The sequence below is a fragment of the Mercenaria mercenaria genome, chromosome 10, assembly GCF_021730395.1.
Source record: "Mercenaria mercenaria strain notata chromosome 10, MADL_Memer_1, whole genome shotgun sequence".
NCBI classification, from domain to species: domain Eukaryota; kingdom Metazoa; phylum Mollusca; class Bivalvia; order Venerida; family Veneridae; genus Mercenaria; species Mercenaria mercenaria.
The window spans coordinates 11,340,975-11,485,153 of record NC_069370.1 but is presented as its reverse complement, the minus strand read 5'-3'; the positions used below and the strand labels follow the sequence as shown (position 1 = coordinate 11,485,153).

At 33.5% G+C, this 144,179-nt stretch overlaps 2 protein-coding genes and 1 long non-coding RNA gene across 7 annotated transcripts; 1 reads left to right on the top strand and 2 right to left on the bottom strand.

The window, feature by feature from the left end:
- Positions 1 to 412: 412 nt before the first annotated feature.
- LOC123559818 (uncharacterized) lies at positions 413 to 11,884 on the bottom strand. 2 transcript variants are annotated; one of them, XM_045351937.2, is made up of 4 exons: positions 8,608 to 10,048; positions 7,901 to 8,038; positions 7,339 to 7,468; positions 413 to 5,864 (listed from the first exon to the last, which is right to left on the bottom strand). In XM_045351937.2, the coding sequence occupies exons 1-4, from the start codon at positions 8,620 to 8,622 to the stop codon at positions 5,380 to 5,382; spliced, it is 768 nt and encodes a 255-aa protein (XP_045207872.1). In that variant the 5' UTR covers positions 8,623 to 10,048; the 3' UTR covers positions 413 to 5,379. The 2 variants fall into 2 exon arrangements, with proteins under 2 accessions (XP_045207872.1, XP_045207871.1); XM_045351936.2 differs by lacking the exon at positions 8,608 to 10,048 and adding an exon at positions 10,170 to 11,884 and having other exon boundaries at positions 414 to 5,864.
- Positions 11,885 to 64,289: 52,405 nt separating this feature from the next.
- LOC123559816 (carbohydrate sulfotransferase 1-like) lies at positions 64,290 to 121,260 on the bottom strand. Of its 4 annotated transcripts, XR_006688019.2 has the most exons (9): positions 120,192 to 121,144; positions 110,161 to 110,280; positions 108,489 to 108,521; positions 107,414 to 107,470; positions 99,840 to 100,017; positions 93,594 to 93,650; positions 92,833 to 92,945; positions 67,423 to 68,145; positions 64,293 to 64,545 (listed from the first exon to the last, which is right to left on the bottom strand). XR_006688019.2 is itself a non-coding variant. In XM_045351934.2 (8 exons), the coding sequence occupies exons 2-8, from the start codon at positions 110,234 to 110,236 to the stop codon at positions 67,475 to 67,477; spliced, it is 1,185 nt and encodes a 394-aa protein (XP_045207869.1). In that variant the 5' UTR covers positions 110,237 to 110,280; positions 120,192 to 121,144; the 3' UTR covers positions 67,386 to 67,474. The 4 variants fall into 4 exon arrangements, 2 of the variants coding, with proteins under 2 accessions (XP_045207869.1, XP_045207870.1); XR_006688020.2 differs by lacking the exon at positions 108,489 to 108,521 and having other exon boundaries at positions 64,290 to 64,545; positions 120,192 to 121,260; XM_045351934.2 differs by lacking the exon at positions 64,293 to 64,545 and having other exon boundaries at positions 67,386 to 68,145.
- LOC128559770 (uncharacterized) lies at positions 85,178 to 89,995 on the top strand. The gene is made up of 4 exons (XR_008372619.1): positions 85,178 to 86,180; positions 86,815 to 86,894; positions 87,471 to 87,531; positions 88,031 to 89,995. It is a non-coding gene; the product is annotated as an uncharacterized LOC128559770 (long non-coding RNA).
- Positions 121,261 to 144,179: the final 22,919 nt, after the last annotated feature.

Sequence of the window (144,179 nt, the reverse complement as noted above, 5' to 3'; positions counted from 1 at the left end):
GTTGTCCTTTCCTTTTGACTAATTTGTGTTTATCTATAATTTTTCTAATTCTCTCGGCTGTTTTTAAAATCTGTAGGTTATATTTGATGACGCTAAAAATTCTGCAGTTCTTGGACTGTGTGTTGCTAAGAATGGATTTGTTGGAGTACCATCTCTTTTACTTGTCTTTAACTCATTCTGCACGCGCGACGCATTAATGCGTCAACCAATTGTTATCTGAATACCGCGTGCCGCTTCTAGGCGGTGTTGATATCTACATCTGGAAACCGCACGCCGCGTACATGCGTCTTTACAGTAATTGCTCTGAATTCCACATGACGCATTCAGTCGTCACATTTCATTGGTCTTAAATAAAATCATTTAATTCTTTCTAGTAAATAGGGCCAATCAAACGTTTTTGTTGCGTAACATTTTTAAAACATAAATAAAACCGGGTGTTGTGAAAAAATTAATGCTTTTGTGAAGAAAGCTGTAAAAGCGAGCGTCGTTCGAGTTACAACTTGTGATTTCTCGAAGCCTGGAAATTACGGATGATTCTTTATATGATCGAAACATAACGAAATAAACAAATAAATACATAGATACCAACAAATATTTATTGAGGTATGACAGTTGAAATAATGCAACACAAAAGTATATACTTTTTCGTTCTTCGCTATGGACCAAATAATGCCATCTGCGGGATCAAACAATTTTACGGCTTAATGAGTTTATTCTCATTAGTATCGTTCTTACGTTTTATTACAATAAAATTATCATTAAACATTGTGCCAGAATTTCATTTAAATATGTCAAACTTTAACAGAGATAAATATAAAAACCCAGCTATGGAGCTAGAAAAGGCGTTGAGTATATTCTTTATAAGTACGGTTCTAAACATTTGAGTGCGAAAAAAAATGAATTGTAAATGATCGTGTATTGTTATTATTTATTCTCTTGAGGAGGAATATTATAATTTGGTAAGTCACACCTGACCGAGCTATTGATATCGAAAGCTGTTGTCATTACAAGCTGGCCAGTCAAACTCCGTGACCTGAGAAATAACCTCTGACGTTAAAACTATTCTTTCCTAATTGAGGCGACTCTCTGACTGAACGCGTCCATGGATTACATATTACTAAACCCGAGGATGGTTGACTGATTCTTTTACTTCCTCCATTCTTGAAGAACATACCATATGTACAAACAGATAGACATATATCAGCACCTTTACATGTAAACAACTAAATATTATCGTTATCTTCAAATGCATGGTTAATATGTGGAAACAAACCCCATTGCGACCTTCTAATTATGTGCAATAAATTCACGCATCGAATTATAATGGATTGACCGGGTCAATGTCTTATTGCCGTATTTACTCCAATGCAAGTGGTAACAGATTTAATTTGTTGTTGGATTTAACAATTTATGTTAAATAATAACTAGCGTAAATACCTACTTGACATTTTATGGCAGTATAAAACAGACATTGCAACCAAAATTTTACAAGATGATCATTATACATTTATATAGATATGCCCTAGAAGGAACTTTTGCTATGCTTTAACTTGTAAAGAATACACTTCAGTAATTACCGCACAAAAATAACGTGTACGTATCATACCGAAATGCAAAACAAAAATTTTATAGAATTATTTTACATTTTCATATTGTGTGAACATTGTCACATCTTTACGTCGTCAAACCGCACACAACGCTGCCCGAACATGACTGGTAGAATTGTGGATTATATCATTGAAAAGAAAAGAACTAAAATATTTTCTTTTACATGTAAGATTAAACTATCTTTAACCCATGCACACCATACCTTTCATTTTTACTTATGCGATATAACAATGCTCATGCGTGTATGAAAAAGTAAACACATCTTCGTTGGTATTTGTTAATTCATTTATTTATTTATTTATTCATCTATTTATTTTGTTGTTAAACTTCGAGACTTTCTCTTGATCTATAGAATAAAGTGTAAATAATAACTCAATTATTTCGACAGCTTGTTTGTGATACTTTAGAAACTCTACAAAAGTACATGTTTTCTGAAAATTAGTCCAAAATAATCTCATTTTCAGTACAATAGTCTGTCTGAAATAGTTAAAATACTCACTTAGTTTCATTTTATTACATCTTCATACTAAACACATGCGCTATTTGTTTATGAGAAATAACTTTTGATGCATTTGGATTGCCTGGATGCGTATAAATGAATACAATCAGTGTTAGAAAATAACAATAATATGTATTTAAAAATATTTTTCAGAATTGTTCATATTTGCTGTTTAAATATGTGCAAGATAAAATTTAGCATTTTATGAATGTTGTTTAGCCAAAACAAAATCTTATGAGAGAATACTGTCATTTGTTTGGTGTCTTTAATTCAACAGTCTGTTGAAATGACTGTACTATAGAGCTGCATGAAATTCACTTTGTTGCTTAGCTACTTCATTTTTCTTACAAAGAGTGCAAATTCCATACCTTTTAGCACATACATGATGTCATGTGGCACTAATTAACAACAATATCCCAAGCAAAAAACATGAAATAGATAACATATATTGATAGTGTTTCTAGTGCTTGTTTTTACAAACATCTTAGAAGAGTAATTTGGTGTTGCCTTTCTATTTTGCAAATTCTAGATTTTCATTGAGAAAGTTTAAGTTTTTCTAGAATGATTATGTCTTCAGTAGAATGAAAATGTCATCCCAAAATTATTTCTAAAGAATTAAGATTTTTTTCTTTAAATTCCTTACCAAATTCAGAAGAGACGTCATTATATAATTTGTCTTCCAAGATAGCGAGTAAGTAGTGTAGCATAAAATGGTACCTTTTATTCTCATTTATTTGTTGAATTTGATGGACCTTTGGTACTAGTCTTTATCTCAGAATTGTAGAGCGTTGTAATTATTCGAAAATCAGTTTATTATATTTCATTCTGTCAGATTTCGAAGGTTCACTATGTTTTTTTATATAATAAGCCGGATCATCTAGTATTGTTACAACCATTCATCTATAACGTTTTTCATCTCCATTGTTATAGAGTTACCTCCTTTATCAGCCTCTTTTACTATCATGGTTTCATCATAAATTGAATTCTTAGAGAATTTCTCTCAAGTTTTGATAAATAAGATTTTGGTAATTACCCTTTTTCAGTGATGCAAGACAGACAAAATCATTGTTCAGTTTTATGACAAAATATTGAATGGATTATTTGTCGACTCCCATTTGGTTGCGATTATTGTTAAATTTGTGTGCAAACTTGCATACAATGTATGTTGTTTTTCCACCTATGTCTGGTGTCTTGTGAACTATAATTACTAATAACAGTCGCATATGTTGGTACAATGTCACATGTGCTTTTTCATCAGTCCTGGTGCTAGACTGCCCTGCTAACAGTACTGCGGTTTTCATTTAGCAGTGGCTGGTGCACTTCCTTTAATTATCGAAAGTATGAACTAGCATTTATCATATCATGTTGTTTCTGATTTAATTGATCAATTAGAAACTAATCAAATGAATCACTAAAATGAACATATGGCAGACCGTTTTAGACCATGTTTCGCAATTTCATTAATTTTTCAAATCTTCAAAGATTGATATATTTTTTTTCATAACTTGTGTATTCTTAATTGCTAAATATTTCAATAATTTCAAATAATAAACATATGGCAGTTTTTTTTCTAATCGTATGAAGCCCCGGTATTTAATTTACCTATCGGGAAATGCCAACCGAGGTTTTTGTTGGAGGAACGATACTCGATCATGCTTCTCGTTTTGGTATCATTTGATTAGATGACCACAAAAATAAACGTTATTGAAACGGTAAACAGGAAGCTTTTCAAACACTTGTCACTTCTGTTTGCAACGAGATTGCACGGGTATTTATCACAACTTTCATTGTATTTGTGCGAAAGAAGCACGTGTTTCAGCTTCTGTGCGGCAAGCATTTCGCCGTATTTAGCGGGAAAATAGATTTGCATATTTTGGGCAGGGGGCATATTGCTCTATATATTCGTTGCAAAAACATTTTCTATATATGGGCAGAAGAAGCCCTTTGCACGGTGTCTGTGTGCCCGTATTGTTGGTAAAGAATCATTTTGCAGATACGCACTTAGTCACTTTTAAAAACGACAGAAGAACTTTGCTTTGTATATGCCACAAAAGTTAAATACCCCCTATATGTGTGACAGAAACAGAAACATTAATCCTTTCGTATCAAGGCAGAATTACGTTGCACACTATATATGAGGCTATGCACATTGCATAGTACATATGTGAAAAAAGACCTTTGCCCTGAAAATGTGTGTCAAAAGCACTTTGCCTACTATATGTGTGTCAAAAGCACTTTGCCAGTTATTTGGCTGACGGAAGTACTTTGCAACGTATTTGAGTTACAGAATCTACATGCCCCATGAGATTGTGTGGCAAAAGCATTTTTCCATGTATAAGTGTGATAGAAGCTCTTAGTCACGCACAAGTCAGGCAGAAGCACTTTATAAAGTATATGTAGAGGAGCAATTTACCCCGTACCACTATTGCAGAAACATTTTACCCCATAAATGTATATCTAAAACACTTTTGCATGTATATTTATGTCAGAGCACTTTACACTGTTAATGAGTGCAGAGCCCTGTTCCATATTTGTACGACCGAAACACATCGTTGTTGATGTGAAACAAAAATTTATTTCATGTAGATGTGCATCAAATACACTATTTAGTTTTCGTTAAGTACCATCACATTGTCGATCATGTGCAGCAGAAAATTTTCCCTGCGTATCTGCTGCAGAAGCAATTTGCTGCATATGTGCTGCAAAACCTATTTGTCGAGGATTGGTCGAAAAAAAAAACAGTTTCCAATATTTGTGCAGCAATTTGCCTGTATTTGTGAGTCAAAAGAGCAAAATAGTATATGTGCGGCAGACGCATTATTTCCTGCACATGTGCTACAGCAGCACCTTGCCGGGTAAATGTGCGGCATAAACACTTCTGCACGCTTATGGAACAATTAAAGTACTTTGCCAGGTATACTTCTGTCAGAAACAGTAAAAGTATATGAGCTGCGAACGGGTAAATGTATACATATAGGAGGTATAAGCACATGTACACATAAACATATATGTATGCATAAAAACGCATTTTTATACCCGGAGATACTTTTTTGGTAAATTAAATAAATATTGATTCACAGTTTGCACGGATTCGTTCTTTATAGTACCAGAAATCCTTTATCAAGTTTTTTAAACATTTCTTTTCGTTTGAAAAATTAAAACTGACATTTTAAGACACTGATATTGATAATAAAAGTATACGTTTGTTAAAACTACTCCAAATAGACTTTAAACCTAACGGAATATATTGCCCTTTTTTCTAAACAATTGCATCAGGCATCAACTGCCAAGTTATTGACCATAGTTCGTAGAAAAACCATAATATTTCGCTTAAGATTTCTATGCTTTGCACCATATCTGATGTTTTCTGTCTCTTGTGAATCAAAGTGCAATCCTATTTTTTCCATTTCAGCAATTACATATTCTGGAGATCGATTATTGACGTGCGAATAACCTCCCTGCCCAGGTATAGCCCAACTTAAAATTACTCCTTCACGGGCATGCCGCTTGATATTATCTATCATTATAGCTTCAAATTCTTCTGGTATATGTTCAGCAACTTCGAGACACAGAATCCAGTCATAAACAGGAAGTCCATACTGTGGTATGGATAGATCAAGAAAACGAACAGAGCCATTACTTGTGTCTTCACAAAACGGTGCTCCGTCGTACGCGTCATACTCTTTTACCAATCCTGTCGTCAGTATTGCCATTTTGTATGCCCCAGGACCGTCTCCAAAACTTCCTACAGTTTTTCCTTGCGAAAAAAAGGTAAGAGAGATTACCATAGATAACTATTTTGTCTTATTTAAAGCATTTGGTGAGCAAAACATATATTTATATCATTTTGTTGCTTTAAAATCTAACGAGTATCATAAATGTACAAAGGAAGTCGTGATAAGCAGAGATAAGTATAAATTTTTCGCTATAATTATCTATATTTAAGTCATCAAATAATACCATTTATTTGTATGAGCACTATTCCTTTAAGCATTTAAAAGGCTGCGTCGATATTAAATGGTGCTGATAGATTATTACTCTTACTTAATTTAAACAACTATGCCGTTCTTGCCACAAATTTTGGAACAAATAATTCTGAAACATTTAGTGCAGTTTTTAAGTTTTTACTAAATCATGCATTAATCTTCTTTCTGGCAGAAATTTGAATGACAATGAGATAATCGGAGGCGTCAATGCCATTTGTAATATAAGGGAAAGCAGTATATAAGTACTTTTGGATTTAGGCAATGCGTCTAACAATGTTCGAATAAGACGTAACCGTTTTATTAAGTATGCTACAATGATTTTCCTTAAACATTTTATGGTTTCATGCTTTTAAAATGAACGTTTATTTATTTATTTTTTTCAAAATGTGTGTAGCTCTTAAATGCTTGTTTCAGGTCAGGTAAAGCGTTTACAACAAAACAAATACCGAAGCTAAAAGTAGTTCTTTACATACAGTTTGACTTTTATGCAGAGGCTTGATGTATATTCACAAGATTCTTCTTCAGAACCACTTTAATATCAGTAATATTCTTATCATTTAATAAAATTATTATGTCCCTGTCGAATCAAATGGAATTTTGATTTAAATGTTTAGGTCGTGTGATTCTTACCCATTGTACTTTAAATTTAAATAACGATGGCATCTTGTTGTCACATAAGACATTTACCATAAAAGATAATATGTTTTATCAAAGCAGAGACTGGGCTTTCTGATGCAATGACATGAATTGGGCAATATGCCTTTTACAACGGAAATAGAGAGGCCTGGACATTGTAAAATGCAAACCTCAATGTCGTAATAAATACTTGCACCCGTGATGGTTCAAGTAAGAAAAATGATTAAAATGGTTTCCTGACCGCGCCTTAAGATCAAATTTTGGATACATGAGTGTTGGAATGACGTTTAAAAAGGTGTTGCAAAGACCTGTTTTGCGATGTTACTATGTCTGCTCTGATTCAACTGCATGCCTTGCTTTAATCATAGAAATACTATATTTAATGATACGCAAGATATTTTTGTAAAATAAACAAACACAGCTTCAATATGATGTTCAAACAACACTCACCAAATGCATTTTAAGTGTTAAAGATTTAATGCCGAAATAAATTAATTTCGAAGGCATGAATGATAAATTTGTGCACAAGCTCAGCTCACATCTTTCATCTTATGGTAGAACATGTACATATCCGAAAGCTAGGGAAAATCACAGCATTTAAGCGCTTACCTTTAAAAAAGTGTGCCAAAGTTGTAGCAAGACTTCTATCAAATCCTAAATGTTTTGTCTTTGTGGCTATCGGGCACCAGCCCCCTTCTTCGGTTGTCTGATATGCAGATGTGTGTGTATCTTTTAAATACTTAAAATATGGGAAAATGCAATAAGTCATAAATCTTGACTATTGATTATCACATTTATTTTTAAATTCTAATCATGCTTGGTATAGAAAATGAATAATGTATCAGATGTAATATTTCTTCAAATACGCTACTTCGTTTTCTGAAAAGTCTAATTAAACTAGTGAGTACGTCAAAATTTAGACAGTTTCAGGAAAAAATTTAGTGTGGATTTTGCATTGTAAGATAAAAGTTATGTTATATGTATTCATTAGTATTATGTACTGACATTAGTGGAAAATCCGAATCATGTTCTTAAATAATGTGTAGCCTGTTCAAGAATTTTGATTGTTATTCTATTGTCATGAAATGCTTTTTTGCTTGAAAACTTATGTTCGCGAAAAACACAAAATTATATAAGTTGATACAAACTATAATTGTGTGTATCGTCTTACGTTGCATTTCATTTGGCCGTTGACTTTTTGCTTTTGATTTAACAGTTTAGAAATGCCATTTCGCTGTTGAACTAGAATATCTCTCTCAGTAGTAAAGCAGCTGTGTAAGCATTGCTGAGAGGAAGTACCTTTCGGGTTCTGCGGCAAAAGAAACCAAATGTTTTACATGGTACAAATATTATGTAAAGAGCCAAAACAAAATATATATTTATAAAATCTACCTTTGCTATCGTAAGAGGTTTATTTCGGTAATATTAACACTCAAGTCAACAATGTTCAACTATCAAAATATTTGTTATCACTAAACGAGTCATCTAGTATTAACTTTGTTTCGATACAGAAATGTAATATGTGTTCGGGAATATGACTTGCTTAAAGTCTAAATTAATTTGATAGCTCCTCATCTGGTACTCAGTATGGATTAAATAATCTAACAAAATTTAGCAATCGCAAAGATATGTCCTGCGTTTCAATCAATCCTATTTTTCACTGAACTCATATTGTTGCATTTATTTCCTGCATGTTGCTGAGCCGACATTGTGTCTCTCAATATTTCGTATCTAACTTTCTAATGGCTGTATATTTTTAGAACAGAGAAGTATTCTTTGAAACTACTTTTACGTGTTGGAAAAATTAAACAGGTTCTTATTAAAACGCCTTCATATCTTTTTAAATCTAATATTAATTATATAGAGAGATGTACAAACCTCAAAATAATTCATTGCAAAATTTCATTATTAATTACTGACATTGTTCGGGTACTGTAAAGATACTAAATATTTTATTTTATTTGACTCCACTCTTTGATTATTGTTCAAGTTATTCTTTTCAGCGTTCACAAATGCATTGTAGACAAAATATACCGGTAATTGTCTCAACATTTCTGTAGCTAAGTATCCATGATTATTCCTTTAAGGAATGTAAAAAACTGAACATGGCGTCCATTGTTCAAAACTGCTCACTACTGTTTGTTGCTTCTAACGTGCTGCTCACTGACTATTATTATTTCACTCCGTAGGTCATTCCATTGATAGAATATGCGACGTAACAATTTGAATCCAAGCTTAATCATTTAGTTTGAAATAGCATATATTATTTTGAATTTAAATCATTTGCTACTTTAATTAATTTGTATAGTTGTATGTTTATTCAATTTAAGAAGTTTATACATTTGCTTGTTATCGAAGTACCACGTACCAACACCTTTTACAAGGCATACATTGCTATTTTCTCTCAAATTTTGCATAGGCAGAACTCAATAATCGATTATAGTTACGGTCTCTTTATTCCAAACTGACAAAATTTTGCGATAAATCAAAATCCAATGTTTAAAATTGCAGTTTTATGTTTTCATTCATCTCAATTTCAGGGAAAACTTTTCAAAAATATCAACAGCTTTAAAGGAACGACATGTTCCTTTCGAGAGGACTGCATTCAGATATTTGGAAACTGCTAGACTTATAATTGCAGACCAAATAAATGCTAATGTAACGAGTGTGAATTTTTACGTACACACACTTAAGAATGTTAAATGCAGTGTAGGGAAATAAGAAATGATCAGACTACAAAATAACATTTAAGTGCCGTGTGGCGGTTGTAAAATGTCTCCTCGTAATGGCATTCAGTGTTGTTGTATTTTCTAGTCCTTTTGGATCATGGAGTCTATTCAATATATGTATAATGGAATTCTGCTTACGCCAGTGCTAGGGGGCGTAAAGGTGTTGCACATTTCATGAACAGATTCATCAAACACAGACCATTATTCTGTCTGCTTGCTTTCTATTCTTCTAAAGGATCTTTCTGCAGACTTAGTTATCACAGCAGCAATCCTTAAGCGTCATGTGGTGGCTTTAAACTGGTCTCCCTGTACTTGGTTTCAGTGTTGTTATATTATCTGGTCCTTTGGAATCGTGGAGTTCATTCAACAGATGTGCTATAGGGTTCCGATTCAGCCGGAGCTAGACAAGTTTGTATGTCTAAGATTCTTCAGTCTCGTTCTTCAATCTAATTTCAGTTTATTGGTAGAATTTAGATTCAATCAGTTAGTTTATAAATGTACGAAAAATTAAAACAAAGAACGTTTTGTATCTGTATCTATATGCACATTCAAATGCCTTTGAATTTCTTTTAAACAACACAAAATATACATATATTACAAGTCATTATAAAGAAAATAATGTCATCTTTTTATAATAATAAAACATCTACCTCTTTCATTATTCATAAAGGCTGACTTACGAATTTTGACGTGCCTGAATATAGGAATTACCTTGTACAACAATGAACAATAAGAGTTGTCATATAATCCAAATGCCTTTATGAACATAACGAAACAAATTAAAACACAAACTGTTTTTAACATGGCTGCTTTCATATCAATTATACTATCCGTATAAAGGCAATTGTAAAAGAATGTTCCGTTTTTAAGTTCTGAAAACCAATTTGCCTAAATAGTAAGCTTTCAATATGTCAACCTCGTTAGAAATCATTTACAGTTTGCTAACATAATGATATCGGCTTTCAGGTGTTCATTTACTGGCGTTTTAAATGTGAAAACACACTTTATTTCACTCAGTTAAGCTCAACAGTGTACTGTCTTACACAGCATATTCGATACATGTATATCAAACACTTGAATTTTTTGTTGTTAAGTATTTTGGTAGTGTATAGCCTGTATCACCCAGAAACCACCACTATACCAACAGATAAAAACAAAAATCATCTGACAAAAATACATTTCCGGGTAAAAATCAGTTGTCACGCTTATAAAGAAGCTTTTGATTGGTTGCAAATGTGCAGAGAAACTTTAACCTTCGATGAGATATAAGGTGATTGGATAAGATAATAATGAATACAAACATAAGATTGTATGTTCTAACTTTCCATACCTCTCTTTACGTTGGATATCTAAAGTAAGTTGCTGTGTTGGTGAATGTATCATAAAGATATAACAATAGATGTACGTGGTGAAAATAGCTACACCGTTAGGAAAACATGCTCACACCGGACAACAGCCGAAAAGCCCTTTTCAACGGTACCATGCGCGGCTTCCTGGCCTCTATAGAGCTGTCCGAGTGCGAGCCAAGTCGCGAAAACAGTTGAAATATCTTGGGCGTTTCTGCGACCGTCCCAGCCTAGCCCAGAGCGTTGCAATGGCGGTACCGTCGGAGGGGTCATGTCCGACCCTGTGCATTGGCTCCCAGCACGGCGGGCTTGGTCGTCGAACGGCCCCTCCCAGACAGAAAGAATGAGAGCAGGATGACTAAATGGGTGGCCGCTGCCGCGCAGCTGAAATGTGCGAAAGCCAATTTTATTGGAGATATTTATCAGGCGCCGCGGACGATCGCCACACGATTTACGATCGCTGGGCACCGCCCTAACAGTTTTGTCGAGCGCTTTTCAACGGTACAGGATACAGTAGGCTCGGCATACAGACATTCGCTGCATAACTGTTTCCCCGCGTGCAGCGTTGCGAAAACAGGTGACATTATGGAAAGGTGACTGCCCTGGTGAATGCCGAGCTCGCATCTACGTGTTCCTGGTCACGGCAGTGTGGTTTTGGATGTGATTTTTCAGTAAGCAAATATAACCAGAGAAATCTCTCTTAAAAGATACATGACTCCGACTTTTCTCTTCATTTTATATCAGTTTTATAATAACACTTTAAAACAAGGTAGGTTTTGTTCTCTGCAATGGGTATATCTATGTTTTGTAGCTCTTTAAAAAATGAGTTTTATATGGAATATATAGGGAAAACTATTTACCTGTTTGTGACCATTAGGCATTCACCTATAATCAAAATAAGCATGTATAATCTTTCAACCGCAGCGAATCTTTCTGTTGAAATGCTTGAAACCCGGAAGAGCCTTGCAGTCTCCCCGTGGATTGCCTCAGGGAGGGTGTTTTCACGAGCTCCATCTACCTTCTGGATCAGACAAAGTGTACAATCTGTTGCCATTGCCCCCATCCCTGAAACTGAATAAATTGATAATTTAAAAACGCCTAATAATATACTATGATAATATTTATTGGCGTTGTCAATAATAATGATAATTATTATTATAATAATATAAATAATAACAATAATATTTATATCAGCCTTTTTTGTAACAAATAGTCATGACCGCATCCCTCCCCTTGAGGTCCTTTTACCCCTATTGCGAATATCAGTGCTGAAAGCATCACATGGTACGCCCACATGAGCTGCATATAGAGGTTCAAAGATCCTGGCAATTGGTGCCATTATATACTATTTAAGAAAGGAAAATTACACACTACCTAACCAATAGAGCCTTACCAAGAAGTGCGTTTAATTAAACAAACCTTGGAAAAATATATTTTGAAATGTAAAACCTTTTACAAAAATTTAGGAACTTTCACCTGCTGTTTTCGCATGATGAATAGTTATCAAAGAATTTAAGAAAAAACAAATGCCATGCAATCTCTGAAATCCTGTGTCTTAAGATTTTTTTAATGTGTCAAGTGATTTACTTTTACGTAGTTCTAACGGCAAAGTTTGGATCAACAGTACAGAAACTTCTATCATTGAATGCTTTGCACTTGTTTTGGAATAACATAACGGCATCTAGATTTTTCAAAGCTTGTCTGTTAGGAATATACTCTGTAAGCAATTCTGTAAAATACAGAGGTGCTCTGCCAATGTGACAGTTATACATGAAAGAAAGTATCTTGAACTCGATTCTTGCTTTCACCGGCAACCAATGTAAATGGTACGATGCATGTTTAGAACTGTCAATTTCCTCCTAATAAGGACAAGTTTTGCGCACATGTTTTGAATACGTTTCCTTTTTACGCAATAAACAGTTAGCTACACTATACAGTATGGCATTGCAATAATCATGATGTGAAATAACTTGAGACAAAACTAAAACTTCAGTGGCTGCTTTTGTTAAGTATTTTGGGATGTTCTTAATTCGTAGGTTATTCAACATGGCAGTACGACATTTGCGATTTACATGATATTAAATATTCAAGGTTTAGTCAAGAAATGCACTGAAATATCTAATTGTGCTTTCACGTTTGACATCTTCACCAGTAATGTTAATGGAATTTACAAAACATTTGTTCATATGAGGTCTGCTACTAAACATAATAAATTTTGTTTTAGAAGTTTTCATTTTCAGTTTGTTTCTATTCATCCAGTCATTGATTACAACTGTGCACCTTTCAAGGTCTCCAATAGCTTGTAATTCTACGTAAACTGTTGCAGGACAAAAGCTTTTATTTGCTATCTGATCATCAGCAAAACAGAAAACCGATATGGATTTTGGAATGACATCAAAAAGAATTCCAGCACAGTTGAGATACAGCCAAGGACCAAGGCAACTGCCTTGGGGCACACTGTATTCAAGATGAATATACATTGTTAATATTAATCTTACAAGTACGATGCCTTAAAAAGGAGTCTACCCATTGAAGAGCTGTATCACAGATGCCATTTTGTGTTTTAAGGACATCAAGAAGAATGTCGTGGTCGACAGTGTCAAATGCCGCACTTAAGTCAATCGCAATAAGGGTCGTGACTTCCTTTTTCTCCATACCACTTAGAGGATCATTGACTAACCGAGGTAGCGCAGATTCACAGGAATGGTATTTCCTGTATGCAAACTGGTTCTTGGGCAAAAAACTGTTTTAATTTACATGTTTGTTTAATCTGTATTGATCATCTTTCTCTTTAAAAAAAAAGAGATAAATTACTCACAATACGGTAATTGAAAAGCTCTAGTTCACAACCGGCTTGTTTTAGCAAAGGTCTAATAATTGTAATGAGAGATCCACCAATTTAGTGATACTAGATAGAAGTTCATCTACATTTCATTTCAGAATACGTGTTGGCAAAATATCTAACTCTGAATACGTAGCATTCAATTCATTGATGAGATTTTCACTTCATCTTGAGTGAATTTAGTAAATTTATTTAAATTGTGCATATCCTTTACTTGAGATTCAAAGTTTTGGTATTTACTTAGGGATTGACGTACTTCTGAGATTTTTGCCATTAAAAAATCAACACATTTTTTTTGGCCAGTAAATTATTAGACTCTCCTTGAGGCAGTGTGTTTTCATATGTGGTGCCAGTTAGCTCAGATACCAATCCATAGAGAGTCTTGGAATCAATTTTAGTGTTCTCTATCTTTTCACTGAGTGTGTTTCTCTTTTGACGTTTCATTTTAAAATTGTATTCATTTCTTACTTGTTTAATCGTAACCATAACCATACCATAACGCCTCCATATACGCTCGATTTTTCTAACTTGTTGTTTCATATATTGCATTTTTTTATTGAACCACGGTTATGGTGCTCTTTGAAACATAGGTTTTTCTTTTAGGGGAGCGTGCTTATTCCGATTCAAACCCTTTCATAAATTTGTCTATATTCTGCGAATCAACATTTATTGTACTTAGGTCGCTTAAAATTCATATTCTTTCATTTTTTAAGGTTCTAAATGACACGCTTGTACTTGTAATAGTTTCTTTTGACATCTAAGAGAACCTTAACAATATGGACAGTTTCATTTCATTAGATCATTTGAGATTTGAAAACAACAGCAGTTTAAATAACAACACCCACACTTTCCATAGTCACAATAACATTCACACTTTCAGTTTATATCACTTATGTCCGCTGTTCGCATTAATATTTATGTTGCTGTTGTTACCAAATTTTCATATGACATTGTACTAATGAAATGAAACTGTTCATATTGTATTGAATGAATTGATTGTATACTTAATTGTGTTTTTATTTCAGCGTAATCTTAAAATAAGTACGAAAACCATAAGTGACCGATTATAAATGTCTATGAGTGTATATATATATATATATATATATATATATATATATATATAATACATCTCAAGAATACCCTGTGTATATACACAAAACTAAGCAGAATGAAATGGTACAGTATCTGTTTCAGCTAAGTTTTGTGCATGTACACACATATATATATATAGTCGAGAGAATTTATACAAACTAAATCACCTCCGCAATATACCAGACTAATTACGGCGAAGAACCTAGCAGTACAAACGAACACGCACAACAACTTCACTAACGCAATAAGATTAGTTTTGATGTTGTTTTATATACGAGCCCGAATTGTACTACACATTCGTACTGGTTCAACATTTTGCATATTTATACTCAAATCTCTGTTTTCATGTCTCACAAATCAGTAGTGACATTTTACTATTTTTAACTGATTGGGTCCAGATCAGCTATATTTTTTGTTTTTAATTTGATCTCGAGGATACTTTGAATATATGAAGATAGGTTGCATTAAGGGATATAATTATATTCAGAACAGTTGACTTTACCATACGTGAGATCCGCTAGGATACTAGTTCTTATTATAAATTATTATGTAGTAATGATATTTTATACGAACTAAATCACCACCAGAATATACCAGACTAATTAAGGCAAAGCGCCTAGCAGTACAAACGAACACGCACATCCACAGCAAGTCCACTAACACAATAAGATTAGTTTCGATGCTGCTTTATATACGAGCCCGAATTGTACTACTGGTTCAGCATTTGCATATATACACTCAAATCTCTGTCTCAGATAAGCTATATTTTCTGTCTCTGAAAGTTAAATGGATTTCGAGGATACATAGAATATATAGAAATATGAGAAAACCAACATAGTACTTTTGCGACCAGCATGAATCCAAAACAGTCTGGTCAGGAACAGATCAGAACAGAACAGAACATAATTTAATCGCTATGATTTGAACATACAAGTTCCTCATCCGTCACATGTATGAAAAAGAGTAAATCAATGTCTACATACATACATATACAGACATACAGACATATAAGAGTACTTTATATACATATTTAAACAATGCTTGTTTATCAATGAATCTGTTTCATTTCTTTTTTATTTTGCTATTTATATGGAAGCATGTACTTTTAAGCCTACGACTTACTCTTGATCTGAAGGTGGCTAATTTAGACTTCTTTAAAAAAGAAACCGGACCGCGAACCAATTTTCTCTATTTACTACTACTATTATTATCATTATTATTATTATCATTATTATACCAGAATTATATATGACATAAATAACTGGTATGAAGTCCAGAAGCAGTTACTGAGCTTTTTTAATTTTTAGTTATTTATAACTACTGATTTCAATTATCAAAAGTCCCTGATCTATCATTTTATCAAAACAGGCCCATGAACAGATTTAAAACATATAAGTACACTGTTCAAATCATTCATGAATATTTTACGGAAATACGAGCTTAAACATTTCCGTAAAATGCTTTATCTTTCTCTTAAAACTGCAAGTCAGGTTTCTAACCAAAAGTTCTGTTTTTTTTTTTTTTTGTTTCTGTTCATTAAAATCTTTTTATATCGTACATTTCTGTTGACTTTGCAGTTCGGAGTATGCTTTTAAAGTTCTTTTAAAGTGTGTGCGTAATAGCAGCTAGTGTTACGTGACTTCTCTTTTCTTCCGAATTAAACGAGTGTATCTGACAAATAATCTTATTGATAAGTCAACAGAGACAGATTGATACATCTTTTTCCGCATAGTGCTCATACGTGTATCAATTTTTGCACGTGACTTATGTTAACTATCTCTACTTCAGTGTAATGCAACACCTTTTGAATGATTTAATATCGTATTTATTAAAGTAGCCTTGTCCGGTGTTTAAAACATATTTGTTGTGATAGGCTCCAATAAATTATGATAGACCTGGATTAACCGAGGCGCGCGAAGGCGTAGTACTAGCAGAGGGACCTGAAGGACTTCCTCTCCCACTCCATCTTTAAGAGTTGGGATACAGTATGTGATTTGCCCCTCCCCGTCCACCAAACCTCGCCCCCGCACTTTTACTTGAAAAAGATTTGTTTCTTAGAAATAATAATCCAAAGTATATAGAAACGTAGAAAGAGTATATTATTCTGTGAATATATGTATATATTTAGCGTAATATTCTGTCCGTTTCTTATGTTTGCGGGAAAACTGCACGTGTCTTCTTTTGTGATCCATCGATTCATTAACATAAAATTACATGTTGCCGTCATGGTTTCATGTCAACAGGAACGCTTCTGCTTTTATCATAGAAGGTAATGTGGAATTATTCTGAAAGCAAACCGAATGAAAATGCACGATACTGAGTGGGAATGAATTTCGTTTCTATATGATGGTGACTAGCTCTTTATGTACGCTTTCTTTTGAAATATCAAGATATTTTGATTTATATGTTAACTTCAAAAAGGACGTTGAGTTAATCACTCAAAGATTGTTATGGACGATCCTTTCAGTTATTCTGGCGGACCAAAAAATGCTCTTACAAGCACATTTCATTTCTAGTTGCAGATCGAACCGGATACGAATAACCGATGTTGCTATTGAATGTTATTTTAATAATAAAATCAAACGTTAAATTGTCAATGATATCTTTGGAAAAGAGACCATTGCCCGTTTAACTTTTTTAACCACCATGGTTACTACAGGATTTAGCATGTAGCATCTGGAGTCTTAAAGAAAACGTATTTAGGTTGTAATATTTCTGTATGTTTCCTCGAATACTCACTGGTCTAGGGCATGGAACTAAACATTGCGCGTTTCAATAGGACATTTTCTGAAACTGATACTTCTTTATTAGATCTGGATCCTAAATATAAATTAAAAATACAAAAATATTAACAAGATTATTTAGGGAAACACAATATTTCTATTTCTTGCTGATCAGCATCTGTCCGCTCAGATTAATATGACGTAACTGAAGGGAAATATCCTGACGGACTTCTAAGTTTCCATAAAAATTCTCCAGGCTGCGGCTGGGCGAGGGTTAATATTTACCTAGATTTCATCAGCTGAAGTGAAAATAGTTTTCTTAAAATGACATAAAAATAATATAAGAAAAATGCCCATGTGTTATTAAAATAACTAGAAGTTCGCACGCACATTTATTTTTGTTATTAAAAATCTCATTTACTATTATTATTTTTTATTATGAGGTGGCCTGAACAAAACTTCCTCCAATTATTGACTTGATACAATAATGTAAATTCACAAACTAATACAGTCTTGTTATAGCTCGGGCATTTTAATTTTTAGTTGACCCCTAGTTTATTGTGCTACGGGCGCCGCCATATTAGAAAGTCAAGGGTAACGTCATATTGCATTACGGTCCATGGGGAAAAAAGAAAAATGTAAAATTATTTCTTAAAGATACACTTTTTTGAAAAATAAATAAAGATTAGAGATATTGAAGTATGGTTATAAATATGGTTTAGGACGACTTTACCGACACTGTTAACTCAAGAATGAGGTAAACGTAATATGTGGAACAGACTTTTGTGTTATTTAGACAATTTGACTGAAACTTGAATTCAATGTGCAGCATTTCCATTTAATTTAATTTATTAGAAATTTAATTTAATTTAATATGTATATGAAAATTTATTTGTTTAATTTAATTATTCCGAACTATTTCCTAGATAGGGCTCTGGATTGAGGGACAGACGGAATGACGGACGGACGGATAACGCCAAAATTATATCCCTCCGCCTTCGGCGGGGATAATAACGTGCTTTTTATCATACTATCATTTCTAGTCTTAGAAGAGACATATCTATCTGTATTTGAAATAAATAACAAGTAATTTTGACCTTAGTATCTTACATATATTCATATCTTCAGATGGTTCCGACAACTAAATAATCTGAAAAACATAAAAAAATTTGGTATCAATACCGGTTTAAGGAATTTTCGTTGGGACATAAAACATTTTTTATTGTTTTTTGAGTAATCCAAGTCTGCTTTTAATAGCTACAGAATATTTGTTTTGTATTGTTCTGATCTGTGAAAGAATCAATTTGAAGCATAGAACGTAATTAAGGTATAGGGCCATGTTTCGGAGAAAAAAGTTCGAACGTCCGCAAATCCTAGAAAGAGACATTGTTTTACATGAAAATATAACAGCATATAACACATTTATATTATTGTACAAAACCATTGTCAATTTATTCATATATGCATTGAATTCCGGAAAGGGACTACATGAAGGGGCCACACTTCTGGACAGTTCAGTGCCTTTAAAAACTCACCATTTTTAAAAAGCTGTTACATGTCTTCATTTTGATGCATTTGCAACATCGTGCGAGTGTTTAAACTTTACATAACTAGGTAAAACATCGTTTTGACAATTGTTTACATTTATTTCTTTACAAATGGCATTCTTATTCAAAGGGGGACAGCTCATTTAGAATATATAAGTATCCAACTTCGTGGGACTGAACAGTAAAATATGTATTGGACAGATAAGTTATGTGTCAAGCTGCTGTTTATTCGCTAAAAATATCTGTTGTTTTGTCATATACTGCTAAATCTTAAGTAACAAAATAGCACGCTCGGTTTGACTGAGTTTGTTCACATTGATAGCGTCATGCCGGTCTAAAAATAGTAACTATGATGGCATGCCTACATAAATATGGATATTATATTGTGCGTTATATAAAATAGATTTTGATCGTCAGTATAGATCTAATGCAGGAAAATGGGGTATGTATGCCATACACATGAGTTGTTTTATTGTACGGAAAATATATTCTAAGGAGCTGTCAGTATCTTAGAGATCATAACGTTTGTTCTTTTGTGCATTTGAGTTTACATAACTGTTTCTTCATCTCTCTAGTGTAGTAAGGGACCTATTGGATATAATACACTGTTACCCGTAACTGAATATAGTGGTCTTACACCGCTGAAACGTAAACAAAACAGCAGACGAACTACAAACAAAAGTACAAATACAGGTAAACACTGCGTCTAGTTATAGCACAACCTCTATATATTTATTTCTTTTCTAAATCATGATTAATTAAATGCAGAACTCATATTCTAGACTGATTATGTAGGTAAAAAAAATAGTCTCAAATGAAGTTGGTTCGTACTCAGTCATTTCGATCCTGAGGACGAATCGTTTGGGTGCTTGATTACCGTCTGTATCGACAAACGCTTTCCCACTGGTTCCAATATAAGAACCTGTTGAGCAGCTTGCAGATCTGTCCGGCTGTCATTGTGTCCACATCGTCAGTAACTATTGTTATTCAAGTTATTAGATAGTTAACAGAACGCTTACTAGAATCGTGTCTTTTAGGCTTTATTTCTTCTGGTTTTCTGATTCTTGTACGTGGAGGGCTTACTACAAGCATTGAGGTTGCCGGGAGCTACTAATCTGCATGATAGGCTGACCTGTTCGTGGAGGGCTCGCTGCAAGCAATGCGGTTACTGGGAGCTACTAAACAACAGGGTATAACGACTCATATTCTCTTCGGTTATAAAGAAAGGATATTTCATCCTGATAAGAAATGAATAAGCTCATTTAATATTGATGGGATAAATTAGCCTATCCACTGTTCAACAGGGACATAACCTTGTCTGCGGGTACAGGATAGACATATAGGGTCTGATATAACATTTTCTTTATATCTTGATTAAGGATAGTCCATTAACTAGACTTTTAATTACTGGAATCATTTTTCTATTGTCTATAATTTTAAATAGATCAAAGTTACCAAGACAACACATGCTTTACTAGTTTTGACTTTTATGTCTTCGTCATTTAAACTGATTGCTGGTACCTTAAATCATTTAATTAATTATACTGGTAACAAATCAAACGGCTAAGAAGCCCAGAGGAAAATTACCTATCCTTGAAATGGATGTCATGTTAGGATAAGATTTTATGAAACAGCATGATATCACCATAGATTTTGTCCACAATATTATGAAGACAAATAGTTAATCTATTTTGTACAGGCATATTAGGTTGTTATCGTGCTGTTCTTTAAGAGTAGATAACTATATCAGCCGAATCAGAGATGAGAGTAAGTGGAAAAGTAACTGAATTAGGTATCAAACGCAAAGGATATAGTATAGTGCAAGAAAAATAAACAAAGCTGATATCCTACCAGACCACATGCAAGATATATATCAATGAATGAATGGAGAACTAAAGAAGTAAATTCTGAATTCGTTAAGCACATATTCGCGTATTTTTCCATGTCTAACAACGACCTAGGTAGGACAGGAATAATCAAACATCACATTCCCACAGGTTGGCCAAATGCCAAAAGATGAGGTAACACAGCCTTCTACAAATCCTTGGGCAAGTGGTAAAGTCCTAGTTAAAAAACGGATGGTACACACAGATTTTGAATAGACTATAGGTGACAGAATAAGAACACTATAAAAGATGCATATGCTCTACCAAGGACAGATGAGTGCCTAGAAATGTCAGCAAGTGATAAGCCAAAAAAAGAAACTGCATTCTTTTCACGAAGAGGTTTGTTTGAGTTCCAAAATATGTCCTTTGGTTTATGTAATGTCCCAGCCACATTTGAGCCATAATAAGTGTATGAACTGGCTGGTTTACAGTGGCAGATATGTCTTGTTTATTTTGATGATATAATTGTCATTGGAAAACAAAACCTTTGTGGAAATGATAGAAACTTTAGACAAGGTATTCAAAAGAGTTAAAGGTTCTGATTTTAAACTACAGGCACAAAAATGTCAGTTTTTTCCAAAAACCAGTAGAGATTTTAGGACATGTCATTAACGAAAATGGAGTTGGTACAGACTGAAAATTGACTGAATTACGAAATGGCCATTACCAAAGAACATAACTGAGCTACGCTCATTCTTAGGTTTATGCAGCTATTAAAGAAAATTCGTAGATGGATATTCAAACATAGCTAGGCCTCTTCACAAACTTGCAGAACAGAATTCAAGACTTAAATGGGATACAACTTATGAAGATTTAAATATACTTAAAACTATGCTAAGTACAGCTCCTGTGATATGATATGCATATTTTGTATTACGCTTTATCCTAGACACAGGTAATGATAATTTTGCAATCGGGGCTGTGTTGTCAAAGAAATTAGATAGAAAGAAAGGTTTTGAGCATTTGCAAGACGCAGACTTAGCAAAAGAGAAAGGAAGTATTGCGTCACACGAAAAGAGATGCTAGCCTTAGTAATTTGTTTAAAGTATTTCAAACATTATCTTTACAGAAGAAAGTTTACTGCTCGAACAGCTGACCATGCATCACTAAGGTTATTATTGCATTTTAAAAAACCCAGAGGGGCAGATAGCACGCTAGCTGGAAATCTTATCATCCTATCAAATTTAGATAGAACACAGACCTGGATGTTTGTGTAGGAACACAGACAGAGTTAGCAGGATACCATGTCGACAGTGTGGTTTAGATGATATCGTAAAAAGTAACACTGATGGGACAGGTTGTATTAATCTAGACCAAGTCGTTATTGTTAGTAGCATCAATGCAAGTGTTGACAAATAAAAAAGAAAGTAGGGATCTCGGTACAGTAATGAACTGGCTTCTGGCAAAGAAGAAACATAAATTTAGGGATATATGTTCTTAAAGTTACATAATAAAGTAACTGTGGAACCAATGTGAAAATCTAGAAATACAAAACAGCCTTCAATTGAGAAAGTGGGAAGATATTAACACTAAAGAAATAAAATTTCAAGCAATAGTTTCAACATCTCAAAGACAAAAAGTGTTGACATATACACATGATGTAAAGACAACTTGTCATTTAGGAATTATGTAGACACTGTCAAAGATAAGAAAACAATACAAAGTTTACAGAATGACGTACGTTTGTATATTGTAGGACAAAGAAAGCTTCTCTGCAAATCGTATAGATTGGATATTCAACGGAGAGAATCGCCATTGATATCCTTAGGCGAAGTTCACGATGAACTCTGGGGTTGAATAGAGACCGACTCTACAATCGATAACCCATTTGAACGGTATAAGTTAGTACACCACTGGTACCTTCCATGTTGGAGAGCTGAACTCCTCAAACTCCGCTACGTGGCAAGGTTGATTTTCTTCCTGGCTTATCATTACAGCGCTGAATGTGCAGGGGAAACGTTTTACATATTTCCAGCGCCAAATGACTGACTGGTCAGTTACTTTACAGGTGGGAGAAAGTTTACACAAACAGCCTACACTTCCCTCTAGCTCTGACGTGAACTTTAGCCTCGGAGAACTACTTGAGGTTACTTAAGGTAGAACAAGGAATTCACTATATTCTTGTAATAGCAGACTACTTATCAAATGGACTGAGTGTTTTCCAATGATAAATATGGAGGCATCAACAGTTGCTAGGATATTAGTAAAGAAAGTGATATCAAGATTTAGAGACAAACAAGTGTATACTCGGACCAATGTCGGCAGTTTGAGAGCAAGTTATTTCAAGAAATATGTGGGATTTTAGGTATCAATAAAACAATTACAACACCATACCCCCCCACTGTCTGATTGGATGGTTGAACGCTTTAATCGTACTCTCACATTGCTTTCGTATCTAATGGTGGCATAAATGAGTGCTGAGCATGAGACGACTGGAATGAGTCCGAGCATGTTCATGTTAGGACGTGAAGTATCTACGCCACTTTATTTAATATTTGAGATGCCAGCAAGTATTAGAGTACTTCCTGATAATGAGTGGGTTTTTGGAGTAACTCAAAAAGTTAGAAACCGCGCATAACCTGGTTGGGCAAAAAAGTGATAAAAATATTAATAGACAAAAGTTGGTAAATGATAGACGAAATTCATATGAAATTTTTGAAATAGGTGATAAAGTATAATTTTATTTTCCTGTAAAAATGGTTGGGACTTCCTCAAAGTTCACTTCATTCCGAAGAAGTCCTTGTAGTTGGGAAACATTCCGAAGTGTTGTATAAGGTCGATTGCGGACGTAATCAAGCTATCCAAGTTATTCACTGTGATAGAATTAAAAACTGTAAAAATCAAATTTTACTAGATGGAAAGACAAGTGTGTCATATGATTTCATAAGAACAACACGAAAATATAGAAACTGGTAGTATCAACGAGTTCGATACAAATGATGATATAGCTGGTATAAACTGAAGAGAAAACGTGAAAAAACAGTATGGGCTAAAGATTATGTTTTTGCAACTTTGAGGTATAAAATGCCGAAAGTCTAAATAACAGTTAGGAAAGCTATTAAACCAGGAGAAAATATAGGTGATGGGGAGATTGGGCCGTCTGTTATAAAGATCAGCTTAGACGATGATGGAGAAGTAGCCATCAAGATGTCCATGATGGAAAAATAGTTGCATTGTTGTATTAAGATATGTGTAACTTTAAGATAAGTGTAGCCGCGTACAGCTCAGATGTTACTGACGTCTTCATATAGCTATGGTTTCAGATAAAACCAAGACAAAATACACTTTAACGACAATATTTTTTATATATTTCGATTTGAAACTAACCTGTTTCAGGAATAACAATAAATTTCTCATGTCATCTTTTATCATTTATCAATGAAATATAAAGTAAATATATTCTTGCGTGACGCAAGATCTAAAAGATAGGGGTAATGTAGCAAGGGCCCTCTTGGAAATAATGTACTGTTACCCATAACTGAATAGTGACCTTACACCGCTGAAATGTAAACAAAACAGCAGAAGAACTACATGTTCAAACAACTGTATCAATACAGGTAAAAACTGAGTCTAGATATAGCATAACCACTAAATAGATATATTCCTTTTTCTTTATTTACATGCAGAGATCATATTCTAGACTAATTATATGGACTAAAGCTTAGTCTCAAAAGAAGTTGATTCGTTTGGGTGCCTGATTATCGTCGGTATCGACAAACGCTTTCGTACTGGTTTAAGTACTGGGACCCGATATCAACTACATAAGGACCTGCGGGAGCAACTTGAAGATCAGAATCTGTCCGGCTGTAGTTGTGTCCACATCATCAGTAACTATTTATATTTAAGTAATTATATATTTAATCACAGAACGTCTACTATAATCTTGTCTCTTTTAGGCTTGAGTTCTACTGGTTTTCTGATTCCTGTACGTGGAGGGCTTATTGTAAGCATTGTGGTTGCTTGGAGCTACTAAAAACACGGTATAAAAATCATATCATCTTAGGTTATAAAGAAAGGATATCTCTTCCTGTTAAGAAACAAATAAGCTTACTTAAGATTGATAGGATAAATTAGCACATCCACTGTTCAAGAGGGACATAAACTGCGGGTACAGGATAGACATACAGGATCTGACATAAGACTTTAATTATATCTTGATTTAAGATTACTGGAATCATTTGTCTTTTGTCTATAGTTTTTAACTGTTTGCTGGCACCTTAAATCATTTCATTAATCAGTAGTTACAAAGCAAACGGCTTAGAAGCCCAGAGAAAAATTATCTGTCCTTAAAACCTGAACCCAAGTAGTTACATGTTATACTAGTATTAGTGCTGTTTTGTTTGTTTTTGTGTTGGTTATGCTTTGTACCATCGATTGCTGAATTTGAATATGGTTATATGCTTATACCCGTTGTTGGTTTAGAGGTTGAATATATCTTAAATTATGGTGATGTGGTTATACTGCTGAACCTCAAACTATGTCAGGTATGCAATATAGTCGATGGGCGGAGCATTACCCGATTTATGCTTCGAATTTATCATTCCTCCACAAACAGAAAAATGGACTGACTTGAATAAATCCTATATTAAATTTAATTCAAAGTGCATTAAACTGATTAAACAAATCTGGAGGCTCGCACACCTATCCGTAAAGAGCCTACTTTGAAGATTTTATGTCGTACAACAAATAATGTAAAGACACTCAACTACGTGCTCTTGAATTCTGGGATAAAGCTACAACTACTGATATGCTGGGCAATACAGGAGGTGCAGCTAATAAAAGATATAAACGTCGGAGAGCTCGTATTGTCAAATGCCTGTGAACTCATTGAAAAATAATATCAGGATTTATTCCTGCAAGAAATACCTCCCAAATGGAAGTGAAATATGTCCTAAGTTGAACAGAGACTCCAACTACTACTGTCTCATTGGTACTGCTGATGGAAATGTTCAACAAATATTCAACAAGTGGGATTCATTCAATGTAAGAAGCGTCGAATCAGTTCTTGCGATGGCCAACGATTTGAATCAGGCCATTACTGAGCATAACATGAAGCTGCACCAAAAATAATGACAACATCGTTTCCATGAGAGTAGGCAGTAACAGAACAAGGTAGTGTCAGTTACGGGGAAACGAAATTTTGCCAGATGAAGATTTCATGCAGACGCCAGTCGATGGCTCCTTCACATGGTACACAAGAGTTAAAAACAGGTAAAAAGATCAATATTGTATCATAGGTTGGTGTTTTTTCTTAACACATTTGGTGCAGGTAATTCGTATACACAGAGTACAGGGTGCGGTAACTAAAAGTGTGCAGGTATTTAATACTCGCACGCTAGTTACCGCACTGTTGGATAGGAAAGTATGCCAGCATGTCTGGAACAGTAGACAGCGAAGTGTATTTATTGATTTTCTGCTATAGCATTGGTTTATTTTACCTGGGCTTTACACATTTGTAAAGCAAGGATTTTAAGTACTCACTGAACTGCTGTATATGGCAATGTGGTACGCCTACAACTACCATATATAGATGGCTATGATACAAAACAGAAAGAACATTAAAACTCTCGAGTAAACGATTTATACTTGGGGGCTACGCCCCCTCGTACAAATCGTTTACCCTCGAGTTTCAGTGCTCTTTCTATTACTTAACACAAAAGCATGAAATGCCCCCTTGATGCAATCAGTAATTTCACAATGAACAGAAATTATTTGGTAAATGTACAAAACTGCTATTCTGGGTCAATGTGACCTTGATCTTTAATTTACTGACCTCAAAATCAGTAGGGGTCATTTGATGGTCAAGATCGACCCCACTATCAACTTTCGTCGTCCTAGACTTAAATGTTCTTGAGTTATCATCCGAAAATCGTTTAACAGTTCCAGGTCGCTGCTACCTTGACTTTTGACCGGCTGAACTAAAACTCAGTATGTTCATCTGCTGGTCATGACCAACCTCCTTATCACGTTTAATGATCATAGGCGCAAGCGTTCTTGAGTAATCATCCGGAAACCGTTTATGTTCTGGGTCACTGTGACCTTGAACTTTGACCTACTGGCCTCAAAATTAATAAAATTTATGGCCATGACCAACCTCATTATCAATTTTCTTTACTACTTTACAATCAATATGCTGGTCATGCCTAACCTCTATTTCAAGTTTCATGATCCCAGACGCAAGAGTTCTTGAGTTATCATCCAGAAGCCGTTTAACTATTCTTGGCCACTGTGACCTCTTCTCCGCAAGTAACCGCAAACTTCCCCACGTGAAGCAGAGGTGGGGGACTAATGATTTCAGATACAATGTCGTTTATGAAATAGCCACCGTGAACATCCGCCCGAGGATCGAACTAACGATACGCGATCCATAGACCAACTCTGTACACCCTGCGCTAAACGGGTAGGCACAAACAAAAGATAATACATCAGGGTAGATTTCTCGGAAGCACAGAGCATAAAATTTAAAAAAAAGACAGCCTCAGAGCCATGCATTTGAAAAGTAGGTCCACAACGAAAAGGAGCTGTCACGGAAAAAATTACAGACGGGTTGTTTGGAAAATCTAACAAGTACATATGAATTTATGACAGATAAAGATAGATTGGGAGGAAGTGGCAAGGAGTAAAAAGGGGGTGGAATCTGAAGGGGAATGTAGAACAAGGATGAACATACATAGGGAATGCTACCTTCCTTAATTACAGGTACACTACAACGTAAACCACAAAAGCGCCGACATTCATGTACCAAAGATAAACACACAACCACACCCAACTAACTAACATAGAAAAAACAGACAAGTAAGATACAAGAACACAGTAGGGCATTGCTTTAGACTCACAAGTACACACACGAAACCGTATAAGCAGGTGAAAACAATCGTGTACCGCCTTAGGATTCCGACGGTCAAAATAAAGGGGGCACAAAAGCTAACTGCAAGTAAAGTGGGTGGGGATGAAAAAAAGAGTGCAAATGCAAGGATTAAGAAGAGGGCAATAGCGGGAGAGAGGAGGAGGAGGAAAAAACGCTTACAACAAACAGGACGACATAAGCAACAATCAATACAAGCCATACAGCCAACCGTACCCTATTTTCAATAGATTAGACAACAAAATGTAAATAAAATCCCCAATCAGAAAGGCTCTAACATTAGCGCAAAAATATCAGATTAATTAACAAAAACATGACACAAAACGAGACACTGTGCAATTTTTCGAGTATCGTCTTGAAATTTTGCATTGTGTAAAGCTGACCATATTTCGAACAAGGTGCAGTTTATTTCATACAAATAGAGCCAGTCCAAGATGACCACAAAAGCCCGTTTTCGAAAATGACGTCGCCACGTATCCTTGGCAACTGTTTCGAGTACTGCAACGGCACCAACCAACAAATTCTCTTGAATTATACACTATTTGGCGAGAATCAATTATTTCTTTTATGCTGATATAAAAATCATTGTTTTATGCCGACAAATATTTGAAAAATGGAAAGAAAATCGCCGTTCTTACTAAAACTTGACGTTCAGTTTCGCTGCATTTTGTGGCTCTAAATCAGCCTGTAAAAGTCCCTGAATTAAATTTTTGACATTTTTCTTAAATAAACGGAGTTTAAAATGTATACCGAGTTCAAATGACAAATAAACTTGGAGGATGGAGGGGTCACCGACTTAGGTATGTCGATACATGTGATTTTATTTCCCTCATCCCCATGCGTAAATTTTATACCGTAATTCGACGTCTGCAGATACGTTCGAGACATCATAATTCGGCATTTTTTTTGAAAATCGCTTTAAATATATTTTCTATTTACTAATGTTTTTTTTTTTTTCATCTTTTCTTAATCAAAGTACCACTTAACAAGTTTTCCGTTGTAATGCACTGCTAAAATGAAGAATCCATACATTATGTATTTGGTTTGTTTGGAGATTTCGCATTTGAAACAAAAAATAAAGCATCATTATTGTAAAAATCATAGATCATATATTGGTATTATACAACAATTTCATATATTTTCGCCCGGCTTATAAACCCTAAAATATGGCCGAACCTTGCACATTTTAGTAGAAATTTAAGCTAATACATTTCTTATAGAACAATATCAGAAGATAAATTCTGGATATGGAACACTCGAATCAGTCAACCATGAAAGCCTGGGCAAACCGTTTTATGACGTCGTCATTAGGACTATTGAATTCGTAAAAATATTTTGATCATGTTCTGCAACGTATAAAATTTTATCGCCCTTTTCGAAATTTCTAATAATCTGGTGACAAAACAATTCGGCCATGTAGAGCTTCTCAAAGTTACATTATTTTAAGAAATATCAAAGAAAGGTTACTTTTGGAATAATTTGTATGAACATGGATAAATTATCTAAAACGACGTATCACATTTCGTAAACTTTACATCCTGTTTTCAAACAAAGACAAAATTTTTATAAAATAGTGTTATAAAAAAGAGGAAGCATGTGATCATAATAAGATTATATCGCTTTAGAATTCTTCCGACTATAAATGCCTTTTCGGGTCATTTTAAACTTGTCCACACATACGGGAGAGATGCCTCATATTTTGCTCATTCTTAATGTTGTATATTTCTTTCTTGTGGATAGGTACTAAACCTCGTATTAATGTAATAATCAACTCATACGTAGATCTTAATTGGAATTAAATACTTTTCTATACTTTTGCAGCGATATATTACTTGATATAACTTGAAGAACAATGTAGAGTGATTAATTTCATGACTATTTCGCAACAGCTAGGCTAAGAGATGGCATATAAAATACTAAGAAAAGCAGACCCTTTCTAACTGTTAAAAAGCAAGGAACGTATATAAAACTGAAAGAAGAAATATTCCCTTTAAGCATATTTGCAAGCATATGTCAGAGAGATTGTATTTGTACGACGATGTTACAAACAGCTGTAAACTGTATGACAACATGCACTTACCAAATCTTCTAGCGTAATACTAAGACTTTTTCAAACCCATTTCAAATTACTACACGCACATATTTTTTACTCATTTACAAAAATATACTGTTAGTAAAATGTCAAAATTACAGCTGATTGAAAAATGCAATATCAAATACTTTTATTCACATCAATGCCTCAACCCATTTAGAAGCGGCTCAATAGAAAAAGAAGCGGCTCAATAAAAAACTTAATATATTTAAGTATCTAGCTCATATTTTACTGTTTATTCTAGTCATTTAAAACATTTGTTTAGAACATTTTTAAAAGTGGCATGTGAGATAATGTTTTGACACGAACTAATGCAAGTTGATCCCGATAAGGTTAAATATGCACTGGACATAAGTCATAAGACACTTTCATGATGAGGCATGCTAGTAAAAATATATGCCGTAAGTTGAAAAACAGTTAAAGTAATTCAAAACTTATTCAGTGTAAACAATGTTAAAGAAAGACAAAATGTACTTATATGATATAAATAGCAAATTAGCAGTTCCCATTTTGGTATGACTTTTTTACTTCATTGATGCGTTCGAAATACACACCCCTTAACATTTAAAACACGATTATATTTAGCTGATTTTTAATACCCCGCCGAGGCGGAGGGATTATAGGAATGGTCTGCGTCCGTCCGTCCGTCCGTCCGTGCCCGCGAAATGATGGTTAAGTGACTGCATAACGGTACTTTCTCTTTGATGTCATTCATTCCGTTCTGTTTATGTGACTATTTTTCTTTTTATGTGACTGTTAGAACAATAGAGAGAACAATGGGGGAGTCACATAAAGACCGTTTCGTTAGAACTTCCGTCCTTCCGTCCGTAACAAAATCGTGTCCGGTCCATATCTCGTAAACCCCTTGAAGGATTTTCATGAAACTTGGGTCAAATGATCACCTTATCAAGACGATGTGCAGAACCCATGAGTCAGCCTTGTCGGTTCAAGGTCAAGGTCACAACTCAAGGTCAAAGGTTTGAGCCTGCCATTTTGTGTCCGCTCTATATCTCCTAAACCCCTTGAAGGAATTTTATAAAACTTGGGTCAAATTATCACCTCGTCAAGACGACGTGCAGAACCCATGAGTCAGCCATGCTGGCTCAAGGTCAAGGTCACAACTTAAGGTCAAAGGTTTGAACCTTCCATTTTGTGTCCGCTTTATATCTCTTAAACCCCTTGAAGGAATTTTATAAAACTTGGGTCAAACGATCACCTCATCAAGGCGATGTGCAGAACGTATGAGTCAGCCATGTCGGCTCAAGGTCAAGGTCACAACTGAAGGTCAAAGGTTTGAGCCTTCCATTTTGTGTCCGCTCTATATCTACTAAACCCCTTGAAGGAATTTTATAAAACTTGGGTCAAATGATAACCTCATCAGCACGATGTGCAGAAATTATGAGTCAACCATACCAGCTCAAGGTCAAGGTCACAACTAAGGGTTGAATGTTTGAGCCTTCCATTTGGTGTCCACTGTGTAGATCTCCTAAACCCCTTTGAAGGATTTTCATCAAACTTGGGTCAACTGATCACCTCTTCAAGAACTCATGAGTCAGCCATGTCAACTCAAGGTCAAGGTCACAACTGAAGGTCAAAGGTTTCAGCTCTGTATCTCCTAAACCCCTTGAAGGATTTTCATGAAACTTGGGTCAAATGATCACCTCATCAAGACGTTGTGCAGAATTCATGAGTCAGCCATGTCAGTTTAAGGTCAAGGTCACAGCTAAAATCAAAGGTTTACGCTTTCAATATCCATAGCAGTGGCGGGGGATTTAGCTGTCTTTCAGACTGCCTTGTTATTTTATACTATGGCCCCAGACCTTTAGGATAATAGGTCAATAATTACTCTGTAAGACGTTTTCATGCTTTGTGTGGTTAAATTATGTTCTGGTGTAAATTTTCTTTCAATCTAAAAATATTCATATGCCAGATAAAAATACAGTTTAATTAATGTAACCAATAAATCGCGGCTTAGTACTATTCATTTGAGTATAACTTTTATTACGTTAATTTGCAAATATATACAGAATGATACACACATCATGCCGTTACAAAGAGTAAAACAACTTTGTTAGATTTATAGAATCATTTCACCTTAAAATATCACTCCCATGCCTTTATATAAATCACGTTGTTAAAAATATCGCATTTTAATTAGATATATTAAAACATTTTGATTCACTTCCTGCTTAATTAACCGTTGCTTATCGCAGATTATAGCACAACCGAATTCATTTTCCTAGCTGAATATTGTGTATTTTATATATCAATATATTTTCCTGACGTCACAATTATTACGCCAGTCGCACACGAAAAGAAATCAACACAAAATAGAAAATAGGCAAATACAAGCATTTGATGGATGTCGTCAAGAATGTACTTTAAAGGCCTTCGTAACGTCTTAGAATCGAAATAATATATCTAATTTAGTAATTTGTTCTTCATTGTTTGTCGCTCTGATGCGTATTATTATATCACTCGAGCTACGCGCCGGTGATAGTAATCCTTTTTTCTTTAAATATATAGAGATTGACTACTCTCTTCTTTGTTTAACTTGTACATTTGTAACCAAATCCAGCTATGTCAGAATGTACAATTTATTTAATGGTAAATCGCCATGAATGATTCCACTTAATTAGTCTTTTTGAGACCACAAACCATTTAATCTAAATACATAAGTGCCTGGATACTTGTAACTAACCAATAGTATAACACATTAATCACGCGACAAATACGCACACTATATTTACCGATTACCTCCCTTTTAATGGCGTTATTTGATTTTTTTTCAGGAAAATGATATATTCGATCGCAGATTATGTCACAAAAGTGTAATAAGTGTTGTTTTAAGGGTTTTATATTGAAAAATGAATATTATATTACAAACATTTTACGGTAATTTTGATAGAAAAGAAGGACCGATAGCTGTTTCTAAACCACAATGAATATTTTTGTCTTTTTTCTGAAATATATTTTTTATTTACATTATTTCAATCTTGCCTTCCTATAAAGATTAATCATATAACACATTTATCATGATTCATTTAAAAATATAACTACTAAGAGCATTTTTATTAAAATAACGGAAGTCGTTGCGCATGAATAAACTTGAGAGTAAACCTGCTTTTAACACTATAAATAGAAAGATACAAACACAAAACACTTAAATCCCAAAAATCTTAAAGTTTTATTAAAAACTGAGCGAAAATTTGCTGAAAATATCCTTTCTATGAGTTGTCTGCCCCTGACAAAAGAAGGTGCGAAAAGTCAGTGTTCCATATCCAGATTTCTATTTGACATAACCTTTAATCATTTTATGTTCATGGCTTGTCTCTACTAAAAAGTGCAAGATCGAATGACTTATAAGACGGGCTAGAGAACAGGGCTTGGTTGTTTCATGTTTTTCTTGCTATTATCCCTAATCCTGCATAAGCACGCACGCATTAACATCCATCCCAAGGTTATACACTTTTACTCTTTCGTTTCTTACTTCTCCAGCCTAGATACATATGACAATAAGAGTAGTTCCCATGGGTTTGTCCGGTTAATTATCCGCTCCATGCAAATGTTTACATATCTTGACGGTGGAAATTAGTTTTACTAGTCAGAGTTATATTTTCATTAGTTTGAAATTTTATAGCAATGGGCAGTATTTGACATATGAAGTCCATGACAGTCATGATATAAAAGGTTTCGCTTTGAATACTATCAAAAAGTTATATAAACGCGTATGAATATCTTTATAGAATTCCGATGAGAAAACTGCAACATTGTTTTAAAATTATTACATTCTGAATGTTGACCACTAAGACGCTTATTTAAAAAAGAAATCTTACATATATACATGTATTCGTACAAATTCTAGTATCTCGTAAACACGAAACCATGACTAGCAAGTTATGATTCTTTAGTTGCTCATATGGGTAATTGCAACATAGTATTATACATGTTTAACCGCATTCAACCACTGTTGAGTTACAGTGAGTTTCAATCACAGCCACTGATTTCTTTATTTCTTTCTTTTAACCCATCCGCTTAGCTCAGTTCTACGAATTATTTGTTCGATCCCTGGGTTTAGCGTGACAATGTGGTAGAAAGTATCTGTCGGAAATCCTTTGTCCCCCATCTTCGATTTTATGTGGTGAAGTTGGAAGTTATATGTTGAGAATCCAGAAAATCTGGTTAGGTTAACCGCATATCGTAACAGAAAACAGCGCTAAACCAAAACAAACAAAAAAGTTGTTTTCTTTTAATTATATGGAATATTTAACATTTTAGCAGAGGTATTTACTCCTATGTGTTATCTTTTATAGGTTTCTAATGTTAGGGAAAATATTAAACATGGAATATGTTTCTATTATATATCTATGAATACAATGATAACTGTTCTCAAAACACATCTCTGGAGAGCTTAAACCTCTTTGTAAAGGATGGTGTATCTATCTAGCGTTGTTGAATTAATTAACCTTTTCAGAGCAACAGCCTTCGTACAACAAATATATTCTGTTTCTTCTTGGTTGCACTTTATTTTGAATCGGGATGTGTGAGTACTCTCCGAACAATCAAAATATTTCCAAAACTTAAAATGCATAAAAAGTTTAATACATGTATGATGTTTATTCCAACATAACGATATAACGACATTTTTTTTTTTTTTTTTTTTTTTTTTTTTTTTTTTTTTTTTTTTTTTGTTTCTACAGTTGTACTAACTTCAGCAATTAGCATTTTTTTCAAGTTAAATGTTATGCTAAAATGAAGATTTTTTCTCATATTCACATACGATTTACTTTTTTTGCTCTATGCCGAGGTTCAATTCAATTCATTTTGGCATACATGTAAGATCATAAAACATTTTGTAAAACATATGCAATAAAAATGCATTGTTCGATAGCTAATATAGACTAAAATGTTTTGATTAGAATATATTAAACATCTTAAAATAAATTTGATAATTAATACGTGAAAGATTACGTCAAGTATACTTGATGATTAATTAAATAGAATAAAGATATGATCGTCATACCTGGAATGACCCATCACAGTAAAATTAATCACTTATTTCCAATAGGGTCCGATTAGGTAGATATAATTTTCAATCATTATCTTCACAATTAAAATGTGTGATTAGTACAATTTAATAGGTAAAAATAATCTCGTGTATACGTAAAACACATAACGTTATCTAAAACACTTATGACCTGAGTATATTCACAGTAATGGTTTCAATATTTAAAATTAAAACAGAAGAAAATACAGATAACTATTTTCAGAAATGTATGTACAAAATAGTATCGGAGGTTCCTCTTACACCTGCACACTTGAATAAATGTTTCTTCACTTCCTGTTTAAAGCTTTGTTTATTTGTTTTCGACTTTATAAACTTGTGAAGATTATTTCAATCTTGAATTGCGTTGAAATAAAAGTATCAGCACCAAAACTTTTGACTTTAAATTTACTAAAGCTGGTGCGATTCTGAATTGATGAAATTTTGCAAACATTTTGATTAAGATATTGTGGTGCAATGCCGTGAAAAATATTATATACATGATTCAGTTGTAATTGTTAAGTCCTATATTCGATCCTTAAGAGATTGACTTCTATATGACAGGTTATACTGGTCCTGGATAGTATATTAAGGATGAACCAGATAACTTTGTTCTCGGCTAAATGTAAACGGCTTTTTAGAGATTTAGTGAGACCAGCATACCACGCCGAACAAGAGTAGTCATAGTGACATTGCATTAATGCGATTGCCAACGTTTTCTTTGTTTGAATACTGAAATTACTACAGTTTCTGTATGAAACATTTAACCCTTGCATTGACCTTACTAACTAAAGAGCCTAATATCTGCTCACCATTTAAAAACTTGTCGATACGTAGACCAAGATATTTGACATTAATTTGAGAAGGTATTACATGACCGTTACAGAAAACTTTAAAGGAAAACATTTTTGAACTTCCTAACAGAACCAAACAGCATACACTCCGTTGAACCAAGATGTAGGGACAATTTATTTTCAATTAACCACGTTGAACAATTTTCCATAACTCTGCTTAATTGTTCTGAAATAATATGGGGATCATAATGGGCAAACAATTTTGTTTGAATACTGAAATTACTACAGTTTCTGTGTAAATATTTACCTGTGCGTTGACTTTACTCAGTATAAAGTCTACTATCGGCTCACCATTTAAAAACTTGCCGATACGTAGACCAAGATATTTGACATTACTGTCATCGGCATATAATATAAGCCTGCAGTCAGAATCTATACACGCTGGCATGTCATTTACGAAGACAAAGAAGAGTAAGGCCCCAGAATACTTCATTGGGGACTCCAAATGTGACCTCGGCAGATTCGGATGAAACTTTTTTAATATTGACTATCTGAGTTCAGTCAGTAAGATAAGATTTAAACCAATTTATTGACTGAACTCGATTGCTGTAAGCTTCTTACAAAGGATAGTATGATTGACGGTGTCGAACGTCTTTTGAAGATCAAGTAAAATCATGCCAGTGTATAAAGCGTCAGAGTTATTATGTTTAATGCAATCTAACAGATGTATAAAGCAGGTATTGGTAAAGTATTTGGATCTGAAAACCTGACTGAAACTGGTGTTATAGGGAATTCTTATGTAAGTATTCAGAAAACTGATTATATACAGAACGCTCCTGAATTTTAGAAACAACACTGAGAATGCTTACAGGTCTATAGTTACCTTCTTCAAGTGGGGAAGACTTTAATATATATAGGACAAACCCTAGCTGTTTTCATGCCGTAAGGAACAATTCCGGAATCAATAGACATATCTATTATGAGTGTATACCCCAGTGTTATTTTTTTGACTCTGCTTCCTGGTTCTTGTATGCAAGGTATGTGGCCTATGGTTTGCGTATTGGCGCTAAGAGCCAATAAACAAGACTGGACAATTGATAGACTTGCTTCTGTTTATCATATTAAGCTACTGTATAGCTACTGTGCAGTTTATAGATTGCATGTGATTTTTTTCACCATTATAGCAAATTAGTTCTCACTTTTATAACGAGTTTAGAAAGCCTGATTATATTGGGACTAAACAAACAAAGTGATAAAATACTGGTTTTATTATAAAGTTCCATATTTTGTTTTCCATTTATTTAAAATGCAATTGAGCGCTTCTTTAATTTCAAAAAAAAAGAAAGAAATCCAGCAATATTTTATGTTTCTGTTTTTATTTTGTTACTTAGATAAAAAGATCATAATTAATAAATAATAAAAAAATGCTTGTCGTTTTTGTTAATAAGTTTTATTTAATTATTTCATTTTTCATTAAAAAAATGGTGAGAGTTTTCTAAAATGATGAGAATTGTCTTGATGTAAGAATTATAACTTAATTGGCCACGACATTACTCAACAAGAATGAGCAATTACAATTAGTAAATTATCAGTTAAAATAATTTCGTGTATAATTTGAAAAAAAGCTGCATTTCAATCAGTGAAGTGTACAACACTGGAAATAACCAATTATCTGTACATGTCAACAAATTTATGATCCTCTGACATGGACTACATGTCAACTTTACAGGGGTTTTATTGACCCTTATTATCAGACTGGACCAGACAGGATCCTGTTTATTGGGGATTAAAATGTCTGACTTTTAGGGGGCTGGGGGTTGGGGTGGGGAGGGGGATAACTTATATAGGAGATTTTCTTTGCCTTTAAGAAGACACATATATTAGCTGATATAATAGAAATAGGTCGAGAACTGATCACAAAACATACGAGAACCCGTTAAATTACGTATTTTTATATCTTGGGTAGGAGTAGAGTAATCTAACTCAGCGTAATAATTTCGCTCACGGTAACAGAGTTTTAAAGGCTTAAAGGCTATTTTGATCTAAATATACTTAGAAAAATGAAAAGGTTAATCTTAAGGTATTAGGCCCATAATAGAGTACCTCCTTTTTGGAAAGTATTCAATTTCTACCATAAACCTAAAAGTGTATTTATCTCTGAAACAGAAGGGGTAGAGTTAGACATCTTTGAAAATACTGAGTTACATGCAGTAAAAGTTCTTTTTTTCCCTTCATTCTTTAGACTACATATTGTGGAAGAAATGTAGTAGGTTTTACTTCTGCCCCAAGGCTTTATTATTAATAAAGTTAGCAAAATTCAAAACACATCCACCGGATTCGACCTTAATTTTTCAATGTTGGAGTTAGAATTCTGTCTGATTAAATCCGTTTACTTGAAGCATCCTGGAAAAATGATATTGACAGTTTTATTTTAAGTTTTATAATTGCTTACCAATAGTTTGATGATTCTTTCATAAAAAATAATTGTATAATGAATTCTCTGCAAATGTTTCGGATAAAGACCTGCACTTTGAAAGTCGGCTCTACTTGAGCTTGAGGAAATATCATAAATTACACAAAATTTATAAAAAAACGGCACGATAAAAGTTTTTAAAAATTTGCAACAAAGTGAGAAGCACGGTCAACTGTAAGAATATACCAAGCAAATGCCATTTCTTCAACATTACTATTAGGGGCCTAATACTTTAAAAGGAAGATTTACAGGATAGAATGATAATGTTTTCATCATCATATTAGCTTTTAGTCAAATTATATTGTTTGGGTTTTACTTTAGACAAGATAAAAGCATTTTTTAATTCAAAACCCAGCGTCAACTGTAAAGTAAATATCGACTTTAAGGTTAAATTATCACAACAAATTATATACCATTTAAAATGCATTTTAAATGAAAACATCATGAGTAGTAAGCAAACAGGTACTTGTTGTCTGAACAGTACGATTTGCAAAACAGTCCGACGGACGTGAAATCACGGTTCATCAAAAATGGATGTCTAAGGTTTGCGGAGAAAAAGTTACACAAATATCAAAAGAAAGATACACGTTATATGAGGAATCTGCCAGATTTTATATTAAACAAAATGTCGAAACGGAACCCAGTAACTTCGACTTAGGCGTATTCCACCTTAATTATAGCAAATTTTGTCAACTTGACGCAAAAAAGATACCGAACGCCTCGGAATTTTTGCGCCAGTGGCACGTTATATATTATATTGAAATGTACTTTGATTTAACTTATTTATATGCCTTTCATTATTGTTTTATATATAATCGTCTTGCCATGGAATGTTTGTTCCTGTTTTGTATAAAAGTCTTTGAGGACCAGTAAAACACTAAATGATGCAGCTGATAAGCTAAACACAATGGCCGACTTATGTTGAGCGACCTGTGGAGTTTCCACTTTTTCTATTTATTATCACAGCAGCGTTGTTTGTGCCGTGTGGCGGCCGTAAAAAGTCTCCCCGTACATTAAATCAGGGCTGTTATATTTCGATCTTCTCAGATCGTTCAGCACGACTTTTGTGTCGTGTTATTGGTACTGTTTAGTTTCAGAACATGAGCATTTCGGCCTCGGTGGTTCCAATACTCCCGCTTTTATAGCTTTGGGTATTGTATAATCACCCCTTGGATATGGCGCCTGCTTTATAATTTTGTCTTTTGGCAGTTCCTGTGATATGCAGGCTCCATAACCTCAGATCCCCTTTCTAAATTCCAGTTTGTTTAGTTCTGCTCATTGTTTTATCCTTTAGGGCAAACCCATTATTTTAACTGGGGACCATACGCCGCTTTTCATGGAATTACACACTAGTCTAGCATTGAAGGTTCCATGTGCACCGCCGTATGAACACATCTGCGGATGTCTCTAAATTGTTTTTTGTACTTTTAACATGTGTAAATGTTGAGTTCTGCTCAACCCGGGGCTAGAGGGCGTGGACGGTAGCATGCGTTTCCACTACCGTCCATGAACAGGCTCAATCAAACCGAGCCTGCAACATTTTCGTTTTTGTTGTGTTGAGCGACCTGTGGAGTTTCCACTTTTTCTATTTTGATGTCTCAAACTTATCTGCAGACGTCGTATTACGGTACAAAACGCATGGGCATTGGGGAAATAAAATCACATGTACCGAAACACATGAGTCGATGACCACCCCCCCCCCCCAACCTAAAAAATGTTTGTCATTTTAAACACCGTGAAAAAAAAAATCAAAAAAAATAATTCTGGGATTTTAAATATGCCACTTTAAAGCCACAAAATACAGCGAAACTGAACTTCAAGTTTTAGTAAAAAAAGACGATTTTCTCTCCATTTGTCAAATATTTGCAGGCGTAAAACAGTGACTTTTATATCAGAGTCAAAACAAAATTCTTGTCGAATAATGTATAATTTAAGAAAATTTGTTAGCCCGTGCCGTTGCAGTACCCGTAAGAATTGCCAATGATACGCGGTGACGTCAGTTTTAAAAAACGGGATTTGGTGGTCAACTTTGACGTCTTGTGTACAAAAGCTGGTTAGCTCCATTAGTATAAAATTAACTGCACCTTGTTTTAAATATGAAAATTTTAAGACGCTACTCGAAAGTTTGCAAAATGTCGCGTTCTACCTTAAGGTAAATCTAAGGTACAATTAAACCAATGTACTCAACAACTTGTTTGAAGTCTAAGAACCAAGAGTCTGACTTTTAAGGGCACGACTAAGAAACTGCAAGACAAAATTCAACTCCCTCCGTCCGTTGTATGTAGGATTTATGAGAAAAAACATCATGTAGTCATAAACTGTATTAGTCATCGCACCATCAATTAGGAACAAATAGATAAATCTATAATTCTTATATGATAAAGAATCTTTCGTTACAGTTATGTGTTTACTTTTTAAAAGAATGATAAAATGTTTGTTTCACATGAGTCATCTAGAAGTCTATATTTTTTTTACATACATCACATTATATAATACAAATTATTCAGATTATCTTTTTTTCAATATATTTTTCAGTTTATCCCAGCTCTTAACAAAATGATAATGATGATCAAAGCCAAGGCTGTTCGTCTGCGAATGTTAATCTGAGAGTAAACAAATTGCTAGGGAATTATGTGAACTCGGAATATGCTTTTTTAAATAAGAAAACAAACGTTTTAATTTTCTGTTATTTTTTCAAACGTTATGACTTAATTTTCTGGTTTAATATTTCATTAAATAATAAAAATAAATTAATATTAATAAAGGGAATATTAGCCACCGTTGCGTTTTATATTTCATACTTACCTGAAAGGAATGACTATTGAGCAGTGCTTTCCTGATTCACATTTTAACATCTGAGCCATGCGTGCATGACCCATTTTTTAGCATCAGCAACTGTGCTTGACACGGCTATGGACGACTCACCTCTTAGCTAGGGAGACATGCCAGCATGACTCACTATTTAGCAAATGAGTGATGGCTCACTCAACTGCGGTAGATATGCATGACTCACTTTTGATTTAAAAGTTTTTACTAGGATGCGACAGTTATAGCAAGGTGAAGACAACTGATGTAGTCTGATACAGGTTAGATGTCTTTAATATGAATCCTCTCCCTACACGTTATTCCATTTAAAAACGAATATCTACATTTATATTTTCAGTATCAACGGAGTTTTCTTCAGATGAAGTAGATCTACTCATATTCATAACCTAATGATAATTTAATTGCGTAAGATAATATTATCTTTTTAACTTCTTTTGAAATATGCAAAGTTCCCTTAAGTATCCTATGGCAACCAGTTATTTCCGCTGACGTCATAGTGTTTCAACGTGCAAGCCTCCCGCAAACTTCTCTAAGGACATGATGACAAACTCCCTTATCAAAACTGCATCATATCGGTGAGTATGTCTGTCCACGATATTTTTACAGTATTTTTTGTTTGTCTGACGGCCCTTAACTATTTTGTCTTAGTCTGTTTGCTCCTTAAAATTTGCGATACCGGACAAGTCAATCAGTTTCAATTAAGGCATCGCCACGTGGCGGCTATTTTACCTGCAAATTTCAATTAAATTAAAGGGATGACTAAGTGGTAACAATAAAGTCAATAATTTTGTCATAATTATGTTCTAAATTTCTATATGAACATATACAAGTGAAATTATGTGCATTTCCCAAGTTTTCAGAAATGTTACAAATTAGCTATATATAGCTAGAAATAGCTAAACAAAGGACCAGAACAATAACAATATGTCAATATCAAAATATAGAACGGTTATTATTTCATCCAAATGGACTTTGAGACAAAAGACAATCACAAATAACATATATCTTTGCAGTTTCAGTTTTAATACATGATGCGAATTTCTGCGACAAGTCATTAAAAAACTTGTCTTATGCAATGACGATTCTCACATGTGAAACATATTTCAGTGATTTATCGCAAAAGTACTGTTGCATTTATTGACAATTTAACTGCAAAGATCTAGGATTTGTAATATTACTTTCATCTTACAAACCATTGGCGGGGGTGCGATTATTACCATTTTGCATTTGATTTTCATATATTTTTCATTATTGTTATTCTGTATAACTATTTAGAGAATCTAGCTAGTTTTTGAATTTTCTGGGACCTGTCCACTACCTGTTTTATGCTTGTTTTTGATATTTGTTTTCTCTGACCAAAATGACAAAAGTTTGCAATTTTACTGCAGGCAACCTCAGTATAAATTCAAATGATGTAAAAATAATAATTACATCCGGTTGTTAAACAGACCGTGAAGGACGACGTTTTAGGAAATTATTTTGAATTTTTATCCTGTTTCCTATGAATTATACACAAAAATCCAAACACCTTCAATTTATAAAATTTGTTTTATCTGTTATTACATAATTCAAGGGTAAAGCGTTTGAAACTCCTCCATGTGACAGACCAGTGTTTGTTCAGAGGTAGAAATCAGTTTCTGTACAGCTGTAAAAAGTCATTTCGTCCTACAGCCCACACTGTCTACCTCTACTGTACACGTTATATTTTGTACAAAACTATCATTTCTTTATACGGATAAATTCATTAATTAAGACAATTTGACTGCTGTGTTCCTAGTTTGTCTATCGTTGATCTTTAGAAAATGAAAAGTGATTGAATTAGATATCTTTTCTAACATTTCTTTTATTAAAGTATTATACACGGATTGTCTACTGTATTGTATTGTATCGAATCGAATCGTATCGCATCGTATCGTATCGTATTGTATTGTAATGGGATCTACTCTTCAGTTAATATTTACTTCACAGCAGCGGGTGTTTAGTGATGTGTGGCATCCGCAAAAAGTCGACCCGACTTCATCTCAGTCTGGTATTTCCTGGTCCTTCGGGAACATTGATTTTAACTCATTTTGATTTCAAGATTGAATACTGCTTAAGCCGGTGCTAGGAGGCGTGGGCAGTGTTGCATTTTCAATTACTGCTCATGAACAGACTCAATCAAACCTAGTCTGCAATTTTCATTGTTTGCCTTGCTGTCGAAGACTGAACTCGCTACTCCGCAATCCGTAGACAAACGCTCTCCATACTGAGCGAATCGGGATTTTGCGCGTTATATGACCTTTGACAAATAGCAAAAACAATTTGCAAAAAGTGATGCCATTGTCCTTAAGAATATGGCACATGATTGCTATTTTGACATAATTAATAGTGCATAACAGCTGCACAAGTTTTTAATTTGAAGTAACTCCGATTGAAAAATGGTCAAACACAACTCTCACTTTCATATAATTATTCACTACACATTTTATAAACACATTTGCTGTAAATTTTAACAAGAAAATACGACCTTATTTATGGGTAAAAATAACAATTTTTGTGGAAAATAAGGCAATATTCTGTTAGGGGAAACAGGCTGTAGTCTGCTGTAAAAAGTATTAAAGTCCGTTTTGCATTTCATGATTTATCGATATTTTCGTATAACTGAATGAGACAACTGTGGAAATAGCCCAAGAATAAAAAGGAAACCACTGTCAAAATAAAACCAGTTACATTTTTTGATAGGAAAGAAATGGTGGCCCTAGTTAAACATTTGAAAGTGGATAAAATGGTGGCCTATTTTAAATCTTTTGATAGAAATGCAATGGTTGCCTCAGTTGCATCTTTTGATAGAAATGAAATGGAGGCCTCAGTTGCATCAATCTTTTGATAGAAATGAAATGGTGGCAGCAGTTGCATCTTTTGATAGAAATAAAACGGTGGTCCCAGTTGCATCTTTTGGTAGAAATGCAATGGTTGCCTCAGTTGCATCTTTTGATAGGAATGAAATATAGGCCTGTCTAATTTGCGTCTTTTAATAGGAATGAAATGGTGGCCTCAGTTGCATCTTTTGATAGAAATGAAATGGTGGACTCAGTTTAATCTTTTGATAGAAATGAAATGTAGGCCTGTCTCGTTTGCATCTTTTAATAGGAATGCAATGGTGGCCTCAGTTACATCTTTTGATAGAAATGAAATGGTGGCCTCAGTTTAATCTTTTGAAAGAAATGAAATGGTGGCCTCAGTTTCATCTTTTGATAGAAATGAAACATAGGCCTTTCTCATTTGCATCTTTCCATAGAAATGCAATGGTGGCCTCAGTTACATCTTTTGATAGAAATGAAATAGTGGCCTCAGTTTCATCTTTTGATAGAAATGAAATATAGGCCTGTCTCATTTGCGTCTTTTAATAGGAATGAAATTGTGGTCTCAGTTGCATCTTTTGATAGAAATGAAATGGTGGACTGAGTTTAATCTTTTGATAGAAATGAAATGTAGGCCTGTCCCGTTTGCATCTTTTAATAGGAATGAAATGATGGCCTCAGTTGCATCTTTTGATAGAAATGAAATGGTGGCCTCATTTGCATCTTTTGATAGGAATGAAATGTAGGCCTTCTCATTGAAATGGTGTTCTCATTTGCATCTTTTGATAGGAATGAAATGGTGGCCTCAGTTGTATCTCTTGATAGAAATGAAATGTAGGCCTGTCTCATGAAATGGTGGCCTCATTTGCATCTTTTGATAGGAATGAAATGTAGGCCTTCTCATTGAAATTGTGTTCTCATTTGCATCTTTTGATAGGAATGAAATGGTGGCCTCAGTTGTATCTCTTGATAGAAATAAAATGTAGGCCTGTCTCATTTGCATCTTTTAATAGGAATGAAATGGTGTCCTCAGTTGCATCTTTTGATAGTCTAAGAAATGAAATGTAGGCCTGTCTCATTTGCTTCTTTTAATAGGAATGAAATGGTTGCCTCAGTTGCATCTTTTGAAAAGAATGAAATAGTGGCCTCTGTTATACCCTTTGACAGAAATGAAGTGCTGCAGAATCTTTCTATTGTTCTCTGTGCATGGAAAATTTGAAGGATTCTCATTTGAACACAAGTTAAAGTTTGTATATGTAAGTCAAATTGTGCTTTAATCATTACGTTTTGCCGGCAGTCAAGTGTATTTTTTCATTCCGTTATTTCGCGGACAAGCATATATTTTCAGGTATAACTTGAGCAAAAAGCAAGAATAATTTAGTAACGCTGTTGCTAGTTAATGGAGGTGATAAAATCATTTTATCTAACAAACTCATGTTTTACCCAATTAGGGCCTCTCGATAGCTGCAGTTTTGGAAAAACCGTACCCTTGCGTCTAAATGTATCATCTTTTTACGCGTTCTGATTAGCTCTTGTCCTCGGTCTCGCGTGATTTTGCACACAGTAATTCTACAATTAGAAACCGCAAACGTCAACAATTCTCACAAACTTTTGAACAAATTTGTTAATAGAGCGATGGTCGCTGATAGTAAGGTAATAACAAAAATCAAAAGCACGGAGAGACTGCGAGTACGCTTCAAATCAAATCAGATAATTTCAAAAGTTTCAGCTCGCTTCGCAAAGATATGTTTCGGCATTGCATTTCAGTTTACTGTATCTGTTGAAGGTTTCCCAGCCTTGTGGATGCGATTTCAGCCATTTATACAGGCAAAAGTTTTGTCACAGTTGCAGTAATACACTCCCTGTAGATCATAAAAACAGTTGCCTGAAATAGTGAATTATTTGCAGTTTAGTGCAGGTTTAAATGTTGAAAATCTGGACGAGTAAATTTGAATTTTGACTGCAAGCAAGTTGATTTTTATGTTAATATTGGGATTTTCACACCCCTGGATATATATAGAATTTCACCACGGACGATATTTCACCCAAGTCAAGAAAGTTTTTCTGTCCTAAACTATTAAACAAGCAAATGAAGAAAGTCTACGAATCACATTAAAACAACCGATCTTTTCATATTAAATTTAACTATTTTGTTGGGTAAAGGTCTCAATTAAAAACTATCATTTTCATTTTTAAAGTGGCTAACCCACACATTGATAATTATTTGCCATTATTGAAATAAATTTTACCGAATGGCAAAATGCTGTCACTGGGTCAAATATTTACCGGTTCATGAAACTTAATTGTTGATCAGATTCTACTTTTCAGAATTACATTTGAGTTTCGCAGGTTTTCTAACGCACTTTTTTAAACTGTTGCAATGTAAATAAATGTTGAACGAGAAGCTCATTACATGGGCAGCAAACCACAACTGCGCATGCGCGTTTATTACATACTCATTTGTAATCGTCAAAATATTTTTCCAAATTGACGTCAAATTCCATATCGGGTGCACGACGTTATTATCATGCGTGTCATTGCATTTGAAAGTTCTTTGATGGCAGTAGTCACAATTTTACTTAAGCATAAGAACAAATTACTATAAGTTATGAAATAATTATGTCTCCCACCGCACAGTGGTGTGGAAGATATATTGATTTACTACTCTGCGTGCGAGCGTGCGTGCGTGCTTGCGTGCGTGCGTGTGTGCGTGCGTGCGTGTTTGTCTGTCGTCACATATAGTGTCCGCACTCTAAGCCCAACGTTGCTCATCTAATCTTCACCAAACTTGAACAAAATAGGTTTGACCGTAAGTCCTTGGCCAAGTTCGATAACTAGCCAAATCGGCCCAGGAATTTCGGAATTATGAACCTTGAATTACCGAAAATCGGCCTTTTTACTATAGTCCACGTTCTAAGTAGAACAGTTCTCATTCAATCTTCACCAAACTTGAATATAATGTGTTTGATCATAAGACTTTGGCCAAGTTAAATTTTTCGTGAGTAAACAGTATATAAAGACTGACTTACTTTTTAGATGATCAGGCAGTTGTTGTGTATTTCTTAAAAGTATCTCTAGTTATATGCGTAGTACGTGTATGTAATAAAAATATTATTAAATTTGCATCGAAAAATATGCCCTCAATCCGCAATATTTCCGCTGCAGAACTCGTGCATTTCTTGATACAAATCTTATAACCTATGAATATTACTTCTGTCAATGGCAATGACTGTTTGGGATTTATAATTTTTTTATCAAAATATTAAATAAAGCTACATAAAAGTGAATATAGGAAATGTTTGATTTTTTTTAAATCTCACACCCTGATGTGTGGGTTAATCTTTTGTAATTAACTTGTCAGAAGGAATGGTTCACGTCTATTCCTCTCCCCTGTTACTTTCCTGGTGGCTGGGATCCATTTTGATGATTTGCTGACCCAGAACCACTAAACAGTGACCTCCTCCTCCTCAAAATGAACCACCACTGTTCCTACTTGAGGCTACTGATCTGTGAATATGAGGCTGTCTATCAGGACCATGCTTCCTTCCTGTAACGGGTTTATAGTCAACCTCGATGTCTTCTTGTCAATGATAACCTGTAATTATTAGAATAAGATGTATAATTAGAAGAAGATCATACAAAGGCAAACTGAAAATGTCTTAATGCAGTAAATTCAATTATGAAGAAGTATTCTTTTATCAAACTGGATGCAGTATTTCAAAGTATTGTTCATTAAGAAGATATATATGAAATAAATAAAAATACTTTTAACAATATGGGTATTGGACACCTTAAGTGTCTCTCTAATCTGGAATATTCAGTAGGAGCACAGCGTTCGATCACCACCAAAAAAGATCATAAGTTCTTTGAAAGAGGCTGAACCTATGGCTAAAATATACTCAAACGCAAAAGAAAATGTGCACTCAGGTTTTCGTCAACTAAAGTAAATTATGTTGTCCGAAGTAGATTATTTTGTCTAAACGTATGTCATGTTTGGTACCAAAATTTAGTGCAGTTTATTGCCAGTTTGATGTGTTTCGATTATTTTCAAAATTTTGACATTTATGGGGATTCTTGGATACTCAAAGCCAGCAGCTGTAAATCTCTTTCTTGTCAGATGATAAAAAAGCTGCCTATTCCTCAAACATTATTTTGCTTAAATATCGTGTGTGACCCGTCTACTTTTGATTCAAGCATTGATACAACAACGCTTAGGCCTAACGTAACACTAGATTGACGTCACGGGGGATTTGATTCCATTCTTGAGTAGCGGTCGTCATCCGAGGTCTGCTGGATCTATGGCGTACAGCAACTCGACCAGTTTGCTGAAATTGCTGGTGCAAAAGAATTATGACATAACTTTGGCAAACAAACGTTCTGCTGACGTAAATAACGTTGTCGTCCCGTTGAAGCATTGTTAATACTTCAATTCGCTGAGGTTCACTAAGTCGTGGCATTTTATTACAGCACAGATTTAAAATTTAACATGTTTTTCCTTTCACCAAAGGTATAAGAAAACTGACAAATTACGTTTTTCTAGACTTGTACATTTCCTATGGGCAGCACGTGCAAATTGTGCAAAAGTGAATTATCGCTAGTTTTCTTGACTCCACCTAGTTTTTATCTGAAGACTGAAGGAAAATCAATAGCACATGATGCGAGCAAAGTATGTTACAAACGGATACCTCTTTTAGAACTAAGAACATTCAAATTTAAAAAGTGCACACTTTCTTCTACGTTTGAGTATATTTATGTGATTCTTGACTTTTCGCAAATGAAAAAAAAACACCTACTTGACTAAAAAACCTTTGGTTTCATAATATTTATTGTCATGTTTTGAGCAAAATATTTCTTCAGTTTCAAAACGCTACGTTCACAGTAGAAGATGCACAATTTGGTATAATGTACAGTGGAACTTCCGAAAACCGGACCTTCTGAAAAACCGGAAACCTTTGAAAACCGCACGAAACTCAAGGTCCCGTTTTTTCTGTTCTTATTTCTATATACTTTTAACTTCTGAAAACCAGAACTTCCGAATTCTGAAAACCGGACTATCTTTAAGGACCGTTTATATTTTAACACTAAAATCGACTTCCGAAAACCGAACAGCAAAATATTTGCCGGATTAGAAGTGTCACCTGTTAATCCGAAAACGCTAGTAGCATGTTTTCAACATATTCTTTTGTCTATCTATTAGCGGCGCGTATTTATTTTGACACACTTTATAATCACAATGAACATTTGATGCAAAAGTAAGGAAGTAATCGGCAATTACTTTAATTTGTATTGAATTTATGAAAACGTGATGAATTAAATATCTTGGCGTTTTAACTGATTTAGTTACATCGATTAACCTATGCATTATCAACATTTATTAAATAATTGACGAACTCTGGACTGCAAAGATGGTAAAATGTAATTGGAAAATGTTTGCATAAATGCTAATATTAAAGATATGTTTTTTTTTTTATATTTGTTATTTATGTATTTATTATCCTTAATGTAATTACTTTATACAAACTTGAAAAATTATAATAGATAATAATCGCCTTCATCATACGTGTAAGAAAACATAACTATTGTGTACCACTAAATATACTAAATATTGCCTACAAACGTTCAAACTTCTGAATTCCGGAAACTTCCAAATACCGAACTTTCAGGCTGGTCCGGAGCTCGTTCGGTTTTCGGAAGTATATACTTTATTTCCAGTTCGCATCAACTTGGACAATAGTGTAGGCCATATAACACGTGAGTAAGTTCAGCAAGTATGATCAAATTTTCATGCGCCTCGAGAAGAATTGCTGACGATGTTCGGTCAGTCTGTTTTTCCGTAAGCCAACCAGTTTCTGGTTTATAGTTCAAGAATCATTCTGTCTAGGGTATTAAAAGTTGATACGGAGATTGGTCACAAACAAAAGACTCCTAGCCATTTTGAGATCAGTAGGTCAAATGTCAACGTCACATTTATCCTGAACAGTAGAATTTAATTTGTCAAATAATTGGAGAATGCTTTGGTCTAAATCACATTTGATATGGATGTCACTTCTGGTCACATTTGTAACTAAACATATAGTGTATATTATTGTGTAATTAAGGAACACATGTAATAAGTTACCAAGCGTGTTTTTTTTTTTTTTTTTTTCGTAGAATACTGTGATATCATTAATATTCATAGGGGCTAATTTGCGTGGATTTTATTGTTGAGGCAATGCACGAAATATAATCCAGACGAAAAAGTAAAATTCCCATTAATTTTATGTTCAAAAGTTGAATTCCACAAATTCATATCCCCATAAAATCGCCGTTTTGACCAAAACCACGAAATTTGATTCCGCGATATTAAATGATTTTACAGTAATCTGTGTTCTGAGTTTTTATGCGTAAGAATATATCACATCTAGGGACATTGATTTATTTGCAGACAGAGACAGAGAATCTGTGTAAAGATGACCAGGCTTTCTAAGAGGGACCTGTACACACGCTGAAAACTTTCTCACAAAGGAAACATTAAAAGGTCCTCAAAGTACAGGAGTGTTTAAAGGTAAATTTTATGCTTCTAGTTGTTATACCATTGATATTGCATAAAGTATATATATAGAAACATGTGGGCACATCACAAATGTGATGCGAGTGTGAAAAAGTTTTGCCGAATTTTAGAGAAATCTTGTTAGCAGCGGTAAAAGCCTGGTTTTAGCCAAACTGCTCTAAAAATACATTGACATACAGGGCAATATTAATTCCAGGATTTTTAAATGGGATCAAAGGACCCCATTGAGTCAATAACTTGGGGACATTTGATATAAGAAATGGGCTCACGAAAAAAGAACTGTTTTATCCATAATTTTTGTTACGTGTAGCTCTATTACTTTTGCTGTTCTTTAAACGTTTATTGTAAATACAAGTTATAATATTCTTTTCGTTATCGAAACGTTACCATGGAAAGTCTGACAACCATTTACAACAGAGTGAATGTTTGTCACCAGATTTTGACGTTTTGGTTAGTAATATACCATTGGGTGATTTAGTGTTCTCGGAAAAGTCATCTTCCTTTGGTCTTTGTTCTCCCCCGTCTGCTGTTTTCGGACGTTTTGAGGAAAACGTAAACGTAAAATTGGACTTCTTTTTTTCCAAGTTGCGATTGTGTTAGGGTTATTTTTTGTCCTCCATAGCATAGCAAAATTGAAAGCTGTATGTTGTTTTGCGACCGGAGATCGGCTACTGTTTTTTAAATCGACCATGTTACGTCATCGGAAGTGTCGGGTAATGGTAAAAGGATTGAAGTTATGCTTTATGAAAATGTGTGCGCCCAATGGGCGCTGTATGGCTATCATGTATGCAGTCAAACGGTAAAATTAGTCATAGTTTCTATTCTGTCTAAACAGTTGATCGCATGTACTAACATGCTGCCGTTTTGACGTCAACGGCCACTCCTGTCAAAAAATGTCAATATAAGAATGAGAATTGAGAATGTAATATGCAACTCCATGCGAGGATTTCGGAAAATTTTGTATATAAATGAATAAACATAAATTGTCCTTTTTTATATTGAATATTATTTGAATCAGTGTAGACACTTCTAATTTGCAAGAGAAACGTTTTCCTCACCCCTATAATTCTGTCAGGTTTTCAAACAGCAGCCACCACTTTACGAATTTCTCCACATTATAATGACGTCATAAATATGCAAATCACTGAGGTCAAACGTTCGGTTTCCCACGGGTTTCTTTGAAATTGGGGAGGTTGGGGGGGGGGGGGGGGGAGCGGGGGGGGGGGGGTCGGAATGCCTATCTGTTGCAGAACATAAAAACTTAACTTTATTTCTAAAGATAATCAGAAAATAGTGATGAATGTTTTTAACCTGTTGTGTTACTATCTGGTTATGGCAAAGTGACTGCTCTTAATTCTTGATTGACCATGAATCAGAATTCCATAGTCATATGCACGTACAGAAAATGGGGCACTAAACGGGTTTATTGTTTAAAATCTTTTATCGTATTTATAAACAACTGAAGGAAGCATGTAATGAATTGTTTTTCATAATATTCTAAGGTGTTAGTTAAAACTAATTTATTATAGCTCGATTGTGATAAAAGCTTCAATTTTATTTGATCCTCTCTCGAGTCCGCTTCCTGAAAAAGCAAGTCTACTAGTGTCATATATGAGATGATGTGGTCGTCACCTCAAGGGGGCTTGAACCTACGCTCTCCATGTTGAGCGCCTTAACCACTAGACCAGCGCTCCCCTTTCGGATGTGTTGACATCAAATTTTTTTCCGTTATGACTTTTAGTAACATAATAAGGGCAGGAGCAAGCGCTGTGCGCTCAAACTTTCTAACCATCGACCCTTTCAGATCAATGGTTAAAATCAGAATATATTATATACCTCTATAAATTATTTACAAAGTAGATACATGTATAGACACTGACATAACTCACGCCTACCCCTGTGCGTATAGTACTTTTATATAAAAATAATATAAATTGTTTCACAATTTTTAATTAGTTGTCTTAATTTGACGGTCAGGTTCGGAATTCGGGCCCGGGTCGAGGGACTCTTGCCACCAACCCCCTCCCGCCTGTGGCTAGAAGTGACCTATACTCATCAAAGATGCTCCCTACGTTTTGGCAAAAGAATAATTTTAAGACACAGAAACGCACAAAAAGGCCAACATTTCATACCTGTATCTTCAAAATTTTCAGGGGAAGATTTCCCGGACCAAACACCCACCATCAAGAAGGCAGTAATCCCTCAAAAACCTCAAAATGCACCAGAGGCCACTATTACATGCCTGTATGTCATAAATGTCAAGGGGAAGGGTCTCTGACCCCCAAAACCTGTCTTAAGCCTCCGATCGTTAGAAATTTCACTTAAAGAATCGTGAATACTATAATGTTAATTTGCTGTTGCAAAGTGGACACGCCCTTTTTAATTCCCCGCCACAAGTGGTAGGGGGTAATAGGAATGGTCTCCATCCTTCTTTTCGTCCTGCCATCTTCCGTCTTTCCGTGAAGGATTTGAAGGAATTTTATAAAACTTGTGTCAAATGATCACTTCATCAAGACAATAAGCAGAATTGATGAGTCAGCCATGCCGGTGTAATGAAGTATTTCGACCCCCATAGAATAATGACTCCCCGGTCATTATTCTATAGAAAAAGTGACCCCCCCGGTCATAGTATTATGACCTCCAGATCATAGTACTATGACTCCCTCACGTGAAGTTAACTGAACCTCACGAAGAATATTGACTCCCATAAAAAATCGACCCCCGGTCATTTGGTCAAATTTAGTAATAACTCATGTACATTTGTATCTAAGGCCTAATTGCTGCATATTATGCCCCCACTCGGGGGAGAGGGGCATAAAATAGATAGATTTGCCCTTGTCCGTCCGTCCGTCCTTCCATTTGCCCATTAGCCCCAGATACCATCACTTGACACAGAAATCAGAGCATTCCGCAACGGGAAAAGGGATTCTATTTCTAGACGCTGTATCTTGGTGTATACATTTTTTTCAGGAAAATAGCAATTCAATATACGTTCACAAAACACACCAGTGTCAATAATCCCTGCAAACTTCGGTATGAAGTAATTCTTCAGAAGAAAACTGCACAAGAAACTGCTAGCATAGAACTAAGAATTAATAGAAGTTGCAATACTTAGCAGTGGCAGTAAAGTACGATAGCGGCAACAATAGAAAGTAGTAGTAGTAGTAGTAGTTGTAGTGGCAGTGGTAGTGGCAGTTGCAGTAGCAGCAGCAGCAGCAGCAGCAGAGGAATAAGTGACAGCAACAGCAGCAGCAGGAGAAGAAGAGGTAGATGTACAAGAAGTATCAGTGGAAGCAGCTATAGTAGTATCAGTAGTAGCAGTTGTAGTAGTAGTAGTAGAAGTAGTAGTAGTAGTAGTAGTAGTAGAAGAAGAAGTACATGTAGTAATAGCAATAGAAGTAGCGGCACCAGTAGTAGTAGTACAATCAAAATGTTAACTATTGGCAATGGAGGGTATTAGAGTTGTAGATCTAGTAAAATTGTCCGTTAGATTTGGTGGGGATCACTTTTTAATAGATATTATCGTAGGAAGTCTTTTTAGGAGCCGGTGTTTTACACAGAAAGAGTAACTTTTTCTATAGAATAATAACCGGGGTCGTTATTCTATGAGACACGAAGGGAGTCATCTTTAGGGAGTCAGTATTTTACTTGGAGGGGTCAGTTTTTCTATAGAATAATGACCGGGGGGTTGTTATTCTATAGAGTTTTCAAAAGGAGTCAGTTTTTAATAAGGGGAGTCAATATTTTACAGGAAAGGAGTCACATTTTCTATAGAATAATGACCGGTGGGTCGTTATTCTATGGGGGTCAAAATACTTCATTACACCGGCTCAAGGTCAGGTCAAAGGTTTGAGCCTTCCATTTTGTGTCCACTCTGTATCTCCTAAACCCTTGAAAGATTTACATTAAACTTGGGTAAAATGATCACCTCATCAAGAACTCATGAATCAGCTTTGTCAACTCAAGGTCAAGGTCACGACTCAAGGTCAAAGGTTTGAGATCTGTATCTCCTAAACCCCTTTTGGGATTTTCATGAAACTTGGGTCAAATGTTCACCTCATCTAGACGATTAGCAGAATTCATGGGTCAGCCATTTCAGTTCAAGATCAAGGTCACAGCTCATGGTATAAGGCTTACCCTTTCACTATGCATACCAGTGGCGGGGTATTTAGCTGTCTTTCAGACTGCCTTGTTATTATTTAAAAATAGGCTTGTTTGCCAATCCAAGGTGTGGGTCCGTACGGTGGCAAAGAGGTGACATGCGCTAAATCTACTCTTTTTTTTTAATTGCATTTCTCTTTTTTATGTCGTTCCCATGCACTACTTTTTCCTTGCAGTGTTCTTTTTTTATTACACTACTTTTTATTGTGCTACTTTTTTTCAAGTTATACATTATTTATTGCATCTTTCTTTTTTGTGTCGTTCCCACAACTTAATATCTCGTTACCACGACATTTTAAGTCGTTCCCTCTGTGCCACCTTAAGTCAGTATGTCGGCAGTGTATTTCTTTTCTCGAAGGAGTATATGAGGACATCGTCATTATCAGCCTGTTTGTGATGAAAACGTTTCAGCAGAGAGATTCTCGTTTAGCTACATTTTAGAAACATCTTATTTCTGACGTAAGTAATATGTCACAGCTTAAAATACTTACAGCAGTACCCCTTATCTGACATTGTTATGGAAATATCGCTTTGCAAGCTGTTATTATTCTCATGGATATTGTTGATATGCAAATAAAAAGCCGAAGCTTTGTTCCTTAAATAGAAATAGACTAGTGTCATTGCTTTCGAATTTGCATTTAAATATGTAGGTCACAGGCTTTGCTTCCATGGTAACATCAATTTAATACAAGAAACCACAATTTTCTACAAAACTTTGAACAATTCTAGGGCTTAGTTTTAGTACATAAGTAATAAATTATCAAAGGAAATTGAAAAAAAAGGAATTATAAATCAAACTGCCAAGTTTCTTTTTGAAAATGACCATAATAAGTAAACTTTCACCCAGCTATATTCCCACTTACATCAGTTACCATCTTCCATTTTCATTCATTCCGCGTAACATTTCAATATAACTTCATAAAAGATGGCACAATCATTGATAATTATTCTGCGGGAAAGACAAATAAATAATTCAGCAAATAATTGCTGTTTAAAAATAGTTCAAATATAGAAAATGCACAAAATTACCTACTTTTAAAATAAAAGCTTTTAATTCTGCGCGGAAGCTGACACGTACCGTCATGAGGTCCATCACGTCATTTAAATACAACAATGTTTTGAAGCGTTTCTGTGGTAATTTATTCAACATTTCTGCATTATTAAACCATTATGCGTCAGATCGGAGACAGGTTCATGATTTTGTTTCAAAAGAATGGATATACAAACACATTTAGTTTGTCGCAAACGTCGTCGTAAATCGTCACGTGACTTTCTGGCTGGACATGCGCATACAAAAATATTAAGGTTACCTGCCTCCTTAATTAAATGCACTTGCAAACGTAACACATTTAAGTCTCGTTTCCAAATCTATTAAAACAGTGTATTATTGAAGTCTGGACTTATTATTAAATCTAGACTTCAGGTGTTTTGTTCTTTTAACAGACTGTAAGTGATATGTCTTATATAATTCTTTTCATATATAGAACAGAAATGCCCCCCCCCCCCCCCCCCCCCCCCCCCCCCCCCCCTATAACCCGTAATAACTAACAATGATTCCGTGGTAAACTGCTTTCCTATTGCCTATAGTGTCGAGGGCTGACTGGAAACTTGGTGTTTACAGTTCAATTTCATGAATCAATATTGTTCTAAGGATATACCTAGTCGTCCTAAACTTAAGGCTTCTCCGCATCTGGTAATTTAGATAACTCTGGCGGTCTGAATGACTAATCCTTCTTTTTTGTTTTAAATGTTCAGGAATGACTAAGTTAGACGTTCCTGAATGACTAACCCGCCGGACCCAGATAGACGTTCTGGAATAATTAACACCTGCTTGTGTTAGACGTTCCTGAATGACTAACCCGCCGGTCCGAGATAGACGTTCTGGAATGACTAACACCTGGTTAGGTTAGACTTTCCAGAATAACTAGCACGCCTGAGGTAAACGTTCTGAAATGACCATCTGTTCGAGTTACATGTTCTGGAATGACTAAGCATTGGTTAGCTGTTCCAGAATGACTAACACGGCTGTACGAGTTTGATGCTCCACAAGGACTACCCCGTTTTTATGGCGCAATTGTACTTAACAATATTCTTCAGCAGGTATAAAATCATTTTAGAGACTGAAAGTAATAACACCAGACAACTTGTAGAGATGAAATCCACACACAAAAGAGAGTTTATTATACTTTGTTGCATTTTATTCAAAAGAAAATTAAGTTTTGTTGGGTCTTTTTTTGTTTTGTTTTTTTCAGATGACCCTTCAATTGATCCACCGAATCCCTGCAATGCCTTTCAGACTTGGTACCGAGCTGAACCTAGGTGTAGTTATTTTATGTAGCTGATATATAGATAATTATTATTCGACAGTTATAGGCTATCAAAATTACTTATACAATGTAGACACTTGTGCGATAAAACAATGAATATATATGTTTTGTTCAGGATTTTCCCTTTCACAATAGGGGCGGTTTATAGGGCCCTTATCAGCAGAAAAATTGTCTTAAATCATGCAGCTTCCAAAAAATAACATCAGAAATTTTATTCCCCTTTCCTCAAATACCGAGCTATTTTTCCCCAAATCACACATGGGCCCCTTACCCCACCTGTGAAAAAACATGTAATCTATCGTTACACTTAATACTCTGATATCCCAGCATGCAACCCTTTGGAATCTACCATGCTAGCATTATAATTGCTAGGAATAAATGATAATCGGAACATGTTCGCTGCAGGCACTTGGGCAGGGATGTGTTACCGATGAGGAGGTATTAGTTTTTGGAATTAAAAGCGCAAATTGTGGGCTCATTGAAGTAAAGAAGCACATACATGCATACAGTTTTTGCGCCGAGATGACGATTTTGTGCTTTAATAAAATTTTAATGCTGCATATATTTACCTCTTTACTCTATCATTTGGTGCTTTAAGAAATCTACTTTATGTACAGTGAAGGCATGGCAGATTTGTCAATATATACTTCACACACAATATTATTTCGTCAAATTGGAAAACCTCTCTAGTGAACATATACAACATATGTCCTCGCATAAAATGTACAAAGCAGTCTTAACATTGTATTAACTTTTAATGCATTAATTGCATTTATAATGTTAAACGATGATACATGGTTAAATATTACACTGATACTGTCATATAATTGCAGCTGCATCAGGTGTGTCTTCTTATTAACTTTTTATCCTCATTAAGTCCGCGTTCATTCACAAATAGATAAGTATCACATTCAGTTTTAACTGAGCGTAACCTGTTCCTCTGAACCACTGAAAATACTAAATGATCACAGATACTTCCATCATCAAACAACTTCTTGTTACTTTGCTTTCAGACTTCTTGCCACACCTGTATCCTGAAAAGAGGAAAATAGAATGAGTAATGTTAGTTAATCAAGCTATATCATATACCATACACCAGTAAAATCATTCTCAGATGGTGTTGAAAAACTAATGCTAGAGATGAAAACAAGGTAAAATTCATGTACATGTTACAATGTTAACTAAAATAATGTAAACCTGACAGTTACCTAAAACAAGAGGGCCAAGTTGGCACTAGGTCGCTCACCTGAGAAACACGTCATAACAGTGTAAACATGTTTGGCCTAGTGGTTTCATGGAAAGCAATATTCTGGCCAATTTTCATTAAGACACATGGTTTTGGCCAAGGTTTATCCAAACAACATGCTTATTGCGTAAACAGAATTATATTTAGATTTTTTCTATCTGTTTGCGTGGTGACCAACTTTTCTAAGCGAAATAAGTCTTTGATCTCGGCTAATTCATTCATGAATTTGACTTGAATTGCATATAAAAGTCGACTTTTCTGACAGATTCAAGAAATTTAAGTAAAAAAAGGTCTCTAGAATGTTTAAAATTCTTTTAATATTAAACACTTTCCTGCTTTAAACATGTGACCATAGAGTGTATAAAAGATGTTTTTTTGAAAATAGCAAGTCAAAGATTAACTCCGCCCCGCCAGGGCAAATAAAACGAACTCTACATGTTCTAAACGTTAAGCTGATGCTAAAATATTATAAGAGTAGGTCAAAAAGCAAGACAGTAGGTCGAGGTCACAGTAAAGTAAACTCTAATTACTTTAGGTCATCAGGTAATTATGCAGCCTAGGAAATATGATCAGATAATTTTCGAAATATTTCTCCTGTAAAACTAAATCATTTACTCCTATAAAGATTAAGTGACCACAGGACAGGGCTTAAAATGGACCCTGTGTCATGATTTGAATAATTCTAGTAAAGGACCATTAGACAATGCTGCAAGTAATCCTGACGAAAAGGTAAAATTCCCATTCATTTTATGTTCAAAAGTTGAAATCCACGAATTCATATCCCCATAAAGTTGCCGTTTTGACCAAAACCACGAAATTTGATGACCATATTATTAAATGATTTTACAGTAATCTGTGTTCTGAGTTTTTATGCGTAAGAATAGATCACATCTAGGGAAATTGATTTATTTGCAGGCAGAGACAGAGAATCTGTGTAAAGATGACCAGGCTTTCTAAGAGGGACCTGTACACACGCTGAAAACTTTCTCACAAAGGAAACATTAAAAGGTCCTCAAAGTACAGGAGTGTTTAAAGGTAAATTTTATGCTTCTAGTTGTTATACCATTGATATTACATAAAGTATAGATATAGAAACATGTGGGCACATCACAAATGTGATGCGAGTGTGAAAAAGTTTTTCCGAATATTAGAGAAATCTTGTTTGCAAGGGTAAACGCCTGGTTTTAGCTCAACTGCTCTAAAAATTCATTGACATACAGGGCAGCATTAATTCCAGGATTTTTAAATGGAGTCAATAACTTGGGGACATTTGAAAAAAAGGGCTCACGAAAAAAGAACTGTTTTATCCATACTTTTTATCCATCATTTTTGTTACGTGTAGCTCTGTTACTTTTGCTGTTCTTTAAACGTAAATTGTAATTACAAGTTGTAATATTCTTTTCGTTATCGAAACGTAACCATCGAAAGTCTGACAACCATTCACAACAGAGTGAATGTTTGTCACCTGATTTTGACGTTTTGATTAGTAATATACCATTGGGTGATTTAGCGTTCTCGGAAAAGTTATCTTCCTTTGGTCTTTGTTCTCCGTCGTCTGCTGTTTTCGGACGTTTTGAGGAAAACGTAAACGTAAAATTGGATTTATTTTTCTCCAAGTTGCGATTGTGTTAGGGTTATTTTTTGTCCTCCATAGCATAGCAAAATTGAAAGCTGTATGTTGTTTTGCGACCGGAGATCGGCTACTATATTTAAATCGACCATGTTACGTCATCGGAAGTGTCGTATTCGATTCACAACTGCTGGAAGTCGGCGCTTACGGGTAATGGTAAAAGGATTGAGGTTTATGCTATATGAAAATGTGTGCGCCCAATGGGTGCTGTATGGCTATCATGTATGCAGCCAAACGGTAAAATTAGTCATAGCTTCTATTCTGTCTAAACAGTTGATCGCATATACTGACATGCTGCCGTTGTGACGTCATAGGCCACTCCTGTCAAAAAATGTCAATATAAGAATGAGAATTGAGAATGTGCTATGCAACTCCATGCGAGGATTTCGGAAAATTTTGCATTGTCCTTTTTATATTGAATATTATTTGAATCAGTGTAGACACTTCTAATTTGCAAGAGAAACGTTTTCCTCACCCCTATAACTGTCAGGTTTTCAAACAGCAGCCACCATTCTACGAATTTCTCCACATTATAATGACGTCATAAATATGCAAATCACTGAGGTCAAACGTGCGGTTTCCCACGGGTTTCTTTGAAATTGTGGGGTAAATGCCTATCTGTTGCAGAACATAGAAACTTAACTTTATTTCTAAAGATAATCAGAAAATAGTGATGAATGTTTTTAAGCTGTTGTGTTACTCTCTGGTTATGGCAAAAGTGACTGCTCTTAATTCTTGATTGACCATGAATCAGAATTCCAAGGTCATATGCACGTACAGAAAACGGGGCACTAAACGGGTTTATTGTTTAAATTTTTTGATGACATTTATAAACAACTGAAGGAAATATGTGATGAATTGTTTTTCATTATATTCTAAGGTGTTAGTTAAAACTAATTTATTATAGCTCGATTGTGACAAAAGCTTCAATTTTTTTTGGTCCTCTCTCGAGACCGCTTCCTGAAAAAGCATGTCTACTAGTGTCATATATGAGATGATGTGGTCGTCACCTCAAGTGGGCTTGAACCTACGATCTCCATGTTGACCGCCTTAACCACTAGACCAGCGCTCCCCTTTCGGAGGTGTTGACATCGAGTTTTTTTCCATTATCATTTTTTGTAACATGATAAGGGCAGGAGCAAGCGCTGTGCGCTCAAACTTTCTAACCATCGACCCTTTCAGATCAATGGTTAAAGTCAGAATATATTATATAGCTCTATAAAATATTTACAAAGTAGAATCATGTATAGACACTGATATAACTCACGCCTACCCCTGTTCGTATAGTACTTTTATATAAAAACATATAATTTGTTTCACCATTTTTAATGACTTGTCTTGATTTGACGGTCAGATTTGGAATTCGGGCCCGGGTCGAGGGACTCTTGCCACTAACCGCCTCCCGCCTGTGGCTGAGAAGTGACCTATACTCATCAAAGATGCCCCCCTTCTTTTTCGCAAAAGAATAATTTTAAGACACAGAAACGCACAAAAAGGCCAACACTTCATACCTGTATCTTCAAAATTTTCCAGGGGAAGATTTCCCGGACGAAACCCCCACCATTAAGAAGGCAGTAATCACTCAATTACCTCAAAATGCACCAGAGGCCACTATTACATGCCTGTATGTCAAAAATGTTAAGGGGAAGGGTCCTCTGACCCCCACAAACCTGTCTTAGGCTTCCCATCGTTAGAAATTTCACTTGAAGAATCGTGAATACTATAATGTTAATTTGCTGTTGCAAAGTGGACACGCCCTTTTTAATTCCCCGCCACAAGTGGTGGGGGGTAATAGGAATGGTCTCCGTCCGTCCTTCCGTCCTTCCATTTTCCGTCTTTCCGTGAAGGAATTGAAGGAATTTTATAAAACTTGTTTCAAATGATCACTTCATCAAGACGATAAGCAGAATTGATGAGTCAGCCATGCCGGCTCAAGGTCAGGTCAAAGGTTTGAGCCTTCCATTTTGTGTCCACTCTGTATCTCCTAAAACCTTGAAGGATTTAATTAAACTTGGGTCAAATGATCACCTCATCAAGAACTCATGAGGCAGTTTTGTCAACTCAAGGTCAAGGTCACGACTCAAGGTCAAAGGTTTGAGATCTGTATCTCCTAAACCCCTTTTAGGATTTTTATGACACTTGGTTCAGATGATCACCTCATCTAGACGATTAGCAGAATTCATGGGTCTGCCATGTCAAGATCAAGGTCACAGTTCATGGTCAAATGGTTACCCTTTCACTATCCATACCAGTGGCGGGGAATTTAGCTGTCTTTCAGACTGCCTTGTTATTACTGAAATACGCTTGTTTGCCAATCCAAGGTGTGGGTCCATACGGTGGCAAAGAGGTGCCATGCGCTAAATCTACTCTTTTTTTAATTGCATTTCTCTTTTTTATGTCATTCCCATGCACTACTCTTTCTTTGCAGTTTTCTATTTTTATTACACTACTTTTTATTGTGCTACTTTTTTTTCAAGTTATACTTTATTTATTGCATCATTGCATCTTTCTTTTTTATGTCGTTCCCACAACTTAGTATCTCGTTACCACGACATACTAAGTCGTTCCCTCTGTGCCACCTTAAGTCAGTATGTCGGCAGTGTATTTCTTTTCTCTAAAGAGCCTGTTTGTGATGAAAACGTTTCAGCAGAGAGATTCTCGTTTAGCTTCATTTTAGAAACATCTTATTTCTGACGTAAGTAATATGTCACAGCTTAAATACTTACAACAGTACCCCTTGAATGTATGACATTATTATGGAAATATCGCTTTGCAAGCTGTTATTATTCTCATGGATATTGTTGAAATGCAAATAAAAAGCCGAAGCTGTGTTCCTTATATAGAAATGATTCCGTGGTAAACTGCTTTCCTATTGCCTATAGTGTCGAGGGCTGACTGGAAACTTGGTGTTTACAGTTCAATTCATGAATCGATATAGTTCTAAGGATATACCAATTCGTCCTAAACTTAAGGCTTCTCCGCATCTGGTAATTTAGATAACTCTGTCGGTCTGAATGACTAATCCTTCTTTTTTGTTTTAGACGTTCGGGAATGACTAATTTAGACGTTCCTGAATGACTAACCCGCCGGACCCAGATAGACGTTCTGGAATAACTAAACCTGGTTGTGTTAGACGTTCCTGAATGACTAACCCGCTTGTCCGAGAAAGACGTTCTGGAATGACTAACACCTGGTTAGTTTAGACTTTCAAGAATAACTAGCACGCCTGAGGAAAACGTTCTGAAATGACCATATGTTCGAGTTACATGTTCTGGAATGACTAAGCATTGGTTAGCCGTTCCAGAGTGACTAACACGACTGTACGAGTTTGATGCTCCACAAGGACTACCCCATTTTTATGGCGCAATTGTACTTAACAATATTCTTCAGCAGGTATAAAATCATTTTAGAGACTGAAAGTAATAACACCAGACAACTTGTAGAGATGAAATCCACACACAAAAGAGAGTTTATTTTACTTTGTTGCATTTTATTCAAAAGAAAATTAAGTTGTTTTTTTTTGTTTTGTTTTTTCAGATGACCCTTCAATTGATCCACGCATCTCTGCAATGCCTTTCAGACTTGGTACCGAGCCGAACCTAGGTGTAGTTATTTTATGTAGCTGATATATAGATAAATATGATTCGACAACTATAGGCTATCAAAATTACTTATACAATGTAGACACTTGTGCGATAAAACAATGAATATATATGTTTTGTTCAGGATTTTCCCTTTCACAATAGGAACCGTTTATAGGGCCCTTATCAGCAGAAAAGTTCTCTTAAATCATGCAGTTCCGCAAAAATAACATCAGAAATTTTATTCCCCTTTCCCCAAAGACCGAGCTATTTTTCCCCAAATCACACATGGGCCCTTACCCCACCTGTGAAAAAACATGATATATATCGTTACACTTAATACTCTGATATCCCAGCACGCAACCCTTTGGAATCTACCATGCTAGCATTATAATTCCTAGCAATAAATGATAATCGGAACATGTTCGCTACAGCCAATTGGGCAGGGATGTCGGAAGAAATCAATTTGCATTAAATGAATACAGTCTTCCGTTGTATGGTTTATTCAGACTCGGAAAACCTAAAAACTATAAGTTGTATCAAGATTTTTATTCAATATATTTATCATGCTTAACTGTAAGCAACGTAAAAAAGTAGTGTTACCGATGAGGAGGTATTAGGTTTTGGAATTATAAGCGCAAATTCTTGGCTCATAGAAGTAAAGAAGCACATACATGCATACAGTTTTTGCGCCGAGATGACGATTTTGTGCTTTAATAAATCTAATGCTGCATATATTTACCTCTTTACACTATCATTTGGTGCTTTAAGAAATCTACTTTATGTACAGTGAAGGTTGCACGGAACATTATGATAAACATGGCAGATTTGTCAATATATACTTCACACACAATATTATTTCGTCAAATGGGAAAACCTCTCTAGTGAACATATACAACATATGTCCTCGCATAAAAAGTACAAAGCAGTTTTTACATTGTATTAACTTTTAATGCATCAATTGCATTTATAATGTTAAACGATGATACATGGTTAAATATCACACTGATACTGTCATATAATTGCAGCTGCATCAGGTGTGTCATCTTATTAACATTTTATCCTCATTAAGTCCGCGTTCATTCACAAATAGATAAGTATCACATTCAGTTTTTACTGAGTATAATCTGTTCCTCTGAACCACTGAAAATACTAAATGATCACAGATACTTCCATCATCAAACAACTTCTTATGACTTTGCTTTCAGACTTCTTGCCACACCTGTATCATGAAAAGAGGAAAATAGAATGAGTAATATTAGTTAATCAAGCTATATCATATACCATACACCAGTAAAATCATTCTCAGATGGTGTTGAAAAACTAATGCTACAGATGAAAACAAGGTAAAATTCATGTTCATGTTACAATGTTAACTAAAAAAGATGTAAACCTGACAGTTACCTAAAACAAGAGGGCCAAGTTGGCACTAGGTCGCTCACCGGAGAAACACGTCATAACAGTGTAAACATGTTTGGCCTAGTGGAAAGAAATATTCTGGCCAATTTTCATTAAGATTGGACCAAAATGTAGTCTCTTGATTTTTAAGTATTATTTTCGATATGACCTAGTGACCTAGTTTTGGACCCAAGATAATCCGTATGAAAACTTTACCTAGATTTTATCAAGGCAATCATCCTGACCAAATTTCACGAAAATCAATTGAAAAAATATATTCTCTACCGCATACATAAGGATTTTCTTTGATTGAACAAAGTGACCTAGTTTTTATCTCAAATAACCCATATTCGACCCCGATCTAGATTTCATCAAGAAAATCATTCTGACCAAATTTCATGAAGATCAATTTCAAAAATACAGCCTCTATCGCCTTAAAACAAGGTTTTTCTTTGATTTGACCCGGTGACCTAGTTTTTAACCCCAGATGACCCACATTCAAACTTGACCTAAATTTTATCAAGGCACTCACTCTGACTAAATTTTCAGAATATCATTTAAAAAATACAGCATCTATCGCATACATATGGTTTTTCTTTGATTCGACCTAGTGACCTACTTTTCGACCCCAAATAACCAAAATTCAAATACGGCATATATTTAATCAAGGATTTACATCTCTCTATTTATGACAATATTATACATACCAAACTTTATGACAAGAGGGATGATTTTATCTTTAGTATTGCAAATTTTCCCCATTTTGATGGGGATGTACCTCAGGCTACATCTTATGGGGTATATATTTCTCAATCAATTCCGTTTGTCAGAGCGTGTACTCATGTCAAGCATTTAAATGAACATAATCTATATATTACAAGTAAACTTCTTCAGCAAGGCTACCGTTATTACAAATTGCGTAAATATTTTGCTAAATTTTACTATCGTAATTCTGATTTAGTTTTAAAATTCAATAGTAATTTGAAGACACTTCTGCGAGAAGGTATTTCTAAACCCGTTTTTTATGGGGATGTGGTTTACAGACTTCGTAAGATCTTGGGTCATGGTAATTTTCCAAATGTATTCGGTAAAATTATAAAAGGTTTTATTAAAAGAGGTTACGACCCAACTGTTTTGAGACATACCGCATGTTTAGTGTTCAGCCCGTTTACAGTTGGACACTACGCTTCCCTCTTTGATTGTGTCTGATGGAAGAGGGGGAGGACTCTATGATAAGCAGTTTTTAAATCCTACAAGGACTGAACACTTTTGATATCTGTCTTCTGGCCTGTTTCGTCGGGCCCTTAAGGGTGTTTCTCTTGTTGCTCTGTCTTCTGAAAAGGCTTTGAGTACATACGTTTTTGGTTCTAAAGGTTTGCTTTTTACATTTTTATACACGAGCATTTTTGTGTTTTACATGCCATGCCTTTTTGTTTCCTTTACGTGTGTTAGAGATTCACCTGGAGGGGATTACTTTTATTTACACTGTCCCGTATCTTTGGAACATGGTGGGGGGTAAGAGTGAAGTTGGGTAGGCACCATTAACCGGTTTAAGCTCCCCAGTGGTGTTTTTGCCACTGACCGTTCCAAGGCGGTGCCCCACTGTGTTCCTTTGTTTTGTTCGTTTTGTCCTCGTGTATTGGCTTTGTGTGTGTGCGCGTGTATGTGTGCGTGTGTTTGTGGTGTGCACGTCTGCGTGCTGTAGGTTTCGTTTTGGGGAGGCTGCGATTTTGGTACGTGGCATTCCCTGTATGATATTTGTCTTTGTTTTTTGAGCGCATCTCTACTGTCTCCGTCTCTATTATGCTATTTATGGCTGAAACAATGATACGCACTGACTTGAGACATGAATTTATTTTACGTCAACGAGTAAGCACAAACACATTTTGAGAAAAAAAGCTGAAAATCTGAAACGCAAAAAAACTGCTTAGTTTGAAGTAAAATGTTAATTCAGCACCTTCCGTACAAGTAAATCCTACAAGTTTTGGATAAAGCTTGTTTTAATTTTCCATGTATTTTATTCAACAATAAATATATCAGACGTCGCCAACTATGAGCAAACTACTTAATGATCATGCCGCCAACTTGGAATGGACGTCGTGTCATTTTAGAATACAAGTCTATGGGGAAAACACAAAATCTTCATTTTTAACTTCATTTTACATTTCTTTTTTTTTTTAAATGAAAAAGGTGCCTAAAATATTAAACTTCCGGTATTAACGTTGCCATTTTTGACAATTTTACATATAGTATAAATAAATTATCGGAGATCCAAAATTAGGTGGGACAGACTATAGTAACAGAAACCTCAGCGCTTTACAAACCTGATCACAACTCCATAGGATATATTTGTTAAATTGATTGTTGCTGAAAGATGCTCCACCTACATTACATACCAGACAATTAACTTTTTTTTCTTGGAAATGTCATACCAATTAAAGCTACCAGTTTTCTTTTATGATATTATTAGTTAAATTATTAAAAATATTAATAAAATCGCATGGTATCCGTGTAGACCAAAGCACTGTAGTAGACAAGATGATCAAATGCCTCAAATATTAGGGTTTGTTTCTTTTCTTAAGCAACTATAATAAAACAATTGTTGCCCTTCAGTCGATATGAAAATATATCTACCTCTATGCAAGGCAATATTAATAATAATGATGATGATAAAAAATAATATTTATTGTAGCAATCTTACCTTCATGGATAATGTACAAAATAATTATCACTCGGGATAAATGTCCTTAAACCTATGCAATTAAGTATTCTTTTGGTATATCAACAGTTGAAAATGAAAGATTTTGATATTCTTCTACTTTTTTCAAAAATTTATATCCAAGTTCTGTATAGACACCTTTACATACAAGATCTATTTTCTGCAGAATTTCCCACTTTAAAGATTTTCTCCACCAGAATGCTGGGTTTTTCTTACGTTCAGTTCGATTCTTCGAATCCCTAAATACAGTTAACAGCCTCGGAAACTTACGTTCATCTAAATCCATACCCAAATATTTGAATAATTCTTTCGATTTATTGAATGTATTTTTGCTTAAATCTTCATAGTAAACAACCTTAAATCTATTAGGGAAACGTTTTAGTAGCTTTTGCCCTTCTTTGAAGTCAAACAGCATTTTCTTGCACAGAGCTTTGGCGTCCTCAATAACTTGTTTTTCTGTATTTATTGGAAACCATTTCGCCTGAAATCTTGAATTGATGATTGCCCTAGGATCTCTGAACAGATGAATGACCTTCAGGTTTTCACGTTCAAGAAGTATATCTGCCAGCAGATCGGTTGACATCCTTAGTACTTTGGTTACACGGTGTGTAGCGTTCTGACAATTTCGGGGGATATACTTCTGTAGACATACTGTAGAATTCTCCTTGCTTTTTATGCAAGACCGCGCCTGACTCCAGCTGGGACCTATGTAAAAAAAAAACAACAAAAAAAAAACAGTCAGAAGTAGTACTTTAAGGCATTAAATAAATAAATATGTACATAGGCAAGGTGTAGATACAAAACTTATGTAACAGTCAAATATAGATGCAAAACGAAACGCGACTTTGGAGAGTCAGTTTAAACCAAACCCTAAGTCTTAATTCTCATCTTATTCCAAACGTACAGCAAAAAATAAAAGTGAATCGGAACAAATGTAATTAAATGCACGGTATGTAAAGTACAACAGTGCTTTTGTAAAAACAACACCTAAAAGCTATAAGCATGCATTCAGTGCCATTGCAGGATAAAAAAAAGAACAATAAGAAAAAGACCTTCTGTGCCCGGCTTTAATAATTGCTTTCCATCGATGCCTATACCTTCCTTGTCAGAAAAAACGGAACGGCCATCTGTAATGGGACTGAGCATGAAACATGGGCTTAGGAATTGTCAGTCAACTGCCTGATTTTCGTAAACCTTTTATATTTTGTCACGTATATTGAAAATTGCTGTAACTTAAAATCTTTAGACGTCCATACAAAACATCCACATAATCATTAGGTTGTAATGTTCTTCGTCGCAAAAGGGTCTTAAGATTACTATAAATGTTTTCAAACCAGACTTGAATTACGTCAATAATTTGTAGTAATAGTTATGCATTCTACAAAACGAGACCCCTATCGGAATATTTGCTGTGGTTTATACTGTATACGCTAATGGATTATCAACATGGCTAGACATTTTCGAGAATTTCACCAATTGAGAAATGTATATCCATTGAGATGTTTTTCGACGTGCATTTCCATGTACATGATAGAAAACTACAATACCAAAATTTGAATTATCCCTTTCGTCATATATATTTGCATGGCAGATATTTTGGTACATATAGACGGGTGTCAGCTCTATCACTCCCAAGTCTTTTCACTCCCAGGTCTTTTCACTCCCAAGTCTTTTCCTCCCCTGACTATTCACACCCATTTTCTTTAAAGAGGTGACTTTTCACTCCCATTTTTATTTTGTTCTCTAGAAATTATATTTTAATTATTGGGAGGTCAATAAAAATTAATGATTTTGAAATGTTTTATGTATTTCTTTTATAATGCAGATTATATATACTGAGTATTGTGAAAATTTGTAGGATTATTTTTTTCTGAGAGGGATAAAAATAATCCAAAATATACTTTGGAAATATTAATGAAGGTGTTTATATATATATATATATATATATATATATATATATATATATATATATATATATATATATATTATTGACTGTGTGATTATTAATACTTAAGTTCTGAAAATGCAAGTTTAATTATTGATATTCTGAAAATGCAAGTTTAGTTTGTTTTGAGTATTTTCAGTATAAAGAGGATATTGAAAAAGAGATAGGATAATAAGAAAATACCTATTTAATAAAACTTTACTGTGATGGCCTAAATATGTAATTTAAACTGCGGAGAACTTTTGGGTTTGCATTTATTGAAATGGACTAATAGAAACTATAAATAGAGACTAAAAATATAACTGGAAAACATTCTAAAAAAATTCATACTTCACTGTATCAAAAGAAAAAAGAAAAAAAAAGAAAACTTTTGATTTTTATGTGTATATTTTTTTAATCCTTTGGTCAAAATTTTCATAAGTCATTATAGCATTATGCATGATAAATTTTTAAATTGTAATAACATTACCTTATACCTTGTGAAATAATTTGTGAAACATCTTTGATATTCCGTACACTTAAAAGCTACCAATTATCTCATCACCATGAGATGTAACCTCCTTGATTAGTTGTATATTAACAAAGTCATCAATTATCACTTGTGTTTGTTTAACACTCCTTGATTGAAAGTTGCTACCCTAATCATCACCTTTCAGATCAATATCATATAGAAATTGCTAACTGATACTTCTCATGTTTTTAAAGTTAAAATTCATCATAAGATAACACAACATAACATAATTTATGTTAAGTTAGGTTAGGTTAATTAATTATTGCGTGTATGTTCATTGGCCGGATTATATTTAGAGACAACAAAACTGAATAATTTATTAATTTATTGACTTCTCTTTTATTTTTTAATGTAGATATGTATGATAAGATAAATAATTACCCAAGACTGTTTTTTTTAAAAATATCATTGTTAGTGCAACAAAAAAAATACAAAACATAGAGTGTAAAGAAAACAATCTTATTAAAAACAAAATTAAGGAATTTTTGAGGAAATGAGACTTAAAAAATTTCTGGCATGATAAAAGAAAGATCTTTAAGCAAAAGCAAGAAAGATTTTAAGTATTAATTAAAGAAGAGTGTGTGTGTGTTTGGGTTTAACGTCTTTTAAAGAAGAGTAATGTAAAGAAGAGTAATGTAAAGATCTGGCTGAAACATCTTTCTTTCAAATTGAAGTTTGGTCATATTATAAACATAAGAATATGAGTTTTTGTTTCTAAAATATTTTTAAAATTCCAAATCAAGAAAGAAAAAAAGATGAATGCGCCGGGAATGCTAAAGTATTAAAAACAGCAAATTCTCATGTGTTTCTGTAGTAGATTCTATAGTTTGTCAATAATTAAGTTTTAAAGTCTTCTTAAGAAATATAGCATGTTGTGAATTTGCACGCTTTAACGTAACGTAAACGTCGTCACATCCTTGCAATATTTTGTATGTAACTTCATTATTAAAAAGCTATCGAACCTGGAACAGCATCGTTATTGCTATATTCCACTAATATCTCAGATATAGAATTTATTTCCAGATATTTAAAAAAAAATGTTGTTAGCGATGGATCTGGATGCCAGTCTCCTGCAGAACAAATATACAATATTTTATGCCTCTTGCTCTACACAAATTTTTGAATAGGTAAATTTGCGATGGTCAACTGACTTCAATAAACTCAAAAGCATGTATTTTACGAATGTGTACAAAAAAGTTTAAAATTGTCAAAATTGAAATTCACTCGAAACCAATATGATTTTGATGGGCAATATGATCAACATTTTAGATTGGATAAATTTTGTGAAGTTTTGTCATTTCACAGTGAAAAAGAGTCCCTTAACAGTGAAAAAGGCCTTCTTCGATATTTTGGAAAACAGTCTGCAAAAGCAATGAGAGAACATTTTACAAAAATAAAGAAGAAAGAATGAAATAAAATTATATACATGTATAAACAAACAAAATATTCTAAGTAAAGTTAATGACATACATTAATAGTCTGCATATGTTGGAACTTTAAATAATTTGGTAGTCACTATTTTCTGATAGTAATTTTGGTTGAGAAAAGTGCCTATGAAGATAGGATTGTTTGAATTTTGCAAGAGTATCAGATGAGCATATATGATTAGGTATGTTATTCCAGATTGTGGGTCCCGAGTAGCTCAAAGATTTATGAAATAATTCTATTCTTGCTTTTGGTATCTTTAGTTCATTGTTTTGATTTGATCTAAGTTCACATCAGATATTTGGCTGTGGTTAAATTCTGAAGTAAGATAGTCCGGGGATTGCTTGGACGAATCTTCCTGTTACAGTCAATACATAAATCTAACTGTGACATACTTAACAAGTTCTTCAATGAGCGATTGATAATTATTATAACAATGCATATTTATTTATATCATATCTCTCATTAAATCATCAAAGGACATCAAAGATGCTGTAGTAACAAAACATAACTTAATTAAATTACATCTTATTCATATTTCAATAATTACTGATGATAGGCAACTGAAACTTCGGTTTCCCTTACAAAATAAATCGTTCTTTCAGAAAATGGAAAAATGTAAAAGCAATAAAAAATACCATAAGGACCCTTTTTGCTTGACAGGGCTCTATTATTATTGTCATTATTAATATTGTTATAATAATTAATATATCATTGTAATGTAAAGCATTTAATCAAATTACCCAGTTTCAGTTATATTTAGAAATATGAAATTTCAATATTATATATATCATACTTGCAATAATATTCAAATATTCTTGGAATATCTATTTAGAATTCAATTCCAACCTAAATATTAAACATTGAATAGTTTTGAATTGTCATAATAGAAAAAAATGAAATGAGAGTGAATAGTCACCCCATAAGGTGACTATTCACTCCCATTTTGGGAGTGAATAGTCAGGGAAGGAAAAGACAGGGGAGGAAAAGACTTGGGAGTGAATGGTCCGGAATTCCATATAGACATGTAAATCAATACAATTCTTAGTTTAATCTGACTAGAGGCAACAGTGATGTACATCTTAATATAAACTTAATTCCAATAGCGTAGTATCTCGGAAACGTAACCCTTTAGCATTACATGTACGGATATGTTAATAGTTCGCATCTACAAAATCAAGGCATTGAAAAAATAAAACATGTAGACAAGACGGATAATAAGTTAATTTTCATAAGTTTAATAAAACATTATTTATTAGAATTTAAAACAAATTCTCTGAAAGAACAAAAAAAATTGTAAACTCAGAGTCACAGATATCCTTAAATTCGATTTTTTATTGAAGAGGATGCAAAATTAAGAAAATCCTGTATTTAATTTTTTCAATATATGCTCCGGTTACCATGGAAACGAGGATGCAAATCCCTAACTTAACCTTAATTTAAAAAAAAAAAAAAAAAAAAATCAGGGGTTCATGCCTATTTTGTTATCTGGAAAGTACTACAAAGTGTCCTTTATTTGCGTACCTGCAAATTTGAAAGGCAAATGAAAAGGTTTTATACCAAATTAATATTTCCAAATATTTATTTGATTCTTGTATGATCTAGACTTTCATCTGCAAGGAAAAATATATTTATGGAGCAAAACATACGTTTGTTTATATTGTGCTCTACATGTTGAAAAGTACACAGGTCTCAGTAGAAAAGTAAATTTGTTTGTATAAAGGGAAGATAATATTTTAAAAAGAAACATAAATTGTAGTGGGTCATTCAGACAAATTCTTGTAGATTTGGGTCAAAGTTTATGATATGGGGCATTTTTCTTATTTTCATCACCTCCCCTTGATGTTCTACATTTAGAAAACAACAATAAGCTTAACTAAGTTTATTTCCTGGATTATGCTAAAATCAGATTTCTACCCGGATTTTGCAAATACTCAGAATGTTAATACAATGAAAGTCAGACGTTTGAAATTTGCAGAATAGCGACATGAGTCTAAACTGTAGATAACAATATGTCTGTGTATCTCTATAAGTGATGTGTGTTTCAATTGATTGAAGGATCAATACTTAAGAATAACACTACAATGAAAACAGGTGAGTCTCAGAATATTTTATGTTTTAATCTGACATGTAAAAATTTCAAGCTGTACAAGATATTTGGTCATCCCTTTCAACAGATTAAAAGACAGAGGTCATTTACAGACAGACATTTCTTATTATTTACCAAGATAACACTTTCAGGCGTTTTTTCATCATTTTGGGAATACCATGCACCAACACCAGTGGAATTGGGAAAATGCTCACAGAAATTGTTTTATGTGGAAATTTTCAAAATTACCAAAATCTATGTAAAGATACATTTTGTGTGAAATATTAATGAATTACAATTCAGTAACTTTTAACAGTATAAATGTTGTTTCAATAACCTAAATATACATATAAATTAGCAAAACCATTTTAAAACATCAAAAACACTACAAGGTAACAAGCATTTAGGAATTTCAAATTCAGAATTGGAGAAAAAAGCATACTGTTTTTAGCCATAGAAGGAGGTATATTTATAAAGGAAAACCCCTGATTCTAGTTGTAAATGACAACAAGCAGGCTTCCTTTATGTTATTTGCAAAAAAGCAGATAAAGACATATCTATATTCAAAATGTGTATATTTTTGTATTTTTTGTTTGTTTTGGTTTTCAGTTGTGAGTCGTGTCTTTTGAAAATGACTGCTTGATGATAAAGTTCAAACAGCTATGAAGTGAGTGGGTGTTCTAGAAAGGTAATCATCATTTATTCATTTGCAATAGTGTATGTGTTTGCCAAAGTGTAAGACTTACAGAAGCAAAAACTCAAATGCTGAAATATGAAAACATTTAATTGCATCAATTGTTACACATAAGTCAGCATGTTTTAATCTGTTTAACTGTTTTACAAGTACATACTGAATGTAAATGGCTTGATTGTGTCAATGTTAATACGCTATATATATAAAACGAAGGTAACATCTTATTTATAGTTTGGTTTTATATCTGATCAGGTCTGATTTCTAAAATTTATAAATGCTTGATTAAAAAATTTTATTTTTGATAGAATATTTTTGTACTTAATTTCGAATTTCATGTATCTTCAATCAAAGTGTAGCAAAGTTAAAAATATTTAATGTATTTAATACAATTGTTCCTTTTAATTTTTTTCAAGAAGGGGGAGGTCTATGTGATAAATTATTTTCCTTAAGAATATAAAGGAAAAATGTATATATTATACATTTACTTATAAAATATTTATTAAATGGTTGAAATAGTATAGGTAAATTTTATTCATTTACACGTTTGTGAGAGGAAAACCTCCAGCTGTCTTGTAGAAGATCAGTAGTTCTACCCAGTAACATAATGTCAAAACATTATAACTGGAGAGCCCACCGCCACCCAACCACTACCCATATTCAAATAAAAGACATACAGATACTATCTCACTGCTCTATTTTTCAGTGACAGCTAAATGGTAAAAGTAAATGCAGTCAGAAGACCTCTGATATCACGTAAACAGCTAGCCTCCTCAAGATTCTGTATCGAATGAAACTATCAAGGACTGCTAAAAAGGCTTTCTATAATTTGCAAAAGTGCAGTTTGTGGCTTAACAGTTCAGTGTTGACAAGATAACATTTCATCAGTTTGAAATGTAGTATGTCACGATGAAAGCAAAATATTTAAGAAAAAAGTGCTTTAGCGTTTTCAAAATAGAGAGACTGAATGTTGGGAATCATCATCAATCAGTGATTCTAAACAGTGAAGATATGTCCCTTTTTTGAATTGTCACAGACCAAAAAAATGATTGGTGTCTTTGATATAATTAGAAGTACTCACGCTGGACACTCATAAAATGGAATAATGTTCTTTTCATTAATGTTTCTTCTTCAGATTTATGGACAATATTAAGAATGCCATTTCTTAAAAATGTTGATAGTTGTTTGGCCAAAGTCCCTATAATGAAAAAATATCTTACCTCTTGACTTAGAATTAAAATTAAATAATAAAATCTGATATTGTTTGATTACTTTTGCATGTATTACATTTGTTATATTTAAATTTGATAGAATTGAATGCATTTTTAAAATAATGCACTTGAACATGGAATGGAATAGACATATGACAATCTTTGATCTTTTGTAAAAAAAAAAACATGTTTTGCAGTTCTAATTAGATTTGCTTACCAGTTTACAGCATAAATATACATAAAGGCCTATTACAAACAAACATATGCAGGTCTAATTGTATATTTTCTACCATAGATAATTTAATCTACATGGATTTTTTAAATCTTTTAAAACATGCTGAGAAAGCATAGCAAAACAAAAAGAGGTTGAGTTAGTATACTTAATTTTGTGAGACTGTTGAAATATTACAATTCCTTTTCACTCTTAAAACTGTATCATAAAATTATATTTTCTGCAATGTAGATTTTACTGAAAATGCACACAAGTATAAAGTAACCTTTATTGTGTTAGGTATTTACTTGAGCCCATATTAACTGGCCAATGATTAAAGAGAACATCTGAGTTCCTGGCTGACTTTCTGACTAATTTAAGACCTCATTCACGTAACAGCATCTATTAATCTTCTGAAATTCAGTAAAATTGTCATATGTGAAACATGTTTTATTCTTAGATATACAAGGCATATAACATCCTATATTACCAGCATGTATTTACTTTAATACATAAAGAAGATTTATACGTGTACTTTGATAACTTTTGGAAAGAATTATGAGATAGGTCTGCAACTACGGTTTGTATTTACTGAGCTTTTACTGGCACTGAAATGTGAATGATCAGGTTTTTTCTGATTAAACTTAGCCAAGTCTTAAATCTACATTATCCATAGCTAAACTTAAAAAAATCATGGTCTTGATAGTTTGAAAAAATGATATACATTCAAAGTTGTATCTAGCAAAATATTGACTAAACTGTTCTGTATATTTGATTTAATTTGTTTGTTAATGGAACAATGTGTATTTTGGTCAAGAAATATCAATTTATAAGATATTTACTAAAACGTCTGCTGGATGGAAATGGCTGGGATATTTGTATTTCTAATCCCAATAATTGAGCATTGTAAATTTGATACATGCTTAAGTTAAGGAGGTAGGACACCTTATTACCTAGATATGTGCATGTGCACATGTCCAACCGGAAGTTAACGTAACGATTTATGACGACGTATACGTATTTGTATATCCATTCTTCTGAAAAAATCATGAACCTGACTCCTATCTGATGCTTAATCGTTTAATTATGCAGATATAATTACCCAGCTGAGAAAACCATATTGGACGAGTAGCCAGGAGATTCAAATATGGTTTTCTCTGCTGGGTACGAGTCCAAATATATCTCGTAGTGTACAGTACAATGTTAAATAACCTTTTTTTCTATATCTATTTTATTTTAGTTTAAATTAAAAATAATTCACTGAATATTGTTTTTCTGCCTTTTCTGTATTTTCCCAGCTTGGTATGAGTGCAAATATATATTATGAAGAACAATGTTAGACCCTAAATAACATTTTTATTCTATACTTATTTTAATTCATTTATAGATATACGTGAGTCACAGTATTAAATAATTTATATAGTGCAACCTCCCTACAACAGCCAGCAGCCAGGTAAGACCAAAATTGCTGTTGTAAGGAGGTGACTGTTGCTCGGAGGGAGTTTTCGCGTGGGATGGATTCAACTAGGCGGGCAGACGAAAAAAAGGGTATTTTAAAACGCATAATCAAACACTGATTTCAAGACGCATACTCTGTACATAAAGCGCCTACTTCACCCGAATTACATACGGAACATTTTCTCGCGTTTTGTGCTATATAGTATGTTAAACATGAAACTGTTGAACCGTCCAAATACAGAAAAATACAGGTATTTTTTGTACGTGCGTCCAATACGGTAATATATTGTACGGTCACATGTTGCAAATAAACGTTCACGATTGGATAAATAAAGAAGAAATAGAGTAATTATCAATAGTTTGCTTCTATTATTTATACATACTGAAATGTCATGCGGAAGGTAAGAAAATTGAGGATAGTAACTGATTATATTGGGAATATAGTTGAGTGAAAGGTTACTTATTTCAAATAAAAAATCGGCAGTTTGACTTCTAATATCTATTTTCCAGTTTTCGCTGATTAATTGTTACTTATATACTAAAATTAAGCTCTAAGATTGTTCAAATTTCGGGCTCTTGTATTAGATTGATGTTATCATGGAAACGAAGCCAGTGACCTATATATCTAAATAAAAACGTCAAAAGCGTTGATACTGGTTTATTTAAGGAACACAATTTCGGCTTTTTATTTGCATTTCAACAATATAGCAGCATGCAGAAAGATTTTTCCAAATAAATGTCAGACGATGGGTACTACTGTATGTATTTTAAGCTGTAAAATTTGTTTATATAAATGCAACACCCCCCCCCCCCCCGCCCCCCCTCCCCCCCCCCCCCCCAAAAAAAAAACAAACAAAAAAAACAAAAAACACGAACATATTACTTACGTTAGAAATAAGATGTTTCAAAACTACATTTATAAGAAAGATAATTTTACTTAATATTTTATAAAAGAATTTACGATAAGAAGCAATATATAAGCTATTTTAAACATCTTTAAACTTTAAGAAAAAGGGTACCATGTAAAGTGCTTGGCATTTTGCGAAATATATTACCAAATATTTCATGTTAATCATTAATAGAATGGCACTGCAGCCGTCGAAAAACCCGTGTTCATACATAGTCGTTTAAAAATGAGAAATACGAGTCTCGTGACATATACATCTTAAGCTTTTGTTAGAAAGCTAACGCTCATTCTAGTAAAATTATCAATTATGCAGACTTCTATGGGTAACAATGAAACCAAAAGACAAAAGTGAAAAGTGTTGAATATCCGTAATTTCCTTTTTCTTTCAATATAAAATACTTTTGGAGGGTTATGTACTTGGATAAAAATTGTACTTGAAGAGACAGAGATAAAAGGAATTGAGATTGTACCAGATAAACAAGAAATTAAACAAAATACAAAAAAAAATGCTGCGGTTCAACTATCTTGAATTTACTCTAGTAACAAGGTAACCTACCTCTTTAATGTAAATTGATAACAGAAACAAACATTTTATCATTGAATGTTTTAATCTGACATGTAAAAATTTCAAGCTATGCAAGATATCTGGTCATCTCCTTCAACAGATTCCAAGACCATACAGAGATCATTTACTTAAGCATTGGCCAGACATTTCTTATTATTTTACCAAGATAACACTTTCAGGCGTTTTTTCATCATTTTGGGAATACCAACACCAGTGGAATTGGGAAAATGGTCACAGATTTTTTTTTTTTGTGGAAATTTTCAAAATAACCAAAATCTATGTAAAAATATTTTTTGTGTAAAATATAAATGAATTACAATTCAGTAATTTTAACAGTTTAACTGTTGTTTTAATAAACTAAATATACATACAAATTAGCAAAACCATTTTAAAACATCAAACACACTACAAGGTAACACACATTTGGGAATTTCAAATTCAGAATTCAGAAAACGGCATACTTTTTTGCCATAGAAGGAGGTATATTTATAAGGGAAAAAACCCTGATTTTAGTTGTAAATGACAACAAGCATGATTCCTTTATGTTATCTGTAAAAAGCAGATAAAGACATATTTGTATTACAAGAGTTTATATGTTTGTATTTTCTTTTTTTTTTTTGTTTTAGTTTTCAGCTGTAAATTGTGTCTTTTGAAAATGACTGCTTCATGATAAAGTTGCAAACAACTATGGAGTGAGTGGGTGTTCTAGAAAGGTAATCATCATTTATTCGTTTGCAATAGTGTATGTGTTTGCCAAAGTACCTGTAGAAATACAGACTTACAGAAGTAAAAACTCAAATGCTGATAAATGAAAACATTTAATTGCATCAATTGCTACACATAAGTCAGCATGTTTTAATATCTTTTAGAAAGCTTACGCGCATTCTAGTAGAATTATCAATTATGCAGACTTCTATGGGTAACAATAAAACCAAAATACAAAAGTGAAAAGTGTCAGATATCCGTATTTTCCTTTTTCATTCAATATAAAATACCTTTAAAGGGTCATGAACTTTAAACCTGGATAAAATTTGACTTGAAGAGGCAGAGATAAACGGAGATGAGATTGTACCATATAACAATAAATTAAACAAAATACGAAAATACGAAAAAAATGCTGCATTTCAATTAACTTGAATTTACCCTAGTAACAAGGTAACCTACCTCCTTAATGAAAAATTGATAACAGAAATATTTTGCAATTGAAAGTATTTTTACCTAATGACTTTCTTAGATTGATATTACATCAACCTACAAATATATAAACTGTATATTTTTAAATATAATTATGATATTTTTCTGTCTTGGATATACACTGTTGTTTGTTCATAATTTTGAATTATTTTTAAAATGTACATATTAAATCAAATGGCCAAATATAAATGATCTTGCTATTAGTACTATTTGTTTCCATGGCAACAAAGTGATTTCCAAAGTTGGAAAGACACTGTTTTTATACAAAACACATAGAATTTGTTTGTTATTTTATCCAAGGGCCAGTAACAGTTGGTTTTGAGCATTTCCAACTGCCTTTAAAGCTCAAAATTAGTTTACCCAAAAGAAAAAAAAGTGCATAAAGGCTGTTGAGAACTGACCTTGTGACAATGCTTTAAATTTCATAGATCATTATTATGGTTGTATCTTTCTTAAGGTAGTTCTACACGTTTGGGTCGAAAAATTTTCTACAATGTAGAATTTGATTAAACCCGGATATTTCAAAACTCCAGAATATACTAATGAAAAATTTGGACCTCACGAATTTTTCATAATAGGAGTTTATTGGAAAATCACAACTTTCGTTACATTAACGTGAATAGAAACTTTTCTACGAATTAGATTTTAATGAAACTTGAAACTGTGAAAATATTGAAAGACAATATGTGTTTGAAATATTTACTTCAGGTATGTATTTCAGGCAAATATGAAAATTAGTGTTCTATTTCAGAAATAGAAAGCACTATGTGAAAAGATTATTGTGACATTGTAGTAAAATTTGACTCTCAGAAATTGCCATTTTCCCACAAAATGTACAATATCCACGTTTCCACGGTAACCAGTGCCGATTCATATCTTTTCACCCTTAATTCTTCATAAATGGCTTGAATACTAAAAAGGGTGCAAATATGAAGTAACTTTGAGACTATGAGTTTTCGAGCCCTTCTTTGATATTTTGGTTCTAACAGAGAATTGTTTTTAAATTTCAATACGATCAGAACTCTACCTAGATATGATACAAATGTCATCTTTGGAACTAAAAAGTTATAGTTTACCATTCATTGTTGCTTCTTATTAAGCTTTCACGACATATTTGCGTTTAGCAGGAGAGCAGCATGTTTAATGATCGTTAGGTTTGGCAAAGTGTCAATATTCTGCATTTATCGGTTTTCCTATAAAAAGGAATGCTGCTATTTAAGGAGGCTTCGGACCATAGGCAAAAATATCAAAATATCAACACACGTCAATCTGTATAAAATCAAATTTGAAAAAAAAATGGATCTTGCAAGATATCCAAGTGTTCGTTTGAAAAAAAAAAACGCAATAGAAAAACAACAGAATTATTAAGGTTTTTTTTAAAACCGATGCAATTCAGTTGTTAAGGAAATCATATAAAGTTTTGATGTCTGATGTTCCGAGTTCAGCTGTATTCTGATCAACTTTCCCCAAGTAAATATTCATTAGCAAATGCTTTACTCTCAAAAAATAGTCTGCTCCCAGACAGAATTGTATCGTTACAAACAGCTGCATCGAAATAAGAAACATATTTTAAAAGGACAAATAGTGTAGATGTAAAAATGTTTGATGCTTGTGAAAATAAGAATTAAACAGGATGTACAGATAGGTTAGATTTGAATATGCAACTATAAACACATAATTCATTTGTAAATATTTCAACTAAGCAACACATTTAAATAGGTATCCTTTCAGTTATAGAACTTCAAAATGATTTGACGTCCTGTGCTGATTTTGAAATAGTTTCGTGTTTGGTCAGAATCCCCCAAAAGTAAACCACTAGCACAATATCTCGACCCACATACACTAGTTTTTACTTTGGAAACTGCTGCATCTAAATCGTCCTTACTGTAATTTCCTACCTAGGCATTTTATCCTGAAAGCTAAATATATGCAAGGAATAAAAATACTTTAAAGCAAGATTTAAAAGCAGATCTTAAAGTAAGCGTCTGTTTCATCTGACCTACTGGCCTCCATTGGTGTTAATGCTTTCGTCAGCTCTTACCAGAGCGAGGCTCCAGTGAGAAAAGATGTAGGAAATAACTCAGTGTCGTCAAAAGTAACAAAGAATATGCCTTGCATCCAAGAAGAACATTAATATGCCGGGTGTATGAAACCGCGTACAGTGCCAAACCAATAACACTAACGAGCCACCTCTCATTCATCTGTAAGGGGAAATAAGTTAACTTTTGATCCTCTTGCTATGATGAATAATGAAAGGCTATGAAATTCGATTAAATCAGTTTAGTTTTGGGTAACAAAACAACTAAATACCCTCTGATTAATATGTGCCTTCTGATATGCAATGTCATTTAAGACAGTTATGAATTGGTTATATTTTCATTGCGCACCTGTTCCGTGTCCCAGTAACTACACAATATAGATCAAAATCCATGTAATACAGCTACGCTGAAAAATGTTTTTTGTTATATTTATATATAATGTAATCTCGTAAAAATACACTATGTCCTGAGATCGAATCTTTTTACGATGACATTATGATATTCCGACAATCTGCTGGAAACTTGGTCTTCCTGTATAGCGTAAATATAGTATGTCTGCGGTAACACATCGTTGAATTATAATTGATTTCATGTAAACCCCTCTAAGAAAGTTATCCTCTCCCCCCCCCCCCCCCCCCCAAAAAAAAAAACAAAATAGAAAAGAAAAAAAAAACTATGAATAAAAGTAAAGGAAATGCTTATTATCGATAGTTGCAATATTTTACTATCATTTTAATGTACATATGAGTGTCCGTTCAAATACGTAGGCGTTTCAAATGGATCATTTCTATAAAGGTACTGTGTGCGAGATATTAATGTATTCAGTGGAAAGACAAATAAGTATATGACACGGAAGCGCTTTATATATTTACAAATGTCGGAAATATAAATTCGGACCATTTACATCTGGATTATAGCAGAAAATTAAACTTTTCCGTGAGAAACGCAACGACCGCTAGAGGACGTTCTTCCAAATGAAATGATGCGAAGTATGCAATACTCTCTGTATTTTCTGAAAAAGAAGGCTTTAATCTTAACTCAATTTATCTGCGTTAATATTTGGATTCATTTTCTATGGCCCAGAGCCTCCGTAAATCATATAGCTAAAGATATATTTAGTATCCAAACAAATCATAACACCACTTCAAATTTGGTTCTTACAATGTAATGCATACGAAATCAATTATAACCTCTTGCTCTTGATCAATCTTAATGAAAAAACAATTCATATAAAAGTTCACTGATGCTTTCTTTGATATTTTGTTTCCCTTACGAGTAGAATAAAAACATTATTGGTGACATTTGCCAATATGTTTATAAATGAAATGATTTAACTTCATTTTAAGCCATATTGCCACATTTCAAGTATGTGTTTCACGACCGAATCGATTTATTACTTCATCAAAGAAATAGCAACATTTTTTTTATCAAACTGATCATCAACCTAAAATAACTGATCGTCGTTGATTTGTTTTGCATGCTTATCTTGCGTTTTATATTATATCTTATATTGTTCATGTTGTTCATATATATAATTCTCTCGCTTTATGTTTTTTGAATAAAAGGAACGTCATCCATACCATTTTTGATATATATAATGTCCAAATGTCATATTTAAATTTATGAACAAATAACGCATAATGTTTATGTAGACTAAGTAATAAAAATAAACATGTGTGTGGGTATATACGGTGGTATGCTAGGCTATCATACCACATACAATATTCTTTACGTAAACAAATTATGAATATGTTATGCCACTTTTAAGCTAGACGTTTAGTTGGCACTGCTGACTATTAGAATTTTCTATATTTAAAATAATGAAAACGTTACGGATTTTGTTTGTGTTTAGGGTATTGTTCAACAATTTTTCAATCTTAATTGCAACAATTTGATTAAGTCACTTCTGTAATGCTTGGTAATTAATTGTAACTCAAATATACAACCCGTTTAAATCTGATAATATCAATCGTACATAATTGGAAGCAATACTAATTATTAAACACAAAAGCAACATATGCTAGCGGGAACATCGATGCGCAGAACTTCGAAAAAACAAAATTGTAAACTAATATAAACAATAGAATTATAATTTACAACTGGACTATTTTATGAGTATCTCTCAATTCGTGTACACTTGACTTTCTATTCAACGAAAAACTTTGGACTAAAACAGATCAGTAAGTATAGCTTATATACTTTTGCTTTCGGTTCGGCATTTGTTAGCTAGTGACATGCTTTCTTCTTTTGTTGCTACAGTTTTAACATTCATATTCCGGTATTATTGAGCCATTTGCATTCATGTGTTGCATGAATCACTGTTCCGTAAAATATAAAATTGAAACGATGTGATTTAGCATTTTGTCATAGAAACATTTTGTCCTTTGCCTGACACACATGAATAATTTGCTTCTATTATTGTATTGAAAATATCTAAATTGCTGTAAGCATGTTTTCTGTTGTTCTAGATAATATTGTTGTATACGTGTACAGATGTCACCGACATCAGATTATGTTAAGCCTTTTAAAAAATATTTCTTTTCAATTTCAGGTAGCACAAAAACATTTGCAAATAACTGTTGTTCAAAGAGGAAATTGTTCTGTGGGTGAAAAGTTACAACAGGCAAAAAGCAAAAATACGTATCATCAATATTAAAAATACGTTTAAATGCCAGAGCTTGCTTCTGCAGCTAAATACTAAGACAAAAAGTGATTCTCACCCCTAGTACAAAATTTAATACCATCAGTATCTGCTGATGCAAATGATCTTCTGAGAAGTCCATGCCTATTTCATTACACGTTTTCTACGTTGGTTAATCAACATCCTTTGGCAGAAAGCGAGAATTACTATAGGGACATGGCATGGACACTAACGTTCCCAGCTATTCACAGAATATTATGTTCTTGTATGCAACCTTACACGTACGCATACATATGCAAATCTAGTGCAATTATTAGTAGTCATAAGTCTTCTTATACCAGTAACAAGTTGCAGGTCATGTACTGGACATTACATATAAGAAGAGAAAACCTCATTTTTTTACATCGGTTATATATATTCAACTAGACTTCTATGTGATAAGAATCCAGAACCTTTGTTTAAGGTCGCCATACGTTTTTTTTTGCCGTTAAAGGCACTCGCTACAGTTTTTCCGGACGGGTCGATATTTACCCCAACACCGTGCCAATTTGGTTTCGATGTAGCTCACTGCAGTGTTGGTGCAGTCTTCTGCGCATGTCCGGAAGTGATTATCTAATGTCACGTACGGCAAAAATTCGCAAATTATTGTATGTTCGCATGCATTTAATGTACACAATGTATAATATACTGACTAAAGGTTAGGGTAAGTATCCCCATGGTTACAAAATATATACATTTAAAGTACTTTTAGTTCAAGTTGCTTCAATCCGACATATACTGGAGTCTGTTATTTATACCAACGCTCCAACTCTGCATTGAGTTACAGCTGTTTCTAATCCCGTACCGTACCTGTACCGTACATTCATAAACCATAGGTTTTGTTAAAAAAAAAATGAGGAAACTTTCATCGTTGTATGCCATCAAAATGCTTCAGAAACACCTTAAGACCAATTCTCTGTAAGAACCAAAAAAAGTTGGAAACTCATAGTCACAGATTTCCTTTAAACTGATTTTTTCTTGAAGAGGGTGCAAAATTAAGAAAATCCTGTTTTTCATTTTTTCAATATATGTCCCGGTTACCATGGAAACAAGGATGCAAATTCCCAACTTGCTGAATTTACAAAAAAGTAGGGGTGCTTGCCTATTTTGTTATCTGGAAAATACTAGAAAGTGTCCTTTATTTTCGTACTTGCAAATTTTAAAGGCAAATGAACAAGGTTTCATACCAAACTAACATTTCCAAATATTTATTTGATTCTTGTATGATCTAGACTTCTATCTGCAAGAAAAAATATATTTATGAAGCAAAAAATATGTTTATATTGTGCTCTACATCTTGAAAAGTGCACAGGTCTCAGCAGAAAAGTATATTTGTTTGTATAAAGGGAAGATGATATTTCAAAAAGAAACATAAATCGTAGTGGGTCATTCAGACACATTCTTGTAGATTTGCGCCAAAGTTTATGATTTGGGGCATTTTCCCTATTTTTATTACCTCCCCTTGATGCTCTTCATTTAGGAAATCACCAAGAGCTTATCTAAGTTTACTTCCTGGATTATGCTGAATTCAGATTTCTACTCGGATTTTGCAAATTTTTAGTATATAGATACAATGACAGTCAGAGATTTTATGCTAAATGGGCATGTGATGCTTGGATGTGTCCCTTCAAACCAAGTCCACGTTTAAAATTTGCTGAATAGCGACACTGTTTGGGAAAAATACTCTGGCAGAAAAGAGTCTAAACTGTGGATAGACATCAGAGTCTGACATCTGTCTGTTTATTTCCATAAGTGAAGTTTGTATCAACTGACTGAAGGATCAGTGTTAAAGGATAACACTACAATGAAAACAGGTGAGTCTCATAATATTTTATGTTTTAATATGACATGTAAAAATTTCAAGCTATGCAAGATATGTGCTCACTTTCTTCAACAGATTCAAAGACCATACATAGGTTATTTTCTTAAATATTGGACAGACATTTCTTATTATTTTACCAAGATAAAACTTACAGGCATTTTTCCATCATTTTGGGAATACCATGCACCAACACCAGTGGAACTGGGAAACTGCTCTCAGAAATTGTCTTATGTGGAAATTTCCAAATTACCAAAATCTATGTAAAGATATTTTTTGTGTAAAATATTAATGGATTACATTTCAGTAATTGAGCAACACTATAAATGTTGTTGTAATAAACTAAATATAGATATATACAAATTTTCAAAGCCATTTTAAAACATCAAACACCCATATATTAAAGGTAACACATTTGGGAATTTCATATTCAGACTTGGGAAGAAACATACTGTTTTCTTTGGGATTACCTCCTTTTATTGGAGGTAGATTTATAATGGAAAAAGCCCTGATTTTAGTTGTAAATGACCATTAGTATGCTTTTTATGTTATTTGTAAAAAACAGATAAAGACATATTTTCATTTCAAAATGTATATATTTTTGTAAATTTATTTGTTTTGTTTTTCAGCTGTGAGTTGTTTCTTTTGAAAATGACTGCTTGATGATAAAGTTTCAAACAACTATGGAGTGAGTGGATGTTCTAGAAAGGTAATCATAATTTAGTCATTTGCAACATTGTATGTGTTTGCCAAAGTACCTGTAGAAATATAGACTTACTGAAGTAAAAACTCACTGAGTGCTGAAAAATGAAAACATTTAAAATTGCATCCATTGCTACACATAAGTCAGCATGTTTTAATCTGCACATGCCTGTTTTACTGTTTTACAAGTACATATTGAATGTAAATGGTTTGTGTCAAAGTTAATATGTTTTTTTTTATATATATTTACACATCAGAGGCCTACATGTATTTAAATAAAGAATAAAGTCCCCCACATGCCCATATTTATACAAGTATGAAATCTTGACCTCTCAATCTATGATACAAGAATAGCCAGTAGGCTACTTAAATTGACATACATTTGTATTGTGACTATAAATATTGATAAGTTTTTGAAATTTTAAAATATACCCTTTTTTAAGAAAAGGACCCTCTGCACATGTATGAGAAACAGATTTTACTTTTAAAGTGGTCCATATAATGTTGAAAAGGATGAAATCCTGTATCTGTCAAAATGTAACAACAGTAACAACCATTTTAGTTTGATTTGTGTTTATTCCAGACTAATTCTTCAAAGAATGAATGATCATCATCATCCCTATATTGGAATAAAAGGAAGAAAGGTATCTACATTTTATTTATAGTTTGTCTTAGTGTCTGATCAGGTCTGATTTCAGATCTTTATAAATGCTTGATTGAATGTTATTTTTTGACAGAATATGTATGAACTTTGTTTAGAATTTCATGTATCTTAAATTTAATCAAAGTGTAGCAAAGCCAAAAGTATTTAATGTATTTCATACAATTGTTCCTTTTAAAATCATTTCAAGGAGGGGGAGGTCTATGTGATAAATTATTTTCATTAAAAGAATAAAGGAAAGATGTATATATTATACATTTACTTATACAAAATTTATTAAATGATTGAAGTAGTGTATGTAATTTTTATTCATTTACAAATTTGTGAAAGGAAACCCTCCAGCTGGCTTGTAGAAGATCAGTAGTTCTACCCAGTAACATGTCACAAATATTTTAACTGGAGAGCCAAACCCCATCCCACCACCACCCATATTCAAATGAAAGACATTCAGATTGTTATTCTCTGACATGTCTATTTTTCAGTGACAGCTACAGTCATAGTAAAAGTAAATGCAGTCAGAAGACCTCTGATATCACCTGAAGAGCCAGCCTTCTCAAGATTCTGTATCAAATAAAAATAACAAGGACTGCTAAAAAGACTTTTTATAACTTGCAAATGTGCAGTCTGTGACATAACTGTCTAATCCAGGTAGTTTAGTGTTGACAAGATGACATTTCATCTCTATAGTAGAGGACACAAGTTTGAAATGCAGTATGTCATTGTGAAGGCAAAATGTTTATGAAAATAGTGTGTGTGTTTTCCAAATAGAGAGGCTGAAAGTGGGGAATCGTCAATTAGTGTTTTTGGAATAAGTTATGTACATCTGAATAGTGAAGATCTGTCCCTTTTTTGGATTGCTACAGACCAAAATAATGATTGGTGCCTTTGACATAAATAGAAGAACTCACACTGGACACCCTGAAGATGGAATTATGTTGTTTGCATTAATGTTTCTTTTTCAGATTTATGGAAAAAAATTAGAATGTCATTTCTTAAAAATGTTGATAGTTGTTTAACCAAAGGCCCTGTAATTGAAAAATATCTTTATTCTTGACTTTATATTAAAATTAAAAAATATCTGATACTGTTTGATTACTTTTGCATGTATAACATTAAATTTGTTATATTTAAATTTGATAAAATTTAATGTATTTTGAAAAAGATGCACTTGGACATATCTAAATGGAATAAACACATGACAGTCTTTGAATATCTGTAAAAAAGCACATGTTTTGCAGTTCTCATCAGATTTGGTTAACAATTTACAGCATAATTATACACGAAGGCTTATTACTCAAACAAATGTAGATCTAATTGTATGTTCTACCATAGATAATTATTTTCATATAGATTTTTTAAATCTTTAAAAAATCCTGAGAAAATATAGCAAAACAATGGTTGAATTAGTATACTTGATTTTGTGAGACTGTTGAAAGATTACAATTCTTTTTCCCTCTTAAGCCTGTATCATAAAATCATATTTTCTGATGAAATTTATTTTTTAAGAATGTTGCAGTGCAGATTTTAATGAAAATTCATACATTTGTAAAGTTACCTATATTGTGTTAGGTAATAACTTAAGCCCATATATACTAATTGGCCAATGATTAAAGAGAACATCTGAGTTTCTAGCTGACTTTCTGACTAATTTAAGACCTCATTCATGTAACAACATCTATTAATCTTCAGAAATTCAGTAAAATTGTCATCTGTAAAACAGGTTTCATTCTAAGATATACAAGGCATATAACATCCTATTTTACCAGCATGTATTTACTTTAATCAATAAAGTAGATTTAGTTGTGTATTTTGATAAATTTTGGAAAAAGCATTAGGAGATATGTCTGCAACTGCAGTTTGTATTAACCGAGTATTTACTGGCACTGGAATGTGCATGATCAGAGTTTTTCTGAATAAACTTAGTAAAGTTTTAAATCTACATTATCTGTAGCTATCCGTGAAAAGTCTGGCCATTATCTTGATAGTTTGAAAGAATTAAATACATTTGAGCCGCGCCATGGGAAAACCAACATAGTGGCTTTGTGACCAGCATAGATCCAGAGCAGCCAACGCAGTCTGGTCAGGATCCATCCTGTTCGCTTTCAAAGCATATTGCAAGTAGAGAAACTGTTAGTGAACAGCATGGATCCTGACCAGACTGCACTGATGCACAGGCTGGTATGGATCCATGCTGGTCGCAAACGCACTATGTTGGTTTTCTCATGGCGCTGCTCATTTAAAGTTGTATCTAGCAAAATATTGACTAAACTGTTCTGTAGATAATTTGATTGTTAAAGGAAGAATGTGCATCATGATTGTTATTACAGAAACATACTGTATTACTTTTTAATTATCATGATATTTTTCAGTCTTCGATTACACTGTTATTTGTTCATAATTTTGAATTGTATTTAAAATGTATATATTAAATCAAATGGCGAAGTAGACATGATTTTGCTTTTACTACTATTTGTTTCCATGGCAACAAAATGATTTCCAAAGGTGAAAGGACACTGTCTTTACACAAACACACATAGATATTTTTATGCCGAATCTTCTCATCAAATTCCTCGATTTCTCCCTAAATTCTGTGGAGGGAGAAGTCACTTATCCCTAAAATTTTGATCCCTGTTTTTTAATGCAAAATGAATGTTGTAACCATGGCAACTTGAAAAAAAAATGGACAGTCATGATTAGTAACTATACAATACCTTAAAGACCAGTATTAGTTGGTTATGAGTATTTCCAACTGCTTTGAAACTCAAAATTAGTTTACCCAAAAGAAAGAAAAGTGCATACAAGGTAGTTGAGAACTGACCTTTTGACAATGCTTTAAGTTTCATAGATCATTATTATGGTTGTATCCTTAATTCTGCCCAGAATGTGCTTCAGGTGCGTTAGATGCATTGACAGTTTGCAGATGAACTTTTCTTGTTTCATAGAATACAAAATTGATACAGAAAGTGCTTTAAAAAGGTCTAAATAATAATTTTCTTGTACGTTGCCATGGTAACGGAACATTCTCCTTAATTTCTAGACAAAGTGTTGGACAGTATAACTTTGTAAAATGATTTTACATGAAATACTTATGTTTTGCTACAATTCTGTATCTGACAATGTAATATTATTTCAGGTTATTCTGTAATTTAGGCATAAATGAGTTTGCTGAAAACTCATTTTTTGTCAATTTTCAAATTTCTGTAAAAAGCTCAAATATGAATGACCCACTAAAATTCCTGCTTAAATTGAAATGGGTATCATAGCTCTGCTGAATCCATACAAGTATTATATTCAGATGCGTGCACTTTTTTTTCTATTAGAAGTTGAAAAATATACATGTAGACCAATTTTTAAAGATAATGTAAAATCTTAAAAGGGGGTATTTATAAAATTGTTGCTTCTAAAACTGTGAAAATGTTGAAAGACAATATTTGTTTTAAATAATTACTTCAGGTATGTATTTCAGGCAAATATGAAAATTAGTGCTTTATTTCAGACATAGAGACCGCTATGTGTGAAGAAAATTGTAACATTTTAGTAAAAATTGACTCTCAGAAATTGCCATTTTTCGCAAAAAGTATATTGTTCCCGTTTCCATGGTAACCAGAGCTGATTCATATCTTTTCACCCTTGATTCTTCATATATGGTTTGAATACTAAAAAGGGTGCAAATATGAAGTAATTCTTAGACTATGAGTTTCCGACCCCTTCTTTAATTTTTTGGTTCTTACAGAGAATTGGTCTTAAAATCCGATTATTAAGAAATCTGCCGTTTGATATTTTTATATATACATTTCTAAGTCATTTGCTCAAACACTGAAAGAGTATTTCGTGCCAACCTGCGTTGTATAAATGCCCGCCACACCCCACCTCGTTGTAATTTGATTTAAGCGAAATCTATCAATTTTCTTTTTGTTTTAGATTAGGTAGACATAACCGAAGGTATGTGCAGAGTTTGATTAAATTCTATTATGTGAAACTCGATAAAATAGCAGAAGTACCAACTTAAAACTGACAAAAATATGCAAAAATAGCCCTTGGGTCTGCTGAACAAGTATTCCTTTCTTTACAAAATCATGTTCTTTTGATTTCTCTGAGCATGTTTCAAATAGATATATTGTTTTCCGTTACAAAAATGCTTAGATAATCAAATTTATGCTGATTATTGTACTTAACTAAAATATATTTTAGGATTACAGAAATTTTGAAAAATGTTTAAAATAGCACCATATCTAGGGGCAAATTAAATTGAAACAAAGCTGGTGACCTAGTATTTTTATTTCATTTTTCAATACATCATAACATGATCTTTTAATACAAAACATTTCATCAAAATCTATCATTGAGAACAAAATTACGAAACTGTATCGAGCGTCCTTAACAAAATTTTAATGTGATTTTAACGAAAACACTAGTGATGACACTATTCCTTCTGTAAAACTGGTGTGAAAATTCTTCAAAAATGTTATAAGATGTTGTTTGCTAGCCCTTAACCATTGATACAACTATCCCAGAAGTTTCAAGCCATCTATTGAAAGTTTTATCTTCCAGTCCTGAAAACTATCATAATGTGTGCCGCAAATTGTGCTAAAATGACCCAAAGATTCTAAAATGACCGTTACAATGGAAACCATTGACTGTACAAAATGTTTATTAATTAAGGACTCCAATATTTCTTCAACACAGTGTTCAAACTCTGTGAAAACTAGACTCTACAAAAAAAAAGTTTATTGTTCAAACAGTCCAATATTGTTCAATACATTTTTAAGATCATATGAAAACATAAAGTTGACATTGACCTATCAACTAAGGATCCGTGTTTTGCGCATGACACGTTGTTTCTTCATAAGAGCCATTTTTAGTTATATTAAAATATTAAGATCAATTGATGAACGAAAAAAGAATAGACAAGACAAGAAATTTTGGGCGGAAAAAATGTTGAAAAACATAGGGTGGGATAAGCAAAATTTTGATCATGTCATGTCCTTTCATTCCATATATACTAACATACTGTTTTAAAACAGGATTGAAAAACAAGGAAGGTGATGTTGAAGTTTGTTGTGTCACTACAGTTAATTTTAAGATAATCAAAGTTGTATTTTCTTACACTTCAACCATTTTGATGACGCCATAGATCGGTCTGTTCGCGGAGAGAAGAGGCGATATGTCTTTTCGTAAATTTTATACATTGTCTAACAGTTTAGTTTATGTCTCTATCTAACTTTTTTCCGAACGCACGGGATTCTCATTCTGCATACACTTAGATATAACATTTGACCCTTACCTCCACGTTTAGCAGTAATTCGCTGAAAAACTGTCCGTTCAAAGTCGTTAAACTGACAATCATAGATGTTTCTTAATATCTGAATTGCCATAACTAACGAACAAGCGGACATCCTGAAAAATAAAAAAGACTCTTGACACTTGACCAAAACCTGTAACTTACCGCCATTCAAGAATCAATTAAGGGTGAGTTTGATTCTATTAGAAATTTGCCCAAGTTAATGCTTGATAAAACGGAATATTTAAATAACATAAGCAACACAATTTAGTAAAGCCAGTTGGATGTATAAAAATTGTTTTGCATGAGATTAAGGAGTACAGTGCTCAGGTTATAAGACTGGACATGTGCAGATATAAACCATGTCAGTCAAAGGATTTGTCCTGCGTGAAGACAATAGGAAGAAGCGGAAGAAAATTCAAAATTGATTTGTTAGAATGTTATTTAGGAATGAACCATTTTATTACGCATCGAAGGAAGAACATAATTATGTTGATTAGAATACTGTTAGAATACTGTTAATTGAGTTTTATTTCTATTTTCTAGATATTGCAATTAAAAAGTATCATAATTATTAATCAAGTATGAGCGATTCCGCAAACAAGGGACAACATACGCAAACACAAACCCTACTAAGTATCAAATAGCTATTTTAAACAAGTTTGCACATATGTAAACTACAATACAGTCATCGGTTTACAAATGAACTTGCTGAAACAATTAAAATCATCTTGGTGTTGATAAAAACAGATATAAGATATTACTTGTCGTTCTTGTTAGAAAGGAAATTGCTCTCAACAGCCTGCCTAGGGTCTACCGTTCTGAAAAAAAGAAGAAAAAAAAAGAAGACAAAAAAGGATAAAAAACAAACAGATACATGTATATACATTGTAAAGTGTTTCATGTTTAAAAGCAAATTTTGATTTAACACATTATCTAGATTCTATAAATATACGATGTCAGTTTAGTCATATTCTTTGTTAATGCTTATACATTATAATCACATATATATAGCAAACATACGTATACAAGCCAATGCAAATATATATAAGGGGTTGGGCGGAAGTTATAACAACATTACGCCCTCCCCTGAAAAAATAAAATAAAATAAACACTGAAGGCTATATGTCATTTTTAAGTACTTTCGATATGTGATGTATCTGAATACTTCTAATATAAAACAGAAATATCTGATATAAAATGGACTAAAGAATTAACAGAATGCAGTAATAGAAAATAATGTATTTAAAAAAAACTGTTAAAAAATCTTACTCCCATTTGCACCTGTTTTTTACAACTGATTAAGCAGAGGCCTATGTAGTTTTGAAGTATCTCAATAAACTCACAGAACATAATTCTATACGGCCAGGATGTACAACAAGAGCGCCAGACTCTCACAAAATACGCCCGTGTAAATATTCAGTTGCGTATCATAAAGGTAATAATGTTGATGTTGTATGCCGTGTTAACCCGAAACAAGAGTAAGAAGGAATCAAGGTATTTAACTGGGATGAAAATTGACAACCGGATCAAAACTGTTTGAATGGACAAGACTAATGTCGCAGATTTCGTGTAATACAAGGGCCATAATTCAAGAGTGACTTAGTGAGCGGATATACTTTTGGACTAAGCAGATGAATCAAATATGTCTTCATCTATGAAATATTAAACAATAGTATTCTTATTTTTTTGTTTTAGCATGGATGACTTTACTTCAGAAATGTTAAAATGCTTAGCAAGAAAAGTTAATCAGATTTCCTAGCTAACTAGGATATCTCCTTGGATGGCTCAGCCACAAACTTATGAAATTCAAATGAAATTTTGACACCTGCTGTTATGAGTACCTCACCAAAAATCAAAATTTAGAAATTTATTTTATACAGAATACTTTGTCAAATTCGACTGAAAAGTCTGAAAATATGAATTCAAACGTATAGAAATCGTTAGTTGTTCCCGTATGAGCCCGATATTTCTTTTACGTCTGCAGATAGCAAGTGTTTATTATTTGAATAAAATACTAAATCTAACAGACAAACACGCCAGCAACTATTAAGAATAACACAATTTTATCTACAAAAGTAACAATTGAAATACCTTAAAGCGATTGAGCTACTGAGGCGGTTACCCTCTACTGTATACACTACCGCATGCACATGCCATTAAAAGGGTCATGAAATTGGCCTTAATTTTTTCAAACGTTTTTAACAGAGTTTTAACAGGCCATCATTAAAATTCACCCATTAGTTTTTACTATTTAATGGGATTTTCATGACCACAGTTTTAATGCCATACTTTAAAAAGCCATGAAATATGTATATTAAAACCCTGGTAAAATATACCTTGTTAAAATGACTTTGATGGCCATGAAAAGCTGCTTAAAATAAACCATTAAAATAAGTTAACAGGCTCCTTAAAACTCCGTGAAAATATTTAATAGGCATGAAATTAATGTGCCATTAAAAAAATACCCCTTAATTCCCCATTAATTAGTAAGAACTAATGGGTCCATTAATTCTTTTAATACTCTGTTAATGCCCGTTAATTGTTAAAAATATGATTAATGGTCTCATTAAATATGCCAGATTCAATTTTAATGGGTTCGTAATATTTTAATGGTACATGTATATCAAATTAAGGGCCATGAAAATTTACCATAATAATTAGACATCTTAAGATAATCAACTTCATATTTATTTTTGCCGTATTGATTTAAACTACGTATTACTACACGTGTAATAGTATCTATACATATGTACTGTTTTGTAAAATGCTAGAAGAACATTTGTTTCTTCTTTTTTCTCTCATTATTTTGTAATGTAAACACATGTAACAGCCTCGTACATATTGTCATATTGTATCCTTATTCTTTCATATGTTGATATGAAATGAGAAAATAAATGGATTTTGTATTGTATTGTTTTGTACTGAGAAAGGTTTACAGGTACCGGTTTAATAGATCAAGTGACCATGTGGGTAGTTTTAACTATTCAACATTATAATATTGACCAACATTCTGACCAAGTTTTTTTGGTACAGACATTAGGCATTAGGTGTATTCAAAAAGCAACTGTTGATGACAATGTCAGCGCACGATGGGCAATCACAACTTAGCTCTACTTCAGTACTTTGTGCTCAGGTGCATGCACTTAAACAGCTAAGAGCAAATGTTTGAGGGATTGCATCACAAGTTCCCTCCTCCCCAATCAAGCGTACCACACTCTTTGCTTCATCGGAACGAAGAAGCGATTGATCTGCCCATGCCCCAAATGAATTTAAGTCAGACTGTAAATCTTCACAATCATGTGTACTGTTCACTTCTGTATAAACTTTAGTTTCTACTCAAGGATTGGAAAATTAATTTGAAAATCTAAACTGGTCTGAGCACATTTTATAATGTAAATTCCTTACCCCACCCTTTTTCTTATACAAATGCTAATTATTTGGACAGGAAAAACAAAAAACAGAAAAGTGGCATGCATCAATACATATTTACATTTACCAAAATAATGTAGATTGATGTTATCAAATAAATTTATATGTTTTCATCCGACTTTCATTGAAATAAATCCGATTTTTGTAGAAACACAATTTGGCAAACATTTGAAAAACAATGGCGTAATTGCATCAAGGGGAAATAACCTTAATGCAACTAAATATAACATCATGATATATTATAGATAATGTGTGCATAGTATGTATTTATTGTGATTAAAGTCCATTTTAGAACAATATGGGACTCGAATTATAAGCAATCAATGGGAGTGCAAGCAAAAAACCAAAAAAAAAACAACAAAATATACGTATCACATTTTACAGAATGAAGGATTTAATGGGCATCACATTGCTGTTAAGGGCCATTAATTTTTCAAAGCCATTAACTTTTTAGCTACCAAACCAAATTTTTAATGGCATGATTCATGGTAAAAAATGGGTGTTTTAATGGTATTTTAACATGTAACCCATTAATATTGTGAAACCTGTTAAATAAAGTGATGCAAGAATTAATGGGGTTAATTAACGGTTTTGCCTATTTTAATGGGTATTTTACAGGGTTTTAAACCATGTTTAATGGTATGTGCACCCAGTAGTGATATCTCATGTATTCAAAGGGAAACTGCTCAAGATTATCAAACGACCGAGCTGATGCCTGCCATCACATAATATTATTACCCATGGTGGAATAATCAACAGTAAACATACATGGCAAACAGACACTGTATCAAGTATGGAAAAATAGACAACAGTGAAGGAAGACAGCGGCGACCTAACAAAACCAAAGTGGCAATAAATATAAAGAAAAAGAAAAAATAATCTACGATATTCCTCATTTGAAACATGATAAAAGGTTTCCCTATGGACTAGATTGCGGAAATTATACAATCATATAACTATATATATACTACGAGAGGCGGTCGTGAAATATCCGGATTATCTGCCTGTTGTAAAAATCTAAAAAAAGAGAAATACTGCTGAGGTACTAGTATCGATTAACAGCTGTATTCGAAGCCGTTTTGGTTTCAAATAGGCTTCCTTGTAGCCTGTTATCGGTTCTATAAATATATAAACGTCGCAGCTAGCAAAGTTTCGACTGTACGGATGGTATTGTATTCTATTGTAGAGGAGGCGGTGTAAGTGGGACATTTTCATGCAAAAGACATGCATGTTAATAGGCTTGCCTGAGTTGCAACCTTTTTCAAGTTTTTATTCAAAATCACTTCTTAGTAGTTTCTAACAGTCAAAGTTTGACCATTTGATATGAAATGAGCCAGTATCCTTAAAAATGAATCCCACAAAGCAACCAGCATAACCTTTTCAGCAAAGATTGTCAACTTAAGCTTCCTTTGAGTTGGGAAACCAGTTCCTTTCCACTGCTTTGACTGAGCTTTTGTTTCAGTTTTAGCATAATGAACCCACATTTTTATCCGCATTGACAACCTAGTTAATGAACGTATTTTCATCACGGTTAAACGTTCTTCTGCTATGGCCACCCTGGATGCCTTTTGATCTTTTGACAGCTTTGTTGGCACCCACCCAGCATTAACTTTGCTCACACATAATTTTGCATGAACGATATGATTTGTCGACGTTTTACCGTTTACTTGTAAGCTACTTTCTGCAAGATTACTTTGTGACCTTTGTTGACAAAAACTTCAATTTTCATCACCATTATAAGGGTCACTGCCTCAGCGGGCATTACTTGCATAGGATTGTCCCTCATGCTTGTTCTGTTGTTCTGGTCTCCCGAAAATGAGAAACAAATGTGGAAATTGCAGGCTTCAGAAAGAAAAACTACAATCTTTGAAAAATGTAGCAAGGATTTTCACCATCTCAAGCCAGGAATTCTATCACAGATATATTTTCCTCAAGCTTTGAGATCATTGTAGCCGTAACATATATATTGTTTAAATGTTCTAAACCTCGCGTATACATACTAAATTGTAGTTTTCGCTCCTGTTTATGTGTAGATAGCTGCATGTGAACTGACAGGAGCATGAAAGGTCTGGATATTTTCCGACCGCCCCTCGTTCAGTGGCCGAAACAAAAAAAGCTCTGCAAAATATAAGAAAAGTCTATTTACACATATTTAACATTTCAGGTAATATTGTGGTATTATGATGTTTCTGTTATTTATCCCTTTACTTTTTATTGGCCACAGACTGTAAGACATACATAAAAATCTAGCTGATGGTTTAAAAGGGCAATCCGCTAAAGGCATACATGCAAAATGGTGCGGAAAATTATGGTAGTCGCATAATGGCAGATTCAAATAGTCCTCAGTTGTTATGCTCTGTAGAGTAATTTTCCTTATTTTCTTTGCATATTTTGCTAAAAAAAAACATGACAGATCTACGCTTGACATGTAGGTAGCTTTTGCGTTTGAAAATAATCGTTCCCAGTTCCTTTAAGTAACTGATATATGGTCCTAAAATTTTTACATTGGCTGCCTCTAATCAAGTGCAAAAATTGCTATTATTTACTATCTTATGTCATATCTGCTCATCGTGTATCAAAGGTTACATATATGCAGTGGTTATATTAAGCAATCATCGCGCTACCTATCCTGTTTTAAGTTTCATGATTGATAGACACGGTGGTTTTCAAAATCGAACTGTTAACTTATAATGTCATTGACATCGATCACTGAAATTAAGTTGGGGAAAAAAGAACAGTATTTGAATAACTTCTATCAATGACATATTATACTCGTGCAAGAATTGAGATGTTCTTTAAAATAGCTTTGAATGATAGTTTTTTAATGTTGCTTATACCAGGGGCCGTATTCATCAAGCATCTTAAGTATAATTTTGACACGAAATTTAAACAATATGATTAAATAAAGGGTCGGAAAAAAGACAAAATATTCGGACAACTTTATAAAGTCAAATATTATAATATTTCTATGTGTTTAATGGATTTACAATATCGAATATTTATCATATTTAAATGTACTATAAGCTATGTTTAGAATCAATTCAAATCATAAACTGTGTTTCGGTCATACACAATTTATGGATATGTCGGCGGAACTTACTTGGGCTAAATACAAAATGACATCTATCAAAATTGCATCTATATTCCTTATAATGATTTTGACTCTACATCCCAAACACGTATCGATATAAAATCGTTAAATCCTGCAAACCATGTTTTTGTTGTTTCTTTTTTTTGTCTTTCGTGTTTGAATTGTCTGGTTTCATAGGTCAGTAGTTCACCTTTCAGATAACTTTCAGATGAGATCGTTTACAGATTTATATATAGTCCTTTCACAAGCATAAATCATGATTTCAGTAGTATATTGCATATAAAGTGTTGGATGCATTGTGCTTCATATCGATAGCTTTTTCAAATTATATATTACTCTGGATGACATGCGTGTTAACGCCTAGAGTATTATCTGCATGTGCAAAGAATCATATTATGAATGAATAACTATATGGCTTCATTGATAGCGAATAAGATACAACTTAAGTATTATTTATGTAGGATGTTATACATGCAGTCTACCTTACCTGCAGTCTAGACGATCAGAGCGGCAAACAGTGTCGTTTCCATGCCAGTAATTCCACATAAAGCTCTTTCGGAAAGGCTCATATATATAGAACGAGTCATTTCTCCCACCTAGAATAGTACCCGTCAGTGTACTACCAGTTCTCATGTAGCCGCTGATCAAAACGTCGTAGAACTTTTCTGAAATGCATAAACATTACTCAGTGAGCTTGCCCATACAGCAAAAATCTGATAGTCAGATCAAAGTTGAAATTAATGCCAACATCAGCGGATGTCAGACAAAAATCCAATGTCCGTCCAAAGAACTATAAAATACACAGAAAGGCAACTTTGGATAATCCCGCGTCATCTCGTGTTAGCGTGTTATCTTATTTCAAAGCGTTTGCCGACTTGATCAGTCATGATCAAATCAACAGACGCTTACTGAAGTATAAAACTGGTGGTACGCCCGGCACGTAATAAACCAATTTGAGTCCTTTTTCAAACGAAAACTGTTGATTTCTCAGACTTTCAATCATAAATTTATTCCTTCCCCGTGTAGAAAATACTAATAACATTAAAAATACACCATTATCATGATAAACAAATGATCCGAAAGTAACCTTATTTCAAAGCGTTTGCTGACTTGATCAATCATGATCAACAGACGCTTACAACGAGATCTCATTCAGTTGTCACGGGATGTTGGCGAGATTTGCTCTATATGCCTTTCAAGTTGCCGATCTGTTTATTTTATAGCTCTTTGGTCTGTCCGATATATTTACCAGATCTATTTATGTGAGTGATATTATTAAGCGGATAAATGCATATGTTCAAATCCAACCTGTCACTATGCATCTCTTCATGTATGTCCTTTGTACTTATTGGTGCATTTATAAAATACCTACAATATATTTCTGTTTCAGCGTCTTTTTATAATGGTCCTACTTTACGATGCATGGCTTTATGGCTGTGTTTTGGGTGTTTTATGCTTTCGAGAATTCTGCCCATATATTTCATCATTAACAAGAAATAAAACGATTTCCACAATCGACATCGGTCTAAATTGAAACAAAAAGCAAAACTGTATTTTATTTCAAGCTGAAATGATATCGGTAAATGATGTCAAGATAATGGTTTGCCTTTTGTTTGCTGAATTATGTGTTATTTATACTGACCAGAAGCCAAATGCCGAGTACAAATTGGACCACATCAGGTTTCCGACTTTGGACATTACTAGAATACAAGATCCTTATCTTTTCGTCTACTCTACACTTCGATATTTGCTAAATCAATCGAACTGAAAGTGGTCATTAAATATCACAGGCTAAACACTATCAAACTGATAGATATTACAATATTCAGCTCATATTTCAAATTAAAAAAGGCAATTTAAAATCTTTGGTTTATGACAAAAGTCATCATGTTTTGTTTATAATTGATTAACCACAGCCATAGAATACACAATGCACTGCATTTTACTGAATAACAAAAGATAAAAGCTCATTCATACAGATTGTAAACCGGTTTTTATCAGAAACACACAAAAAAAAAACGCAATGTTCTATCATTTCGAAATTCATCTTTTTACCATGATGTCTGAAATGTCTTGAAAGCCGTGTGCCACTACAACAGATAGAGGAAATAATAACATTACGCTACAAACCTGCATACAAATCGACAATTCTACTGAACGCGGCTATACCTAAGGTTATAAGACATCGAGGACTGGATGTGAAACTTTTCCAAGTGATTTTTTATTCAGAAAATCATTTTTTGGCGTAAATAAACATGGTATGTATAGACGCACATTCTGCTAAATATGATTTTCATTTCCTGTTTTATTGTGAAGTTTTAATAAATGTCCAAACGTTCCATCTGTGAAAACATACACAAGCTTTTGCAAAACTCTACCAAGTGACTTAGTTCACTTAGAATTGTTTCCAAGTAAAATTTTATGAATTTGATTAGAAGTCCAGTTGTCCTTAGTGAAAAAAAAACCCAAAAATAATGCTATCAGTGGTTATAATAATTCTCTATGCATAACAACTTTTAAATAAATACATAAATAAAAGAAATATGCAAACAATTTTTATTTTCAGATGAGACAGTTTCGCATTTAACTCAATGCAAAAGCATATAACAAGATTAAATGTGAAAGTGTCTAAACAGTAATATCATAATTGTGAATAATCAAATCACAAATGAGGTCATTGAATTGTTTCTTCTTGTATATGTGCAGGTTGGCAGGCCTTATTACAAGTGATTTTGTCACTGCATTCATGAATCTCGCAACATCAAGCCGTATATAATAAAATGACTGAGCTAGCACACAGAAAAAGTGCTATTCAAATATTCCAATTTAAATGTGACCACAAAGTCACAATGTCCGAACGTTCAATTGAAGTATGATTAACTGAATTTAGATTGAGCACAACCATACTCATGCACAGAACATGACCATAATCCGACAATTCTACATGGTTCGATTGAACGTATTCATGAACGGTAGAGGAAAGGCAAGATACTGTTCACTTGCCCAGTTTTACGGAGCCTTCGGCTCTCTCTCTCTCTCTCTAGAGAGAGACAATTTATACGAACTAAATCATCACCACAATATACCAGACCAATTACGGCAACGCGCCTAGCAGTACAAACGAACACGCACATGTCTCAGCAAGTCCACTTACCCAAAAAGATTAGTTTCGAAGCTGCTTTATATATGAACCCGAATTGTACTACACATTCGCACTGGTTCAACATTTGCATATATATACTCAAATCTCTATTTTCATGTCTCACAAATCAGTATTGACATTTTAGTCTTTTTAACTGATTGGGACCAGAGAAGCTATATTTTCTGTCTCTGAAAGTTAACTGGATCTCGAGGATACATTGAATATATAGAAATAGTTTGCATTAAGGGGTATAGATATATTCAGTTGACAGTTGACTTTACCATACTTGAGATCCGCTAGGATACAAGTTCGCATTATAAATTATCATATAGTAGAGAGAATGTATACGAACTAAATCACCATCACAATATACCAGACCAATTACGGCAAAGCGCCTAGCAGGATTAGTTTTGATGCTGCTTTATATACGAGCCCGAATTGTACTACACATTCGCACTGGTTCAACATTTGCATATATATACCCAAATCTCTGTTTTCATGTCTCACAAACCGGTAGTGACATTTTAGTCTTTTTAACTGATTGAGACCAGAGAAGCTATATTTTCTGTCTCTGAAAATTAACTGGATCTCGAGGATATATTGAATATCTAGAGATAGTTTGCATTAAGGGATATAAATATATTCAGAACAGTTGACCTTACCATACGTGAGATCCTCTCTCTCTCTATATATATATATATGGCACTTCTTTATTGAAAGAAAAATGTTTGTTGTTCAATAAAAAGAAATTTATTTAGGAATATATCACAAATTTCACCAAGCTTTTAGGAAGAAAAGCAAAATATGACATTCACTCATCTAAAGTTTTATTTCACTGCTTTCTAAATATTGTAAAGGACATTGTATAAGAAAGAAAACCATGTGCGCATTTCAGTGTTATAAAGTAAATTTAAGCATGCAAAAAAGGTAAAAACGGTATATTTTATGCACTTTATTATAAAAATTGAAAATTGAGTATAGATGAAAAAGAATAATTTGATTTTATCCTGTCATGTTATATACCAACAATGGGGATTGCATGTATAAGAAAACATCATTTTAAATATTGTTATTAATATAATCGTATCACTTTCGCAGCTATGACCCTTTACGTTATTATGACATTTGCAGATAATGATTGTCAATACAAAGATATTATTTTCACTATGTCTATATCTTATTATAATTATTATTATGATTAATTACTGTAATTATATTTATTATTATTATTATTTATAACAATATAAACAACAATATAATAATTATACTGTAATTATAATACTATTACTGTTGATTATTCCACCATGGATAATAATATTATGTGGTGGCAGGCATCAGCTTGGTCGTTTGATAATCTTGAGCAGTTTCCCTTTGAACACATGAGATATACAGTATATATTAGAGGGTAACCGCCTCAGTAGCTCAATCGCTTTAAGGTATTTGAATTGTTACTTTTGTAGATAAAATTGTGTTATTCTTAATAGTTGCTGGCGTGTTTGTCTGTTAAATTTAGTATTTTATTCAAATAACAAACACTTGCTTCCAGGGGACGGGATAAATTTGGAGGATGACCCCGTCCCCTGGATGGTTTTATGTAGATGTGCGTAAAAGAGATAAAATATTTTAGTAGAGTTTTCCTACAGAATGTTGCAATTATTTCTCATTTATATGAAAAGTTTGGCGCATTCGATAATATGACGTCATATTCAGATCATGTGCCATGCTTTTTGATTACATGTACAAGTGGTATTTATTCACTAATTTTGTTAGTTCTATCACAGTAACATGGATTGAGTCAAAGACATTACCACATTGTTTCTTAGTAAAAAATAGTGTGTTATTTTGATTATCACATGGATATAATTATGAATAGATTGCTTGTTGCTTAGAGGATATTTTTCTGTGTATTTTTATGATCACGTGGAAATGATGATGAATAGACTGCTTGTTGACTCAGAGGATATATTCTGGATGACGAACAGCTGCCGGTTTGATCTCAAGCAAGCGGAAGTGAACACTGATGCCAATAGGGTATTGTTGGGTACAGACGGCAGATTGGACGATCATCACTATTATAATAAGCACTTCTGTCTTATCATCTACAATGTCTAGGGTAACTGAACTGTTAAACAGGTAGCCACAACCATCTATCTAGGTTCTTGCACAAAATCAGAAATTTTCAATATAAGTACATCAAGAGAATCTTGTCAATAAATACAAGATTCTTTAAAATGGATATATCCCCCACAAACATCTGTGTTTTATTTTTTAATATGCAACCTGAAAACTTAGAGCATTTATTCTGGAAAATTTAATGTTTCCAGGTACAAGTTTAGTGGAACAACTTAAATGAATTTCTTAAGCGAAAGAAAGTTGAAATAAAGTTTGATATAGAAAGTATAAGTTTTGGATTTTTGCAAAATAATGTGATATGAAAAATAGTGTATGAAACTTTATCATTTATTTGGAGAATTATTATGTATATTTCAATGAAAAAGAGAAAAAGTGTCTTGAGTCATTTCTGCATTATTTGAAAATGAGAATTGGTATAGAAAGACAAATATCTTTCATATGTGGTCAAATAAACTATCATGAAAGAAAATGGTCCATGCTTAAAATAACAGTGTATGAAAATCATATTCAAAGGCAGTTAAAAATATGATTAAAACAGTATAAGTTGATAAAAATTGGAAACGACAAAACAAAAAATCAAAAAACAAAAAAAGTCCTTTTTCATTTTTTTATAGAAACTTTTTTATTGTAAACTATAAAACTTCATCACATACAGCAAATGATATCTTTGAGAGCTTAATAAAAGTAATTGGTATTGATTCTGTAGGATTTAGCTAGTTATTTAATCATATGTATCATGTGAAAAATTAAATAATAAAAATGGTTCTTACACTAAATTAATAATGATTCGAAGCAGTTGTATATAAAATATACGTAATCAATTTTTATGGACGATTTTAACTTTGACGAAGACATATAACCATTTTTAGCTGGATGGTTTTCTTCGGTTGATGGTTCAGATAGGCAAGGAGCACGGGCGTAAAGGCCACTTGTCATTAATACTTCGCAAGAATATGTATCTGGTAATACGTCCTAGGAATCCTTCAGACCAATTATATGCATGTTGTCAGGTTGTCTTGAGACTTCATGCATGGGAGTGTTTATGATTTGACTTTCGAACAATTAAAATCAATTATCTAAACTATTTTTGGATGTTCGGACACGGTGATTTTTTTAAGTTTGGAAAATTTGAAATAGCATTTTTCTGAATGCTGGGTTCATTTTTATTATATTCTTTTCTGGTTGCTTAATAATTTTACAATTTAAAGGTAAATTTATATATAATATCAATGCACAATAACTAAACATGAGTATAGTTCACTGATTTGTAGCAATTACTCAAGTATTTCTTGTTGTTAAAGCAGTTGTTCTTGCAGACAATACAAGTTATACATCAAGACATTGGTTTGGTATAGTCGTTTCAGTCAAAATCAGATTATCAATATGTATTTTAAATTTTAATAAAGTTTCTTAAGTTACCGAGTAAATACTTGCGTATTAATGAGAAATCAGAACCAGGTTGCATTTTGTGCCTAAAAATAAATTTTATGTTATAAATAGTGACTATAGGTACTTAGCCAGTTGAGTTAAAATATAAATGGGAGTGCCTAAATTGTATCCAGAAAAAAAAGCACGAGAACATCCCTTTAGCGGTATTACCAATTCATCAACGTTAATATGCATGGTATATTCAAAATAATTCTGAGATTAAGGATTAAACATATCTGATAACTTTATTTGAATTAACACTCTTAAAAATGTAATACGAAAAAGATAATTTATTTGCTGATCTATGTAATAACATTTTAATGCAGTTTCTAATTACAACAAAAATGTGTTTTGACAAAAAGTCAGTGCAAAACTGTCTCAAATGACATTTTAAATTGTCTTTTGAATTTCACTCAGACAGCTAAAACACTACTTAGAGAAAATACTGAGTAAGAATAGATGTTGTTTTACAATAATGTTAAAAATCACATAGGACAGTTTAGTAATTAAATCTGAACGCAGTTTTATCCACATTTTGAGTGCAAAACTGTTACCACATTTTAAGTTTTAATGAAATGGGGTGTTTTTCCTTCTCCTTTTGAAAATGCAGATAATACAGTTTCGCATTCAGCCCTCGACATGACCAGAAGAAGCAAGATAAGTGCCTATACAGGAGATCTAGGAAGCATAAAACATTATATTACGTGACCAGGGACAAAAAGCCGAGGGCAACGAGCATTTATTGAACATTACACTGCATGAACAGAACAAGCAAAACAGGTGCCACAGGAAACATTTTACATTACATTACATGACAAGAGGCCGCGGTCGAGTGCTAACATGAAAGGCCAATGCTACTTAGCATTGTATTATAAGGTCATTTATGAATAAATATATTATTTAGTATTTGTAACTATATCTATATCACGCTAAATTCCATTTTCACCATTTTGACGTTTAGTAACCCCGCAAAAGCACACCCTGAGAATTTAAGAGTTATCTTAGTTAAGGAAAACACATGAAACACGTTAATACTTTTGTATAGGATTCCACGTGCATGATGCAGCAATACACAATAGCCAATTTACTTTACTCATTTAATGAACTTATTGATCAGGTTACAAAACACTGTTTGGTTCGGAGACAAACTACATCAAACTTTTACAATTTAGAATATTTCTATATTAATAACACAAATAAATTTAACGTCTTTCCAACAACCAAAACATCCTACATACAAGGAAGCATAATAATAGTAATTTAGAAAAATACTGAGATTCTAGAGTGACCATTCATAATTATTGTCTTTATCACACATATAGGCTTTATCATTGAAAGAAAAGTGTCGGCGCACTTACTTCTAACATTTGGTTTGATTGTTTGTGGTTCACCCGTACATTGTTTTTGGTCCTTACCTGAAACAACACAATACCAAAATTAGCTTCTCCTGGTTATCACATTTTTATAGTATTTCATATGTCGTCTGATAATCTAGCTGATAAAATGGTATTGACAGCTTTGAGTTCTGGTGAGTTATTTCCAGTTGTAAGTTATGTGAAGTAGATTGCATGTACCGCACACAAATAGTGTCCATTGTCATACTGCCATCACAGCAAAATCATTGTAATTGTTATCTAAATTATTATCATTACTATTACTAAAGAAAACTACTGACTGTACCAAAGCATGTCCGTCTGCCTTACATTTCCTGCTGATATTTGAATAATGCTTGAGCGTACAGGCCAATAGGCCTCAGATGCCTTAGGATGATTGCGTGTGATCATTAGTTAATACTTTGTTTTTGGTGTTTCTGGGTCTAAGGTCATAGATCATAGCGATCGAGGGATGACATCATGATGGGGCATGCCGGATTTTCAAACATATTGTTTTTGCTATCTGAAAGTGTAAGTAGGGGCGTTCATGCTCTTGGTCCCGGGAACAAAACCTTCTAGCTGTCGTCAAAGTCTGTACTGTATGATACACATACAATTTTAGTAAAACAATACATTATATTTCCCGGGAATCTGCCATAATTATTTATACTGGAGCTCTGCCATGCAATATTACTGGTCCAGTGAACATTTTTGTTCCTTTCAGTGGTACAGTCACGACAGAACAAATATAGAAAATGTGTATCAGTCGTTCTCTGCACTTCGAATACAGAATATATCCACTGACAGTTATAAGTAGAAAAGATCGTGATAGAGGGATCCGCTTAAGAACTTGCTAAATACAAAAGCAAATATAGAATCTGAAGCAAAGTTTTTATATACAGACTGACGTATTTAACATTAGTACTAATGGTTTAAAAATGAATAATACAAGAATAAAATCTGTAAAAAGTCACAAACAAAGAATATAGTAAGAAGACAAAAGTTCACACTTGCACACCAGCTTTTATAAAAACGTATGTCCTTATTGAATTATACTTACTAAATACATACTGTAGATGCAAAGATATGATTGCTGAAAAAAAAGGTTTTATTTTGTATGAATTAGTTCATGATATACAAATCTTTAATCTGTTTATCAAATATTTAACATGTATAAATAGTGTTTCTTTATATTATCACAAGCGCTTTCAAAATTCAGTAACTAAAAGAACACTTCCTGTATTATAAATCCATTGAACAAACACACAAGTATCAGTGTAACTATAAAAACAAACATCCTTTCAATTAAATCATCAAAATTGCAGAGGTTTTCACATTTTCTTTTACTTTTTAAATGAAATGGTTTTAAATATAGGCAAAGTGTGATAATAAGGGTTATTAATCCAACCATTTGTCATATGTTTTCATGGCTTTTTTATACCTATTGTTTGATCTAGTTTGATAAAACAAAAAAATAGTATAGCTTTATAATATACGATGCCCCTAAAGTGACATGTTACACACTTTTTTTCCAATTAGGTAATGTGAGACTTTTTTTTTTTATTTCGTTTAAACGAAGTCATTTCGTTTAAACGAAATAATCATTTCACTTAAACGAAATCATTTCGTTTAAACGAAATAAAAAAGAGGTCTCACATATATTCATGTTATTATCTATGCATCAATTAATATGCACTCGTTCTTTAGCGAAAGAATATTGCGTTCCGAAAGTCGTACCATATTTCCCGTAACCTATAACTATTTCGTTTAAACGAAATCATTTCGTTTAAACGAAATAAAAAAAAGTCTCACATTACCTAATTGGAAAAAAGTGTGTAACATGTCACTTTAGGGGCACCTTAATAATAGATCTATGGCTGTTGAATTTTGTACTCTGTTTATAATTATCTATTGGTAAAGCGTAAACGAGGTCTTTGTGGATATGAATTCGCAGATTTAAATTTCTGAAGACAAAATGAATTTAAGTTCTACTTTGTCGTTAGTATTTAACTTCGTGAATTGTCACAAACTCTTAAACAAAGAAAATGATTCCCTCGCGAAAATTAATGAGCTCATGGCAAAACTATTGTTGGGATTCAGTTAATTGAGTCACGGTGTTTAGACAACGAATGGATGAAAACGAAAGATACCATAAGATATGTCTTACTTGAAGTCGACAAGACATAATGAGTAAATGTTAAAATTAAAATGATTAACAGGTACCATTAAATTGGCATGTTGGTCTTGCAGACTGCAATTTTTTATTGTTAACAAATAAAATCCAGTAATCATATTCAAATGTCGAGCAAAATGTGAGCCAAAGTGTTCAGCGAATTGGGTGAAAAATTGAACTTTTTGTTATATTATCGTTAGATTTTTATTCCGGGCTTGTCGGGATATAGAGCGGAGGCAGTGATCCAGTGGTATTACTGTCTGATTACTAACCAGCGGTGGAGCATTTGAAACCCTGCTCCTCTTATTAAAAATACTAGCTTTGGGTTAACTGTCCCTTTTAATGTTGATTTACACCTCGCACGCTAAAGAATCAGAGAAGCTTTTAGAAATGAAGCGTTGTCTGTATCTTGCACTATGCTTCTACTTACATTACTTACATTACTAACATTCTGCTGATGCAGTCACCCACATGAGTTACCAAAGGCCACTGTAAATATACTAATATACATGTTCAAACAGACGAAGGCGGAATTAAAGTGTATGCTTTAAATTATTACCTGTACCGAACATAGCTATCAGGAGCGTACACTTGCTTTTGTTAGATATGCTTTTTAAGTTTCTACATCCATACATCTTATTCGTGCGAATTGTAGGGGCACTTGTAAACCTCGTTTAATCTACAATTAACAAAATACTTAATCACATATTGCAAAAAAGGACCCATCGATTTTTCGTATATGTGAGAAACTCTTACATAACTCAGTGGAGTAAGAGTCCTTTACCTTATGTAACATTATGGAAAAAGTATTGCAGGGATTTTAGCTTTCAAACGAAGTGATAATTTTTAATTACCTACAAGAAAGAGTGATTTCTCTTGGTAAAAATTTAAATGTTTTGAGCTCTTAGAAAAACTGGAAACTTTTCCTTTTATGGAAATACTGAAAAAAGTGATTTTTTTAAATTATGTTGGACTATCATATTCATTTTATATGGTACTTCATTTACTATGAAAACAAATAGTTTGATAATGAAAACAATGTGATAAAATAAAGCAAAATTATGAAAAGGTCATAACTGGGAGCGCCATAATGAAAACTGAAAAAAAAATATTTTGGTGAACAGTTATCCAATGCGATGATGTCATAATTATAGCCCGTGCAAAGATCAGACACAAGTACCGTAACTCTTTATACGGGATACAACAGAGATACACTACTATTCTAAATAATGCGGAAAAGTATGCAGGGAAAGGCAGTGGTTAATTAAAACGATAACACAGTGAGTTAAGCAGTGTGAATGAACTGGATACAAGCGCACCCAGAAAGAACCCTAAAAACAATTTAAAAGCCAAAAAGATCCAATGCAAGATACAGCTACACCAAGTAAACTAAAAAATGTACTAACAAAGGCTGATGACATCCCGAGAACAATGATAAAAGTTATGATAACACAAATGAAAGAAGAACTTCTGAAATCGGTTGAAAAAAGTTGAAGTACTGAAAACAAACATTTTTGACAGGGATGTAAAAAAATGCTTCGCTCCCAAAATGATATGCACATTGTAAGTATCATGATTCTGTCCAATTTCGAGTTCACTATAGCTTACGGGAAATATGGTACGACTTTCGGAACGCAATATTCTTCCGCTAAAGAACGAGTGCATATTAATTGATGCATAGATAATAACATTTTTATTACATCCGTATCTACAAGTATAAATGTCATGTGAATATTTGAATTTGTTCAATGGCTTAAATGATTGACAATATTGAACAAAACAAAAGAATTTATGCCAAGACACACGTTAATTAAAAATACGTCACGCACCCGGTATGAAACTCAGGCGTCTATGTTTATATCGACCTATCGGTACCATAGTTATTTAACAGGGAATAGAAAAAATATGTAATAACTTCATTTATTGTGCGTACTTTTTTTCTCCAAGGACTAATTGCTGGTGTTATAGGAAACTTCTTAGTAAGTTTTATGCTAAGACGAGTAATGGGCCCAGTTAATGAATTCTACTTTTGTGCGTTTAATATATAATAGTCATACTTTGCGGAGCATTCATTGATTTTACAGATATTTTCTTGTTAGAAATCGATTTTAAGAGGCAAATTAAAATGGATCTACTGTAATTTCTTTTGCATTTGTCAAGATTTTTTATCCGTGAACAATACACTTTCATACCTATGAGCAGGCAGTAAAAGAATTTATTAAAACCGCCTAATGTGAATACTATTATACGTAGTTCATATTGTATTGTATTGTATACGCTGTGCTGTCATTACATTATATGAATGTATTATAAACATGTATTGAAAAGACATTATATATTTTTACTGAAATCAGGTTGCTATTAATACATAACAAGACTGATTAGATACAATGTGTCCATTTAAGCGGGTTTTTTTTTCTTTTTTTTTAAAAAAATTCAACGTCATGACATCGATTATCATTGTACCTAAGTGACGTTAAAATGTAGATAATGATTTGGTTAATAAATGGCTTGGAAAAACCAAACAAATACATTGATTAATGATAATAAATACATTTAAACATTTAAACGCCAATAAAGACACATTAACGCTTCATTTACATAATTTTCAAACATTTCTGACTTTGGGCCGATTTTGACCATTTCTAAATTTAGCCTTTTGTCATGAAACGTGGAAAATGGATAGATGGCAATTTGGAGAATGCCAATGTCATTTAACTGTATGGGTATAGTTATAAATATTGTTGTTACGGCATAAACAGTCCAAGAACATGACAAAACTGTGTCATTCTGCAGTTTCGTGAAACTACGAGGGATTGTCGTCAAAACTAATGACAAAGTAAAACACATATCATTTATTCACTAATACACGGTATTTAACATATTTTACGATTGTTGTAAATTTCTACATACGACTGTTGCCATATTAAACATTCAGTTACTATTGTTTACTTAATTCTAGCCCACATAAGTCGTTCTGATTTGTCTTCTGCTGAAAGGCAAATTCTATTAAAGGAATACAACGCTTCCCACTTTTGTTGGAAGTACAGTAATGTTGATAATAGATACGTATGAAATTTACAGTTGACTTTAACTTGTTATAGTGATGTCTGTAAGTGTTTTATCAGAATTATAGATACTATTAGGTACTTCTTAAAAATATATACATGTATGGTGGCTGTCACGTATTTTTTGGTTATATTGGATTTTTTTGAGTGGGTCTTATACTCATCTCATGTTTTACCCTATACGATAATCAACTATGTCATACCTAAGCTTAACAAGAGGATCAAGATGGCCCTAGGTCGTTCACTTGAGACACACATCATAACAGTGTAAATATGCTTCCCAGATGACCCATATTTGAACTTGGCCTAGAGTTCATCAAGGCAATCTTGACTAAATTTTATGAATATCAAGTGTAAAATGCAGCCTGTATTGCGTACAGAAGGTTTTTCTTTAATTTGACCGGGATACCTAGTTTTTAACCCTAGATGACCCATATTAAAACTCGACCTTGTAAAATGCAGGTCCTATTGCATGCAGAATGTTTTTCTTTGGTTTGATCTAGTGTCCTAGTTTTTTTACTAATATTCTAACTTGACCTAGATTTCATCAAGGCAATTATTGTGACCGAGTTTCATGAAGATCAATTGAAAAATACAGCCTCTATCGCATACACAAGGTTTTTCTTTGATTTGACCTAGTGATTTAGTTTTTGACTCCGGATAAAACATTTCAAACACCTTCTGGATTTTATCAAGGCAATCATTTTGACTAAATTTTATGAATATCCAGTGTAAAATGCATCCTCTATTGCGTACACAAAGCTTTTTGTTTAATTTGTCCGTGTGACCTAGTTTTTAATCCAGATGACCCACATTCAAACTTGACTTAGCTTTCATCCAGACAACCATTCTGATCAAATTTAAAGAAGTTTTGGTGTAAAATGCAGTCTCTTTTGCATACAAAAGCTTTTTCTTTGATATGACCTATTGACCAAGTTTTTGATCAATGATGACCTACATTCGAACTTGACCTAGATATTATAAAGGCAATCGTCCTGACCAAAATCCATGAAGATCAATTGAAAAATACAGTTTCTATCGCATACCCAAAGCTTTTCTTTGATTTGACCTAGTGACCTAGTTTTTTTATCCCAAAAAGAAACTTATTTTCAAACTTAACCTAGATTTTATTAAGATAATCATTCCGACAAAATTTCATGAAGATCAATTTAAAAACACAGCCTTAATTGCATACAGAAATTTTTTCTTTGATTTGATCCAGTTGCCTAGGTTTTGACCCCAGATGACTCATTTCCAAACTTGGCCTAGATTTCATCAGGACAATCATTCTGATCAAAATTCATGAAGATCAATTGAAAAATGCAGCCTCTATCGCATACACAAAGTTTTGATTTAATTTGACCTAGCGATCTAGTGTTTTATCCCAAATGACTCATTTTCGAACTTGACCTAGATTTCATCAAGGTAATCATTCTGACAAAATGTCATGAAGATCAGTTAAAAATACAGCCTCTATCGCATACACAATGTTGGCAGACAGACGGATGCCGGACAATGAGCGATCACAAAAACTCAGCTGAGCATTGCTCAGGAGAGCTGAAAATGAAAAGAGAAACATCTAAAATTGGAGATACGAGTATTGGCAATTACCCCTCGATAAGGTGATTGTTGTATCACTATTGGAGTTACAATGATTGTTTTCTAATTAATAACAGGCGCATATATGTGGGTCCAAGACCTTGAAATTTAATGATATAATTGCACTTTGATAGAGATTTAGTAGGTCAAAGGTCAATGTCACATTGGCCAATAGGCTAAAACAATTGTCTATGATTATAAAATGATATTATGTGATTGTAGATGACTTACAGTGTTACTACATCTTACGGAGATAAGCATATTGCTTCTTGTAGCGAGGGAGTTGTTGTAGAGAGAGACTCGGCCGCCAAGGTACATGGAGCTTATTTGCACTTACACGACTTCAACGAATTTTTACTTAAATTAAGTTTAAATAGAAAATGCTGAGCTTAAACAATTTGCTTATTATGCATATTGTTAATAGATTGCATATTTGAAGTTTTACTCAAAACACTTAAAAACACAATTTAATCACCTTTCCCGTAAGAACTGCCAACGAACGTGTGTACAACAACTGACTACTGTACACTAATTTTATCCGTCCATACTCACGAAAACTTCTTTTGTGTATTTTTTCTTCTTTTGTTATTTGTCCTTTACACATAACTGGTACCCGTGTTACGACAAATCATTCATTACACCCTGCTTCAAAACTAGGTACCATTGACATTCAACAGTATATGTCTACGTTATTTATCAGATATTCCCGTCCTGTCTGACACAAATCCGGATGTTCCGTAATATAACGGGACATTGCCGACGTTACTCAAAAGAGGTGATATGTTGCTTCGGTACGTCAGTTTTGTGTCGTTTGTCGCTGTAGAGGAATTATTGTTCTTTGAAGGGAAAAGTGCATTAAATCGGCTTAGAATAGCCGCCGGTTTCTTTTTGCCACGCCGGTATTTGGCAAATTCAGCCCATATTTATACGCGCTTTACAAAAATGAAAATTGCCTGAAATTGTTACATTAACCCACCTATTTTAAAGTTAGTATGTTTTAATATGATGTCATTACTAGTTTTTTGTTAATGAGTACGAGAAAATTACATTTGCCATGGCAAAAGCGGTTTTGCCATGGCAAATCGGTCTTTTGCCATGGCAAGTAAATTCATGATTTTGCCATGGCAAAATTGCCATGGCAATTTTTTTTTCATTTTTCTTAAAAAGTGATTTAACTATTTCCAAACGAATGTATTGGTAGAAATATGTTGTTTCATATCGATAACTCACTTTTTTTTATTTTGCCATGGCAAGATTCTGCCATGGCAATTTTGCCATGGCAAGGTACTGCCATGTCAATTTTGCCATGGCAAGTTTCTGCCAAGGCAATTTTGCCATGGCAAGTTTCTGCCATGGCAACTTTGCTATGGCAAGATTCTGCCATGGCAAAATTTTACCATGGTAAGTTTTGCAAAATATTTTAAAGGAAGTTTGATAATTTTAGGGATTATGAAATACAATACTGACAGAAACAGAGAAGATTTTAGATTTCTTGGCACATTTAAATCAGCAAGAACAGAATCTTGCTACATAGATTGTTTCACCATTACTGGGGTAAATGCTGATTGATTTATAGCTATGAAATTAACCTAACAATATGCAGTGATAGCAATAATTCATACGTTTCTGAAGAACAAAAGTTATGAATGAAAAGAATAATACAATATGTTCATGACGTAATGATATTATAATTCACAATGTGTAGCAAAGCTGATTATCAAGTAACTATCTACTTGCAAAGTACATTGTATGTTATGAAATATAGTCATTTTTATTTATAAACATGATACGTCAGCAGTGTAATTTTCAAATAGAAAAGACCGATAAAACGTTTTCCGTATACAGTACAAACGTATTTTCAATATTTTAGTAATGCTAACTTAAAGTAAATAGCTTGTATTGCGTATATAATTTTTTGAAAAGTAGTACTACAAATATTATTCAACGGAAAATATTTTGTCCGAACGATTCTCAGGCGAAAATAGAAGACTACTAAATAAGCATTTATAGCCAAAGTGTTATGACGAATTTAAAGTATCTTTACAAATCCTCGCGCGATATAGTGTAAACTTAATGAATTTGCGAGTCGAATGTTAAAATATTAGCCAGAGGTATCTACATTCAATCAAACAAGAAGCTGCGTTTAAGTGACAGGGGCCAGTTTCGCATTTGGCCCCGGGTACGTTTTTAAATAAAATAGACATATGCACTTTACAGGCATATATATTCAACTGGTTATTTATGATGTGTATAGAACTAAGGATTCCTGCGTACGAGTTATTATTGTGTAAAATAAATATGTGCATGTATCGATTTTCCTAGCTCCATGTAGACGACCGGGTCTAAAACTTTACCTTAGGTAACGGAAGTCAGACGAATGGGAAACAGTCATCCATCCATCCAGCTTCAGCTCAAAGTAGCGGAAAAAAGTAAACGGTCATGAGACACTTTTCTTCCCACTATTATTTTCTTCTGGCCACATGCTTTAAAAGTATGCATGTGTTTTAGGTCAGTCATTTGCAGATAATACGGTACAGGTCGAGCAAGGTGTACATTTTGGGCCATTTTTGTGTAACAATTTAGTGTCCTGAAACCTGCGTTTTACTCGTTTCTATCAGAGAAGCAACAGAATCGGCAGACTGGAAATGTCACATAATGAAGTGCTATGTGTACGAACCTATAACCGGTTTCGCTTGTGTGTGACATTCTACGGGTTTTGCAAAATGCTCATTTTTGTAACATAGCATATGTTGCACAAACCTATGTACAAGGAAAAATCTGATACACATTCTTCCTATTCGTCATTAAAAATCGCTGTATTCACAATTATGTCTAGAATGTGTAAGTACCTCAATGCAGATCAAGAATATATATATATATAAAAAAAACAAAAAACTTTAAAGCGCTAAACATTTTTGTTCGGATATTTTTTTCTATTTTTGCGCGGCTATGATTATCCAAGCCTGCTAAAATTCTCGAGTCGAATATAACATCAAAGGTTAAGATACTGTGATAATAACTAATATCGTATTTCATATTAAACGAAAGAAACTTACTTTTTATATGTGTAATTCGAGAAATATGAAATATGTATTGTTCTAAACAGAAAAATATATGTCATATGATCACCGTTATATAATATTACAATTACATTTCATCAATTTTTAGTCATTAAAACAAGGAAGTAAAAAACTACTCCTTGCCACTGAAAATTAACATTAGCATTTATCCCAACAATGGCGAAATAATCTTTGTAGCAAGATTCTGTGCTTGTCGATTTAGATGTCCCAACATAGGAAATATAAAATCTTCTCTGTTCCTCTTGTATTGTATTTCATAATCACTAAAATTATCGAACTTCCTTTAAAAATAACTTGATTGCCAAGGCAAATTAAAATAAACAACTGAGTTATCCGTATGAAACAATATATTTCTACCAATGCATTCATTTGGACATAGTTAAATCACCTTTTTATGAAAAATTAAACAAAAATGTAGCAGTGTGCACAACGCCCAACTTCATAGTGCTGCCTCACTAGAATATCACTCCGTAGAAACGTGATATGTTACCTCACCCAGTAACATTATACTGACACCGGACTGACAATTCCTAAGACTACCGTCTTGAGCGCCAAGTGAGGAAGCTTCTAACACCATTTTTACGTCTTTGGTATGACGCGACCGGGCATCGAACCTATAACCGGTTCCGCTGGTGTGTGACTTTCTACGGGTTTTGCAAAATGCTTATTTTTGTAACATAGCATATGTTGCACAAACCTATGTGCAAGGGAAAATCTGATACACATTTTGTCTATTCGTCATTAAAATCGCTGTATGATGTCTTGAATGCTTAAGTACCTCAATGCAGATCAAGTATATAAAAAGAAAAACTTTAAAGCGCTAAACAGTTTTGTTCGGATATATTTTTTTCTATTTTTGCGCGGCTTAGATTATCCAAGCCTGCTAAAATTCTCGAGTCATATATAACATCAAAGGTTAAGATACTATGATGATAACTAATATCGTATTTCATAAAGAGAAGAAACTTACTTATTTGATGAATAGATATGTTCTGTAATTTAAGTAATATTTGTATTTTTCTAAATAGAAAAAATATATGGCACACGATGACGTTATATAATATTAGAAATATCTTTCATACATTTTTTTCATTAAAACAAGGATGTAAAAAACTCCTTCTTGCCGCTGAAAATCAACCAGCATTTATCCCAGTAATGGTGAAACAATCTATGTAGCAAGATTCTGTGCTTGCTTATTTAAATGTGCCAACACAAGAAATCTAAACTCTTCTCTTTTCCTGCCAGTATTGTATTTCATAATCCCTAAAATTATCAAACTTCCTTTAAAATATTTGAAAAAATAAATTAATTGCAATGGCAAAATCTTGCCATGGCAAACTCACCATGGTAAAATCTTGCCATGGCAATGTTGCCATGGCATAATCTTGCCATGGCAAAGTTACCATGGCAGAAACTTGTCATGGCAAAATTGCCATGGCAGAACCATGCCATTGCAAAATTGCCAATGCAGAATCTTGCCATGGCAAAGTTGCCATGGCCAGTTTTTGCCATGGCAAATTAAAAAGACACAGAGTTATAGATATGAAACAACATATTTCTACCAATACATTCGTTTGGAAATAGTTAAAATAACTTCTTAAGAAAAATGAAAAAAAAAAAATGCCATGGCAAAATCACGAATTTTCTTGCCATGGCAAAAGACCGATTTCCCATGGCAAAACCGCTTTTGCCATGGCAAATGTAATTTTCTCGTACTGATTTACAAAAAACTAGTAATGATATCATATCAAAACATACTAACTTTAAAACAGGTGGGTTAATGTAACAATTTAAGGCAATTTTCATTTTTGTAAAGCGCGTATAAGTATGGGCTGAATTTGCCAAATACCGGCGTGGCAAAAAGAAACCGGCGGCTATTTTACGAAGAGTTGTGTTTGCCGCTGAAATGAGGGAATCGCTCAAGAGAGGTGTTGTTTAATGAGGGAAGACAGTTTGTGAAAAAATGTAAAAATTCGTGTTTGTCGATCGGTCAGTATTACAGTAGTTTTTAAGGCATTGTGGCATTTTTATGAGAGTTATATGTTTGTAGATTGTGACGGCATGAATTGAGCAAATTTGGTTTGTAGCATTATGATAATATTTGATATTGATAATATGTTTTGTTTTTGTTTAGTTTAATTGCCTTGTAAGAATTACGAAAATAAGTATTTCAGTAAAAGTTTCTGAGTTGTAATGTTTGATTTGGAATATTCTGATTATGGGTCATGCCTCTGTTTTAACTTAGGGACTGTCATTGAGTCGAATATTAGCTATGCAAGGCTAATTTTGACTGCCTACTGGGAAATGTTATACCTGAACATGTTTATTGAAAAACTCGAGAAAATATAGTCAGGGTGCGATAATGCATTGACACATAATTTCTAGACCCAAACATCTGTGTCGCTGAACATTTTTCTCTTTGTGTATTATTTTGGGCTCAACGTGGGACTGTAGCATTTAAACGAAGCATGTAATTGCTTTATTTATACTGTACCAACTGTAATTTGAGATCGAATTCCACAAACCGCTTTGTATAAAACTTCATGAAAAATTAAGGAGAACAAATGCAAAAAGCCCGGTAGTTCAGTTGGTAAAGGATTATATTGTGAAGCCTGGGCTCGAGTCTCAGTTTGGCTGCACATTTTCCTTTGTACATCAGCATTTTCAACAGTTTGCATTGCGTACAAGAGGCTTAATTTACAATTCCAGGCAACCTTGTGTAATTCATTATTGCCATACCATGTAAAGAACCAAATAAAGCAATTTAGAAACCAAATAAAACAAATGTTCTAGAACTAAAAATGTCATTATTTGAATTATAAATAGTGGTACAGAATACTTGCCTACAGCTGTATGTTCGAGGCGTAGAGTGAATAGAATGATGTTCGGTAGTATCTAGTTGCCTGTCCAAATTAGAAAATTAGACTTCAAATACAGTAAACACATGGATCCCAAGATATAGTAGGACCTATTATCTCCAATGTAATGAGATGACCATAGGGCCTTGCAATGAATTTTTGACAATATGAGAGTAAGTGTACTGTTCTTGAGATCTATGAGATTGTTTCAAAATTTTCTTGGCCCGTATAAAACACTATAAGTCCATTATAAATATATTCATTTATTTACACTGTACAAGCTTTATTTATGTCTTTAAACTCTTAGTTTATACTATCAACGATCAACACTATAGTAATCCTTTTATACAATGTAGAAACGATGTAATGTCGGAGCTCTACTCCTGTAAACTGACACAACAAAAGTAGTGCAAACACTTATTGTGTGAATATAGATTAAACAATACAACTTTGCGATTGTCTCCCATTCATGTATCAAAGTCTCCACCAAGGTTTCTGTATTTACTACAAATGAGATAGTAAAGACCCATTTAACGTGGACACCTTTTTTACGTCTGTCAGACAACAACTTCAAGTTGTCCGACAGCACAAATAAAATATAATGCTAATAAGAGAGTGTTTTTTTTTCTTTCATTTAGAAGTAATAAACAGAAATAATGCAACAGAAGGTCCTAATGATGCTGATTACATTTGCTTATCCCCAGAAAATATGTAAAATTTCAATACATGTATACCCACACAAAGGACAATTAGGATTCTCTTGTCCCCAGAATTTCCAGAATCTGTACTATCCTTTGTAATGAGGCAACAATATGCCCTTGCAATGAATGGTGGTATATATGAGGGTATGATATAAAGAATACCAAAGTACCCACACATTTTCTGCAATTGTCGCCCTATGTTCCATTTAATCATCTTATAATTTAAAAGAGTGGCCAAATATGGACCAATTGAACGGGCAAAACTACCTTTCTCCTGTCAAACAACTTTTTAGCTTGCTTTGAGCCGTCCCCACAATGATGATTTGAATCTCAACAGTAACACTATTGGACAGACAGGTAGACAGACAGAAATACAGACAATACTATACCAGACATGGCCAACTAAATCTATAAAGAGAATACTACACATTTTTCAGCCGTTTTTAATTCTTATGACCGAATACGGACTTTCTCATGACTCTGTCTTTACTTATCTTTAACAAAACACCAAGTCAAAAAGATAATATTTCTTAGTCATGCTTAAACTAAACTAGGTCTTTTTAGAGTCAGGGGCAATAATTCACTTCAGCACACAACAAATCATAACAAAACATATAAATAAATCTATTCAGTCCTGTGAAATAACTATTTTTGTAGTTTTTGTCTAACAGTTTAGTAAACGAAGTCCTATCTAGTCTAATATATGTCTGTCGGCCTTTTCTCTCCCTCTCTATTTAAAAAAAACATGCACTTTATATATTTTATAAGCTTTATGCTGACATTGCTATATTTGCAAACTGGTTATAAATGGTAACATGTAATCACTTTGCTGTGGATATTAAGGTATTTGGGCCAAAATTGACTTGGAGCTCCATGTTTTGTTTGCTAAAAATGACAAGCTCCCTTGGGGGTCGGGGAAAATATTGCATTCAGCACACAACATATCACACTAAACCATATAAATAAAGGAATCCAGACGTCATTTTCTCTTAAAACCTACTTATAGCAAACCCTGTTTGAAAGAAATATCGGTTTTACTTATTTGTTATCGTTCGGTTTAACGCCACACAGACACAATTACAGGTCGTGCTGTGATGGCCACACCCTCCCCACCCGTTCTGTGCATTGTCTCATCACGGGCTGGCACCTAGGTAGATCCACCGACCTTCCGTGTTCCAGCTGTTTGGCTTCCTCACATGCAGGATTCAACGCCCTGAACGAGGATCGAAACAACATTGGTAAGGGACAAGTGATTTGAAATAAGCGACCTTCAATGAACAACATTTTCTGTGCCGATTTTTCAACTATCTATTCCACATGAAAACTACACAGATATAACGACCCCGGGAACAGCAAAAACACGGTAACAAAGACTAAAGTATGTACAATTATCAATACGTTACAACAACAGAAACATTGTAATTTAATGTTAAAAGCAAGATTTACATCCTGTGGTAATATTAGATAATGTTTGTAAGACATACTGGAGGGGCTACATGTAATTACATTACATTCATAAAGCTATGCTACTTTTATTACCTTAAAAGGTGTTAACACTTCCTGGATATAAATAGTGTTGTCCCTTTAACTCATTAGATAATCGGCCTCTTGTTAATGCACTGGAGGCTGTATGTATAAGCAAAGACCATTGTTACGATAGTGGTGTAAATAAAAGTAAATGCGACAAGAAAATTTTATCTCATTTAAAAACACTCAATCAACATCAATTGGAGAAAAAAAAAGCAAAACACTTCTTTGTAAAACCAGCAATTAATATGAAATATAAACTTAGGCTTGGACAGGTACAGCCGTCCTCGACAGCCCAAGACTCTAGACTTGGACACAAGTCCAAGACAGCACCAGATCCTAAAGTTTGACTTTAAAAAGATGGAAAAAGTGGCAAGACTTCAAATCAGAATTAATGGCTGAATCCCCCGAAATAAACTGGAATGAAATATGAATTAGATGTCCCAATTAAAAGGTAATTTTCAAAATACCGAGTTATAGTTAGCAATATTTAATAAATTTCGTCAAGCGACCAGATTGACATGCAAGCCTTTACTCAGGACAATAAAGATATTAAATAGGCTACTTAATAACTGTGATAGATTAAATAAAACCTGGAGAAGTTGTTACAGAAGCGTTTGAAGGTATAATTTCAAACTGACGAATTCCTAAACATGCATAGGTTGATGAATGAATAGAATCTATTATAAAATTTTCCTAGCATTTTTAAATAAAAATGAAATCAATATGTATGACAAATTTATGAAGGGAAAGCAGCAGTTACATGAATGACCTTACAGAGGTTTAAAGTAAATGGTGTGGAAATAATTTACAGCAAACGATACTTGTATTTATTTATATGATTTAGAGAAACGGTAATGAATATAATAACATAAAGCATTCTAGTATAACAAATGACACCGACTGAAGTAAGTAAACATTCAAATACTGTTTACTATAATGTGTTCAATAAGTCGTAAACCAAAATACAAGATTGGAGACGAGTCTTTCGAGTAAAATCAAGAGATGTTTTGAAAACGGTAACACACCATTCCGGACAGAGGAAATCTGTGTAATTAATGGAATTCGCAAGACAAATAAAAAAACATTCACTTAAAATCATTTTAATAACGTATTAATTGAAAGCGAATTTTGCCTCCTATGCAAAAAGATATTAGAATAGAAAAAAAGTTATATAACGAGACTATAAGAAAAATAGCACTTAGTAAAATAGAAAAGTTACGTTGACAAATTTAAAACCTGCGTTTCGTTTAGTAACCTAAAACTACCATAATAGATTTTAGAATAACATTTATAAAATTAACGAGTTCAAAAATAATAAACAGCAATTGAATAAAAACGACAGACCGGTTAATTAATTTTACACTTAACTAAACTTGGCATACCCTTAACACGTTGAAGCTCGCCCCCAACACCCCCCTCCCCCCACAAAAAAATAAGATATAAATAAACACACACACACGCATATGTGCACGCACTGTCAACTGAGGACTCCAGAAATTTCGCATCCAATTGAGGACACAGTAAAACAGTCATTTTCTGACGATAATTTGCAACTCAGTATACTCAAAGCTTGAAAAAAGACCTCCAATTCAGGAAAGACCTAACCGCCGCCAAATGAGGATCTAACTGCCAAATGAGGACACACGCACTGAGACTGACCCACACATTCAACTAAGGGCGCACTATCAAATGGGGACTTAATATGAAAACATTTTATCTATTTTGTTTGGTATAACTTTGCACCAACACAATTATATGTCATATGGCGACTTTCCAGCTTTGATGTTGGAGGAAGAGCTAAATGCCCCTCCAGCCCGCTGGCTTAGCTGACTAGGGAGAGCGTTGGTCTAATGATCGCGGAGTCGTGAGTTCGACCCTCGGGCGGGGCGTATGTTCTCCTTGACGCTTTGATAGAAGACATTGTGTCTAAAATCATTCGTCCTCCACCTCTGATTATTCATGTGGGGAAGTCGGCAGTTACTTGCGGAGACTGGTTTGTACTGGTACAGAATCCAGGAACACTGGTTAGGTTAACTGCCCGCCGTTGCATGACTGAAATACTGTTGACAAACGGCGTTAAATCCAAAACAAACAAATAAACAAATAAAACCAGGTGCCCCTCAGTGCATTATTTCATTACGAGCTGGAATCTGGGTAGAATCACCGACCTTCCGTAAGCCAGCTCCTCACATGAAGAATTCAACGTCCCGAGTGAGGCTCGAACCCACCTCGATATGGAGCAATTGTTTTGAGTAAACGACCTTATCCGCTCGTCAACGGAGGCTCCTAACATGAGAACAGGATAATACATACCCATACGTGATAACCATTCGATGCATACATGAGAGCAACCTTAAACGGATAGGTTTTGATAACGAGTATAATTAAGTTCCATTGTTTTATTCATAATGCACTAAAGTTAGAATGTGCCTAAGAAGAAGTTATAGATTTCCGTTCCGAGATTTTATTTAACATTAATGCGTGCTTTACATTTGTTTTTATTTCTGCTACTATTTTCTCGAAATAGTTTTCTCGTATATTACACTTCCACAACCCCCAAACCACAGGATACCGTTTCCTATACCTCATCTTTTAAGACAAACTAATGCTTTTATTTTATTATATCCGGGGCGATATTTTTTAGTGTAGAACTCTGATTTTAGTGTCTAGATAATATGTTATATATAATTAGACAAGAACAAATCGACCCCCTCCCCCACTATAACCAACTTAATATCATTGAAGTAAATTAAATTACGCAAGGCCTCTCTCAGATGACAAACCTGCCTTTAATAATAAACTTATCAAATTTAATTTCTGTCTCATGTTTTTGTTTTTGTCTTTGTTTTTCCTTTATAATACATTTTAAGTAGAATTAATATAATGAGACCTTTATAACTGTGCAGCATTAAATCACTATGATCAAACTTAAACTATTATCATCGCAAATCAAACATTATACACCAGTTGATGTACAATGTCATTGTACAATGTACATTGCATTTACAAAAGATAAATATAAAATCAGCCAAATATCATAAAATTCCTTTATCATATTATCTCCAAGATAACACTGTCCCTAGATTTATGAAAAACAAAATGTTCCGTCTCAGTTTCATGTAGAAGTGTAAAGAATGTTTTCCTACGATTTAATTTACTGTCCTACCTTTTAACGTTAAATGACAAAGTTTCAAACTTGACCAAGAATTGATAAAGGCAAATGATTTGACTGTGTTTCATATCAGTCAGGTAAACGATTTAGTCTAAGGGGTGTTTATAAGACGTTTGTTTTGTTATTTGGCTAATTGCCCTAGATTTTCAAAGTTAACCTACATTTCATAAAGGCAACTATTCTGACCCAGTTTCATAAAATCCAGCAGCAAATAGTGTTAAGAAAGTTTTATGTTCTGTACTATAGCCTCGTGATCCCGTATTGATCGCAGAAAGTCCAGTTAAAAACTATATCTAAATCTTATAAACTTAAGTCAAATGTTCTAACCAGGTTTTATAAAGATCGAAAATAAATCATGGCCTCTGTCTGGTGTGTTAACGATGTTTCACACAACATTAATTTTTGACCCGAGATAATCTAGTTTCAAACTTTTCAAACTTGTTTTAGATTTAATAAAGATAAATATTCTGACCAGGGGCCGTATTCATAAAGCATCTTAACTATAAGTATAAGAAATTGGTTATTTACTTAAGTATTACTTAAGTAAGAAATTTATTTTTCTTAAGTATATTTGTTATTCATAAAACAACTTAATAAGGAATTCTTGGCTTTTATTGTGGACGAAAACATTAAAAAACAAACATTAATTACAGACAGATACAACATGCACAATTATGTTTAATGTGCTTTTATCTGAAAAACAACACTTTAATCGTACTCACGATGCCATTTTGTTTTCTGACTTAAGTCATTTCTTACGTATCTTAAGTTTAAGCTGTTTTATGAATAGGACTTAAGATTTTTACTTAGACTTAAGCTGAAATCACCACAAACTTAAGTAAATTCTTCAACTTAAGTAAAAACTTATACTTAAGATGCTTTATGAATACGGCCCCAGGTCTTATATATATCCAGTAAAAATGGAATCGAAAGTGTCAAGAAGGTTTTTCATGATTTATCCTAGTCACATAATGACCAATTGTTAAACTCTGTCGAAATGTTCTCAACACAACATTCTGACACATTTTCATAACGATTGGACTAACACTGCAACCTCGAGGGTGTTAATCGTGAAATTGTGAAAAACTGACGACGACGGACGACACAGTGCTTCCACAATAGTATGTACTTGCATCTTAGGTGCACAACTCCTAATGTCGAATAACATTCCAAAGCAATTTCATGCGACGGTCGTTCAATACTTTTAGATAGGTGTATTTAAAATTTCCCCAAACGGACAGACGTAAGGACGAGCAGACGAAGCCAAATCTACATCCCCTACCGGGTAGTAGTGGCATAATAAGCCAGACATATCAACGTACGCGCATTTTCCCATCGCACATTATATGACCCCCATGAAAAATCTATCCGCTTAGGTGTTCACACTCCACTTCGCTTTAATCCGCAAATGTCTATTACAACATTATGCATACATAGTTTATGGCAATATAAAACTTCAATTGAATTGTGGAAATTACAATATTTTACTAAGAATATTATATAGGTAATAAAGTAACTATCTATAACGATTTCCGTTGTTGGAAATATAAGAAAAATACAACAACAAAAAAAAACAGAAAAAAAGTAAGAACTTGACAACAAAACTAGTGGCAATTACATGCTTACTGTTACTATCACTTAATGCAGTTAAAGGATTTTGATATGCTATTTTTCATGCTATTTCTGATATGTGTACTTCTTGTAGATCCAAATCTTTTGGATTTAACAATGTAACACTGGACAGCAGTAAAGATATCTACGTTGGTTTCATCACATAGAGCAGGATTACCTTGTAAAATAACATTTAATGTCTGAGTGCAAAACTGGGATATGACATTATACAAGGGTGATCTAAAAAAAAAATAGGAATTAGGAGTTTCTTCATCCCGCAGTCACAATTTGGAGACTCAATAATGTTTTTGGCATAGAGCTCAGAAAATAGAGAGTTGCATTGCGTACGAAGCATTGTATGAAGTTTTTGATATTTTCTTACTGCTGACAGAAAGTACTTTGGAACAGTAGGAATATCATTAACAAGGATACGCTTGAAGCACGCTAGAGAACAAGCATTAAGTATTTCATCTGGAAACGCATTGATGTCCCTTATGACTGATGGAAGAAATGAATTGTAATAAAGTGCAGTATGTGTGAATATAGTCTGAATATTTTTAGCATTTCTAATGGGGGTATAGTGGTTTCGTCCTACACTTAATGGAATAAGATCTGAGAGATAGGATGGTAGGAGAAGTTATTTTTCATTTTATAAAACATAACTTACTTATGTTCTTTTTCGTCTGTAAGCTAGGGTTTCCCAACAAACCTCAGATAAGAGTTTGTTAATAGAAACGAGTTTCGTTGTTCCAGTTACTAAACTTGCTGCTTCATGTAGAATTTTTTCAAGTTCTTGTTTTCCATTTTGAGTGCAATTGTCAGAAAGAACGTCGCCATATTAAAGAATAAGTCAAATGGATAATTTGTAGATTACCTCTGGAGAATTTATGTCTAACTGAAATTTGAACTTTTTCATGACATTAACTCGCAGCCAGGCTTTCTTTGCTATGTAGTCAATTTGTGTAGTCCACCTAAGATCATTGAAAAGAAAAGAACCTGAGTGTTTATGATTATGGACTTAGTTTATTTGTTGACCTTGCATTAATAGTGGAGAATGATAAGCTCTATTTAGCTTGCAGGGTATCAAAAACGACTGAAATTTAGAAGGGTTAAAGTTTACAAGCCAGTTTGAAATTGTCTGAAGATCGGAATTTAAGATAGTAGAAGCAATATTTGGATTTCCAATTACAACTGAAAGGCTCGTATCATCTGCAAATAATCTTATGTGAGCTTGAATATCTTGGACTATGTCATTGATGTAGATGAAAAATAAGAGTGAGTGAGTGAGTGAGTTGGGTTTTACGGCGAATCGACAAAATGGTAATATATCGCCGAGAAGAAGTCATATTGCAACCGCCAACTGTAAAGCATAAACATTGATGTAAAAATGTAAAGCATACCTAAAAAACCGTCCATGTAGAAATTAAAAAAATACTATGAATAATGTAAAACATATCTAAAAACATCCATGTAAAAATGTAAAGCATATCTAAAATCAGTTATGTAAAAAGTATATACGTATGTGTTAAAATATCAGCTGCAAACATAATATTGCAAGATGTAAATAAAAATATGAAATGTTAGATTTTTTTATATATTCCTATCTGCTTTAAAAACGATAAAATATTTCCGACTGAAACGTTTTCAAATAACTCTTTCAAAGATTGAACGTCATAATATGTACTGCGTTGTGTAGCAAGGTCCACACAGTCGATAAAAATATGTTTAATAGTTAGCGGTGTTTGACATGGTACACATTAGGGTTGATCTTCTTTATTCAAAAGATGAGAATGAGTCAAATGGGTATGACCTATTCGACAGCGAGAAAGAACAACTTCCTCCCTGCGAACAGATTTGTTCCCTTGGTGCCATTCCCATAGAGTAGGTTTGATATAATGAAGTTTATTGAATGAAGCATTGTTCCATGACGATTGCCATTTAGATAAAATGTATCTCTTCATATTGGGCCTAAAATCGGTACGTGGTAATTTCAAGTTAGATTGTGGTAATGAAAGGGATTTCTTTGCTGCAATATCAGCATCCTCATTTCCACGAATACCAACATGACTGAGAATCCAACAAAATATGATAGACTTTTTTAAAGATAGTTCATGAACCCTGAGAAGAATATTTTGAATGAATGGATTTTCCATATTTCGGTTATGAATTGCCTGTAAAACAGAAAGCGAGTCGGAAAAGATAATAAATTTTTCTTCACTATTTTTTTATATAAAATTTAGAGGTAAATCAATAGCTTTGGCCTCGGCTGAAAATATGGTTGCATTATTTGGCAAACGTAATTTTGATTGATGAACGAGGCTGACAGCAGCACAGCCAACCTTTGATTAATCTTTTAAACCTTCTTTGTAAATTGCAGATTCATCCTTTTACAAACCCTGCATTGATTGCATTTTAAGCTTATTTGCAGCCAGGGATTATAACACTTTGTGTCCGATTATGCAGGAATTAGGAATTCCAGGATAATAAGAATCCAGAGACTCCAATAGACTTAAGTTTATAAATGAGGCTCTTGTGCCAAACACGGTCGAATGCCTTGCTTATGACACAAAATATAGTCCTTATTTCTTTACCAGAATCAATAGCTTGTGAAAATAAGTTATAGATATATGTCACTTGGTTTTCTGTACAGTCACCTGCAGTCTTATGCCTGAGCAACTAATGTTAATGTTGAGGAAATAGTAAAATACAAATATTACAGAATACAATTATACGGCATGTAATATCGGATAATATTATTCTTTGTTTCAAAATTAAGATACCATAAATCATGTGTTAGATATCTCCTTCCTCGTAAAATGAATCTTAGTTTAATAAATGTACGCATAAGCCTAATTTTGTCCCTCAGAAACACGATAACTGTAGTAACATTTTTTGTAAAGATACACACAAGTTATGTTGGAACAATGATTATCAAAAGTTAATAACGTAACATTATTCAGCATAAAAAACAAATATAAAATCCTTGGCAGTCGGGCATTTGAAAAAATATGGTGAAGATTGTGGAGTATTCGCTATTATGTGTTCATGATATGCTTGAGGTTCGTTGTATGGTTCCCTCTACTTCTACATAGTATCTCCTTCCGTGTTGAAAAGTCCGAGAGTATTACAAAGCTACTTTGTGATTGTTGGAAGTGTTGCTCCGATTCCAGGACATGGTCGCGGTCAAACTGTTTCACCGTCAACGACTCCGTACGCTGAAGAATATTTTTAGATAAAATGTATCTCTTTATATTGGGCCTAAAATCGGTATGTGGTAATTTCAAGTTAGATTGTGGTAATGAAAGGGATTTTTTGCTGCAATATCAGCATCCTCATTTCCATGAATACCAACATGACTGGGAATCCAACAAAATATGATAGACTTCTTTAAAGATAATTCATGAGCCCTGAGAAGAATATTTTGAATGAATGGATTTTCCATATTTCGGTTATGAATTGGCTGTAAAACAGAAAGCGAGTCGAAAAAAATAATAAATTTTTCTTCACTATTTTTTAAAACAAAAAGCGAGTCGGAAAAGATAATAAATTTTTCTTCACTATTTTTTTAAATAAAATTTAGAGCTAAATCAATAGCTTTGGCCTCGGCTGGAAATATTGTTGCATTGTTTGGCAAACGTAATTTTGATTGATGAACGAGGCTGACAGCAGCACAGCCAACCTTTGATTCATCTTTTGAACCTTCTTTGTAAATTGCAGATTCATCCTTTTACAAACCCTGCATTGATTGCATTTTAAGCTTATTTGCAGCCAGGGATTATAACACTTTGTGTCCGATTATGCAGGAATTAGGAATTCCAGAATAATAAGAATCCAGAGACTCAAATAGACTTAAGTTTATAAATGAGGCTCTTGTGCCAAACACGGTCGAATGCCTTGCTTATGACACAAAATATAGCCCTTATTTCTTTACCAGAATCAATAGCTTGTGAAAATAAGTTATAGATATATGTAAGTTGGTTTTCTGTACAGTCACCTGCAGTCTTATGCCTGAGCAACTAATGTTAATGTTGAGGAAATAATAATATACAAATATTACAGAATACAATTATACGGCATGTAATATCGGATAATATTATACTTTTTTTCAAAATTAAGATACCATAAATCATGTGTTAGATATCTCCTTCCTCGTAAAATGAATCTTAGTTTAATAAATGTACGCATAAGCCTAATTTTGTCCCTCAGAAACACGATAACTGTAGTAACATTTTTTTGTAAAGATACACACACGTTATGTTGGAACAATCATTATCAAAAGTTAATAACGTAACATTATTCAGCATAAAAAACAAATATAAAATCCTTGGCAGTCGGGCATTTGAAAAAATATGGTGAAGATTGTGGAGTATTCGCTATTATGTGTTCATGATATGCTTGAGGTTCGTTGTATGGTTCCCTCTACTTCTACATAGTATCTCCTTCCGTGTTGAAAAAGTCCGAGAGTATTACAAAGCTACTTTGTGATTGTTGGAAGTGTTGCTCCGATTCCAGGACATGGTCGCGGTCAAACTGTTTCACCGTCAACGACTCCGTACGCTGAAGAATATTTTTAGATAAAATGTATCTCTTTATATTGGGCCTAAAATCGGTATGTGGTAATTTCAAGTTAGATTGTGGTAATGAAAGGGATTTCTTTGCTGCAATATCAGCATCCTCATTTCCATGAGTACCAACATGACTGGGAATCCAACAAAATATGATAGACTTTTTTAATTCACTATTTTTTTAAATAAAATTTAGAGCTAAATCAATAGCTTTGGCCTCGGCTGGAAATATTGTTGCATTGTTTGGCAAACGTAATTTTGATTGATGAACGAGGCTGACAGCAGCACAGCCAACCTTTGATTCATCTTTTGAACCTTCTTTGTAGATTGCAAATTCATCCTTTTACAAACCCTGCATTGATTGCATTTTAAGCTTATTTGCAGCCAGGGATTATAACACTTTGTGTCCGATTATGCAGGAATTAGGAATTCCAGGATAATAAGAATCCAGAGACTCAAATAGACTTAAGTTTATAAATGAGGCTCTTGTGCCAAACACGGTCGAATGCCTTGCTTATGTAACAAAATATAGCCCTTATTTCTTTACCAGAATCAATAGCTTGTGAAAATAAGTTATAGATATATGTAAGTTGGTTTACTGTACAGTCACCTGCAGTCTAATGCCTGAGCAACTAATGTTAATGTTGAGGAAATAATAATATACAAATATTACAGAATACAATTATACGGCATGTAATATCGGATAATATTATACTTTTTTTCAAAGTTTAAATACCATAAATCATGTGTTAGATATCTCCTTCCTCGTAAAATGAATCTTAGTTTAATTAATGTACGAATAAGCCTAATTTTGTCCCTCAGAAACACGATAACTGTAGTAACATTTTTTGTAAAGATACACTTTTGGAACAATCATTATCAAAAGTTAATTACGTAACATTATTCAGCATAAATAACAAATATAAAATCCTTGGCAGTCGGGCATTTGAAAAAATATGGTGAAGATTGTGGAGTATCCGCTATTATGTGTTCATGATATGCTTGAGGTGTTGCACGTGTCGAAGGTGTGGTCTTTCTAATACATTTCTATATTAAGACTGTTTTGTGCACCCTGTACCTTTTCTCAAAGTCGGAAGATCTATTCATATCGATATAGTATTTCTGTGGATCTGGCGACGGAAGCGTGTTGCGCTTGATGTTTTCTTTAGACTTATTTTCTTATATTACGCATTTAATAACTCTACTGCAGATATTGTGCAGTCAACCAGGTCTTTTTGACTCTGTCAGTTAAGCCTTTGTATATGCCCATCGTTACGTGGTTTATTAAAAGTCTACCTCGTATATTCATATTATTAATAGCTGGTCGTTGTATGGTTCCCTCTACCTCTACATAGTATCTCTTTCTCCGTGTTGAAAAAGTCAGAGAGTATTATAAAGCTACTTTGTGATTGTTGGAAGTGTTGCTCCGATTGCAGGACATGGTCGCGGTCAAACTGTTTCACCGTCCACGACTCCGTACGCTGAAGAATATTTTTACAGATACAAGAATGCTTCCGTCTGTAATTAACATTAATAAACATTCATAATATGAACATGGACAATGTGTTCGTGTAAGCTCAATTAAATATTTCCATAAAGCTAATCTTAAGCTTATATTGTTATATGTCCCAAAATATTATGAAACCGTTGCATCTTTAAAATGAATCCTTGTTTGTGACTGTTTATGATATTGACTTGAATCGGTCACACTGCGTAGAAGAGAAACCAGCTTTCGCTAACGTATGTATATATTCTTGTATAATAATGCTTATGCTAATGATATTGATGAAAAAAGGATTATTTTGCGAAATCATGAATAGACGGCATAAAGAACTGATAGTTCCACAGTAGAAAGACCATTTTTGAATAAATTAAATGATTATGTATTATGTTTGATAAGGAATTAAGCATACCTACATTCTATTATTCTATCAACTTATGGAACTCTTAAAGGCGGAGCTGATCAGCAGAACTCCAACTGCAACTGCAAAATATTAGATACCGTAAAACAATCAAGTAGCACATCCTTATTTTATTATTTTTTTACGTTTGTCAAAATTTCTTTTTCTGAGCATTCTGTTTTATTGGCCCGGGACACTGGAATGAAAAAACATTTACCAAATTACCTGGAACTCTATAAGCCATAACTATTTGTTTACTTATTCATTTTATCTATATACTTATTTATTTTTGTATTTTTGTCTGATTTTTACATCCCATAGTTACCATTCTTTCTTTTTTACCTATCTTCTCTCAATCTATTAAGTTCATAGCTGTCTTTAATGAAGTTCTCATTTTATTTATTCTTTGAGAAATCGGGAGCTGTCGCTGAAGACTTTAATGGCTATATGTGTGTATATATATGTGTGTGTGTGTGGGGGGGGGGGGGGGGGTGTGTGGGGGGTGGGCGGGTGTGTGTGTTTGTGCGTATGTGTGTGTGTGTATAATTTGTTTTAATTTAGTTTCCATTGATAAGGAAATTAATTTAATATCATTTAATATACGTTTTCACGTGTTCGTGTGTTTTTGAATCCAGTTTTGAATTATGTTTCGTATGAATATTTTGAGCATTGGAATTTTCACATTTTTGTTATTAACTTACTATGTATGGATATTTTCATCTTCACTTTTGAAACAAACAAATGTTTTCAACAACGATGGTTATAGAAATAAATCAAGTAAAACTGAGAAAAAAATCAAGAGAATAAACTTATCTGAAAGTACCTAAGACGGGCTCAAGCACATTTTCAACCAATATATATATATATTATAATATATATTATATATATATATATATATATATATATATATATATATATATATATATATATATATATATATATATATGTGTGTGTGTGTGTGTGTGTGTGTGTGTGTGTGCGTGTGAGTTTGTAAACGCTGCCAACTGGGTAATTTCGTATGAATACACCCAACGTACTGGGGATACGCCTCGACGGGGAATTCCCCGGTTCATTTTAACAATACCACGTTATTCCTGACCTTCAAATTAGTCATATCTCGAAATTTGAGCTGATTCAGAGCGATAGAAATTTATTCCCCGGTACGCCGGTTCTGGTCATACACATAACTCACACACAATCAGAATTTTACAACGGTGTGTATCTTTCGCCATTTACTGCAGTTCCCCAGTTTACCTGTATACAACTCGTAGTACATACACACAAAGGTTTAAAAAAATTCACTAATTTAACATAATGCTTTCGTCATTATAAGCTTATTAGTGAAAAGATTATGTTGACTAATTCATCAATTACCAATTAAATATCTTTTTACGTTTAACAAGACAGTATTATAGATTTATGTTACCGCATATCTTTTCCGGCTTATTGTGTTATGCGCTTTTATTTCTAAGTTAATGACTTGATTTGACAATACTTATGTTAAACTGAGAATATTATAATATTATATATATTTGAAAAAAAATAAATGTAGTATTACCTCCAAAGATGTTCATATATTCAGCTCATAATGCAATTACCTATGTAAATTCAACAGTTATTAATACAGCAAAGCAAGAGAATTTTAATACAGTTTCGTTATTTGTAAAAAAAAAAAGAACAACATTTGTACATTAACTTATTGATATTATTTACTACACATCAAAGAAATGCATATGAGGATCTGACTCCAGTACGTTTAAAATACTGATTAAGAACACGTGAAAATAATAAAACCTATATCATACAGATTTTGTTCAGAAATCGCAATGTGTTGAAACCTATGATGTAAAAATTTCCCAAAAGTAAAAAAAAAGATACTAATACCTCTCAAAAACCAGTGTTGCATTTGAAACAGCATTTGTTATGTCATTACCCCCTACGATGTTTATACATGTAGAAGCAGCTGTCAACTTGTTACGCAATTATCTACGTATGTTGAAGAGTAGTGAATACTAAAAAGCCGAAATAGTTTAATACAGTTTTATTTCATTAAGTATTTGTCAAATTTAGAGACCACATTAATCACAACATTAGTACATTATCTGATTGATTTTATCTACTACACATCAAAGAAAATGACACAAGGATCTGACTCCAATACATTCGTAAAACTGTTTAAACACTTGGAAAATTCTAAAGCCTAGATCAAAGCTAACTCGTGCATTTACCTTAACACGGGAATTTCATGCTATTTTTGCGCGATGTTTGTTTAGAGATCGCCAAGTCTAGAAATTCATTACAGAAAAATGTTTCAACAAAGCATAGGCTATAAAGTGTGTTGTTGTCCAATTTATTTGACCTGTCAAAAATGGACCCGGCTTTCATTATATTCTGTTCGAGCCTATATAAGATTAACGTGAAAGCCGGGAACATGTTTTGACAGGTCAATAAAATAGTAGTCATGTCCGAAATAATTGTACGACAGTTCAAATAAAATGATAATGCTGCGGCTGCACGGGTTTAGGATCATTTGGCAAAAAATATAGAAACCGTGAGACATCAATTAAACGCATGGGAATCACAGCAAAACAATTCTCATGCAAAAAATAAATAAATAAATAAATAAATAAAATAAAATTTAATGTTCACATAACGAACAGATATATCCTACGGAAAAATTGTCCCCAGATTCTGCAACCTGAAGCACACAATTTTAAAACTTATATCATGAGTTTGCTATATTTTAATAAGCGTCTTATCTTTATAAACTGTCGCTTTTACCATTATAAAAGTTATTAAATTGTTACACAAAAAAAAACAAAAAAAACATTGACGTGTAAAGTTTGAAAGCTCAAAGTCTCAGTGCGTTACTGACATACCAAGGGTAATTTTTACAATGCATATGCTCATTAAACAAAAGGAGTTTTTTCTGTCACTGACATTCCTATCATTCTACAGTAAGTTTGAATATGACATACAATTATATATGCGCATGATATTTTCTTCAACTTCCTTCAACTTCAGGTCCGTAGAAGTTCAGTTTGATCAAAACAACGTTTTAAGAAATTTTATTTGTTGGACGGGGTGGGAACGACCTCACTCACCTGCTTATCAGTTTTGTTCATTCAGTGATATATCACACCGTGCGTTTATTGCGGTAGCATTTTACGTGGTATTTTGTTGAAATAAAGAACGAACATTTTTGATGATTGAACTGACAGTGCTGATGAAATAGAAACAATCACAGTATTCTACAGATGAGTTCCCGAGGTATTAGAAAATACAATATTTAACGCATCGTATAAATTCACAGCTTATTATACATGTACTAATCGTTTGATTGAAACTTGAAAACAGAGAAATTTTATTGCGATTGAAGGATTTTATTGAATATAAAGCTTTTAAATACATAACGATATTATTCGTTGTTACATATATGGCTATTTCATACTTCACTCATGTAACTGACCGACACAAAATAAGACATTTCCCTATTCGGTGACACATTAACGCAGTATTTATTATAAATGCAAGTATATTTATCTTTAGTTTTGACAGTGGCATACGTATGATTTACTGGTATTAATAGCATTGAGGAAAACACAAATATATAATAATCATAAAAATACTTACGATATAAATGTTTTGATTAAAACATTAATATCATGAATTTAAAATAGTGTCCTATTTTATTGAACTGTCAAATGCTTATTGATTAAATGGGCGGTGCATAAAATATTTCAACCATCGGTTGATTTTCGGTACATTCCATTTTGTATACGGAAAGTAACCAGCAATTAAATAGTTGATTTTAAATAGTGTATACGTATATACGCAAGACACGATAGCTCAGTGATCATCGTCAATAGCTTGAAACCTTGAGTTTGTAAGATCATTACGGTTCAGTATCTGTGTTTGTTTTTTGTTTTTCCGCAAATTTCAACAAACAGTCTGTACATGTACATTTTTATCCAGTATTTCCTTCATTTTATTTTCACAAGTATTTTTTTAAATTTTTACCTCTTTTTATCAATTCTCATTTATATATATTTATGTATTTTTTTCACAGCTATACAAATTTCATCATTTTGAATTACAACTAGCTTAATTCATCATTCAGTTTCATTCGCGGTGTCGGTACTGCTGTCAGCGAAGTCATATAAATCATATTAAAACTGAAAATGAAAAATAAAAAATGTGCTCGCTAATGGGCACGAACCAGCGATTTCCCGCAATCGAGCCAAATGCTGTAACCACTGAGTCACAGATACGATCGATGAGAATGTGTTTCACTTTCAATACTAATAATGATATTTAGACACTTTACCAAAATTTCTTTCCGTAAAACATACGGATAGCACCGAAGTTGGGCCGAATATTAAAATATCGAATGCACAGAGCGTGTAATGTATGGATATTTGACAGGTTAAAACAATAGCACAATGCCTATGGCTGATTTAATTTTAATCTTCCTTGATCAGAACGATTTTTACACGAGCATTCCGTTTCTGCATGCACTTAGTTTTGAAAGAGTACTGATAAACTTTGTGGTGAATTCAGCTGTTGGTTCAGTTTTCATTCTCCTACCTTTGTAATGTTTTACCTTTATACATTTTCGTGATAGAAACTCCAGATAGTTTTGTTTGCAATTAAATAAAGAAGGAACTACAACATACAATATTATAAGATTCTTTCACTGGTTGTAGGTGCAGATGGGAATATCCGGCCTCGAGGGTAACTGTTTAGGCGGTAACGAGGTTCTTACCGAGTTACCGCCTAAACAGTTACCCGAGAGCCGGATATTCCCATCTGCACCTATAACCAGTGACAGAGTCTTTTTCTTGCATACCGATATCAAGATAAAATAATGAAAATAAAATCAGTCGAACGGCTTTCTTTTTAGAACTATTTCTTATAGCAGTGTATTTAAACAAAGCTCGGGAAACCAACGTCCGTAAACAGGAAAGACGTCATGACGTTTCAAAACAAATAACAATGTTTAGTTCCGGTTTTGTTTTATCAGTTGCAGCGTGACGTTATGAATTTTTGATAAAATAACGTGATTTGAATCGAGAAATATACTATCAGGAACCAATAGGAACTGTCAAGGTATTGAATTTTTATTCCGTTTTTTAAATAAAATATAAATTACTACATAAATCTTCTACATATATGTAGTTCGTAGTACGTCATTTACAGCACGAGAGTCATCTTACACCCCGGGGTGTAAGATGGATTTTTCCAGCACCGGTAAAATTACCGGAAATCCCCGTCTGGTATGCAAGAATACTTATTCTTGCAAACCAGACGGGGATTTCCGGTATCTTTACCGGTGTTGGAAAAGTCTATCTTACACCCAGGGGTGGTGTAAGATGACTGTCGTGCTGTAAATGACGTATAAGAACTACTTATATGTAAAAGATTCTATTTAAACAACGAAATGAAAATTCAATACCTTGACAGTTCCTATTGGTTCCTGATAGTATATTTCTCGATTCAAATCACTTTATTTTTTTTTATAAACAACCATAACGTTACGCTGCAACTGGTAAAACAAAACCGGAACTAAACATTGTTGTTTGTTTTGAAACGTCATGACGTCAGGACGTTTTTCCTGTTTACACACGTTGGTTTCCCGCGCTTTGTTTAAATACACTGCCATAAGAAAAAGATCTAGTTCTAAAAAAGAAAGCTGTTTAATTGATTTTATTTTTATTATTATTTCTTGAAACTGGTATGCAAGAAAAAGATTCTACCACTAGTTATAGGTGCAGATGGAAATATCCCGCTCTCGGGTGTCTATTAAGGCGGTTACTCGGCAGAGAGCCTCGTTAACGCCTAATTGAATTCTTCATGTGAGGAAGCCATCCAGCTGGCTTACGGAAGTTCGGTGATTCTACCCAGGTGCCCGCTCGTGATGAAATAATGCACGGAGGGGCACCTGGGGTCTTCCTCCACCATTAAAAGCTGGAAAGTCGCCATATGACCTATCATGTTTCGGTGCGACGTTAAATCCAACCAAAAAAAAGTTACCGCCTAAACAGTTACCCTCGAGGCCGGATATTCCTATTTGCACCTACAACCAGTGAAAGAATCTTATAATATCGAAGTTCAAAAGTTGCTGTAGGCAATGGAAAGTGATTGTGCTTTATTATGTCTCTGCATCATGAGTCTGGTTTGTTCTATGTCTTGTCATAAACAGTTATTTTAATGTTTACATTTGACATAGACAATTTTTGATTGAATGTCGAATGATTGCTACATGTATCTACATACAGAATATAGAACTTTCTCTATTGCCTGACCGCCTCTGTTTTCGGGTGGTTAGAGTCGCTGACTTAAAATCACTCGTAAGAACTCATTGATTAAGGGGCATGGGTTCAATCCTTGCTACCGACCAGGTCTCTTTATGTAAGAAAGATGACAGTTTGAGAGTACAGGTCTTGATCTTTCTAGGAACGATTGCTGGGTAAACTGCCCACCTGACATAACTGAAATTGTGTTTAAAATGGCGTAAAACCCATCAAATCAAGTTAAGTCCCTCGGTTGTCTTTTCTCATATATATGATATGTAACAGGAGCTTCCGCATTCACCATTTCAATAGCTAGTTCCTCGTTTCAATTTTACACATGTACCCGGTTAGTTATACACTTGTACCTCATTTAGTCTATACACTAACTCCCCGTTTTGTTGAAACACACAATTCCACATTTCGTCAATACACAAACACCCAGTTTGTTACACATTCACCTCAGTTGGTTTAAACACAAAATTCCCCGCTCTGAATGTGGAAAATATCATTGCTGAATTATTGAAGATAGCTTTAATCTAAAGCCTCGGATAATTTGTAGATCATAAGAATAAGAGTTGATAGAAATATGATAACTGTAGCTACAGTAATAAAGAAGTTCCCAGTTGGTAGGTTTATAGCTTACATCCCCGATTGGTTGCGTTTACATGTATGCGTGCGTGTGTGTGTGTGTTTATATATAATTTGTTATAATTTAGTTTCCATTGATAAGGAAATTAATATCATTTAAAATACGTTTTCACGTGTTCGTGTGTTTTTGAATCTAGTTTTGAATTATGTTTCGTATGAATATTTTGAGCATTGGAATTTTCACATTTTTGTTATTAACTTACTATGTATGGATATTTTCATCTTCACTTTTGAAACAAACAAATGTTTTCAACAACGATGGTTATGGAAATAAATCAAGTAAAACTGAGAAAAAAATCAAAAGAATAACTTATCTGAAAGTACCTAGGACTGGCTCAAGCACACTTTCAACCATCTTCATAAGGTTTGGAATTCGGTATAATCTTTCAGTGTGTCTCCCACAACAGCTTCATATACGTGAAGCTGATCAAAGACGTTTATTAAAGCGGAAAAAACAGTTTGATATTTTTGCCACACATACAAAATACAATCATTATTTTTCCACTCACATCGTCAGTAATCCAGCAGTAATCGGAAGTGTACGAGAACCAGGCCAGAGAATAATCAGCCAAGCTTTTTATTCCCCAAGGTACAAGTCATTACAAAGAAAAATTTCTGCACAGAATTTCATAGATGAAATGATAACAATGTTTCAAAGTATCGACTGCACAATGTTATGTCAAGTTACTTTGGAATTAGCAATGATAATATCGACTTAAATCATTTGCAGAAACATTTGAATAATCTGAACTCTACATTTTTGTTAGTGCTTGTTCAAGATAAAATGAACGAATCTCTTATCCTTTTAAAACGACTTCTTCACTGGGAATTCGTTGACATAGTTTACGCAAAGAAAAAATTGAATGTTCACCTGAAAGTTTTTCTCAATGAAAGTCAGATAAAACACCTTAGATCTACAAACAGGGTGGACTATGAAATTTACGAATACTTTTCCAATGAGCTTGATAAAAAGATTAAAAATGCAGGTAATGACTTCATAGGCGAAGTTCGTCATTTCGAACACATTCTAAATGAGCTTGGTTTGTTTTGCCAAAGTCCATCTATAAGCGATAGAATAAATGTTTTCAATCAATCGAGATGGGGTAAAGGTTTTTCGATAAGTGACGAAGAGTGTGATATGATATTTAAAATGGATGTAAGGAACTTTGCAAATGAAAGATAAAAATGGATAAAACAGTTCAGAATATAGCTCTTTAGCTCTAGGTATCCTGAATATGAGTAAAATATCGAACTTTAAACTTGACATATATGGCTAGTTGCTACATCTTCACTAGACCTTCACTCGTGAATTGGGATATAGGCTAGGACTTGGTTGAATGTACTAAAAAGCCCTATTTCGCTTCTGGCTTTACATGGAACTCAAACATGTGTAACAAAGTGCGCATTGATGTATAAGTTGTAAATATGTAAGTTATAAATTAAGCTTTTGTATTATATATCATTTATTCAGTTCTTGTCATGACAATAATCGTTTTAAACAAAGTTTATAGTGTCAAGTTAATTTTAAGACACAATGTTAAACGCAGTAGAAATGATAGGCCGTAGAATACTTCATTCTTTCATAATATTACAACATCCAGTTATATACAGAGTTTTAAACTAAAGTTAAGAGAAGGAAACAGGGTCAAACTTTTTCTTCTGCGAAATCGTCTTAGATACAACAGAAATATATTACATGAACTCTTGTCTGACTCGAGATGGGCTAAGACAGTAAAAGGGGTTTCAAAATTAAACGTTTAGGTCATTCTGAAAAGAAGAACAACAAAGACTAAGCTCAAATACACAGTTCTTAATTATAAAACACTCTTATTGTGTTTGAAGATCGGCTACTGGATTATGGCTAGAGGTGTAGTAACTTGACGCGCAAACTTAATCAGTTTCTCTAGTCAAGCTTACTGTGAACCTTACTGTAAAATGAATACTACAAGCAGGGTTTTATATTTCCATGTGTAAACCTGGACAGTTGCTAACCAGACTGGCTGGTTGTATTTATCAGGTCATGCTTCGAAAAAATCAATATGTATCTCGTTCACATTGAAATACTTGCGCTTATATGTACGTAAATTATGATAAGTGCCGAAGGTGAATTTAACAGAAGCTGCACAGTAACGCTATAATATTATAATAGTGTTTTGTATGAGAAACAAGTATCTTAGGTATATTTTAATACAGGATCAACATGCACAAAACCATCGTATTGATAAAATCCGAAACCATAATAGTTATCGAAGTCTAGCTACCTTCATATATAGTGCCTTTAAAAACAAAACAAAAATACTGTAAAGGGAGATAGTATTTGTATTCTACATTTTTATTGTTGCGCTGTTACCATATTTGAACAAGGATGCACAGTCTCCTGTCACAATTATATAAAATTTTCATTTACGTACTTATTAATCCTATTTCCGCCATTAACAAACATGTTCACCAGTTTGTAAAACTTGCGTCATCAGAAGAGAACAGAATTTAATTTTATGCTCCCCTTCGAAGTATATTGTTTTGCAGATGTCGGTCGGTCTGTCGGTTAGTAGGTCAAAGGTCAAGGTCAAAATGACCCGGACGAGTTAAACGGCCAGATGATAACTCGAAAATGTTTGGGCCTAAGATCTAGAAAGTTGATAGAAAGGTTGGTCATGACCAGCAAATGGCCCCTATTGATTTTGACTTTAGTAGCTCAAAGGTCAAGGTCGCAATAACACGGAACAGTTAAACGGGTTCCGGATGATAACTTGAGAACGCTTAGGCCTAGGATCACGATATTTTATAAGGAGGTTTATTATGGCCAGCAAATGATTCCTATTGATTTTGAGGTCAGTAGATAAAAGGTCAAGGTCACAGTGACCCAGAACAGTTAAACCGTTTCCGGACAATAAACTTGAGAATGCTTGTGCCTAGGATCAGGGAATTTCATATGGAGGTTGATCATGACCAGCAGATGACGCTATAGATTTTGAGGTCAGAAGGCCAAGGTCATAGTGACCCGGAACAGTTAAACGGTTTCCGAATAATAACTCAAGAACGATTGAGCCTATTGGTTTTGAGGTCAAAGGTCAAAATCACAATGACCAGGAACAGTTAAATGGTTTCCGGACGATATCTTGAGAATGTTTGGGCCTATGATAATAGACCTTTAAGGTTATAACACACTAAATAGCCACCACTATATATTCTATATAAAATGACAAGTTTTCACAATGCTGCAATACACACCTAGACCCATTTTAAATTTCTTTAGCTTACATTTTCTTGTAGATCAACATTAATACTGTAAAAATATCCAAAGAAAAGTAGGGGTCATGTTTGATGCAAGAAAAATATTTCTGGTCAAACGGACACACCGTAATTTTTACACTGAAATGACAATCACAATTTAAGGTTAGGGGTGTATGAATAAAGTTCACATGTTAAATCAGTTTGGAGTCTTTTTTCAACATGCAAATGCTACCAGTATGTCAAGTATAGGCATGCAATATGATTTCAACCAATATATAGCAATGATTTCAAGGAAAATCCTTCTTACAGCAAAAAAAA

What these genes read in the sequence shown, in the direction of transcription:
- LOC123559818 (XM_045351936.2), bottom strand. Translation starts at nt 10,274, where the DNA reads ATGAAAGCAGCCATGTTAAAAACAGTTTGTGTTTTAATTTGTTTCGTT. An exon ending in ACGGCCAAATGAAATGCAAC is followed by an intron (nt 7,469 to 7,900) that starts GTAAGACGATAC and finishes CCATATTTTAAG; the next exon opens with TATTTAAAAGATACACACAC. An exon ending in TTTGGCACACTTTTTTAAAG is followed by an intron (nt 5,865 to 7,338) that starts GTAAGCGCTTAA and finishes TTTTTTCGCAAG; the next exon opens with GAAAAACTGTAGGAAGTTTT.
- LOC123559816 (XM_045351934.2), bottom strand. Translation starts at nt 110,236, where the DNA reads ATGTATGGATGTAGAAACTTAAAAAGCATATCTAACAAAAGCAAGTGT. An exon ending in AATCAAACCAAATGTTAGAA is followed by an intron (nt 100,018 to 107,413) that starts GTAAGTGCGCCG and finishes TATGCATTTCAG; the next exon opens with AAAAGTTCTACGACGTTTTG. An exon ending in CTTTCTAACAAGAACGACAA is followed by an intron (nt 92,946 to 93,593) that starts GTAATATCTTAT and finishes TTTATTTTTCAG; the next exon opens with GATGTCCGCTTGTTCGTTAG.